General features: G+C 41.7%; 1 protein-coding gene across 1 annotated transcript; it reads right to left on the bottom strand.

Annotated features, from left to right (window-relative positions):
- Positions 1–36,446: 36,446 nt before the first annotated feature.
- On the bottom strand, positions 36,447–136,008 carry TUBGCP3 (tubulin gamma complex component 3). Its single transcript, XM_012751985.2, has 22 exons — positions 135,748–136,008; positions 126,152–126,259; positions 123,027–123,094; positions 118,627–118,704; positions 117,477–117,694; positions 115,030–115,199; positions 112,827–112,945; positions 111,965–112,090; positions 108,753–108,821; positions 108,290–108,422; positions 106,521–106,687; positions 89,418–89,528; positions 88,992–89,100; positions 81,895–82,084; positions 79,460–79,595; positions 78,558–78,626; positions 73,297–73,432; positions 60,287–60,375; positions 60,022–60,153; positions 55,508–55,648; positions 47,468–47,584; positions 36,447–45,103 (listed from the first exon to the last, which is right to left on the bottom strand). The coding sequence occupies exons 1-22, from the start codon at positions 135,821–135,823 to the stop codon at positions 44,945–44,947; spliced, it is 2,721 nt and encodes a 906-aa protein (XP_012607439.1). The 5' UTR covers positions 135,824–136,008; the 3' UTR covers positions 36,447–44,944.
- Positions 136,009–137,016: the final 1,008 nt, after the last annotated feature.

Here is a 137,016-nt window from a genome sequence, read left to right as displayed (position 1 = left end):
CAGTCACTGGGTAAATGCTGGCAGCGCAGGACGCAAATATTTCTGCTCCCAACGCTGTCCTGTGTCTACTGAACCACTCTCTGCAGCCCCTTCAACGATCCATGGGTATTTCAGCTAGTTTCCTCCTTTCTTTGTGCACTGGTGGATTTTATTTTATTTTTTTTACTCTAAAACACTTTTAGATTACTCTGTGGTCTGCAAGCCGTTTCTGTGCACATATGCGAGTCCTGAGAGCCACGCAGGGAAGTGGGCGCCACCTCCACTGTCCACAAGTGCATCCGGGGGCTCAGAGGTACTAGTGACCTGCTCACTGCCACTGTCCCATGGCCCACAATGGGCCTGGTGCTCTGGCCCTGGCCAGACCCTTCCTGCTGGATGTGGAAATAGTCACCAGCATCATTCTTTCTAAGCAGGACCTGTGGCGTGTGTCCCCAGGGGAAACTGACAGAGCACATCTGTCTGAGTCATAAGAAAATATAAAGGCATTGTTGACTGGACCACGTCCTCGCCTCACTCCATCCTGCTCACCTGGATCCCTGATTACATGACCTTCAAAGCGGAGAGTTTAATGAGTTAATAGTTTGGCCACATCAAAATGTCTCCTCTCTCAGGGACAGCACCAAAAACAGCTAAGGGAAAACTTCAGGTCTTGAGGTCAGTGAGAATTGTAAGGAGTTCAGCAGCCCCCCGAGTGCTGTAGGGGACACACAGTTGCTGCTCTTAGGAGGCTTGAAAGATAGTTGAGAACTAAATTTATGAGCAAAAACATAAATATTAATGTTAGCTAGCAAAAAGCAAGGGATGAATTCGCTTCCAGGCATGTCAAAGACAAGTCCCTGAGGGGGAGGGGAGTGAGCCTCCCACCGGCCCCAGCAGCGTCTGATCAGATGTGCGCTCCAGGGAGAAGAAACGGTGTCCCCAAAGGTGACCAGTGACTGTGGGCTCTGCCACCTAGGTGGGAATTGCACCCAGAGTGGTCCCCTACTGTGTATTAAGGGTTGGGAAAAATGCGGAGAAATGCTAATCTACTCTATATGATTTCAGTTTTTCTAAATTTATTGAGACTTGCTTCACACATGGCCAATTTGGGTAAATGATCCATTTGGAACTTGGGAGGAAGGTGCATTCTGCAGTTGTTGGGTGCAGTGTCCCACAAAGTCAATGAAGTCGAGTTATCCGTGTGGTTTACATCCTCTTTGCTGACCAAGTGTGGTCTGTTCCTTACCAAGAGAGGTGTCTTGAAGTCCCCGCTAAGACTGAGAGGGATTTATTCCTTTAGTTCTGTCAATTTTGTTTTATACACTTCAAAGCTGTTATTAGGTCATAAAGACTAAATTGTTGTATCTTTCTGGTGGACTTGAGCCTTTATCATTATGAAATGTTCCTCTTTATCTGTAGTATTTCTTCTTGCCTTAAATCTACTTTGTCTGATATTAGAATGGCCACACTAACTTTCTTTTGGTAAATATTTGCATGGTATGTCATTTTCTGTCCTGTTACTTTCAACTTTTCTGTAACATTATATTTAATGTCTATCTTTTTAGGCAACATATAGTAGGACTTGTTAAAAAATCCAGTCTTTTTGTCTTTTAATTCGAATATTTCATCCATTTACATTAGATGTAATTAGTGATATAGCTGGGTTTGTATCTGCTATCTTACTATTTGTTTCTACTTGTTTCACATACCTAAAGTATTTCTTTTCTCATTTTATTTGGAATAAGGATCTTTTTATTTCACTTTTTCTTTATTAATAGATTGTTATGTATTCATTTAATATTATTATAAAGGTTAATTTAGAGACAATATGCATCCTTAACTTATTATAGTCTAAAATTAGTACTTTTATCACTTCTTGAATAATGCAAGAAGAATATTAAACTCCATTTACTAACCACTTTTTGCATTATTTTATCACAAATTTTAATTCTACATATATTTTAAATGCCACAAAATATCATAATTAGTTTTAGGCAGCTAATATTCCTTTGGATTTACCCATATATCTACCCTTTCCTTTGTTCTTCATTCTATTGTGCATTTTAATGCTTCTGATTGGCAGTATATTTCTGTCACAAAACAATTCCTTTTAGTATTTAAGTCTGAGCCCATTGGGCAAATCCTCAGCTTTTTATTTTTCTGAAAATATCTTTTGTTTTATCTTCATGTTTTGAGGAATGTTTTCACTAGATACAGAACTCTAGATTAGCAGCTACTTTCAGTATTTCAAGGATGGTTTTCTATTGTCTTCTGAATCCCATCATATCTCTTGAGAAGTCTGCTGTCCCATCTGTGTTACTGTTGCTCTGTTCACAGTAATGTGTCTTTTTTGCCTATGGCTAATGTTAAGAATTTCTCTTTGCCTTTTCAACAGTTTTACAGCAATGTGCCTAGGTGTATTTTCATTGCATTTATCCTGCCTGGTGTCCATAGTGATATTTGAACTTGTGGCTTGATTCCTTTTGTACGTTTTGGAAAATTCTAGGCTGTCTTTTCAAATAATGATTCTGTGCCTTTTTTTCTCTCTCCTCTCTTCTCCAATTATGCATGTTAAATGTTATTACCATGTCCTGTGGTTTTTTTATTCTCTTTTTTATTTTCCATTCTTTACTCTCTTTGGCTTTAGTCTGGATGTTTTCTACTGAACTACATCCAGATCACTAATTCTCTATTCAGCAATGGTTAATTGTTTATTTAGTACTAAAGTTTTCATTACTATGCTTTTGAATCCTGGAATTTCCATTTGATTCTATTTTATGGGTTCCACTTCTCTGTGAAGTTCACTATTGTGTTGTCTATTTTATTGAAATATGTTACTCATAATTGTGTTTAATCTGTGTTTGATAACTCCAATATCTATATTACCCAGAGCTCTGTTTCTGTTGCCTGGACTCTTGGTATGAATGGTACTTTTTGACTGAATGCTGGACATTCTGTTATGAAAAATTTAGAGACTCTGGAAGTCCATTTGTTCTGACAGCTAGTTAGAATAAGAACAGATCATCCTAATTGAGTTGTGGTTTTTTTTGACACTGAGTTTCAGTTTTTATAACACCTGATCTATTTCTAGTTTTCCTTATTCCTACAGGAGTTCCAATTTAAAGCTCAGGGAATTTACCAGAGCCATTGAAATTCAACTTTTTTTTTTTTACACCATAAGACCACTTGAAAGCTTTCTTTATCTCCTCAACCTCTTGGTTACCTCTTTCTGCTCAACTTCTCTCAGGCTGCACACCTGAGGACTAAGACAATGCTTTAGGGGGACAAGCAGGTTGGATCGTTGGACTCACTACACTGCACATGCCTTCTTTCTGGGGTCTTGGCACCTCAAATCCTGGCAGCTTAAGAAACTCTTAACTCACAATTTTTTCTTCCCAGCCCTGGGAAATGGCTGAAAACCTCCTCCTGACTGCTTCTGCTAGCTACTCAACCACTCTAACGTGATGCATGAGAATTAGCAAGTGCCTTGAGGGGGTGACAGGCTCAGAATATAAAGCAATGCCAGTGAATTTCCTTCTCTCTGAGTCTTGACCCTGTAAGTCCTTCCTGTCTTGGCAGTTTTCCGGCATACACATTTGTATTTTATCCAGGTTTCCTAGTTGTCTTCAGTGGGGACTAGGATGCTATTTATTCCAGATTCTCATCTTAAGAATCACTGGTCTAATGGAAAAAGTTAAACAGCTACATCCTGACATCTGCAAGGAAGGCCAGATTTTGCCCCAGACAGGCAAAACAAGAGCTTCCTCATGTGGGGTTGGGGAGGAAACAGACTGGAACTGCCCAGAGGAAAGTGTGTTAGCCCACAGTGGGGAGTGCCACAGCAACAGCAGGAAGAGCAGAGGTGGTTTCAAAACACTTGCCGCCATTCCAGCTTGCATGGATCTGGTCAGTGCCAGCTAAAATCTAAGCACCAAAGGCAATGGTCAGCCATTTCCTGAACTCTGCAGTTTTAGAATTGAATGTTAATTTATTACAGACAGAGCAACAATATCACCAATATCATTCAATGGCTAAGGGCATGTGTACCAGCAACAGAACAGGAAGACCAAGGTAATGGAAGAACAGGATTGGAACCCGGACATGTCTAGACCCCAAACTACTTTGACAAAGTTCTTTGCAGAAAAACTGCTCAATACATCCACTATAAATGAATGAGAGAGAGATAGAGAGAGAGAGTGAGGGTGTGTGTGTGTGTGTGTGTGTGTGTGTGTGTGTGTGTGTGGCATTACCAGAAAAGGGCTCTACCAATGATGAGGAATTGGAACTTAGCACTGGAATCACAGAGAATTATACCTGCATGTTATTCTCTTCTTGCAGAGTAAGTCAGCTCTTAGTAAACCACACATGGCTCATTCTGTACTGTGGGCTTCCCAACCAATTGCTCTGTGGTTAGAAGCGCAAATTCTTGGGCTCTGCCCTGTGGCAGAGCCTACTCATCTGTGGTTCTCTGGGGGACTCTGGTGCCCACACAGATCGAGAGCCCTGGCCCCAGACTCTCAGGTTTCTATAGCATAAGACAAAGTGCTGATGCACAGTAGTATACTTGGACTGTTGCTCAGCTCCTTGCAGCCCTCACTCTGATCTATTACAGAGGCAGCACCAGGAGCCCCCAGTTGTGCTTACATGAACAGATTCCAATCCTGGGTCCATGAGAATCACATTTCAGAGGCCAAGGAAACCAAAGTATCTTCCAGCCCAACAGCAAGAGCAGTGAGAGACTTAAATCCCCAAGAAAGGGAAGGGAAACCTGGGAAAGTGCATAGTTTTTGAGGTGGTCGTTTACAGAGTCCACATAGCATGCTGAGATAGGTGGGATTTTAACCAAAGACACATCAGGATGCCTTTAGTTTATTCGCAAAAACATATCCTCTGCAGTTAAACCAACTCCAGCAGTTTCACCACCTGCCAAAAGATGCCACTCTTGTGTAGAGTCTACACCACAAGAATGTTGCAGGACTTGGTTGCCTTTTTGAGCTGCTCACTACAGCCTTCCCACAAAGAGGAGGGATTGAATGACACATTTCATCTTGTCTCTGACCTGCCCACGTCTTCTCCGAGTGGCTGGAACAGAGCCTTCACAGCCCCTGCAGGACCCACACCCAATGGCCCAACGTGACTTTGGCTCTGAGGACTTCCTCTACTTGGGCGCCCTCCTCAATTTTATTCCAAGTGTGAGTTTTCCTCTTCTGGGGTCTGTGCTGCTCCTGTGAGCTGCACTTTCTCCATGAATCTGTCTCTTGGTGCACCTGGCAATAACGTGCCTCTTTCCCCGGGGGTCAGCAGGCCAAGAGGCCTGCTATGCCAAGGCCTCTCTGAAAATAATCTCTTGTCCTTTTCTTTGGGAAGAGGGGCAGCTTCTGCTATGGTGGGCCCTATCTCTCCCTCTGCCTCGGCTAAAGGAACCAGCCCCAGGCCGTTTCCTGGACTGCCCCTCATTGTCTAAGGAGGCATTGCTCACAAGCTGGCTGGACACACAGTGGAGAGCATCTGTCCCCCTGCCACTTCCTCAGGTCCTGTGCCCTGCGACTCGTGCCTTCACTGCTGCACACAGAAGTTGTGCTGTGTCTGCTGCTACAGCACGCTGGGACTAATGCTCAGTTATACCACTGGCCAGGCGACCCGGGTACAGCTGGCCTCAGGTGTGACACCACTGCTGCCGCAGATAACCAGCTGGCCTTCAAATCCGTACCCTGGAAGTGCTCAGCAAAAGCTTTCTGTCCAGGGCCAGATGGAACCCACTCAGGCTTCGCAGGTACTTGGTCTCTGTTGCAGCTGAACCCTGAGAGGGCCGTGCAAAGCAGTCGCGGGCAGCGCAGAGAGAGCGTGCCAGTAAGCTGCATTTACAACAATGGGCGGGGCGCTTCCACTTCCACTAGAACTTTCTCGGACTAAGGAAACTTTCCATGTGTGCGCTGTCCACCCAGGAACCAGAGCCTCCGGGAGCACTTGAGCATTTGAATCCTGAAGAATTGAATCCATTTTATTTCAATTTAAATTTGAATTAAATATAAGAAGCCGATGCGGCCAGTGGGCCCATGTTGGCAGCACACTCAGAGCGGAGGTGCCCTGGGGCTGCAGCTGGGGTGGGGTCCAGGCGCCCAGCCCCCAGGTCCATGCCCTGCACCACCGCCCCACCCTCGCCACTCCCTTTAAGACTCACAGATTTCCTCCTTGTGATGGACTAAACAGCCGCATCATTTTATGGGAAAGAGAAAAATTTCATTTGAGTCTTTAAAAGGCTAAAAGTTACACGTCCAGAAAACACTTTTACAAAAAGACATTACCTTTTAAGTGGTCAAATGGAGTTTAAAAATATTTGTAAGAAAATGTTTTCCTGCTAACAATCCCACACGATGTTTTTCAACTCAGAAAGCACCTTCACGCCTGGTTTCCAACTCACCGATAACAGAGCTTCACAGACAGTGACCGTGGCCGTGGCCGGGCTCACAGCTGTGTGCTCCCAGCTCCACCGGGAGCTCTGTGGGACCCCGGTGTCTCCCCTAAAATTAGAGGCAATGGCACTCAGCTCACCCGGTGGCATGAGGATTGCTTCGGACTGTGAAAATAGGAATACCAAGTTTGAGGACATCGTGGGGATGATTAGTAACAACAGACATACTCGCCAACATGGAGAGCCAACCATGTGCCAGGTGCCACCCAAGGTTCTGACTTGGGTCAACACGTCTTGCCTGCTCCATGGTCGCAGCCCATGGCAGTGGGGACACACAACCATCACCTGTTGTCATCATTCACTCCTTATGGCCCCGAGGGACACACGGTCATTTCCTGGATGCATCAGGGTCCTGCAGAGAAACAGAGCAACAGGATATGCCCCTACACACACACACACACACACACACACACACACACACACAGGATATGCCCCTACACACACACACACACACACACACAGGATATGCTCCTACACACACACACACACACACACAGGATATGCCCCTACACACACACACACACACACACACAGGATATGCCCCTACACACACACACACACACACACACACACACACAGGATATGCCCCTACACACACACACACACACACACACACAGGATATGCCCCTACACACACACACACACACACACAGGATATGCTCCTACACACACACACACACACACACACACACAGGATATGCCCCTACACACACACACACACACACACACACAGGATATGCCCCTACACACACACACACACACACACAGGATATGCCCCTACACACACACACACACACACACACACACAGGATATGCCCCTACACACACACACACACACACACAGGATATGCTCCTACACACACACACACACACACACACACACAGGATATGCCCCTACACACACACACACACACACACACACACACACAGGATATGCCCCTACACACACACACACACACACACAGGATATGCTCCTACACACACACACACACACACAGGATATGCCCCTACACACACACACACACACACACACAGGATATGCCCCTACACACACACACACACACACACACACACACACAGGATATGCCCCTACACACACACACACACACACACACAGGATATGCCCCTACACACACACACACACACACACACACACACAGGATATGCTCCTACACACACACACACACACACACAGGATATGCCCCTACACACACACACACACACACACACAGGATATGCCCCTACACACACACACACACACACACACACAGGATATGCCCCTACACACACACACACACACACACACACACACACACGGAGGGGCCAGGTGTGGGGAACTGGCATGCGGTGTGCAGGCTGGCGGGCCGGCACTGGGAGGACAGGCCGCCAGCCCGGCCCCTGGGCACAGCTGCTGGGGCAGTTCTGTGCAGTGGTCTCTGGAGGTAGAATCCCCCATTGGGGGACTTCGGTCTATTCTTAAGGCTTTCAGAAATTGGATGCCCCCCGCAGCCGAGGACGGTCTACTGTACTCTCACAATCCTGAATTAGTGTTCGTCTCACCAGAAATGCACCTCACAGCCACAGCCAGCTGGGCTTTGAACACTGACCAAATATCTGGGTGCGGTGGGCCAGCGAAGTGGACACAGAGTTAGCCGTCACATCACCCTGCCGCGTCCCCCGTGCAGCAGCTGGGGCTCGGCGGGAGGCCGCGGTCTGCGGATGGACGGAGGGAGCCGAGTCTGGCCCGAGCCGTGGCTCCTGGCGGGCCTCAATCACTGTCCTGCACTGCCTCTCCATGGCCCGGCTCAGAATGACAAGCACCTGCCCGTGGGAAGTTCACGCTCCGCGAGCGTCCACACCAGCTTGTGCTGGCCACGGCCCACCTGCGCAGGTGGCCGCCAGCTCTCCACAGACCCACGTCCCTGCATCCAGCCCCTTCACCCCAGCTCGCCTGTGGGCCCTGCGACCCCTCCCCTGCAGGTGGGACCAGTGCAGAGACGCGGCGGCACACGCTGTCCCAGTGGCCCAGGCGCTGTGGCCACAGGGAAGCTGTGGGGTGGGCACAGCGGGCAGAGCTGGCGAAGAAGGCTCTTCGAGGCTTTTGTCTGGAGACAAAGACCTTGAGTTTGGAGTCAGGCCAGGGTTGGAGACCTTCTCACCTGTCAGGATCCGTGTGACGTGCACAGGTCATTCGTGCCGTCTGCATCTGCAAAATGAGCAACTGCAGAGTGGTGGGGGAACCCGGAGGTGCATTTAGAGCATTTCACACGACACTGCGCCTAGAAAACACACGTGGCAACAGGCGTCACCACCCATGGCTCTGGCCCCTGCCGCTGTCAGCCAAGACACTACAGCTGGAACACAGAGCAATAAGGGACCTGAAAACCTCCTGGGCCTCCCCCGGGGCTCAGAGGACAGTGGTCACGGAAGGGCCTGGGGAAGCCTGGAGTGGGTTTGGACCGGCCTCTGGGACGCTTGAGGATGCTGGCAGCACAGCGGGTGTGTGGGGGACATGCCCACCCCGATTCCCATCAGCCGTTTCCCTGTGTTTCACGTAGTAACACATTTCTTCAGTTTTGTGTAGAGCACTCTGCAGCCACAGGTTTAAGATCCCCCATTCTGGCCAGTTGACCCCTCAAGAGTTCTGGGGCCAATCCCAGGGAAGGCCTTACTTTGCCGCGGTCCACACTCACTCCTTCTACTCCCCTCCCTGACCCACGCGAGGGGCTGGCAGAGGGGTGCAGCCCCCACCGGCCTCCCCACTGGCTGGCGCCAGCTGCCCACACTCCCGTCCTCCCAGGGCAGCCACGGGACCCTCCCAGGGCAGCCAACCAGCCCTTAGGGACTCTGCACTCTCAGTCCACGACTCCACACCACTGCCCAAGGTGTGCGCAGCGACACATCTGTGATGGGAGACTCCAGCCGTCGTGGGCTCCCTGCCACTCACTGTCCACGCAGCTGGGTCTGCTCTCGGTGGATGCACCTTCAGCCCAGTGCCCTGGAAACGGGAGGGTTCATGGTTACTGAAGTAAATGAACTGAACTCCAGTCTCCAAGGAGCCTGTGAGGTCATGGGACTGGCCCCGACAGCAAGGGGGCTGGAGGAGAGGCTGGCGTGTGTGAGGACGCGCACCCCGCCGGCGCGCACCCTCCCGGGTTTCCGCACCACGCACGCTCGAACTGCAGCCAAGCGGCCCTGCCCTCCAGCAGTGTGCACCCTTCCCACCCCGCAGAGACAGGGGGACCCAGAAGTGCTTCCAACTGGGCTAGCCCATGCCCTGTTCCTATGGGACACCCAAGTGCTATAAAGACATTTACTTCTGGTGAAAGCAACCGTTTCTGGCCAACTACACAGCAGCTGCAATGGTGTGCTGAGTCTTGCAAGACAAAACTTGACAGAAAGTCAGTGGGATGTCGGGCAGGGCCATACGGAGGCAGGCGGGTCTGGGGCAGAGTGGGGACGCTCAGGGGTGTCGCGGTTCTCACTTGGCTGAACCACAGCAACCCAGGACAGACCCAAAGGGAAGCCACTATTGCCGATGGCACCGTTTGGCTCCATCCCAGCAACCTGGATCGGGGTGGGGGACCAGGACGCCCCCGTGGTCGCAGCTGCTGTCACTACTGCACCTGGAATTGGAAGAATGGACACTCATGCAGAAAAATTCATATCTAAACAATGGTGCTTTCCAGCAAAACAGCAGAAAGGTGACAACAGAGCCTCTTCCTCCCCTTCTATGAAGAGAGTGTGTGCAAGTACATGCCGCTGGCATCGGGGTCTAGGTGTAAGGAGATCTTGCAGGCGTGCTTTGCAGTTCTCCATCTTCCCTAAAGGGAAGAGCTCTTCACTAAAGGGAGAGCAGAGTGAAGGTTGAGAGAACCAATCCATGGCATCGACCACAGAATGTGGAATTTAAACGACTGGATGCATTCGAGGCTGTCCTGGCAATTAGCTCTGATGGACTTTTCAAGGTGGAGAGGACAGTTTGGAGTTGTGGCCAGGATGCACCCGGGAAGCTGCAGGAACACAGGTGAGCACCACACTGTCACAGCTTTGGGGGCAATGATGCCATGCCACTCACCACTGGGAAATGCTCTCCACGCGTCTCACGTTTTTGTCATCCTGTGAAGGGAGTCACTGAGGTCTGTTTTGTTCAGAGCTGCCTTTTCAAGGATCTCTGAAAGCAAACCACCTTGCAAGGTCAAGCCTTCCTCCGTGGCTAAAGATTCAAGGTTGCTCTCCTGCAAAGCAGACCCCGCAGCATGTGCAGGTGCCTCCAGCCCGTCCTGTGGCCCGGTGGAAACTAGGCTCTGCAGGTCCTCCGGCTGATGTTGCTGCCGTAACAAACTGTCCTCCCTCTCTGAGCCCAGAGTCTCATGTCTCCTCCCAGCACCCACAAGACTGTGGCAGGCATGTTGTGAGATTACCAGCAGGGTGACACTTCAGAGCTGTCTCAGGCCTTCTCGCCCTCTCAGGGGCCGTCTCACATGAGTGAGTGCTCGCTGGCGAAAGGGGCCCGCTCCTCCCTCTGCATCCGGGCCTCCCACCAGAGGAGGGGCTGGGGCACTCTCCCCAGACTCCAGGGTCCCGTCCTGCTCCCACAGCTCAGAGCTCAAACCTCCTTTCCTCGCTCTTCAACAGTTAGGAGTCATAGATAAAAAGTGCCCAGATCCTAGGATTTCATGCATCTTTGTTGTTTGTTTAACTCATAGAAAGCACAGGCTGCAAGGAGCCCAGACTGCTGCTCTCGCTATTCCAACCCCCCACAGGCCACCCCAATCTGCTTTCGCCACTGCCAGGCTATCCCAGAACCCTTCTCCCCACTCCAGCCCCGCCAGTCCCCCAGAGCCAGGCCCATGCAGCCCAGCACCTGGTGCCCACCCCCGTGCAGTGCCACCGCGCAGACCTGGGCCCATGACCGCCTCCTCAAGCGGCAAGTCCCTCGCAGGTGGGGCCGGGCCTGTTCACCCTCAAACCCCCGGAAGCCCAGGACATGGAGTGGATTTGAAGTGCGAACAGCCCTGTGACCTGTGGGTAAGTTATTACATGTCTACAAGCCTCAGCTTCTCTTAATATGTAAAATAAAATATGAAAATGAAAATGTGTAAATTACATCCATAGATATTTGTTGATTTGTTAATTTAGGATAGTTGGTTTCCACAAATGCAATCCTGGCCAGAGCCCGGGAAAGGTGACCCGTCTGAAGGGCGTGTTCTCCGCCCGGTCCCAGCCTCCCCGCGCCTCCCTGGGGAGCTGCCACAGGCCGGTGAGCGCGCCTGCAGGGCGGAGGCAGGGGCTGGGCCCTTCGGTCCCTCAGCTGTCCCGGATTCCGCCAGCACGAGTGCTGTCCCTGCAGGACGGCCCTGCCCGCCGCCCCGCAGGGCTGTCACCCCCTGGGAACGGCCCACGGGCCTAGTCCAGGGCTGTACCTGGGGCCTCACCCCTAGCTAAGCATTTCTGTGTCTTTTCACAGACACGAGAATGACCAATGACAGCAGGTTTTAGCCTTGGGATTTTTAAAAGTAGGTAACTATTCCGAAATCTTACTTCCTTGCTCCCCCGCCCTGGCGCGCGGCGTGTCCTGCCGGAGGCGCCCGTGAGCCGTGGACTGCCGGCAGCAAACCGCGGGGCAGGTGCGGCCGCCGCGCAGCAGTCTAATCTCTGCTTCGTCATCACTTAGCACTTGACTAGTACGTTGACTTACCAAGCTTCACGATCTTCCTTCTATTTTTAAATGCTTGATTTATGCCTTTCACTTGGATCTTATTCAACTAAAAATGTACTGTGTGTTCAGCTGAAAAAGAGTAAACATTTTCCATGGCTATGGCAATATGTTTGCACAGACCTCAATTACAAAATTAACAGGGCAGATTTTGTTGTCTTTGTTGAGCCAAAGAGATTACAATAAAAACCTCTAATGAAAGGAGACATGAGAAATAAAACCTAAAGACAATACTAAACAAGAACAGCTTATTTATTTACCAAATTTGATTTACTAGCCAGCTGTGTTGCTTCAGTTTTACAATTCAACAAGCAAGAATGTCCGTCCTAAGTCGTGGCAAAACTCCCAAGTCCTGGGTCAAAGCAAAGGGCAGAGGGGCGGGGAGAGGGTGGGGGCAGAGGGAGTGGCGGGAGGAGGCATCACCGGCCCAGTCCCCGCTACCCCACCCCCGAGATTCCCCGCGAGGCCTCGTGAGGCCGTGGCAGGCGCGCTGTCCAAGGCCTGCCCCGCGCCTGCCTCGTGGGTGGGCAGCAGCGGCGTGGCTGCCCACGGCCTGCACTGGAAGCCGCGCGAGGCCAGGCTGGCGGCGCTGCCCTCGTGCTGGGCGCCCCGGCAGAGCCCTGGAGCTGCACCACGGCCGGAGCAACGGCTCTGGAACAGGCGCTTTCTGCCCAGGTCAAGGCAGATGGGCCCGCTCCCGTGCGGCCCATGCCTGGAGCCGGCCGGCCAAGGCAGGAGACCATGCCAGGGCCCTGTCTGGACAACTGGAAAGAGAAACTTGATCCAAAACAACTCTCCCTCGAGCAGACCCCAGCCAGCTCCCAAGCCCTCCCTGCCCAGGCCTGGCGTGGGCTTCCCTCTGTCCTGTAGAGTCCAGTTTGGGCGAGAGTCCTGCCAAGTCGGGCTGGTGAGGATGCCGGCCCTGGGCTCCACCCTCCCGGCCGGCCGCGCGCCGGCAGCCCTAGCAATGGCCCTGTCAGGCCGGCTGGGCCAGAGCTCTCCACTGATGCTTCCTCTTGGTGACTTCCCGGCCCGGACCCCACTCACCTTGCTGGAGGTACATCCACTCCCCCGACAGCAAGGCCCTGTGGCCGGTCCTTTCTGCCTCTGCTGTCTTCACGTAGCTGCTGGCTTTCCTGGCGTCCCCTGGCTTGGCCACCCTCCCTCCAGTCTCCGTGCCCCTGTCTGTGTCTCTTCAGAGGAAACTGTCCTTGGATTGAGGGCACCCCAGACTGCCCAGGGTGATCTCTTCATCTGAAGAACCCTGACTTAATCGCACCGCACAGAGCTTTTATCCAAAAGAGGCCACGCCTACAGGCTCCAGGGATGTGCTGTGGCTGTATGTTTTGGGGGCCACATTCAACACACCGCAGACCCAAACACGAGAGACTCACGCATTCCAGCAACCAGAGCATTATTGCTGGGTCATGTCAGCTCGATCCAGCTCTCCGGGACACTGAGCCACCGCCGAGCTCTGATGGCAGCTGCCACCCGGGAGCTCTTGCACCCAGGGAAGAGAGGTCAGCGGGCACCCAGGAGAGCAGACCTGCCTGGCAGCCAGAGGCAGGGCAGCCGGCACACAGCGTGGGGGCGTGTGCGGGCCCGGACAACCGTGTGGTGTGCTCTCGTTCCCTCGCCAGTCGGACACGCGAGTGTGGTCGCCCTGGCCTGAGAAGGGCGTGGTCACCTGGACCTTAGGCCCCGAGCGAAGGTTGGGCCAATGCCCGGCAGAGGCAATGCTGTAGCAGGGACTTTGGAACGGACGTGGCAGGACGTCTGGTCTTGGCAGGGCTACAGCTCCCTCCACCACCGCCCCCGGCCTGACACACCCCTCTGGGGAACAGCCCTTGAGACGCGCCCCTCCCTGGCCGGGACCCCCAGGGAGGCTCACACCAGGAACGCTCCTCCAGCTGCTGCCACAGGGGCCGCTGACTGCAGGCCAGCTGTCCTCTGACACTGTCGTCCACCCCGATCCTCGCAGATTCTCGCCCAGGCCCCGCTCCTCAACAGATCGTTGCACACCGTCTCATGTTTTCTGGAGAACCCCTTGGCACTGGGACACAGAGCACAGAGCTCTGGGCCAAGGACCCTGGATGATGTGCCCTGGCAACCACAACCCCCATCTCGGAGGTGAGCACTGGTGTCCGAGCGCTGGTGTCCGAGCGGCTGGTGTCTGTCCAAGCGCTGGTGTCCGAGCGGCCAGTGTCCGAGCAGGCTGGTGTCTGTCCGAGTGGCTGGTGTCCGAGTGGCTGGTGTCCGAGCAGCTGGTATCCAAGCGGCCGGTGTCCCAGTGGCTGGTGTCCGAGCAGCTGGTGTCTGAGCGGCTGGTATCCAAACAGTCTGGTGTCCGAGTGGCTGGTGTCTGTCCGAGTGGCTGGTGTCCAAGCGGCTGGTGTCTGAGCGGCCAGTGTCCAAGCAGGCTGGTGTCTGACCGAGTGGCCGGTGTCTGTCCGAGCGTCTGGTGTCCGAGCATCTGGTGTCCGAGTGTCCGGTGTCCAAGCGTCCGGTGTCCGAGCATCTGGTGTCCGAGCGTCTGGTGTCCAAGCGTCCGGTGTCCGAGCATCTGGTGTCCGAGCGTCTGGTGTCCGAGCCTCTGGTGTCCGAGCGTCCGGTGTCCAAGCGGCTGGTATCCAAGTGGCCGGTGTCCGAGCGGCCTGTGTCCGAACGGCCGGTGTCCAAGCGGCCAGTGTCCAAGTGGCCTGTGTCCTAGTGGCTGGTGTCCAAGCAGTCTGGTATCCAAGCATCCGGTGTCCGAGTGGCTGGTGTCTGTCCAAATGGCTGGTGTCTGTCCGAGTGGCTGGTGCCTGTCCGAGTGGCTGGTGTCCGAGTGGCCGGTGTCCGAGCAGCCAGTGTCCAAGCAGGCTGGTGTCCGAGCATCCCGTATCCATCTGACCGGCTGGTGTCTGTCCGAGCAGCTGGTATCCAAACAGCTGGTGTCTGAGCAGGTTGGTGTCCGAGCGGCTGTTGTCTGTCCGAGCAGCTGGTGTCCGAGCGGCTGGTGTCCGAGCAGGCCTGCCAGCCACTGCGCCTGCACTGCCCCATCTTTCTTGTATAGCCCTGGTTCCCCTGTTCTATGTGGCCAACTCAGTGCTGAGTAGTGACAGCAGCAACAGTGACTTTCTGGGGACAGAATGAACCGTACTGCAGAGCTCCAGAGATCCTGGCACAAAAGGCCACACAGTGGCATGAAATACTGCAAAGGACGCCAAGATAAAGCAGGCAAGCTAACGACAGGGGAGGTGACACGGCAGCGTGGACAAGGCCAGCAGCTATATCCTCCTTTGGAAAAGAGGCAAGGTTTCTGTCCCCTCTTCAAAGGAAATTAATAAAAATATTTACAGATTATTACCAAAAAAAATTAGCTCCTGCAGTGATGATTTAAAATAAATTGTGAGAACCCCTGGGCGGCGTAGCTGGAGCAGCCCTGGTGATGGTGGAAGTGGACGGGCACGGCAGGGGTGTCGCCGCCTAGCGCCCCGGATCCCAGATGGCTTCAGGTAAGCCCCATCCCAAATTGCAACGCTAAGTGACAATCGGAGGGAATTTAACTTTGAGGACTAAACTTATCTTATCCTGATACCTAATCTTTTAAATTTTTAAAAACCAAAGCAAATATGGCCGGGCGTGGTGGCTCACACCTGTAATCCTAGCACTCTGGGAGACCGAGGCGGGCAGATTGCTTGAGGTCTGGAGTTCGAAACCAGCCTGAGCAAGAGCGAGACCCATCTCTACTATAAATAGAAAGAAATTAATTGGCCAACTAATGTATATATATATAAAATTAGCCGGGCATGGTGGCACATGCCTATAGTCCCAGCTACTCGGAAGGCTGAGGCAGCAGGATTGCTTGAGCCCAGGACTTTGAGGTTGCTGTGAGCTAGGCTGACGCCACGGCACTCACTCTAGCCTGGGCAACAGAGCGAGACTCTGTCTCAAAAAAAAAAAAAAAAAAAAAACCAATGCAAATAAAAATCCTCTTCTGAGGATAGGATGTTGGTCTAATATATTTTTTCTAATAATCTGCAAATATTTTTGTTAATTTTCTCTGAAGAGGGGACAGAAACCTTGCCTCTTTTACAAAAGAGGGTGTAGCTGCTGGCTTTGTCCACACTGCTGTGTTATCGCCCTGTCATTAGTGTGCCTGCTTTATCTCTGCGTCCTTGTGCAATATTTCATGCCACCGTGTGACCTTTTGTGCCAGGATCTCTGGGGCTCTTTAGTACAGGTTCATTCAGTCCCCAGAGAGTCACTGTTGCTGCTGTCACTACTCAGCACTGAGTTGGCCACATAAAACAGGGGAACCAGGGCTATACAAGAAAGTGTTCAACTTCTCTCATGTGAAAGAAACCGAGAGGCAGTCCAGCCACACTGATCTGGTTGCTCCAGGGTCAGTAGAAGCCCAGGCTCCTTGTCTCAGGAAGCCCAGGCTTCCCTTTCTTAGAGTGGCCGCCCAGGCTTCAGCCTCACTCACATCCGCATTCCAAGCAGCAGGAAAGATGAACAGAGAGGGAAGAGCAGGCCCCACCCTTTAAAGAAATTCCTACACGAAGTATCAAATTTCAACTTGCTGGCCAGTCATGTACAAATATCTAGATGTGAGAGATGAGAAAAAAATCTTTCATTTGGGCCCGTTGCTGTCCCAAATAAATGCAGGGAGGGTTCTGCTACAGAAGGAGGGATACCAGCATCCTCTACTGCAGATTGGCAAGGCCTGGGTCTGAGGCTTGTCCCTGACACCCTTTAACTCCACCCACCACAGATGCCAGGAGAGACAGAGAGAAGAGCAGGTGCAGGGAGGGGTGGGGAGGGGAAGAGGGTCCCTCAAATGTCCACTGGTCTCATCTTCTGTGGAAAGGAAATGTGGTTCCAGCCACAATCATGAGCCACACGTGTCATTTTAAATTTTCTAGTAGCCACATTTTTAAAAAGTAAAAAGAAACAGCAGAAATTTATTTTAATATTTTATTTAACATATTTCTAAAAGGTCACCATTTCAACAAGTAATCATTATAAGAAATTGGTTAGTAAGATATTTTGCTTTTTTGCTTTACTAAGCTTTTGACATCGGGCCTGTCTGGGCTGGCTGGTGGCCGGCGTGCAGGCAGCGGCTTCCGTGGGCCACGCAGGTCCAGGCCGCCAGAAAATCCACTTTGCTTGGAATATTTTTAAATAAGTTTTAAAACTATTTTTCCAAGTCTCTTAAGTGTTTAAGTCTAGCTTAAAAAAAAGTGACACATATCATTTTTACCAACAAAATCACATAACAATAAAATCACATCTGTGAACATTCATTTTCAAAATGTTTTCTCCACAGACACGCTTCCTTTGAACAGTAGCTACTTCCTCATTCACTGTCAAAACATCATTAGTGAGGTTCTGCCTGGCCGGGGCCGACTGAGTGTTTTAATATTTTGAAAATATTAATATTTGCTCAGTAGCTTACTATTGGTTGCATTTATCATCACAGAGAAGACTGACAAATTTAGGGCATTTATTCTTCTGTCAAATAAAAGCCTCGCTATAGCCCAGCGCTGCCCGCCCTGCGGCGCTCGCGGGAGTCGGCCCGCCCGCCACGGAGGAGCTCCAGAACCCGCCCGCGTCCTCACAAATGTCGCAGAGACCCGGGCAGCTGAAACAGGATGTGGACCCTGGGCTCCCACGCAGGATGGACACGGCCGTAGGAAATGTCACTCTCACTCTCAAAGTCAGAACAACCTAGATAATCTGTACAATTGCAGCTTTTAAAGCCCTTCAGAGAGCCGAGACTGGGAAGAGCCCGTGAGCCGGGATCCCCGGGTTGGCAGCCTCCCCCGAGACTGCGGGCCCAGGCGGGAGAAGAGGAAGCTTCCAGGGCCAGAACAAGAAGAGAGTAGGTAAACTCTGACAAACGTGTGAAGGCTGAGTGTGGCCGCGTGAGAGCTCCTGATGCCTGTGCATGAGGGCTGCGGGCTCCGGCCACCACCGAGATCTTATGGGCCTTCACCAGGTGCCCTTGAGAAGACTGCACGCAGGACAGCTGAGACACCTCCTAGACACAGCAAGAGGCCGCCCAGCGATGAGGACAGGGCAGGGAATGCGAGACCCCTCAAGAAACTCTGCAGAGAGACGGAGCGGGGCTCCCTCGGGTGCAGGCCTCCCTCGGGTGCAGGCACACGGCGCCTGCTGTGGTCTGGGGGCAGGGACAGCGGCTGAAAGAAACTGAGACAGGAAAGTGAAAATCAAATGAAATGAAAAATCAAATGAAATCAAATCTAATGAAAATCAAACAGGAAGCTACCCCATAGACAGGGCAGCGACTAAGTCCCAGAGCAACAGAAAGCAGCCTCTTGTGAGTCCCTGGGGTCTATTTTATACCTTCTCTGTAATTTTATGTTACGTGGAGGGAGGATTACTCATAAGATTCCTGGGAGAGGGTTGGGGAGTGGAGTCGAGGGTCCTTCCCCTATTGAGCCATATGGGGTAATGTCCAGGAGTCACCATGGCATTTGCCGTGGTGCTGGTGGGAGATTTTTTAGCAACTAATGAATTATAAGCAGCATATCATGAGCAGTGAGGGCAAGCTGCGGTTGGTTTTGATCGCCATCTTGGTTCTAGCTGGTTTTGGCCAGATTCTCCACTATCTCTTGTTATATCAGAGACCTTGGTTAGGGTCTTGACTCTTCATCAAGCAGGGCCTGCTGGTTCCCTATCTCAAGCCATGAAGACACTCCACAGTCTGCACTGAGTACAAAGCAGAAGGCATTTACCACCAGGGCAGGGACAGGAGGGCAGAGGGCTCCCCTGGGCAGATGCAAGGAGCAAGATGACACCCAGGGATAAGGCAATGGAACTGAGACACTACACACACCATGAGCCCACGAAAGGGACAGTTCTGGTCCAGCCCTCAAGTAATTTGAAGCCCAGGATAAACTGAATCTTACTAAGTTAATAATAAAGCCCAAGTGCAGCTCAACTACAGAGTAGGTTGACCCAATTCACTACAATATAGCCTGACAGAAGAGGCCCTATTCTAGGTGTACTGTTTACTTCTATTTCTACTACTCTTATGCACACAGACAAATTGACTTCCGGCAGCCAATGGAAAACTATAAGACATACCAAAAAGCATGACAATGTTACCCACCATCAAGACAGAAAATAGCCAATAGAACCCAACTTAGAAATGACACAGATATTGAAATTTCAGGAAAAAACTTTAAAATAAATACAATTAGCATGTTAAATAGTCTAGAAAAAAAGGCAGACAATATTCATGGACAGAACCAAGTGGAAATGCTAGAAATGAAAAACATGACATCAGAGAAGGGTTCTCTTTGTGGGCTGTCTGCAGCCTGGAGACAGCACAGGAGAGAATTGGTGGCCTTGAAGCCATGTGAATAGAAATCATCCAAACTGTGGTGGGGGGAGGACAGAGTTGTGTGGTGAATATTAACTATCTAGCGCACATGTTATTGGAGTACCAGAAGTATAAGAGAAATAAACTGGGATATCAAAATAGCTGAAAAAATAATGGGCAAGGACTTTGAAAAAATAAGAGAACCAAGAATCCAAGAAACTTGGCAAACTCAGAGTAGGAGAATATGAGGGAAACCACTCCAAGTCACGTCATGATCCCACTGCTGGAAACCACACACAGAGTAAATCCTGAAGATGGCCAGAAGAGAAAAACATAGTGCATACAAAGGAACAAAGATAAGAATACCACTTACTTCTCATCTGAAAGAAATGAGACAGAAGATGAAGAAACAAGCTTTAAAGTGATAAAAGTGTCAACCTCCATTTCCCTATGTAGCACAAATATTCTTTGAAATAGAGACATTTTCAGATAGACAAAAGCTGATAGAATTTATCTCCAGACTAGCCCCATGAGAAATGCTAAAAGGAGTTTTGTAGTCCGATAGGAAATTACTCAAGCTAGAAATGATAAACTCTAACAAAAGTACACGTGTCAAATACAAAATACCTTATATATATATTTAATTCTGTGTGTGTTCACTATTACTCTCTATATTTTTACATTTCCCCCAAATATATATATTAAATATATGTGTTGAAAAGGCTATTGATTCTTTAAAGTAAAAAAAAATAATAATACAAATTTAGCATGCTGTTTACACATTTTTGTAGAAGTAAAATAAAGACAAAAAGTGCAAAGGGAGAAGGGTGGTGGCTAGAATTTTGCTTTTGAAAGACTTTTTGTACTATTCATAAAGAGGTAGTTTTTTTGAAGCTGTGGGTTGACAAAGATGCACATTTTGATCTAAGGAGTAGCCACTAAAATTATGACATGCAAAAAAACCCTAATCAATGGAAGAGATAAAATATCAAAAAATTATATAATTCATCCAACAAAGGACAGGGAAATGAAATAGATAAAGAGCAGAAGAAATTATTTCTATGTAGAAAATATAGAAATATGGTAGACTTAAACCCAAATATTTTGATAATTACATTGTATGCAATTGGACTAAACACTGCAATTTAAAGGCAGATATTACAAAACTAATGAAAATAAAAGTAAGACTTGTTGTTTGCAGGAAACACAGTTTAAACATAAAGACACAGTTAAAAATGAAATGCTGGGAAAAGATTTATCACACACACTAAGCATAAGAGAGCCAGGGTAGCTTTATTAATATCAAAGTAGACCTTAAGTCAAAGAATAATAAGAGACAATGAGGGACGTTTTGCAATGATAAAGGGTTAATTCATCAAGAAGACACAATAATCTTAATGTGTAGCACCTAACAATGAAGCACCCAAACACCCAAAGCAAACTCGTAGAGATGGGTGGAGCCCAGAGCTTGGCTCCTAAGCACCTTCTCCACTAACAGGAACCGGGTTCCTTGGAGGAACGGCCTCTCCCCGGGCGAGAGAAGCCCTGCACGTTGTTGTGCCTTGTCGGGAAGCCAGGCAGGACCCCAGAGCACTGTGCAGACAGGGCGCCTGGCCACAGGGGCTCCTGCTGGCCCAAACTGGGAGGATTTCAGCATAAAAAGAAACAATGAAAGTAACAGATTATTTCTTACTGAATAGAATGGAAAACAATGAGCCTATGCTGATAAAAATTAAGGAATTATTTGAAGGTTTGATGTGAAATGGAATATTTATGAATTCCAAAGACCTGCCCCCAAATGTCCTACACTCTAGGGAGGGAAAGAGCCTGGCAGGGCCTGGCTGAGCACCCGCAGCAAACAGCAGCGCTCGGGGCCAGCGTGAGCTCACCCCCCACCTGACTCGGGGACAGGAAGGGACACCGTCGCTTCTGTAATTCTGCTGCCCAAGGTACACAACCTGCATCTGATTGGAGGAGACACCAGACAAACACAAACATAGGGGAACGTGCAAAATAACTGTCCTGTCTTCTTCAAAATCTTCCGGGACACGAGCGCCAGGGAAGGGCTGAGGAACACCCCAGACTGGGCGAGAAGGGAGCCCCGATGACAGCTGCACGCCTGGCTCTGCAGGACGAAGTCGGGACAGCCAGTGAGAGCTGAGCAAGGCCTGAGCATCGCGATGTGCGGATGCGTGCTGGGTTCCGGACCCGACAGACATGCTGTGGAGACGCCGGGGAGCGCCGTGTTTGCAGGAAATACAAACCAACAAGCTGGGGCGTTGGGCTCTGCAGCTTACGATCAAACAGTTCAAGAAAAAACTGTTCTGTAAGTTTGAGATTGTTTCACAGTGAGGAAGTTTTTAAAAATTAAATCGGCAAGCCATAATACATAGGGAAAAATATTTGCAATAAACATCTGACAAAAGACTTGCATCCAGAATTTATAAAGATCTCCTGCAATTCAATAAAAAGGAAAAATAACCCCACAAAACTGGACAATAGCCCTGACAAAGTGTAACTTCCGCTTCTGTTTCTTCAGTTGGAAATGAACACAAGTTGGGCACATTCTCCCCGCGTGTCCGTGAGCCTCACGGCCCGCTCCGGGCAGCGCCGGGCTGAGAGGCAGGCAGCTCCTGCCGGTCAGGACCCCCGTGGCGCCCCGGGGGTTCCGAGGCCCACATGCCCCGGCCCTCTGGGGTCTCCCCTGAAGCACGCGGCTTTTTACCGACGCCCCAGTCTGCTGCGGGACACCTCTAAATCTGAGGTGGGACATTGAGCCGAGTCCAGAGTCGACTGGACCCTGGTGTCTGCTCATCTCAGCCTCTGGACTCACTGCGGGTGGTGTGGACTCCGCCTTAGCGACACTGACCCCACCCTGGGCCTGCAGCCACCAACCCCAGGAGCGAGGGGCCTCCGTCCCCACTTTGCCACTTGCGACAGGTGCAGGGAAGGGGGAAGCTCACCTCACCGGGACGCCAGCTGCCGGGCATGTGGGAACAGGCCCTCCTTTTGACTGCAGGCGGGCGCAGCAGTGACACCGGCAACCCGCCCAGCCCGGAGGCCCCCAGGGCTCACGCTCCTCCCAGCGCACAGGCCCAGCCCTGCAGAGGAGCAGCAGGCTGCAGGGATGCTCTGACCAGCGCAGCTGGGCACACCGGCCTGCAGCCCATCCCATGGGACAAACAAAGGCTGACAGTTTCTCCAGTGGCCCTTGGTACACGGGAAGCTGGCCAAGGTGCGAGAGAGGAAGAGGGAGAGGAAGGCAGCAGAGGCGCATCATCAATATTAATCTCACTCCCCGCACGAAGCTGTGCAATATTCCCTCCCTGCATTTTTATTAAAGCCTTAAACCCGGTGTAAAGGCAGAGAAATACAAATTTATTTCTCTTTTTAAGAGACACCTGGCAACACGTCCACAGAACAATATCCATAATCACTTAGCCAAATTTCCATACCATTTTACTCAATTTTCTAGGAAGCAGAGGTATACTTTCGGAGCACAGGGATCTTTGTGTAATTTCACTCCCTCCAACCACTCCCATTGCATGTCCCTCCCAGGGGCCCCACGGTGCGGACCACACTTTGCTAACTCAGCTTCGGGAGGCAAGCCCTTGGCTGGCCAGCTGGGGAGGGTGGCAGGCACAGTGGTGGCGCAGGGGGTGAGGTCTGGACCAGAGGAGGAGGAAGAGGTGACGGGAGTGGTGCAGGACTGCATTGGGGCCCAGACAGCGCCATCTAGGGCGGAGGAACTGGACTGCGTCCAGCCTGAGTGTCCCCCTAGCTGGGCACCCTGTGCAGTCACAGCCCCTCCTGGGGTGGCCTCCCTGGCTGGGCTGGGGACACGATTTTAGCACCGGGCAGCACCTGGCAGTGCTTGGCAGCGTGCTCTGCCTCTTGATAGAAGGTGACCTGAGGCCACATCACCTCACTACACTTTGGTTTCCCCAGAGTAAAAAGGAATGAAACCTTGAAAACCCTCCAGGGTGGCTGTCAGGGTTAAAGGTAAACTATAGAAAGTGCCTGGTACATATTAGATGCTGATTACCGTCACTAATTTGGAAATGGACCCCTGCCTCCAAGAGGCTGCAACCAGGGGTAATGCCTCAGGGGTAATGATGCCTCTGTGTTGGGGAAGCCCTGCAAGTGAGGTTGTGACACAGAGGGACACACCTGACAGGTGACACCATAGGTGATCAGGATGTACAGACGCTTGGCAGATCCAACAGATTCTTGGATATCTCCAGCCGGCGTCTGTGGCCGACTCCTCTGAGCACAGGGAAAGACGCTCTGGGTCCAGACACCTGACTCCGGCAGGTGAAGCTGCCCGAGTTGGTCGGGTCACCTGCTCTCAGCACAGCGCCTTGGCGAATCGCAGGAAAAAGCTCACGGAATAGGCTCTCCAAGGCTTTCAGTATGTCTTTCCCCCGAAACTGCCGTGTTACACAGAGGATGAACAGTGAAGAGCTCATGGTGTTTTTGAACAGTGATGAAAAGCAGAAAGCACACACCGCCACCACCATGTCACTTGTTCTCCAGTGCGGGTACAAGGACACAACACGGACGGAGAGCATGCCGTCCCCAGAGCACCGCTACTCCAGCGCGGGGGCAGGGCGCCTGCCCACGGCGCCCTCCCTGCAGCCCCGCCACTGCTCTGCCCTCCCGTCTGCTGAATCCACACAGCAGCTCTCTATTTTGTTGTAGTTTAGAAAAGTGATTCATCATGTTATTAAAGTATAAAATTCATAAAGTACAAAGAGGAAAGCAAAAATCCCCATACATTCTATAATCAAAGAGAAGCCTGGTTATTTGGGGTCATAATTCTAGTTTCTCTTGATCTATTGATCAATAGATAAACAGGGTAAATACACTTATATATGAAAACAAAATTCATGTATTTTATATATAATTATATATATAAAAGTACATGTATATGTACTTTTAAGAGTCCCTCTTTACTGAAAAAAATATGTAGCACACTTCCTGTTTTGAAGTCTGTTTATTTAACCATTCAATTGTCTCAACAACATATATATTCATATCATTATACAGAGGCTCCCCGACTTAGGATTTTTTGAGCTTATGATAGCGCGAAAGCAGTGTGCGGTCAGCAGAAACCGCCCCGTCACGACTCCGGCAGCCACAGCTCCTGGGCAGCCACGGACTCTCAACTTGTGGCATTTCCCATTTGATGGTCTGTGGGACGCAGCCCCATACGCCCTCTGATTTCCACGTGGCAGGGCACAGTTTACTGAGCGAAGCCTCTTGTTGGACGTGGGGAAGTTCCTGGCTTGCCCGAGGACCAAGAGGCCGCGCCTGTGCGGTGAGGCCCGCGTGCACACGCGCTGCGCGGCGGGAGGCAGGTCGCCCCGCAGGCTGCAGGGCCCCCCCTCCAGACTGAGTCCCACACGCACCGCCCAGAACACGGGTCAGGTGACTCAAGGTTCGGCCAAGGCACCTCTCAAGCACCTCTCGGCAAAGACTGTGCCACCTCTCAGGTCTCCGTGCACAAGCTAAGAAAGAGGCTTTTCCATGACACTGTCCCCACTGTAGCAAGGTTCCCACTGAACTGCAGCTACTGCTGCCACTGGGCAACTCAGACATCAGGTGCCCAAGAGCTGCCACCCTCGCAGCAGTGCGGGAGGAGGCAAGACAGCAACATGCTGTGACAGAGAGCAGCACATGTGGGCCCAGGCAATCCCACCCAGGCACCTCTTAGAGTGCAGCCTGAGAGGGGTGTGAGTACCAAAGAGCCAGGCCCCCCACATCCTAAGAATGAGGGTTTGGGTCATATCACAAGGTAAGCCACCAGCACCAGGCAAAGCAATCGCCCAGGATGAGGAGAATCCAGATGCCTGGCTGGGGGAGGCCCTGGACACAGTAAGGTGGCTGTGCCAACCCCACAACACCCTCTCCTGGGCACCCCGGGCAGAGAGGCCATGGGAGCACAGGAGCTGCTCCTGGTGTGCGTGGAGAAGAGGACATTCCTGTGGCCATGAACATGGGTCCGAGACCTTCAGCTGTGGGAGCGTCCTCCATCTGGGGTCTCGGTTGCCGCGCCTGGAAACCCAGCACAGCCTCCACGTGGAGGCCATGAGGCCCGGGCTGCTGCTCCCGGCCAACTGGAGGGACAAGGATGCTGACAGAGACCATTTTGGGGAGACACAGGACTCCTCTTATGGGTAACAGTGGCTTTGCCACATTTCTCAGAACTGCACTGCGGTCTACAAGCCTGGGGCCAACTTTCCTTCCTCCTGCCTTCCTCACGTGTTTATGACCTGAATCATGGTCTGCCGGTTTTCCTGACCATTGAATCCTCCTTGTCTCCTAATAAATCTCTTGCATGTCGAATCCCATCTTGCTGTCTGCCTCTTAGAGGATCCGGACTAACATAAGCACATAGAAAAGTCAGTGAACTCACAGATAAGCTCCCAGAATTAACAGATAATTGTTAAGATAACTTTGCAAGCCTTCTGGATATATGATTAATATATAAAAATTAATTACATTTCTGTGCCTCAGCAACAAGTAGAAAACTTTATCTTAAAGAAAGATACTATTTATAATAGCATTAAAAAAGTGAAGTACCTAAGAATAAATCTAACAAAATTTGTGCAAACCCATCATGGAGAAATTTATAGAAATTTGAAAGACATTAAGAAAGACCTAGGCAAACATGTTCATAGATCAGAAGAACAAATATTACAAATATGTTACCTTTCTCTAAATCAATTTATAGATACATTACAATCCTAATCAAAATACCAATTTTGTGTATGTGTGTGTGTGAAACTAGATTCTAAAATTTATATGAAAGAAAAAAGGTCAGAAATAGCCAGGCATTCTTGAAGAATAGGAAGTTTGAGATACTTTCTATAAGAGGTATCAATATCTATTATAAAATCATAAAAATTAAGACAGTCTTGCATTGATGCAGGGAGAGACAAATTGACCATGGAACAAAATCACACATATATATAGATTCTTGCTTCATGACAGAGGTAGTATTTTAGATCAACATTTCAATGGAATGTTGGACACATTGGGCCTGGAAACTGGACACAGTTATGAGAAATAAATGAAACTGGGTTCCTACATCAGATCATATGTTAAAATTTATTCCAAGTTGATTAAAAACAAATTATGAAAGGTAAAACCACAGGTTCAGCATCCCAAATTTGAAAATCCAAAATGCTCCAAAATCTGAAATTTTCTTAATGCCAACATCATGCTCAAATGAAATGCTCACTGGAGCATTTTGGAATTTGGATTAGGGATGCTAAATGGTAAATATAATGCTAACATTACAAAATCAAATTTGTCTGGTCCCAATCATTTCAGAAAAGTGATACTCAACCTCTACTAAATTTTAGAATAAAATATAGGAGACTATCTTCCATGATTTCAGGGTTGGGAGGTATACTTAAACAACATTTGCTAACCATAACATTTTAATAATACTTAGAGATACTGAAATTTAAAATGCCTGTTCAAAAATGGACCACACAAACAAAGTGAAAAGCATGCTAGAAACTGAAAGAAGATATGTGCAATATATATAACGGACAGAAAGTTAGTATACAGAGTACACAAAGAACTCCCATAAGTCAGTAACAAAAAGGGTAAAAGACTTGAATCAGCAATTCAAAAATGGGAAAATTCAAGTGGCTGGTAAATATATAAAAACACGTCCAACCTCATTAATGTTTAAGAAATATAAATTAGGCCGGGCGCTGTGGCTCACGCCTGTAATCCTAGCTCTTGGGAGGCCGAGGCGGGCGGATTGCTCAAGGTCAGGAGTTCAAAACCAGCCTGAGCAAGAGCGAGACCCCGTCTCTACTATAAATAGAAAGAAATTAATTGGCCAACTGATATATATATATAAAATTAGCCGGGCATGGTGGCGCATGCCTGTAGTCCCAGCTACTCGGGAGGCTGAGGCAGAAGGATCACTCGAGCCCAGGAGTTTGAGGTTGCTGTGAGCTAGGCTGACGCCACGGCACTCACTCTAGCCTGGGCAACAAAGCGAGACTCTGTCTCAAAAAAAAAAAAAAAAAAAAAAAAAAAAAAAAAGAAATATAAATTAAGCCACAAGGAGATGCCATCATACAGCAGCCAGATTAGCAAAATTTCTATCAATGCCAAGTGTCCCAGGATGTTGATCAGTGGGAACTTCCACACGCTTGTGTAGGAATGTAACTTGGCACTTTGTGAAACAGTCTGGGACTACACAGTAAAGCTGAAGGCATCCTACGACCCAGCAATTCCACTTTTGAGAATTTACCCTAGAAAAGCTCTTACACTTGTACATGCACAAGGAACGTTTACACCAGTAACATTCATAACAGCTGAGTTTTGAAAATAATCCAAATATCCATTGACAACAGAATGGCTAAGTTGTGGTATGATTAAAAAATAGATCAGTACATAGCAACTAGTGACATCAGTCATAACTGGAGGTATCAGCTATCAACATGATACATTCAATTATAGATATCAATATGATTGCACATATAAAATGTTAAAGATGGCACTTACATAAACTTCAAGTGTAGGCAAAATAAATCCATCACTGTTAGGAGTGTGTGCTCAGGTGGTAAAATTATAACAAAAAGCAAGGGAGTGGTAGCCACAAAAGTAAGAGAGTGCAGGAGATACAACCAGGAAGAGGCAAATGGGGCTTTCAGGTCACTAGAAATGTGCTATATTTTAACTATGGGGTACTAACATGAATTCTGTCATTACAATTAATCTTCAAACTATAACCAAAAAAACCACCCTAATAAAATAGCTGTCAAAATCATCATCTTGCCAAACACAATGACCAACTCTCTATCAAGAGCTAATTCTATCTTTCAGCAGCATTCAAAAGAGTTGACCATCTCTCTCTACAACTCTGTTCCCTTGGCTTCCTGACTCTCCAACTGCCCTGTCCAAACTCTAAATGTTGGGAGGACTTCAAGCTTGGTCCTGAACTTTCTTACCTATACTTTCTCTCTAGGGAATCTCGTGCCTTCACATCCTATTGCTGTACCAATGATTCCCAGATGTGTATCTCTAGCCCTGACTTCTCTTGAGTTGCAAGCTTATAAACCCAGTCACTTAGTTAACTTGTCTTAGAACATTCTGTGCTGCAAACTCACCACCTCAGCCTCCCAGGACACCTAGCTCCATCTCAACTCAGAGAACTGTCATGCTCTGCCTGGTTCCTTCCCCCTGTGCTGCAGACAGCCAACTTCGTCCCCATGGTAATTCAGGGTAACTGCAGGGCTCACCCTGGTTTCCCCAGTCTCTTAGGTCTCGCTGTTCTCTGTTGTCAGGTGTGCATAAGACCCACTGTTACCTTTTGTCTTGTTTCTTTGGGGTTTTTGTTTGTATCAAGCAAAGGGGTAAATTTGGTCTCTATTATTCCATCTTAGCCAGAAGTGGAAGTCTTCCCTCTCTATTAATTTTAAAAGCACTAATTAATAATAATACATTGTAGATACTTAATATTTGTTGAATGAATTACCTATTTTAAATAATTTTAAAACTGAGTATTACAAAGGGTCTTATCTCAGTATTGAGGAAAATACAATAGCAAGATGGTAGATTTAAATCCAACCAAATAAATAATCACATTAAATGTAAGTAGTCTGGAAATTCCAATTAAAAGGTAGAGATTGTTTGGATAAAACACACACACACACACACACACACACACACACACACACACACACACATGACCAAACCATATACTGTCTACAAGATAACCTTTAACTATGAAATCACAAATAGGTTAAAAGTAAAAGAATGGAAAAAAGAGAAATCATGCTAATACCAATTAAAAGAAAGCTTGAGTAGCTATAAGACAAAGTATATTTCAAAGTAAAGACTATGGCCAGGAAGAGAAAAGGCGTTTTTTTAATGATAAAGAGGTCAATTCATCAAGGGGACATATCAATTCTAAAATCTTAAGAACCAAATAACAGAGCTTCAAAATATATGAAGCAAAAACTGAAGGAAATGCATGGAGAAATAGACATATTCTTAATTATAGCCAGAGATTTCAACAGCCCTCTCTCAATAACTGACAGAAAAAGTAGACAAAAGTCAGAGACAGAGAATACTTAAACAATATCATCAACCAATTTGTCCTAACTGACTTCACAAAACACTCTGCCACAAAACAGCAGAATAAATATTCTATTATTCTGTGCCCAGAGAACATGTACCAAGATAAACCCTACTCAGGGTCATAAAACAAGTCTCAGTGAATTTGAATGATTCACCTTACACAAAGTATGTCCTCTAACCATAATGCAGTTACATTAGGAGTCAGTAACAGAAAGATATCTGGAAAATCTTTAAATATGTAGAAACCAAGTAACAAACTTCTAAATAACCCATGGGTCAAAGAAAAAACCAAAAGGGAAATTAGAAAGTATTCTGAAATGAACAAAAGCACAACATATTAAAATTTGTAGAATGGAGGAGATTGTCAAAAATGGCGGATTAGGGAGACTAGCTGTCGGCTCTTAGAGCGGGAGGTGAAGAAGGCGGCCTGAGTCATTCGAGTGAGTAGTTCTCCCACAGGATCGGATTCACGGAATTGCAGGGAAGCTTCGAAGGGCAGCAGCGCTGGGAAAAGGAGGAAAGTGACTCTGTGGATTTGCTGTGAAGTTGTGAGAATCCGAGTGGTACAGTGGGGATTGGAGTGCAAGCTGGCCGCGCTCAGAGGCCAAACAGGACTGTGTGATCCATCCCACAGGGGGGCGACTTCTCCTTCACTGACCTCCACGCCCACGCAAGCAGGGAAATGCCTGAAGACAGCGTGAAGAGGTAACAGGAATGGGCAGGCAGTTTGGAGAGGAGGCAGGAGCAGAAAGTAATTTGAAATCTCCAGGGCACGGTGCAAGGTCGCCTTTGCTGGGAGATCTATAAGCACCAGTGGCTTATGCCTCGCTTGTGAAGGGACAGAAAACTGAGACAGATTGCTCCTTTGATGAGTTGTCCGGTGGACTCGGGAGGCCCTAGCGCTGCTGGGGAGGAAGTGGAAGAGGGAGGGAGCGTGATCCTCCTCGGATCCTCCCCAGGGGCCTGCAGGGGCCCAGGCTCTGCTGGCAGGGACATGCGAAAAGTTTTCACCCCTCAGGGGAACCTGTCCATGGTCCCCAGCCACTTGAGCTCTGCAGGTGAGGTGAAGGGGCAGGAGAGGGAGCAAGCACCATCCTCTGTGGATCCTCTGCAGGGGTCTGCAGTGGCCCAAGCTCTGCTGGTGACACACGGAAAAGGAATAGTTTGCACCCCTCAGTGGAGCTTCTCAGTGGTCCCCAGCAGCTCAAGCGCCGCCGGTGAGGGGGCAGAAGAGGGAAGGAGCTCGATCCTTGGTGAAGCCGCCTCGCAGATCCCAGTGTCTCAAGTCCCACCAGGGAGGGGAGGGAAGATGGAGAGAGATTGCTCCCCAGTGGTGTCCCCCGGTGAGGTCAGGCAGTTCCCCATCCCACCCAACCGCCTCTGCTTTGCTCCTAATGAACAGAACCCACCCTAACAGGGTGGAAATAGGAAATAGAGCAATTTTCCAACTCTGACATGGGACAACTATACCCCCAGCACGTTCAGGGGTTTTGAGATAGGTGCTTCTCTCCAAAACTACAGACTCCATCCCCGGGCGGAATAGTGAAACAAGCCATTATTCAAGCTGAAACCAGAGGCTGGACTGCTATCTCCTATTGCTTAGTATCTATTGCTGGCCTGTTTTTCTCCAAAGGCCTAGACCCCTCCCCTGAAAGAGTTTAGTAACAGCCTCTCTAGACTGATACCCAAGCTGAGACACGAGCCCATATCCTGGAGTCAACCTGGAAGGAAGGGTCTTCAGCCAAATGATCAGCCCCCAGCCCTGGAAACACACAGTAGTGAGGGAGTCCCTTTTAGGGCCAAGGCCCGCCTGGGTTGCAGAAGGTCCTTGTCTGTGACCAGGCCACTGGTATTCCGTGAGGAAGGGCCTGACCCAGCATGTGCAGGAGCAGAGTTGCCAGGCAGGTCGCTCTCTGTTCTGTGTCCCTCAGCGCCCCTGGGCAGGGCCTCTTCAACAGCCCTAAGCCTTTTACTTCACACCATCCAGATAAATTCCATCCTTGGAGGGGCAGAATAAAAAGAGTTGATGCCCTACTACAGTGAGTTGGTTTGGATCATCTGTTAAAAGCAGAATACAAGGGTTTGTCCTTGGTATCCAGGTAGTTGCCAAATTATAGACTTGTGTTCTGAGAAGGAAAATCTCAACGAGAATCCCTAACAATTGCACCAAAGACACTTTCCACCAGGAGCTGCCACACATATGCAACAAATGATCTCTGAATAACTTTTTAGCAGCTCCCCTCTAGCCACAGATCAAGCAACCTCTGAAGTATAATCTCTTATGCTTGCCGATACCTATTGCTTATCTCACCCCAACTAAATAGGTAACATGGCCCAAGGATCCCCTGGGAGAAGCACAGCACTCCCCAAAGGCTGAGAGTCCTATTTACCACATTTAAGGGTTTAAAGCTCATTACATAGGTATTGGAAAAGCTTGATAACCGACCTCCCTTCGCAAACCACAAGCAACAAAAAGAGAGAATAACCTCATAGCTCATCAGAGTACCTCTCTCTTCATATGAGTAGTTGATAGGGAAATCACACTCACAAAAGGGATATAATTCCGGGGAGGCTAAGCAAGGGTTCCAATGTCACTAATCTCTATTAAAAGACGGTGAAGACAACAGGTCAAAGATAACCCAGGCTCAGTCTCCTCTAAGACAGTACAGGTCCACAGCACATATCCCCAGATCTGCCAAGGATCGTCCCTCTGGAATTCCAGATTTTAGCTCATGATCCAGTCCCTGTACCTCTGATCATCAATAAAGCACCCAGATGAGAAAGAACCAGCGAAAGTTTACAGGAAACATGAAGGAGCAGAGAGAAAAGTCACCTGCAAAGCAAAATACTCATTCACCATCATCTGACACCAACGTACATGATATGAGTAAACTGACAGAGGAAGATTTCTGAATATGGATTGCTAAAAAACTAAATGGATTTGAAGAGAAAATAGAATCACAACATAGAGAAACCACAAGAACAATACAGGAAATGAATGAAAGATTCTCTGAAGACATTGAGATTATCAAGAAAAACCAAACAGAAATTCTGGCAATGAAGGAAACAATCAAGGATCTCCATAATTCAGTGGAAAGCCTAAAGAACAGGATGGACCATGCAGAGGAAAGAATCTCAGAACTTGAAGATTATGCGTAGGCTCTAAAGAAATCAGAGGAAGAAAGGGAACACAGAAACAAGAGACAAGACCAAAGTTTACAGGAAGTGTGAGATTATGTTAAAAAACTGAATCTCAGATTGATTAGGATTCTGGAAGGGGAAAAGGAACATTCACAAAGGCTGGAAAACTTATTTCACGGAATACTGGAGGAAAATATGCCTGGCCTGGCCAGAAATCTTGATATCCAAATACAAGAAGCACACAGAACTCCTGGGAGACTCAATGTGAAAAGGCAATCATCTCACCACATGGTTTTCAGGCTGACCAAAGTAAATGTGAAAGAAACAATTCTCCGTGCAGTGAGACGAAAGCAGCAAATGACCTATAAAGGTAATCCTATCAGACTAACAGCAGACTTCTCATCTGAAACCTTACAAGCCAGGAAGGATTGGGTGCCTATCTTTAATCTTCTAAAACAGAAGAAAGCCCAACCTAGAATTCTTTATCCAGAAAAATTAAGTTTCATCTATGAGGGAGAAAGTCCTTCTCAGACAAACAATCACTGAAGGAATTTGCAAAGTCCACACTATCCATACAGGAAGTTATCAGACCCGCATTTCTAACCGAACAGGGCAAATATCTAGGAGTATATTTAACAAAAGATACAAAAGATTTATACAAGAAGAACTACGAAACACTAAAAAAAGAAATTGTAGAAGATGTAAACAGATGGAAAAATCTACCTTGTTCATGGATTGGTAGAATCAATATAGTTAAAATGTCAATATTACCTAAAGTGATCAACAGAATCAATGCAATTCCCATCAAAATACCATCAGCATTCTTTACAGATCTAGAAAAAATAATTCTTCACTTCGTATGGAACCAGAAAGAAACCTCGTATAGCCAAAGCAATCTTTAAATAAAAAGAACAAACTGTGAGGCATCAGTCTTCCTGACTTCGAGCTGTACTATAAAGCAATAATAGTTAAATCAGCCTGGTACTGGCAAAAGAACAGAAGCATGGATATCTGGAATAGATCTGAGATACCAGAGATGAAACCATCAGTATACAGTAATCTAATCTTTGATAAAGCTGACAAAAATATACAATGGGGAAAAGAATCTCTCTTCAATAAATGGTGCTGGGAAAACTGGTCAGCTACATGCAGAAGAGTGAATCAGGATCCCTACCTCTCAACTCTCACAAAAATTCACTCAAGATGGATAACACACTTAAACTTAAGGCATGAAACCTTAAAAATCCTAGAAGATGTTGGGAAAACCCTATCAGACATTGGTCTAGGCAAAGAATTTTTGAGGAAGATCCCCAAGGCAATCACTGCAGCATCAAAAATAAATAATTGGGATCTGATCAAATTAAAAAGTTTCTGCACAGCCAAGGAAACCATCAGTAGAGCAAATAGACAACCCACAGAGAGGGAGAAAATATTTGCTCTCTACACCTCTGATAAAGGTCTCATAACAAGAATCTATCTAGAACTTAAAAGAATTAACAACAAAAAAATCAAACAATCCCATCAAGAAATGGGCAACAGAAATGAATAGAAATTTCTCCAAAGAAGACAAAATAATGGCCTGAAAACATATAAAAAATGCTCAACATCTCTAATCATCAGAGAAATGCAAATCAAAACCACAATGAGATACCACATAACCCCAGTAAGAATGGCCTATACCGAGAAATCCCAAAACAACAAATGCTGGCATGGATGTGGAGAGACACAAACACTCTTACAGTGCTGGTGGGACTGCAAATTAGTGCAACTTTTGTGGAAAAGAATTTGGAGTTACCTCAAACAGCTAGAAATAGAAATACCATTCGACCCAGCAATAGCATTGTTGGGCATTTACCCAAAAGAGCATAAGACATTCTATTATAAAGACATCTGCACCCAAATGTTTATGGCAGCACAATTCACTATTGCACGGTCATGGAAACAACCCAAGTGCCCGTCAATCCATGAGTGGATAATTAAAATATGGTATATGCTCACAGTGGGATATTACTCAATTCTAAGAAACGACAGTGTGCTAGCACCGGTTATGCTATCCTGGATTAAGCTTAAGCCTGTTATCCGAAGTGCGGCAACACAAGATATGGAAAATGGGCCCCACATCTAGTCGCCATCAAATTGGTACTGAATGATTAAAACTATGGTTCTCAAATGGTGGTCGTGTTCACCAGGGATTAGGGGGCGGGGTGTGGGGGGGAGATCCAATCTTAGGGATGTGGTGAGCATTTTGGAGGGGAAGGGCATAACTCTAACCCTTCTTAGGGAGAGGCAAAGACATACAATGTAATCAAAATGTCAAAAAAAACACAAAAAAACAAAAAACTTTTTATCGGGTGGCAGGCAGGTGGGAGGGGACAGGAGGAGAGGGGTGTATACTTACATGATGTGTGGTGCGCTCCACCTGGGGCTTGGACACACTTGAATCTCTGGCACGTCAGGAGGAGGGAGGGGGAGGGGCAATACGGCACGTCAGAGGGAGGAGGGGGCAGGGGCAATATATGTAACCCTAACAACAATATTTGTACCCCCATAATATGATGAAATAAAAGGAAAAAAAAAATTTAGCACTAATAGACTAATACTCATCCAAAAAAAGAAAAAGATTTGTAGAATGCAGCAGAAAGATTTTAAATCAGTTACCTTTTCCTCTCAAGAAAAAGAAAAACTCATAGTAGGCAGAAGGAAGGAAATAATAAAGATCAGAGTAGAAATCAATCAATGAAACATAAAGAGGAAAAAAAACAGAGAAAACAAATGACAGAGAAATCTGCGTCTTTGAGAAGAGCAATAAAAGTGATCTCTGTCCAGGCCAATCAAGAAGAAAGTCACAATGTACTAATATCAGGAGTGAGATTATATAACATCTTATAATTTCTATAGATATTAAATGAATAAGAAAATACCATAAACAACTCTATGTCCATAAATTTGACAACTTAGATGAAACGAACCAATTCCTTGAAAGACACAAACTACCAAAACTCACTCAGGAAGAACAATTCAGAACAATTTGAACAAAAAAATAAAGTAGGATTGCACTATCATGCATTAGTATAAAAAAATATCCATGTGGACATACTAATGTAAAAAATGCTTGAATAAGTAAAATACCAGTGAGAAGACAGTCATCTCCCATGCAGAAGAATTTCAAATAATTTGACAACACCCCACTGTCCAGGAGGGGAGCACCCTCCTGCTCTCGCAGTGTGGCTGTGCAGGGTCTCCTCCTGGGGAGCACAGCGTGGGAGGGAGGTGGGAGGAGCAACTGTGCAGTGGGGAAACGACCTCAGCCAGTGGTCGAGGTCAACATCCACAGCGTGAGTCACACTGACAGACTGTCTTTGACACAGTGTGACGAGGACAGCACAGTGCTCCTGGTCTTCCTCCCAGAAACCTGTCACCTCCAGTCCAATCACAAGAAAACTTAGACAAAGCCCAGTTAAAGGACAGTTTATAAAATACCTGACCACTGATTCTCAAAATTGTCAGGGTCATCAAAAACAAAAAGTCTGAGAAATGTAAAAGCCAAAGCAGCCCAGGTAGACACGACAGCTGGTTGCAGCAGAATGTGGGGAGAGAAGTTCATTTTGAAGATGCCAACAGAGCAACGCGTGCAATTTAACACTGTCTAGTAGCCGCTTAACAAAGCAAAAACAGGTGAAATTAACTGTGATAAGTTTTATTTAACCAAATATATACAAAATATTATCACTCAATATATTATCAGTATGAAAAAATACTGAGGAACTTTACATTTTTTTCACATTAAATATTTGAAATTCGAGGTGTGTTGTACACTTACCATACATCTCAGCTCTGCCTAGCCATACTTCAAATGGCTGGCAGCCCCTGAGATGGACGGACAGACCTAAAAACACAGCCATGATTTAAAGGTGACGACTGGAAATTACTGTAATCGTGGTGAGGACTCCGCGCTAACTGCAGGCTAACACGCAGACATCACTTCCTCTGAAGGATTCTACTTTGTGGTTAAAATGACAACAAAAAGGACAGTAACAGCAGCATAGCATGCAGTGTTGTCTTCACATGTTGGTGTTTGTGTTTTTCAATCCTACAAATTTTACCTGTGGAAGACTTTGTCCACACTGTGGCCGTAGATAAAATCTCTATGCTGATGAGCACAGAACCTAGCATATACTCTAATTTTTAAACAGATAAAAAGCCGATGCAGTGGCTCACGCCCTGTAATCCCAGCACTTTGGGAAGCTGAGACAGGAGGATCACTTGAGGCCAGGAATTTGACACCAGTCTGGGCAACATAGTGAGACCCTGTCCCTACAAAATTTTTTTTAAGAATAGTAAAAAGATAAGCCACGAACTAGAAGAAAATATTTGCAAATCACCTATCTGGTAAGAGGCTTTTTTTTTTTTCTTCAAATTTTGAGACAAGGTCTTGCTCTGTTGCCCAGGCTAGAGAGCAGTGGAGTCATCATGGCTCACTGCAACCTCTAACTCCTGGGTTCCAGTAATCCTCCTGCCTCAGCCTCCCGAGTAGCTGGGACTATAGGTGTGAGCCACTGTGCCTGGCTAACTTTTTATCTATATATATAAAACACTCTCAAAACTTAATATGAAAACAAACAACTTAATAAAAAAATGAGCAAAATATTTTGGCAAACACTGTTTCATGGCAAATACATGAAACAATGCTCAACACCACTAAACATTAGGGAAACTGATCCCATTTACAGATTATATGCATTAAAGCCACAGTGAAATCCTACCACACACCTGTAAGAATGTCCAACCCCACTACGTGCTGACAAGGGTGGGTAGCAATGTGAAATGGTATAACCACTTTGGCAGTCTCTTAAGAATTTTGACATAAACCTATTAAACGATCTATCTAGCTAGTCACTCGTTTCCTAGGTATTTACTCAAAAAAAATGAAAGCATTTATTAATCCAATGACTTATACACAAATGCCCACAGCAACTATATTTGTAACAGTAAAAAAACTGGAAACAATCCAGTCATCAACAGGTAAATAGATTAATGAATTGTGATATAGCCATAGAAGGGACCACTCAGGAATAAAGCAGAACAAACTGTTTTTACAGGCAACAGCATGAAATGAAACTCAAAATAATTATGTTTAGTGAACAGGCCAGACATACTTACAAAATGTAACAGAATTCTAGAAAATATATGATAGAAAGATCAGTGCTGCCTAGAGATGTGGGCAGTGATGAGTGCAGGGAGGGATGGGGCCACACAGGAGCCTTCCGGGCAACGGATATGTCTACTGGCTGGACTGGGGCGCTGGCTGCCTGGCTGCACGCATGTCAACACCGTGCAAACTGCACACTTGAACCATGTGCAATACATCGCATGTAAAATACACCCAACTAGCGAGGCTACTATTGAGTATACTTCTTCATGTTTTATATTTTCATGTGTTTTGTATTTCTTCTAAATTATTGATTGATATGCTTGAAATGATTTATAGGTTTTATGTTCATTACTGAGGGCCTGCTATAATTGAGAATATAGATCAGGCATGGTGGCTCACACCTGTAATCCTAGCACTTTGGGAGACCATGGTGGGAGGATTGCTTGAGGCCAGGAATTCGAGATCAGCCTGAGCAAGAGCAAGACCCCATCTCTAACAACAACAACAACAAAATATATCTATGTATATATAAAGACTTTGTTGTAAGTGTTGTAATTAGATTTTCTGTCTGTCATCTGTCTTAACTTGCAATGCTGCCTTTCCCTGGGCAACAGCTTTCCATTTTATGTAGTCAAATCTCCCATCATTTTCTTTTATAGTTTTCATACGTGGTGTGATATTAAGAAAGTGTTAGGACCCCTGAAATTATAAAAGTATTGCTTCATTTTTTCTAGTAATTATAATTGTTTACATTGTTCATATTTAAACCATTTAACCTATCTTAATTTGTCTTGAGTTAAATCCCTTAAATTTTGTCCAAATGGTTTGCCTGAAACTATTTACCCCAGAGCATCTGTTGAATAATGAAGACATTCCATGTATCTCCACAGTGAACCTTCCTCATACCCTGAAGACCCATGAATAGTGGCACTTTGGGACATTTATTCTATCCACGGATGTTCCTATTCTTGTACTGCTTCACATTGCAGCTTTATATTTTGATACAGGGTTTAACAAATTTCCCTTTATTTTTCTTTTATTCTACTTTTTCAAAAAGAAAAAACTGAAAAAGCAAAAGCAAACTTCTTGGACATTTTGAAATCGTAATTTTATCTAGAGTCAAAAGAAAATAACAGAAATAACACAAGTTAGGTATTAATAACATTAAAAGAAACTATATTCATAAAAACTTGTGACATAACTAAAGTTACACACAGAGGATGACTCAGAGTTGGAAATGCTCATCAAGTGACGACACAGTAAATCCCGTCAGCATTGGGATCATGAAACAGTAAGCCAAAACGAGGGTGTTAAGTATAAAATAGTAATTTATAAGTAAAGCAAAAAAACCTGTGTGTCTATAGGAAAATAAGTATCACAAAAAAAAATTCTTAAAATACCTAACCTGTAAACACTTTGCAAAATGTGATCACCAAAAAAAAAGAGAAAATATGTATACGTAAAATAATGAAAGGAGTATAACTCAAAAATTAATATTTAAAAAATTATAGAGGCATTTATGTAAAAATCATTGCTAAGAAATTTGAAAGCTTAAATAAAAAGGCATCCTACCTGGGAGGTAAAAATTACCTCTGAATTAGTATATGTGAATAATCTGGTAGCCACAGCAGAAACAGGATATTTATAATCTACTCACTAAAAAGGCGCTGAGTAATTTGTGCACTATTAAAATTAATTCAAGTCATTAGTGCAATACTCGTCCGTGACAGTGGACTTTCTGTCAAATGGCAAAGGCTCTGAGAACCAGATCTCGTAACCGGCTGCTCACTGTTGTGAGCTCATGACTGGCTGCTCTTGCTTTCTTTCCAAATCAATTCCAGTAGCCCCTTGTACAGTCCAGCCCAAGGTCACCAAACATAAAAAGAACCTGGCTGCACCTCCCATTTACACGCTGAATTGCACTCATTTGACCATTATTCCCTCGCAAGCTAAAAATACAGACATACCTGGAGGCTACTGCAGGTTTGGTTCCATACCACGATGAAATGATTCCCATGAACTTTTGGGTTTCCCAGAGCTTAGAAATGTTTACACTATGCTGTAATCTACTGAGTGTGTAATCCTATTATGTCTAAACAAAACAACATCCACACCTTAATTTAAAAATACCTTATTACTATAACGTGCTAACAATCATCCAAGCCTGCAGTCTTGTTGCAGGTGGAGGGGCTGGCCTCCATGCTGATGGCTGCTGAGGCTGGGGTGGCTGTGGCAACTTCTTCAAATAACACAACAATGAAGTTTGCCGCATCGATTGTCTCTTTCATGAAAGATTTCTCTGTAGCATGTGTTAGTGTTTTACCCAGACTAGAACTTCTTTTAAATTTGGAGTCAGTCTTCTCAAACCCTGCCACTGCTTTATCAACTGAGTTTATGGAATATTCTAAATCCTTTCTTGCCATTTCAACCACATTCACAGAAGCTTCACCAGGAGTAGATTCCACCCCCGAAAAGCACTTTCTTTGCTCATCCATAAGAAGCAACTCCACACCCATTTAAGTTAGGTCATGAGATTGCAGCAACTCAGTCACTCAGTCACATCTTCAGGCTCTACTTCTAATTATAGTTCTCTTGCTATTTCCACTACATTTGCAGTTACTTCCTCCACTGAAGTCTTGAACCCTCAAAGTCATCCATGAGGGTTAGAACCATCTTTTTTCAAATTCCTTTTAATGTTGATATTTTGATCTCCTCCTATGAATTATAAATGTTAACAGCATCTAGGATGGTGAATCCTTTCGAGGTTTTCAACTTACTTTGCCCAGATCCATAGGTGGATATCTATGGCACCTATAGCTTATGAAAAGTTATTTCTTAAATAATAAGACTTGAAAGTTCAAATGGACTCCTTGACCCATGGGCTGCAGAATGATGTTGTGTTAGCAGGCATGAAAACAATATTCATCTCCTTGTATATCTCCATCCGAGCTCTCGGGTGACCAGGTCCATTGTTGTTGAGCAGTAGTAATTTGAAAAGAATCTTTTTCTTTTTTTTTTCCGAGCAATAGGTCTTAAAAGTGGGCTTAAGATATTCAGTAAACCACACTGTAAACAACTGTGCTGTCATCCAGATTTTGTTGTTCCATTTATGGAGCACAAGCAGAGTAGATTTAGCATAATTCTTAAGGGCCTTAGGATTTTCAGAATGGTAAATTAGCACTGGCTTCAACTTAAAGTCACCAGCTGCATTAGCTCCTAATGAGGGAGCCAGCCTGTCCTTTGAAGCTTTGAAGCCAGGTATTCACTCCTCCTCTCTAGCTGTGAAAGTCCTAGAAAGTATCTTCTTCCAATACAAGGCTGTTTTGTCTAAACTGAATATTTGTAGTGTAGTCACCTTCATCAATAATCTTCTGGATAACCTGCTGCAGCTTCTCCATCAGCACTTGCTACTGCACTTTTATGTCATGGAGACAGCTTCTTTCCTTAAACCTCATGAACCAACCTTTCCTAGCTTCCAACTTTTCTCTGCAGCTTCCTTACCTCTCTCACCCCTCACAGAATTGAAGAGAGGTAGGGCCTTGCAAGATCCCAAAAGGGAGAAGCCTGCTTTGTCTACATTGAAAATCTGTTTTTCTAGTGTAGCTACCTTTATCTTATCCAGATCTTCTAGATAACTTGCTGCAGATTCTACATCAGTATTTGCTGCTTCACCTTGCACTTTTATGTTATAGAGACAGCCTCTTTCCTTATACCTCATGAACCAACCTCTGCTGACTTCCAACTTTTCTCTGCAGCTTCCTCACCTCTCTCAGCCTTCACAGAATTGAAGAGAGTTAGAGCCTTACTCTGGGGTAGGCTTTGGCTTAAGGGAATGTTGTGACTGGTTGATCCTCACTCAAACTTTCTTCCTGTCAGCAGTAGGCTGTTTTGCTTCCATACCATCTGTGTGTTTACTGAAGAAAAAGCACTTTAATTTCCTTCAAGAACTTTCCCTTTGCATTCACAACTTGGTTGTTTGGTGAAAGCAGCTATAGACACACCTTCCTCACTAAGCTTAATCATTTCCTGCTTTTGATTTAAAGTAAGAGACGTGCAACTCTTTCACTTAAACACTTAGAGGTCACTTCAGGGTATTAACTGGCCTAATCTCAGAAGTGTTTCAGAGAATAGGGAGGGCCAAGGAGAGGGAGAGGGATGGGGAATGGTCAGTCAGTGGAGCAGTCAGAACACACATTTATCAATTAAGTTCACCGTCTTACCTCGGTGCAGTTCATGGTGTCTCAAAACAATTAAAACAGCAACATCAAAGATCACTGAGCACAGATCACCATAAGAGATATAATAATGAAAAAGTCTGGAATACTGAATTACCAAAATGTGACACAGACACAAAGTGAGCATGTGTTGTTGGAAAGATGGTGCCAATAGGATTGCTCAATACAGAGCTGCCTCAAACGTCAATCTGTAAAAAAACGTGGTATCTGTGAAGCACAATAAAATGAGGTATGCCTGTATGTGATTGTTATTTCTCTATTCTAAATTTCTAGGTATCATTCTATTCCCCCCTACATACTTATTTAAATTCATAAAACTCTTATTGTAGGTGATATTTGTGTTACTAACATAGGGCCAGCCATTCTCTCAGTTGTGGAAGTGTTGGGACAAGCAGCAGATATAAGCAGCTTGTCCTCCTCACTATAACTAAGGCATTTCAACCACACATCAGCAGTCACAAGCAACCCCAGTGTTCTACTCAAAATCACAAGCTGAATTCACAGCTTGAGCTGTCAACACGGTGTGGGGGAGCAGTTTATGGTGACTTATCTGTTCCACGTGTATTTTGTCTCTCATGACTCAGTATCAGTATGACTGTGCTTATTTGGCAAAAGTCCTCTTTTCCTAATAAGATTTTCAAGTTGGCTGTGCCTTCTATATTTTAATGTCTGGAGCACACATTATCCACAGGGACTTAAGACTCATGATGCCATGAATACTGCTGGTGACAACTAAGCAGAGGAGGGAAGAACATTCCCCTCTCTGGTCAAGCCTATCAGCGCACCGGGACAGGGAGCCAGCCCTTCCCAGCAAGACAACTGCGCCCTCAGCGGCAGTCACTGCACTCCCTTGGTGGGAAAGAGGTGCCCCTGACAGCAGCTGGGTTTGGCTCACTCAAGCTGCCCATGGCAAATGGATTTCCTCCACCAGGACACAAGAGTACCATTTATTAAGTACCTCCATGAGCCAGACCCTGTGCATATCGCACCTCTGATCTTCACAATAAGCCTGACAGAACAGACGGTTAGCATCTCCTGAGTGGAGACAGGACCCTAGAGGGCCATGCCGAGGTCATCCCTGCCTTGTGCTCTCCTCCCTCCATAGCACAGCGAGGAGCTCCACATTGCCCATTGCTGGCGGATGCCGGTTTCTAAGACCCCAGCTCCCCACCGGGCCTGGCTATGTGTTCACAGTGATGCCCTCCCTCCCCCCGCCAGCCCCGGCTCCCACCTTCATGTGAACCCACAGTTCAGCTCTGGGCGAGACCTGCCAGGTGGTCCCGGGAAGGACAGGAGGGCACCTCCACAGAAGCAATCCACAAATCTAACCAAACTGCAATGACTCCTAAACTCTAATGGAGTTTCAATTCCTAATCCTAGGGTGGCATTTTTTAGATCAGTTTCTACTGAGGATTAATCCCTGAAGCAATGCCTTGAATAAAAGAAAGCAGCTTCCATGGTCAAGAAACTTTGGGAACTTTATCTTGGAGATACAATACATGTCATAATAATCTGGGAAGGCCTGCAGTAGAAAAACCTGCTTCAAATTTCTGACTTTTTGAATTTTTAAACTAAAATTACATGTATTCTAAAAATTTCTGACCTTCACCCTGGGCTCATTTCTGCATCGGCACTCCCAACTGCCCTTTTGCTTCTGCACTGGAAGCTGCACAGTCTAATTTCTTGGTTTCACTGATTAAATAATGCATACACTGTAGCACATTAAATTATTTTTTATCAGCCCTCACCCTCAAAACCTAGCAAGTGAACTGTCTCTTCACAGACTACTCAAGAAACAACTGATGAATCTGAAAGATAATTGCTTTTAATTTTCTAAATTTTCACTTATGTAACATAATAAAGGCAGATTTATGTGACCTGATAATGATATTTTTACAAAAAACAGTTCCCCCCCAACATTTGGTCAGTAGTATATAAATATTTACAATGAAAAAATAGGCAAGGAAAAAGGAAATGTTCATTATCCAAGTCCATTTCTTTCCAATGCTTATCAATATTGTGAAAATAAAATACTTCATTAACTTTTTCTAGTCATTCATATTTACACATTGCGTCAACTGATGGTTTCAAGAAATTTAGGTTGCACTGTATAAGGATGTTTTGTTCTACATCACTCCTACTTTTTTCTATATTATTTTAAAAGTTATCTGAAATAGTAAATTAAATATAAAAATGTAAACTTTGAAAGAAGAGAACATAAGAATAAATATGTGTAAAGGTAATGCATTAAGATACAAAGTTTCTCACAGAGGTTGGTATTATACAACACTAGAAAACCAAAATAAAATGCTCTCTATATTTTTTAGTAGGGAGATTGTTTCAATTTAATTTGCTTACATTAACAAAGATTGCCTCTGAAGAGGATGTTAAAAAAATAGCAATGATAATACCATCTCAACTGATGAATATCCCATCACCCCAACTTTCTCTAAAAGAAACTGATGTTCTTAAAAATGACAAATTTAAATTATGTCATAGACAGCTTAAGAAGCCTCAACAAATTATGGTACTTTTAAACCATGAAGACTATTAGAAATAAATTTGAACGATGCAGCCAGCTTATTGAACTGAGTGATATTACAAATATACTTAACTCTGCTGTATAAAAATGTTGACTTGATTCTACCATACGCCATGCCAGTGACACACTGAAGTGCTCTCGGGCAGAAAGGGTAGACACCTGCAGCATGCCAGTGCCTTGAGAACCAGAACGTAGATTTTTACGCCAATAACCCATAAGTAGCATTTGCAGGTCCTTGGGATGATCCGTGAGGTTTCACGTGTGGGAACTGCGCCGTCCTCTGGTGCCCAGGGACACATGGAGTCTTGGCTCTCTGGCTTTATAATGTTCGTTAAAGTCCAACCTGAAGCTCAGAAACTGAAGACTTTCATCAGAGCTGGTCGTCAGTAACACCAAAAACTGTTGCACGATACCCTGAAAAGGAATAAAATATTCATTTCAGAAAAGAACTTATCCCCACTGTTAATCCCCTGGGTTTGGGTTTATTTTTGCCTTCCAGTAAACACCCCCATGGAAGGTGTCCTCTCAGATGGACCTGAGAGCTGCTCCAGAACCCCAAAGTTTACACATACAGCCAACACACATTAGGAAAAGTATTAGGAAGTATTTGCAGAAGAGTTACTCTTTCTGCAAATACAAACAATGAATAAATTTTACTTAAAAGTAGCTAATCAACAAGTTTTTCCTTGTTGTCCTTGAATTCCACAAGAATAAGCAAAACAGCAAAGTGACTGGTGTTAAAACATTCTATTCTTATTTTGAATATAAAACTCAGCATATGTGTTTCTTTCACATGATTTATGAAAGATGTTTCATCATCATAAAACCCTGACTAGAGAACAAATTGAGAACATAAAATGGATCCATGATCTCAATGGACACCCTGAAGTTCCATTGCTGTTGAACATAAGGCTATGGCGGTCTTCCTGATGGGGGTGCAGCGTCCTTTTATCACCTCATTCTTGAGTGGGCTTTGTAAAGATATGACAGTTTACTCAAACTTTAATGTGACAAAATGACTGTTTCTATTTTAAGGTAGAGAGAGTCACTTAGTGAGTACAAACTCCAACCCTGTCAAGTTTCATAGCGTATGCCACGCCAGCAGACATTTATGGTTCAAGGAGATTCCTGGTCATCCATGCATTTTCTACCTGTCTTAGAAAGTTCTCATCTGCAGAGAAAAAAGTCATGGAAGCACTGTGTCCTCATCAACCCTCCTCAAGTCCTTACCTGCTGGCATTCCTCTTTCCTTGCTCTGGTCAGAGAGTGAATTTCAAAGCTCACATGTGGCTTCTCGGGGAGTACCTGGAGACCTGGTATGTACGTAGGCCCAGATATATCACGTAAATATGTGTGTGAACATCACTCTTTCTAGGTGATGGGAGAAGAAAGCTCCTAAGGAATTATATTGCCAAAAATATAGACAGTAACTTCCTGTTAAGTGATGAAATTGATATATAAAGATCCATGAACTTGACTAACTATAAGGAAATCTAAGGAATATTTCCTCCCACTGGTTTGGGACTCAGGTTTGGGACACTGGTTTGGGACACTGGTTTCAGTCATAAACAGTAAATGATGAGTAGCTGTTAACACTCCACTGTTTCAAGTACACTACAGAGAACAGAAAAGGACTTTTGCTGTTATGGAAGGGAAATCTGAATGGTAATGATTTACAAAGAAGATTAAGACTGTAATTTGAATAAAACTCGGATTATACTGATTAAGATCACTTTTTAAAAAATGTATTAACTCCATGAAGGAAATGTGTAACCATAAACAAGAACATCATTGTCTCTCTTAGAAATGAAAATATAGACTAATGTTTTAAATCATATGTTACAGCTTTGTAACTGTATAAGTATCTTAATGAGTAGAATGGAACTAAACCACTAGGTATACATTTTTAAGAAATATGAATACATATTATATCTATAATATGAGTTCAAGGAGGTATTTCATATCAAAACACTACCCAATAAGGATATTCTGCACATAAACCTGTCATTCTCACCAATTATGAAACTTGTTTTCAACAAAAATGCAAAAGTAGGCCAATGTAAGAGTTAAGATCACTTGTAAAAGGGACAACTCTCCCCCTTGGCTGTCCTGAAGAGAAATACAGAAAGTGTGAGGGTCCTGGGACACAAATCAGATGCCCACAGAACAGGGTGGGTGATGTTTTGTTTTCTGTGTTACACCATATGAATAGACCAGCACACAAAACCATAATTTTTAAAGGTTTGAGGGTCAATGCTCAGTAAGTCTAATTATTAATAGTTATCTGCAATTGAATGAAAAAATTCTTCATGAAATCTTTTCATCTGTATTTCTGTCATAAACATGCACAGGGAAAAGGAAGAAATGAGAAACCAGACCCTCAGAAATGGAAACACAAGCAGAGCGAACAAACACACAGCACAGTCCCCAGGCCCCAACATCGGTGCACACATCACCGGCTGCCGTCTCTGTCCAGGCAGGGCATCCACAGCGGGCTCAGCTGTCTCCAGCAGGAGTACCCCCACGGTGGACAGCGGGGGCCCCTTCCTGGGCTTGCACCCTGGCTGCACACGTGCAGTGCCACAGAGCCAACCACCACAGGGTACCACGGGGGTTCCAGCATGCAGCCAAGGGGGGAACCACCATGGGCACTACTCACATCTACACATATAAGCGCCAAACTGACAGTGCAGATCCATCTCTAATCATTTTGAAAGCAACTGTCAGTTACAGAAAACGGGCAATGTGGTTTGGGCACAATTTCACACTGATACATACCTGGTAGAAATGTGTTAATATCCGCAGCTGTGAACACATTTTTGGTATAGATTCCTTAAATTCTTGAACCCTCTTCTCCTCCTCTTCTTCCTCTGCTGCTGTCACTCCCCATTGGCCCTGAAGAATCAAAAGCCCCAAATGGAATTAAAATCTGGATGGAACAACCCTCTTCTTCTCCTCCTCTTCCTCTGCTGCTGTCATTCCCCACTGGCCCTGAAGAATCAAAAGCCCCAAATGGAACTAAAATCTGGATGGAACAACTATTCGTAGAGTGCGACTGAGAAGGGGCATGTTAGGAGTGGGGAGACATATGTTTTTGATACTGTTAAAAAACTTTTGTGATAATTTCTCATGTCAAATTGCTCTCTAGCTCAGTTTTTTCAATTAACAATGTATCTTGGAAATATTTCATATGAATACCTTTGTGCATAGCGAAACTTTCCGCATTGTTTTTTTTTTTTTTTTTTTGAGACAGAGTCTCGCTTTGTTGTCCAGGCTAGAGTGAGTGCCGTGGCGTCAGCCTAGCTCAAAGCAACCTCAAACTCCTGGGCTTGAGTGATCCTTCTGCCTCAGCCTCCCGAGTAGCTGGGACTACAGGCATGCGCCACCATGCCCGGCTAATTTTTTATATATATATATCAGTTGGCCAATTAATTTCTTTCTATTTATAGTAGAGACGGGGTCTCGCTCTTGCTCAGGCTGGTTTTGAACTCCTGACCTTGAGCAATCCACCCGCCTCGGCCTCCCAAGAGCTAGGATTACAGGCGTGAGCCACAGCGCCCGGCCCGCATTGTTTTTAATAACTATTATATTACTTTGTAAAACATGTAACAACTTATATAATTCATTACAACCAAATCTGTCTTTTGCTATCACGATCCTATAATGTCTTCCAGTCGTGGTGCATCATTTCTTATACAGACAGTAAACACACAACTGGAGCCAATGGTGCAAAGCACTGGCACAGCTTACACCTTGCTTTAATGAGAATGCTCGCTGTTTCCCTAATATGATGCATGTTTTTGTATTGGAGATATATTCATATATTCCTAAGATTGTTTTTAATCAATGGTGAATTTGACTAAATGCCTCTTCAGCTAGCATATATAGGAATTATCATTGAATTCTTTTTATCAAGTATGAATTACAATTACTATTATATATTTACTGAGCTTTTTCACTCCTGAAATAAATCCTAGTTGTCATAAATTTTAAATTCCACTAGATATTGTTCACTCATATTTTACATAAGATTTCTCCATCAATATTTATAATCCAGATTTGTTTTTCCTTTATGAGTTCATACCAGCCTCATGATGCTTCCTGAACAGAATGTGGAAACTGTCCTTGCCCACGACTTGGAATAATTCATGAAGCACCAGAGTGACCCCTGATAACAGGTTCAGGTGACTTTCTCAGCTGACATGCTGCTTTTTGGTGGCACAGCCCTTCAATAACTTATTTCTTCTCTAATAATTGTTTGTTTAGAATTGGCTTTCTCTTTTGCAATTTTGAAAATCTCTAGAAAATCATTCATTTCCTTCATGTATGTAGATTTATTTCCATAGAGCTGAGCAAAAGACATTTTTCCACATGTATTTGCACCTTCTCTTCCCATTATTGACCAGATAATAAGTTATAGCGTATTTTTTATTTCCCACCATCCCTCCTCCCCCCAAAAGGGCCAGCTCTTGGATTTTGCTACCTTTTTTTCCCCCTATTTTTATAATTCATTAATTTTTGTTCTCATCTTTACTAATTATGTCCTTTGGCTTCTCTGTAAAGACTAGTGGAGTGCAGTGGTGCGACAGAGAAAGGCTGGACCGGGGAGACCCGTCTGTGACTGACTGCAGTCGGCAGAAGGGGACGCGCTGCCGCCTGGGGACCGGCCGCCTCCGTCTTTCTTCAGGTTTCCTTTATTGCCACTTTCTAACTGCTTGAGTGGGTTGTTTAGTTTACTTACTTTCATTCTCTCCAGTTTATTTATACAGGCATTAAGGGCTACAGATTCTGATAATTATGTCCTTATTTAAGTATATTTGATCTTTCACAGTCTGCAAGAAACTGAATTATATTCTAATATTAATGTGTTTCAATCCATTTCTCCTTATATTAATATTTACTGCCTATTTTTTTTTAATGAATACTGACACTATACTATTTGGTACTTGTAGGGAGCCCTCCCTGTTTTCTATCTTCATTGTGACTTACATGTCTTTATGATTCCAAGGCATCCTTCTTCTCTTGTTTACTATCTGTGCTCTGAATCACAACCTGCTTTTCTTTGAATTCAATTTGCTTTGTATGTCTTGTCCGTTGTTTTCTTCATAAGTTTTCTACCTCACTCTGTATTGAGTGTCTTTTCAATACTAGAACTTCTCAACTAACAGGTCTGTCCTCTAAAAAGTCAGCTCAGCTACAAGCCATCTGTCCACCTATCTAGGGGTACCAACCAAACATCCTTTACTGAGAGTCATTTTCTTTTACTCTACATGTTTAACCCAGTTACCTTATTGGTCTGACAGATAAATATGCTCTTAGTTCTGTCTTCATACTTATGAAATGCTTTCCAGCTTATATGAGGGTGTTCATCTTTTACTATGTAGTCTGTATTTCTTCTGATAACCTGGAGGATTTATGTATACTTTTTAGTGGTGTCACTTTCATCACCTGTTTCTCTGGATGGCATCAACACCAGCAACAATGACTATTGTCCTCCTTCCTTGGCCATCCAACTTTAAGATAACATATTCACATTGGTATCTTTAACATCATCATTTAACATATTTATGCCTGCTTTACTTAATGAGCTTTAAACACTATCTTTTGATGCCTGACTATAAAGAATGGAGAAATCATAATATTTACACTACTTCCCAACTCTTCTTCCCCTACCAACTTTTGTCTTTTATTTCTTTAAACAAGATTTTAAATTATACTATTTTATTGCAATGTAACACACATAAAAAAAAAGTACAGAAATCATGAATGAACAGCATGATAAATCATCATTAAGAATGAATACACCCATGTCACCACCAACCACATGGAGAACAAGAACACCACTAGCATCCCAGAAGATGCTCTTGGGGCCTCTTCCAATCACTCCCTCTTCCACCCAGGGAACGCTAGCTATTGTGAGTTGACACTTGGTGGACCTGGGAATGCATTTCTGTTGGGCATGTGCCTAGAAGAGGAAATGCTGGGTCAGAGTGTTCCTAATCAGCATCAATCACTGCCTACCAAATTCCAAAGCTGCTGCTCTAGTCCACCTTTGACCGGCAGCACTGGAGAATTCTCACCTGCTCATATCCTCACGAATATTTGCTGCTGTCCATCTTTAAAATTTTAGTCACTCTAAAATTTTAGTTATTCTGTTAGGATGTAATGTCTCATTGGGGTTTTTAACTTTGACCTTTTCATAAATTTAAGACACATTTTTAATGGGGTTATCTTATTGATTTACAGGAGCTTTTTATACATTACGGATGAGTTATCACTAACGTGTATAGATAACTTCTCCCCTGCGATAGCTTGCTTTTTCCTACTCTTAAGAGTATCTCTCATAGACATTACTAATCTCAACATAAAGACTGTTAATTTTATTTACAGTTAATACTTTCTATACTCAATTTAAGAAAAGTCTCTTCTTAGCACGAGTTAGCCAAAAAAATAAAAAATAAAAAAAAAAAAAATAAGAAAAGTCTCTTTACCTCAAGATCGTGAGGATATTCTTCACTCTGCCTCCTGAAAGCTTTAGCACCTGACCTTTCATGTTTAGACTTAACCCTCCCTTGTACTGGTTTGTGTGTGTGTTGAGGCAGGGTCAGGAGAAAGTTACCTAACACCATTTACTGGTCCTGAGTTCCCCAGGCTCTTGGTGCCAGTTGTAATGAATTAACAATCTCCTTGGGGGAGCTAATTCATCTCCTTGAGCCAATACCACACTTTTACTATAATTTTATTGTAAGTCTTGAGCATGTATGTACACTCACTTATAAATGTATACCCTTTCATTTTGTTCTTGTTCAGTAGTCTTTTTGCTACTTTAGGCTCTATGTATTTCCACATAAATTTTAGAATTAGTTTATCAATTTCTACCAAAAACAGAAATTGCTGAGATTAGAATAGGGATTTCACTAAATCTATGTATCAATTCTCCAATCCATGAACACATCATTCCACTATTTATTTAGAAGCCCTTTAATATCTCTCAATGATGCTTTATAGCAGAGTGACGTCAGTAAACCTTTTCTTGTAAAAGGTCAGTATATGTTTTAAAGGTTTATAGGCCACATGGTCTCTCACAACTACTCAACTCAGCTTCAATGGCACAAGTAACAAAACAGCGGGGCTGTCCCAATAAAACTCTATTTACAGAAACAGATGTGAAGCCAAATTTGGCCTGTGAACCTTAGGTTGCCACATCCTGTTTCATGGTTTTCTATATAGAGGACTTACATACATGTTACATTTTCATGCTCTCTTAATGGCATTTTTTAAAAATTTCACTTTATTGATAATAGAAATACAATATATTTTTGCATAATGACTTTGTTTTCAGCTACCTTGCTAAGTTCACTTATTAATTCCAATTATTAATCTGAAGATTACTTTAGATTGTCCATGCCTATAACCATAACTTTTGCAAAAAAAAAAAAAGATAGCGCTTTTTTCTTTCACTCTGTATTTCTTCTTGGCTTGCAACACTGACTGGGACCATCAGTGCAGAAGTAGTGTGTTTTCTGTCTCAGGGAAACACTTTTCAATATTTCACCACTGAGTATGATGTTTTGCTACAGATTTTTCATGCAAACCTTTTTATCAGATTTTACTTGATATTGAATGACTTTCTCCATCTATTGAGATAATCATATAATTCTTCACCTTTTGTTTGTAAATGTGAATTACAATAATTTTATTAGAATAAAAAGAGTATGTATTCTTGAAATAAGCTTAATGTTGTCTGTACCATATTATCCTGTTGGTATATCAGAGTTTGGTGATACTTTGGGTTTTTACTTCCATGTTCATGAGAATTAGTCTAAAGAACTAATGTCAGAGAGTGACAAAGTTAGAACTGTCTAAATGTTTTGTAAATTTGACTTTGGAATCAGGTTAATATCTTTCATAATTATATTCACTTTTGTTTTATGAATAAAACAACCCCTAGAAATTAAAGCCAAAATGAAATCAACTGATCTAACTGTGCACTGAGTCCGTGGCATAGGGACATCATCACATGGAATTTGAATGCACTTACCTGGTTGGATATATTCTCAGGGAAAAAAAAAAAGAATTACCAAAAAAGTAAAACTATTTCAAAACTATACTGTTGGTGGTAGTATCAGGATTCTCATTCTGAGGAGGCCGTGTGTATGGCGTGTGCATGGATGTGGGTGTTGTAAGAGGGCAAGTAACTAAGTATGGTAACACTAGAAACCAAGATTTTCAATATTTAACACATATTTTAAAAATGAAAGAAGTAAATGCCCTTTTATCCTAAATTTGAGTTGGAAAAATCATTATAAATGTAGGGGATTTGAGAAGAAAAGTAGAACAGAGAAAATCCACGAATTGGAGGAAGAGGACCCTTTGGGAATTCTCTACCTAATGGTGACGCAAGAAGAAAAAAATGACAATGCTGTGAGTAAAGCAAGCAGAAGCCAACTCCATTGCAACACATGTCAGCAGGATTTCAGAATCCTCTACAAGTTGTTTACATAATCTCTTCAGAACTTCCATAGACCTCAGGTCTAAATGACTGCCTCAAAATTTATTTTGCCCTATGAATTTAAATCACTTCTCAGATGCAGTTTTAGGTTTCATCTCTCTTCGCACATCCTTCAGCACATCTGCATAACCTACTCTGATAAACCTGAACTTGTTATGTGGCTCTGCTGATGGCTGGCAGTCTAGAGAGACCATCGAGCCCTGTACAACTGGCCATCATATTATTATCAGAGTGTGAAAATCCTAAAGATTGGTTTTTTGTAGATTTTTATAGCTTAGTAACTCTCCAGAAGGGAAGATTCTCTGGCCACATGGGCAGTTTTAAAAATAACAGCAGTGGCTAGCATTTATTGAATATTTACCAAATGCTAAATAATTCACAGACATTATCACATGTAAATAAGTAACTCCATGAGATCATATTTATTATTACATCCATCTTACAAATAAGGAAACTAGGTCTTAGGGAAATTAAGTCATCCAAATGCACAAAGCCAGAAGTCACAGGGTTAGGACTGAATCTTCAGCCTATCTGACTTACATCAATCCATAGGGTTGCCTGGGCAAGGCCCAGGAGACACTGTGCACGCAAACTCTACCATACTTCAGAATCGCCAACATACCACTTTGGATGATGAGATGACTTTGCAATATAAATGTTTCCAGAATATACCAAAGAAATAACTCGTGCTTTCAGTGGCTGTGGATTTTCCAAGCTAAATATGGTCCTCTAACACACGTTTTAAGGGAAATAATACTTAAAAGTAATATCCAAATTGTATTGACTCAACAATTTGTCTGACCATCCCCAGAGTAAGTACGGTCATGTGTTGCTTAATGAAGGGGTACACTCTGAGAAATGCATCATTAAGCAACTTCCTCATTATGTGAACATAGAGTGCACTTATACAACCTAGATGGTACAGACTACAACACACCTAGGCTACATGGTACAGCCTATTGCTCCTAGGCTACAAAGTTTGCACAGCATGTTACTATACTGAATACTATAGGCAACTGTAACACAATGGTAAGTATTTGTGTATCTAAACATAGAAAGGTGCTTAGGACAAATTAGGATGGACAAGAATAAAAACTAAAAAATTAATAAAACAAGATTTTAAAAAGATAAAAGAAAGATGCAGTAAAAATAAGGTGTTATAATCTTATGGGACCACTATCACATATGTGGTCTGTCATTGATTGAAAGGTCATTATGTGACACTTGATTGCATCTTGAAAAACTAAAAGATTATACAGATCATAATATATCAAAGAAATCTTATAAATAGCCAAACTTGCTTAATAAATCTTCCCAATTCCAGGTCACTGAAGACACATGTTGGTAAAATCACTGAAAATAAACTAAAACGCAGAAATCTGGTTCATACACACAAACACACACGTATACATATGTGTATACATGCAGATACACACATGTACACATGTACACATATGCATATGCACACGGATACACACACATACAGAGATGGGCTCTACCTTAAGATGGTTGTACTTAAGATTTTCTGACTATAAGGATGGGTTTATCAGGATACAGGCTGAGTATCCTTTATCTGAAGTGCTTAGGACCAGAAGTGTTTCAAATGTCGGATTTTGAATATTTGCATAATGAGGTATCTTGGGGATGGGATCAAAGTCTAAACATGAAATTCATTTATGCTTCAAATACACCATATACACAGAACTTGAAGTTAATTTTATATAATATTTTAAATAATTTTATACATGAAACAAAATGTATGTACACCGAACCATCAGAAAGTAAAGGTGTGGAATTTTTTACTTGTAGCATCATGTAGCTCAAAAGTTTCAGATTCAGGAGCATTTCAGCTTTCATATTAGAGGTGTTCAACTTGTATTAAATGCATTTTCAACTTACAATATTTTCAATTTATGGCAGGTTTACTGTGATATAATCCCATCTGTATATATACACCATTTGCAAAACGAATCACAGTGTATGATCCACCAGCTTCGTAAAAGCAATGCAGAGTTGGGGTGTGAAGACACCAACACAGATGATGTCAGCATCTCTACACTTACTAATGAAAACTGGCAAGAATCTGTGATTCTCCTAAATGCTGTCTTTGTTTTTTCCAACATGATAATTACAGTGATGACCCTTCCATCGTTAGAACAGTCAGTACTTCCTTAGGACTCTGAATGTAGTGTGACTATATCTCACCTTGTATGAAGATTTCTGCAGGAAAGTTATTTGTTGCCACTTGTGATTACTATGGCAAGAAGTTCACTATTAAAATTGATAAACTAGTATAAAAACCATACCTCAATTTCATGCTGTTTCTTTTTCTCTTCAAACTGTAATCGTCTCTGTAATTCTTCCAAAGCAGTTCTGTATATTGCATCTTGAGCATTCTGAAGTTCAATAATTTGATCAAATACAGCTCTAAGTTGGTTTAAAAGTGCCTAAAAAGATAGACAATTTTTTATGAATAGAGCCTCAACATGCTTACTGTTTCTAAATAAAATAGTGATAATTAGTAAAAAGATACTATAAAACAAGATATCAACTCAAATTTTCAAAGGGTTCATTAGTTGTTCATTCATTTCGCAAACATTAACTGAACACCTACTCCTGAGCAGCACTGTACAAGGTACTAGGGAAACACAACCCTGCACTTACCATAACAAGAGCAAATGCTACTTACTGAGTCTGACGGGGTGCCAAGCTCTCTATGCAAATTATCTCCAATTCTCACAACAACCTTACAAAAAAGAAGCTCTACTCCAAATTTCAAAGCTAGACAGTAGGTAGTTATGAGTGGAACTATTCCAAGGATTAGAAAAGACTACGAAAGCACCTGAAGCAGTTTTTTTTTCCTTTAGATATATCAAAACCAGATAATGTAAACCTTAAGAAAAAATATTCTTAGTAAAATACCAAAAGCAAATTCAGCAAGGTTTATAAACACAAAACAAAACAAAACTAGTATCACATTTTATACCAGGAAAAAAGGATGGCTTATCACTGAGTTTGAAAAAGCTCTTAATGTTTTAAAACATATCAATGTCACAGCACATATCTCTACCTCACTGCTTATAACTGCTGCACAGTATTCTTCAATACACATCTACCATTTTTTTGTTACTCTTTCTCCTAGCATAACATGGACAGAAAAGGGAAATAGTGAAATGTACAGCACAAAATCATTTCCGTAAATTAAAAATATATACACAGGAAAGGCCACACAGCAAAGATGCAAAGACATTGAAACTGGTGCAAATGGTGGGAAATGGGAGGGGGGGGGTTGAGATTAGAACCAACAAAGCACAAGAGGGTCCTACCAGATGTCTTTGCAAACATCACAGCTAGCAGTGAAACAATAACGCATCCTTTCAACATTGGGAATAAGACAGGAATCCCCTTGTGCTTGGTGTTAAACTAGCTAATGCTCTAAGGGAAGAAACACAGCAGAAGGCAGACTATGTGGAATGAAAGAAACAGTATTGTTTCTATCTGTAAAAAAAAATGTGCCAAGAAAATATAGGAACATAGAAGAAAATATTAGAATGGAGAAATAGATAAAAGATCAAAGTAACAAAATCAATAGCCTTCCAAACCAGCCAATTTTCACAAATGTAGTAACAATCTTAAAAAAAAATTGTAAGAAGTGTATGAGAGAAAAATGATATAACTGTATTGAGAAGCATAAAAGAAACCTAGATAACTGGAGGAGGCTCCTGGCCCATGCTTGGGAAGACACAATATAGCTGATCTGGGGAGAAACTAAGATATTGAGCTAACTCTATTGTTAAAACAAGTTGAGCCTAGGTGCAGTGACTCATCCCTGTAATCCTAGCACTTTGGGAGGCTGAGGCAGGAGTATCGCTTGAACCCAGGAGTCTGAGGTTGCTGTGAGCTATGATGACACCAATGCACTTAAGCCCGGGTGACAGAGTGAGACTCCATCTCAAAAAAAAAAAAAAAATTAAAAGAAAACAAAAAACAAGTTGAGCTAACTCTATTGTTAAAACAACTTTATAATTAATGAAGACATGTGCAATGCCACTTCTCATCACCAGCTGGCTGAAGGACTTACATTCTATTCCGCTAAAATATTTTCCATTTTGAAGGGACAGCAATACTTGGGCTCAAAATTAATTTACTGTAGCACCATTAACAGTTGAGCTAATATCTGATTTAAATGAGACAAAACTGAAATGAATATTTGCAAAATAGCTTTCAGGACAAGCCAATGCAAGAGAGCTTGGTTATTGCAAAGTGAACAATTCACACTCTCTTTCATTTACTACAATGTACTTGTGCAAAACAAGGTCTTCAAATTACAAAGCAACAAAAACAATCTAGATTTGATTTGGCAAATGATAGAGGGATATGATTAAATGGTGCTGCTCCTTATGTGAGGCAACCATGTGATCGATATAGTAAATACCTTCTGAAAGCTGTTTGTCCTCCTGTAGAGGTCTTATAACAAAGGAGCAAAATAAAAGATAGAGATGGTTTGATTTTTGTTTTTAATAAAGATTTATTTCTCTAATTTGTTTCTTTATTGTAGTCAAATAAAAAACCAATTTATTACCTTTGGAACAGTTAGTTTACCTTATTGACTTTTACTGGGCATTAAGGGTGTGAGCAAGGGCTCCGTTATCAATCCATCCACACAGAGCATGTGCAGAAGCTATTCTGTGGTGACATCAGTGTGCACCAAGTCATTACATGATTCAGGGTTTTTCTCAACATTGCCCAAACAAAAAATACAAAAGCATACATGAACCTGCAATGTCAAGCCACAATCTCCAACTTCAAAATTATATGTATCAGAACAGCCTTGGTTTTCTTAGTAAGTGATATAATAATAAAAATATTATATACAAAATAACTTATGTCAGTAACAGACTGTCTTAATCTTTATATAGTGGGTTTCTTAAAAAAAAAAAAAACTCTAGGGATTATTTTCAACAAATCGCCAAATTAAGAGTTAAACTATAAGCAAAAGCAATTTCAGAAATAATTATTAAGCCTTTTGCATGACTCCCTCAATGAAGTTAGTGGAAACCAAGTCCCATTTATATGCCGTGTTTCCACGAGAACATTATGCTACAGATAGCAATATTTTCCCCCTTGGATATTGTTCGTATCAGCAGAAATAGTCTAGAGGCAAGAACTATGACAATTTAACTTGTTTCACACTGAATTTTCCTATCTCTAAGTGGGCTAAGATTCCTATCTTATCCATTGGTTGCATGGATTGAGACTGCTACTTATTTACCACAATTGTTAGACTGATAACAGTGTGGGAATAACCCTCAGCAGTTCAAACATTTTCTGCAAAGCATTAAATCCAGTAATTGTAAATACTGCATGAAATGTATGCACACACAATGACTTTTGTTTAAAAACAAAGGCAACTAACCTCCTTTGCCAGCCACTACAACAAACGTTTTACTTGGATTATATAATTTAATTCTCACAAATCTGTTGAGGAGAGACTAATATCATGGCCTTTGAAAACAGGAGACCACTGGAGTCAATATTACACAGGATGGCCTTTGGTCTATATGCCTGCAGAGCCCCATTCTGTCTACCGTGTGACCCGCCCATGGGTCTAGGAACTCTGCCCCGCTAGTCACCTCATCGATGTACCTAACGGTGGCTGAGGTGCTGACTGACTCCTACTCCACACAGAAACATTAACTGACAGAATCTGAGTCTTTCTATAATTTTAGCCTGATTTAGGTTTGGTAATAGAGGTTAAAAGGCCCCCAAACCTCTTGAGATATACGTTTCTTAAATTACTATATTCCAAATATTTTAAATTGATTTTGTGCCATTATTTCAATATATTTATAAAAACATACAAAACATTCTATGTAAGCATTCTAGATAAGTATTTTTGATCTGAATAATGATTTTATACATACAACTGATAAATCTTTAATAACAAAATGCTGCGTATCAAAATATCTATTTTGTTGGCCATGCTAAAATTGAGATAAATAAAAGCCCTAAAGCCATGCACTTTCCAGTGAGAGGCCCTTGGAGGAAGTGTAGCTGGAGGCAACCTTCTGTAAGCCTGAAGTGTATTCACAAATTTAATGTAAAAAATGCACTTGAAATTTTGCCCCTAATTCATGATACATTTGTTTCAAGAGAAAGTAACGTGCTCCTTCTTGCCCCAGACCTTTAAATAAAATCAAAACTCTAGGAAGTTTTGCCACATGGAACATGCAACTTTCAGAACACAGGCTCTGAGGGATGTCAGCGAAAAGTTAGGGCCATGGCCATGTTAGAATTTATCTAACTCTTATCTATTTTCTAACTCATGTAGTTAGATACTGACTTAATGAAGGTAAAATACAGAAAAGATCACTATCCCCAGACCAAGAAAATAAAAATAAAACCCAGAGGGTTCTACATTTCTTCACGCCATTCTTCTCAACTTTCTTGTATGTTACCATGTGTTCTGTTCTCATACTGTATAGCTTAGTTTATTTTGTTCTGGAACTCTGGAACTCAAAATTATCATTCATAGTTAATTTTTTCTTTTGAACACCACAATGGGATATTATTATCCCCCTAGGAAATAAATAGGTAATATTATTCTCTACTATTCTCTGTTTGTATCCACATCAGAGCATGTTCTTGTTTCAGTACTACCCTTCTAATTCTTTTCAGAAATTGCAAACTTTTAATAAAGTTGACTTAATTATTGCCAATGTGGCTGTATCGTGGATTTCTAGGAGTCTCCATTTCACAGGAACCCAAGAAAAGAAGATTATTATTTCGATTTCTTGTTTCTCAGCAAGTCAAGTCTTACCCTGGAGCTGCTGTCCAGCAGACAGCGGGAGATGATAGTGTCCAGGAACACCTCGTGTGCTGCAATGATGTGGTCCAGATCCTGGGCCCGCTGGACCTTGTTCCAGAGCTCATCCCAAGAACACTCAAGCACCTAGGAAACAAAAGTTTGCAATTTCTGGACAAGGTCATGTTCTTCGTGGTGTCGTATCTTTTATAAAACATGCCACATAGAAGTGTAAGACATGACTCATTTAAATTAAAAACGACAGGATGATAAAGAATACCTCGAAAGTGATGTAATACTGCATCTGATGGATGAAATGGACCATCTCCGAGGCCAGAATGTGACACTGGTGCAGCACCCCAGAGAACTCTGTGAGAGAACAGCCGATGTCAGGCATGAAGTGAAAAGACATTTAACGTCAGAACAATGTTTCCCCTCTTGCTAACTGCAATCTACCTTTTTAAAAAAGTCATGAGCTTTAATTCTTGATCCCTTAGCAAGAAACAATCTTTCCATAATCACCTTCTGTGCCATTCAAGCTAAACAAGAATTTAGTTATCCAATCAGGTGGTATTATATTACTTTACCTAATATAAGGACCTAATAAGGAATGGCACGAAACAAAATATAACTGTATTTAAGAATACGAAAAATTTATTTTATAATAGTGCAGCATCTTGAATAAACTTAAGCTGTGTTTTATGGGTTCTTTACAATTTGGAGACAAAAACAACCTTTCTTTAAGGAAATGAAAGTGGTCTTGCCACCTGTGAGGAGGAGGAGGCCCTTCAAATGAGAGATGAGCTCACCTGCCCTTCATGAGAGAACACATCATCAGAAGGCTGGAAAGTCACCACCGAGCACAGTTCTCTGCTCACACTTTTAATTTCTTGTTCAAAGACTACACCAGAATATCATTACAAAATGTATTCATGACGGTTCAAATCAGAGCCAGGCCATCAGTGGGTGATTACAAGAAGGCTTTATAACACAGGTAAAATTGAATCTCCAAACACCCTCAATTACTAGCTACCTAGATAAGGAGATAAATTTGTTACACATGCAGTTATGCAAGAAATCAATCTTGCCTCTTCTTAAGGGAGTGATAAGTGGGATATATAAAGAGGTATGTAAAAAAATAATAGTGACGTATGCTTTTTTTAAAAAAACTCCTTTCTGCTAGTGACAGATTAAGTGCCTCCAGGGGAACTCTGTACTGGTAACCGTGTACTGCTTGGTTAGCAAAGATGGGTGGTAGGAGGAGATAAGATTCTAAGGCTCACAAAAATTTAAATTCTTTAACAGAGGACACACATACACAAGCATAGTGAATTGTATAAACACTGTACAAAGGTACAGATTACACTACAAGTAACAAGATAATCTGATCCTGATGTGATGTAGAATCTGAGATGCATGAGCTATACATCTGGAATACAGTAAGAAAGAATACAGAAGGGGATGTTATTCAGTTTCCAGGTGTCTGGGCCTCAGAAAGCAGCTGGAATTCTAGAAGACAGAAGAAGGGTCAGGTGAGGGCAGTGATTCCAAGAATAGAGCCAGAGTTTAAAGTGGATGATGATATACATTACATACTAGCACAGATGATGATATATATTACATACTAGCACTTTGTGAGAAAAGAAAAGGTATGAAAATGTGCCGCCAATAACAAAAGGTATTTAAAAAAACAATTTCAGAAGACAAAAAAAGAATTTGCTTCCAAGGCAGCAGCAGAATTTGTATTTAGGAATAATGGAGGACAGATTTGGATAATGCACAACCTTTCAGGTGGGTCAAATTGCCCCTCGGGCAATAAACAGGGAGGAGGTGGCAACAGAATCTGACACAGAGACCAGAAGGGCCATCCCTCCATAGCCACACTCAGGCCGAGAGCACCACAGGGCACAATGCGCTCGAGGCTCATGGCGCCTCCCTTGCCAACCACTATGGCTATGACTGGATACGCTACAGGCATATCCAAGATTGACTTACAAAGTTCAAAACTCTGCAAAGGGTCTTTAGTGTTCCTGACGTGGCCCCACAGACAGTTAAACACGGTGAGTTAGGACATCCACAGCAACATGGAGCGATCTCACCTCTGAGGCCATAAGAGCCCAGCAGTCCCTGCCCAGTGCCTGGGGCTGTGGGACCTCCCTGCAGCACAGCTATGTGCGACACACCCTGAACGTCTCTCCTAATGTGAGACGTCTACAGACCGCAACGGGGTAAGTGTGGATTCCAATAGCTCATCTGCAAGCCTAGAACAAAGAACATGCTATTCCCTACTAAAACTGTAAAAAGGAGCTAAGATTTCAAATACTCAAAGCCTCTTCAACTAAAATTAAGTTTCAATATAAAACAATATAATAAAATGCTGTTATGTGATATTCAGCTATATTATGGTTTAAGTAAGCTTCTAAGGGAAATAACTACTGTTTTTAACTCTATTTTGGGTTTTAACCCAGAGTCGAATGGCAGGACTATATCCATCCTGGCTGAAGCCACAGGTCTATGATGAATAATCTGAAGCCAGGTGGTCTCACCCCAACAACTGCCTGTGCATATCTACAACATTCAACACGCACACAGGACTGCATGTATATTGGATCTCAAGATATTTCTTGGCTGTAATTTGATTTCTCTCTAGTGTAGCAAACAAAGTTATATGAAATAGTTTAGATGCCATCTGTGAAAGGGATTTATTTACCTTCTTAATTTTATCAGATAATTCTGGTGGATGTTTTCATTGGGAAACAAACTGACTAGTGTGGTTACAAATTATGCATCACATTACCCAGGTCTCAGAACAACACCTATCAAACTACTACCTATCAAATACCTGTCCTCAAACTATGGCCCGCAGGCCACATGCCGGCCGCCGAGCACATTTATCTGGCCCTCCAGGTGTTTTTGCTGCCGCCTGTCCTGCTTAGCAGCCCAGTCATCCAGGGCCCACAGTGTGCACTCTCCAACGGTCTGAGGGACACTGAACTGGCCCCCTGTTTAAAAAGTTTGAGGACCCCTGATCTAGCTTCTCTGAATCCACCCTTTCTGGGGATGTGCTAAGCACTGCTCCGCACTTACAGCAAACGCCAACTGCTTCTCTCCTAGCCTCTTGAGACAGCTACCCAGTTTATACTCACCCATCCTGATAATTCTGGCAGATAGAGTTTAACATGACTGACAAAACTGTAGATTTCATCATGTATTTCTTATAAAAATGTTAATTAAGCTACTCTCAGTATTTTCTCTGGGTAACCCTATATTTGTCATAGAAGCACAAAAATCTTTTTGTAGCTACTCTTTATTTTCTAGTTCCAGGTCAGTTCTCTGTATATAATGTAAGCAGCTCAGCTCCACGAAAACTCAATTTGCCTTGTTCTTTTTAGTCTGTATTTCTGAGGTTTCCTCCAGAGCTGTTCTCATCCAGTCAAACTGACAACCAATCCAACAGTATCTGAATAATACGTTGGATTTTAGGAGCACATCATAAACTTCTGCTAATATCCTTGATATTTCACTTTTGAGCTCCTATTAATGAAACCAGGAATTTTTCTCTGGCTTCAAGTCAGTCTGAAAATAGATACACAATAATTATCAATTCTATTTTATAGGCTCTGATTTTATTGAGTACACAATTCTCCACTATTGATTAATGTTCTAGATTCTTTAATGTCACATTTGGAAATGAAAATGCAACTGAATGGCCACAAAATGTTAAAAAATCTACAATAACATCACCATCACGTAACGTCAAGTGCCACCCTCAACTTCACAAGGTCCCACCCCAGCTGGTCCTGCACTGTCTCCCCCTGACCTCCCAGCCTGGACCCCTCCACCCCCTCCATGTGTGTCCCTCTGACTCGGGAAGGAAGGCACTGTAGGCAGTGAGCTGCTTCACCTTCCTGCCATTAGCTCTGCCGCATCCTTCGCATACCCCCAAGGCTGACCCACACCCAGCCACTCAGAATCCACCAAGACTTTCTGCCTCCACTTCCATGTCCCATTCAGCTGTAGATGGCCTTTCCACAGACAGCTCTGCAGCACTGCCCTGACCACTTCTTCTTCACAGCATGCTGGCTTCACACCACTGACCTGCCCAGCCACAGTCGCCCTCAAATGCCTGTTATTAACACGCACTTCCAAGTCTTCTCCTGAGTTGATTCTTGCAGTGTTTGCCATGATCATCCCATCCTCCCCGTGCTGTGCCTGCCACTGGGGTGTTCCAGCCTGTCCCTTCACTACATCCTCTGGTCTCCCTGGTTCCAAGTCACCTTCTCTGCTTACTTTATTTCTCGAAAACCTCATTCCATTCCAGGACTTCAAGGACCATCTAGGCTAAAGACATCCAAAATCTTTATCTCTAGTCCAGATCTGTCTTGAGTTTAATATCAATCTAACCAGTGGCCTCACACATATCCTAACAAATACGTCAAATTAACATGTATCTGAAATGGAATTGTGACCCACCCTGAAGCAGCTTCCCCTCCCATGCTTCCTGAGGCTGTAAAAGACGCCACCACCCACCAGCTCCTCAATTTCCTCCCTGCTGCTGTCTATGCCACTCTCAATCCACCTGTTTCTCCAGCCCCACAGCCGCCGTGCACACGACGGCAGCACCACCTCTAACACTGGTCACTCCTGACCCCATTCTCAGCCCTAGGTCCCAAATCCAAAGGCACCCACTCTCCTAGCACTCCTTGCGGTGCAAGCAGTTCCAGACTGCTCCCTGCTTGCCCTCTCGTACATCTGCAGCCACACACCCTGCACACGCCGGTCCTCAGAACACTCTCCCCTTCCTGATGAAACCCTGCCAGCTGGATGCCACCGCCTCTGGAGCCTTCTTTAATCTACCCATGGCTACCAGATGCTGTATCTTGTATCCCTACAGTACTTGCTTTTCCCATATAAACATCTTATTCCTAATAATAAACATCTTATTAGGAATATGTATTATAAGTGGGGTTTTTTTTTTGAGACAGGGTTTCTCTGTGTTACCCAGACTGGGCTCAAATCCTGGGCTGAAGGATCCTCCCAGGCAGCTGGGACCACAGGTGCCTGCCACAGTGCCTGTCTTATAAGTTCTTGTTTAAATGTCTGTCTCTCCCAAGAGGCAATAAACTGCTTGTCACATTCATCACTAGACACCACCAACAGTGGCATGGAGCAGACCCTCAATAATTATTTACTGAATGAGTGGTGTAGACACTCAAAGTTAGAGCACATAGCCTGCATTCATCTATACCCTAAGTATCCAAACTCATATCTTTTTCAAAAGCTTTCCAAAACTAAGGTCAATTTAGCAACAATGTGAACATGTGTGTTCTTTCCTTTAATAGTCTTAAAAGTACTACCAACTGACAGTTTTCTTTCCAGGACAACTATCATCTCTACTTGTGTCTAAAATGAGTAGAGGGCGACATCCTTAACACCATCCTTCTAAGGTAACGCCTCTGACGGTAAAGAGACCTCTGTTTGCTGCTATGAGGAAACTGCCTATTGAAAATGGAGGGGAGGCAAGGGCAATATATGTAACCTTAACATTTGTACCCCCCCATAATATGCTGAAAAAGAAACAAATAAAAAAAAGATAGAAGATTCAAATAGCCCAATTAACAAGTTTAGTCTAATGCAGAAATTTAGAACTGTGTACTCAGTAATTGGAAAATATACATTTTTTGCAAACATACATGTAATAATTACCAAAATTGTCCATATAGTAGAATATTAACTAAGTCTCAACAAATATAAAAAATGATTAGTACACAGATCATATTAATAATGTAATTATATTAAGTTTTAACAATATTTTTTACTAAAAATGTCCATGTTCAGAAATTAAAAACATATACTTCTAAATAATACATGGGTGAAAGATAAAATCATAATAAATATTAGAAAATGTTTAGAATAGAAAACAAAACCACTAAATATTGAAGTTTGTGGAGTGCAGAGAAATGGTAATTCAAGAGAAACTTGGAAGTTTAAATGGACAAAAAAGAAAATGGATCTGAGAAAATGATGCATATCATAAATGTTGAAATCTATATGATATTAGAATTATTTTTCTTTCCCAAGTGAGAAATTCATCAAAAACTACATGTAATAAATATTTCTGAACTTCTAGCTGCTCTAAGGCTCTGATGACTATGAATTCAATTCACAAGGCACAGCTCAAAACAATCTCTTTATCCAGCACTTTGAAAATACATTTAAAACACGTCCTTATAATACTGCCAATCTGTAGATCACACTGTGAGAAGCAAGGATCTCATTAAATTTTAAAGCATTTGGAAACTGACTAGAAAGCAGAGTTAATGTAGAAGGAAGAGTTTAGGGTAGATTACCATGCTCTAAACTGGGCTTGCCAACTCTTTAGGACTGCTGTGGCTGTCTTTCTCAGGTATCCCAAAATCCACCAAGTTTACTTTCAAGGTAACATTTACTATTCTGTACCACAATTAATTTCTGTTCTACTACATTCCTTGAAAGAAAAATAAATGAATAAATAAAACACATGCTTAAGGTATAAGTGTTTTTCATTTTATGGTTGACCCACAACTGCATAATTATAAAATCCCAAAAGCAAAGCAATATTGGTACTGAGGTCCCATCAATACATAAAGTATAACTCCTGCTAGGCTCACTTAGCACCAGAGAGTTTTATATGCAGAATTAAGACTGACCATTATGGCTTCTGGCTTACGTAGCACCTAATCAGGTTCATTGGTGACTCTTCACTGCCCCTGACGGCTCCTGGGAGAACTTCACACCTGACTTACACATGCTGCTGCTCCTAGCACCTTACACAACTAGCTCTTCAGGACTCCACACTGCTGTTAAGCATCTTCAGATGAAAGCACCTGCTCATCTGGAGATGCCCCCAGAAGAGCCGACTGCTGCTAAAAAGTACAAGTTTCTTTTTCTTAAAAATACCCTAGAACAGTTTCTTCACAATTTTAAAATCACCATCCTGACCTGTATTTATAACTGATGCCACTATATTTAAATGCGACTTTATCAAAGTACCCATCTGACTTGTTTTTCTCAGTTAAGAACTAGGATTTTGATATGTCTTGTTTTCAAAATCTCTAATCACCTATAAGGTTCTCTTCCTTACATTCTCTGGCGCTCCCTGCACCACTGGCAAGCCACCACAACAGCCCGTGTGCTCCTGCTGCTTACCGTGAGCAGCGTGCCAGTCTCAGCATTTGCACACATATTTAGTCCTGACAGCCCTAGGAAGTGCTGTCACCACCCCCATCTCAGAGGTGAGGAAACTGACACAGAAGACTAAGAAATCAGCTGAGGCCACAGAGCCATGGTGACAGGTGGCAGAGTGGGGACTAACCAGGCGATGCAGCCCACAGCCCCAGCATCTGTGCTGGTTACTAACTGCTTGACTTAAAAAAAAAAAGTCTCCTTAAGCTTCAGTCTGGCATAGAACTTTTTACATGTGTACACTCATTGAGGACTACTTACTTATCCATATATACAAAAAAGGATACACATAAAAAAATGTTTAAAGAGAAAAACTTCAACGCATCTTTTAAGTCACCATTTCACTGGGTCTAACAATGCCATTTATAAGATGAATCATTATTGTACGTATCACCAAGAAAGAAAAATAGCTGCCAATTAAATTGACAAATGTACTAATAACATTCTGGTGGTGACAAATCACCTACAAGGGCCCTGACTCCTCCTAGCTGCCCTGGAGCTCCTCAGACCTGCCAGCCCTCAAAGAGTGCCACTGTGCTCCTTGTGTGAACCTGCCTTTCTTGGGGAAAAGTGGAATACTGGTAATTCTCTCAATAATAATTATTTGCTTCACTGATTTCAAATTGATGCCCCACTACTGTTTCTCTGCCTTTCTGCAAACACAATAACTTTTCATTTCCATACAGAACCACAGTGTCATCTCTTTGAAGACCATTAACCACAAGCATAGCTGACACTAAATGCTGCTCCAACCACACATAGAACCTAGCTCAGGGCACAGAGGGGCTGCTGCCAAGTTCACCCATGCACAGGCAGCGACAGCCACTCCACAGCTGCAGCTCAACAGATTTTAAGACACATTCTAAGAAGTTAGCACATGAAAACAATGCAGATCTTAGAAGTGATAAAATATGGCTAAAAGGAAAACAAAAAAAAATTTAGTATAAACAGTTAAACCTTGGTTTATCTCATTTTTCTACATATTGGATCAAAATCAAATTTGAGCCAATCCAACCCTTTCCTGTTTTTATCCAGTTTACTGTCGTCTCTGCTGCTGTGTGTCATGAAGGAGAAATGTAGCGATTAAGACAGAAGAGCAAGCAGAAGCGGCGGGGGAGGGCCTCTTCACCATTCTTCCACCCCAGGACCTGCTCCCCAGACTGCAGAGACCAGAATGGACACGCACATCACGTTCCAGGTTTCTGTGCAGCTCGGGGCCAGATGGGATTTAAGTTCCTCCACCCAGATGTGCTTGCTGAGATGCCCATGTTGTTGGTGCACTCCTGGTAGGTTCAGAGTGGCTCTGGAGCCAACAGCCAATGCAGCAGTGACATCCTGAGCCCCTGCCCCAGCTCAGGTGAGAGGAGGGAGCAGAGCCCTTAAAGGAGCCATGTCCAGACCCCCAACCTAAAGCCAGCTCCCCAGATCCTCCCCATGATTCTGTGGGCATCTAACTTCCAGCATCCAACCCAAATGCTCATGGACACACATTCATCTTCCAGTTTTATTTTTATTAGCTAATTCTTGATTCACTTTCTCCAAGATTTCCATTTTTACTTTCAAACACATTTGAGAGATATAAGCACAGACATGTAATCATATGCTCTTGGGCTAATTACATCATACCGCAGGGCTCAGACTACTCCCAAATATAAATTAAGGAATTTTGACTATCTGATATCCCCAAAGTGCCGTCTACTTCAAAAGCTTTCTAATTCTAACTAACCTACTGTTTCAGAGGTGGCCCCACAAAGCTAATTCCATGGCCAGACACTGCTCTTCAATACGTATACAGTGTCATCTTGTAAGGCAGAATTTTTCCACTCTCTTCCTAATAGTGCATAACTGCAAACTAGCATAAGCAACTGTAGAGTGACCCACTAGATTTCAAGCTTGTGCATAACTGCAAAATAACATGACTAAGTAACTACAGAGTAACACGCGGCATGTGCAGACTTTGTAACCATTTGCTTCTGTAACATATAAAAGCCACCAGGCTTAGATGGAGATGAGACCCCTCTGAACCCGCCTGTGTAATGAAAGCCTGTTCTGCAGTACTCTCTTATGGCTTTCGGTTTGTTTCCCTGTCTTGTTTGCTGTAACAATCTTAGACAGTGATTTCACCAATAGCACATTTCATTCAGCAGAAAAGATGAAGGAAAAATCAGTACCTTTTTATTATTATTTTAGTCAAAAAATAATTTAGTGTTTAGTTAACAACTCAAATTATAAACATATTATTTACATTTCCTTTTAAACTAAGAGTTCCATTATTGTAAAGTTAAAAAGTAAACATTTTACATTACTATAAAGTTAAAAAGTAAAAACCGCTACTAACCATTGTTCTTGTCAGCAACTATTTCAGAAAATTCTTTTTATAGTCAACTAAAAACCCAGTGGCTAAACATTATTTTTTGTCTCAAACAAGTAAGTGAATGTCTTAAAAACCAAAGGAAATATTATTTCTGGATCAAACTTATGTTAGGCCCTTACTATGCAAGTTTGATCTTGATTCTTCTTGAAGGAAGAATCCTTTTCTCTCAAGAACATAAGAGATCTGTTTTATTTCCAAAAGGTCAAAGGGGATTATTTGAATACCACTCTTTTGAAAGGGGAAGAGAGGAAATTGGGGGGGAGGAGGAGAAAAATTCTCTATTCACTCCTTCTCCACCACACACAAAGACTGAGAAAGAATACAAGCTCACTTACCTATATCTATCTACATTTATTTATTCCATTTTGTGAAAGGTTAGTTGAAATGTAAATTTAGTTGCCACTAGTAGCAATATTTTTTAGGCTAATTGAATCTAACAAACCATTTCAGCACTAAGCACTGTGTTTTGTGCAGCTGAATGGCAAATACATATTAAAAAGTTGTTGCTGTCCAGGGTTGGCAAAGGCAGGAGACAAGTCTGACATAAGAAATGAGCACCATCCTCCTGGCAGGCCACTACCAAAGACTCTTGTGCCAAGCAAATCACCTTCGTGTGTCACTACTTACTCCACACAATGGAGCAAGTTATGATTTTGATGATGCTGCCTGGGGTTATCGCTGTTGACACTTTAAGTAAGACTGTCCCTTATATACAGTGCAGGGCGAGGAACTCCAAATATTGTTTACAGGAGCATCTCATGGGATCTGTCTGTGTTTTTGCCTCAGGCTTATGGTTGGTAGGACATTTCTAACTGGCTGTATTAGAAGATGAGCTAGTTGATTTCTGCTCATGAAGTTGCTTGACCAATGAACAGCTTTAAAAATACTTCTTTATGAAATAAAGGCAAAAAACACCAAGACCCCAAAAGAAATATGGGCAAAAAACAATTCCTCAAAGAAGAAACATAATAGCTCCCTCACATCCACATTGCTCTCTCTGCAGTTTCAGTGACCCGCGGTCAATAGTCTAAATACATTAAAATGTATTTATGAATACATTTATATAATAAATGTATTATATAAATATATATTATTATATATTATAATATATATTATATTATATATTATATTATATAAATATATATTATATTATATAAATGAAAATTCCAGAAATAAACAATTCACAAGTTTTAAATTGTGCACCATTCTGAGTAGTGTGATGAAATCTCACACCTTCCCACTCCATCCTACCCAAGAAGTGAATTGCCCCTTTGTCCAGCAACACTTGCTGTGTTGTGTCACCTCTCCTTAGTCACTTAGCAGTATCTCCAATCACTTCAAGAAGAAAAGTGAGGAAAGATAATTTTAGAGAAAGAGAGAGAGAGAGAGAGAGGCCATATTTATGATTTATGTAACTTTTATTATAGTATATCCTATTTTATTGTTGTTAATCTTTGTGTGCCTAATATACAAATTAAACTTTATCATAGATATGTATGTACAGGAAAAAACATAGTACATGTAGGGTTCAATACTATCTCAATTTTCAGGCATCCACCAGGGGTCTTGGAACATCTCCCCCATGGATAAGGGGGGAATACTACATAAATAGCACAAAAAAAAAAAAAGGAAAAAGTGTTTATTCTCATCAGTAATTTTAAAAGCATAGAACAAATTAAGATGAACTTCCATTTTCACCTATAAATTGACAATGTATTTGATATTCAATGTTAGCAAAACCACACTGCAATACAGATACTTTCAACACTGAGAGCTGTTCATTGGGATGTGTGAATTTCTGAAAAGTGGTCTGATATTATGTACCAACAAAGTTAAATATGAATACTCAGTATTAACAAAGAAAAAGTTAAACTAAAATTCATACCTGTTAACCCAGCAACTCTACTTCGTATTTATCCACTCTCAAGAAATATTCAGAGAGGCATATAAAGATAGATTTACAAAAACATGCATGGCATTTTATGTTAGTGGAAAATTAGGGGGAAAAATACATGTCCAGCCAGAGAGAAATGATGAAATTACACGTATGCATGAGGCAGTATTATGACATTACTAAAAATGTTGTGGAAAAAGTTTTAAGGAAGAAGGGGCAGAGCCAGCGACAGACACTAGAGTTAGACTCTGCATGACAGGATCTAGCTATGAAAAGTCATTAATTTTATAAATATATACTTTATAGCATATATTTTTCCCATACACAAAAAGCTGACCATTCTGTAAATGTTAATTTTCCTTTTAATCGTGTCATGTTAATATTAATATAAAATGTATTTCCAGTGTAAAAAAAACTGACAAAAAAATTTATTAGTTTTTACCTTCAAGTACAAAACAAAACTCAGTGTTGATTATTCAATAAGACATGAGAAGAGCAAATTCGTACATGCTACGCTGATACTTGAAACATGTATTCCAACCAGCCAACACTGTACCTTGTTACAGAGCTTGGTCTTCCCAAAGCTGAAGATCACATGGACTCATTATGAAGAGAGAAGTGTGGCTATGAGAGTGCACCTGCATGGCCCTGAGTTGTCTAAATCCATAGCAGAAAGACGCTGGCACGTGAGGGTCAACTAGGAACCCACCTAGGCACTAGTATGAAAAAGAACGCAAAGGACAGGAAAACTGCAGGCAGAGTGGAAAGCTCACAAGTGCACACCCAGTCAGTCAGCAGGAGAGCGTGCCTGTGCCGTGCAGTGAGAAAGGTGGCAGAAGAGACTGGGAAGAGGGCAGCAGGTGTGGAACCTCATGGTCCATGTGCAGCCTTCCCCATGGGTCCCCCTCCTCCCTCCTCTCCAGAGGCAGCCTACAGTCACTAGGAGGTGGACACTGCCACAGCCATCACTGCACTGAGAAGAAAACATCCTCTGGCTCCTTCTGCGCTATTTCAGAGTACTCCTCTCTACAGCAAACATCATCAGTTCAAATAGGTAACTATCAGCCTTCTGTGCGTGTCATTATGTCAGAATTCTGACGGCCACTCAAAGATTAGCCTTCGACTTAGTAAAGAAGTGGAAATCATGAACTCCTTTCCTCAGACATTTACTTCTTTTTTATTTTTAATACTTTTCGCCAATCAAAGGATTAAAGACATATACAGTTTTGTTCTTCTTTAGAGACATACTGATAGAAACTCTTTCTCAAAGGTTTTGACCAAATCAAGTTCAATATAAAATTTCAAAATTATTCATAATTAAAGTCATTCAATATTTATAACATTAAAATAATCCTGACTATCTTACACCTGAGGATTTTTACTATAGTTTAAATTATAAAATAATATAAAATATTTCCATATCCTGGTCTATGAACATAGCAAAACATTAAAGAAATTCTTAAATTTAATTAAAATAGTAGGTTAATTGATTTATTAAGTGGTTTTCTTTCCTTAAAAATTGGCAATTCAAAAAAACTAAAGTATACATATGAACATGAGTGAATAAAAAACATGATGTTAAAAGAAACGTTATGATCTAAAAAAATCTAGTTTAACTCAATTCTTTCTCCTGATCTGTACTAAAGCAAGAAGAGCAGGCCAGGCTCATGGGTCAGGCTTGCTGTCCCAGCAACCACATCCTAAAGCAAAACGGTAGATCACACTCAAGGAACTTTAGCTCCTGCTGAGCTGCTAGAAACCACGCTGGCAGCATGAGCTCCCCGTGCTGGCAGGTTACCTGGCACGCTCCTCAGGAGCTTCGCATTGCACATGTGCCCCTTCCGTATGTCGGTGAGGATGTACTCCATCCGCTTTGCCCTCCAGAGGAAGTTGAACACCCTCAGGTAGTGGCTCATGCACTCTCGAGTGAACACCTGAAGGAACGGAAGACAGGCTCATAGTATTCCCATGAATGGGCATCCTCCACCCTCTAAAAAGCTCAATCTTTATTTAAAAAAAAAAAACAGGTATATTTTAGCCAAGTATCATAATGCAACAACTACAATGATCACTTGCATGCCAAGCAAACCCACAGTGTTAGAAGGGAGGTGTTTTATACCAGCTGTGCAGATGAGGACAGAGCCTAGGGTTACACAGCTAGTAAATGACTTACCAGGATTTTAAGCCTAAGTCTAAACCTAGTCTAAAACAGACTACTAACTGCCACTCCACAGCCCACCTGAGGGATGTGTGAGGCAGGAGCCGCTTCCCTCTGAAACAACAGCTCCTAAGGCTGGTGAGGCTCATGGAAGAGTCCTTCAGGCTATCTTCACGTATTTACTTAGGGCTTGTGAATGCCCCACTTTAGTGCACACACACGTGGTTTCGCAAGCAGAGGGAGGACAAGCCAACGTGGGGGGTAGTGTGCAAGGCCTTCCTTCCATGCCACCCCCTACAGCAGCCAGGGTCAGAAAATATATAGGAGGCTCAGTTAAACCACTAGTAATTTTTTAGCATAAATATATGCTATGCACACAGGGTTTTTTGTTAACTACAGACAACATGTTTCTGACACAAACCTGTGCAGCACAGACATTGGGCACATGTTCACCCTTTACTACTCAACTGGGAAAGAGAATTCCGTGCGCTGTGAGATGGGACTGGAGACCCACCACGATGGCAGGGCCACATCCTCAGCAGGACGAGACCAAGCACCAACAAGCACCTACTCTAGCTGCACAAGGCCTTTCTCTTACTCCCCGGACACAGCCTTGCTCACTCAAGTTTTTGGACCAAGTTCACGCCAAATGTTCCTCTCATATGGCACCCTATTCAATCTTGTCCATCCCTCAAGGACAAAGTTTCAACAATTTCTCTCTTCTTCAGGCATTTGTAACATTTATTGCTTGATCCTTGCAATTTTAGCAGTTGATTACATTAATATACTATTTTTATCTTGCTTTATTTCTTATATTCTTGTATTGCTTGCTTATTAACAAGAACTATTAGATTATTAAGTATGAAATGTCCTATTTCCTTAAGTACTAAATTTGACAGTTGATATCTTTGACATTTCACTTTGACACTTCTAGTTTTATTATTATTGTGAAGGCACATCCTCAGTCTTTCCTACACACAGTTTGGCTTGTGGTTATCTTTCAAATTTTATTTTAGAACAATTTTCGTGAAATCATGGATAAGTCAAAAATTCATGTATTTTGAACAGGAGCTCCCTTGTGAAACTAATGCAGCACAGACAGCTTGAAATATCAATGAGGTGTCTGGGAAGGATGTGGCTAATGAACATATAGTACAGTGATGGTTTGAGAAGTTCTGTTCTGGTGATTTTCATATTGAACATGAGCCACGCGGACGACCTGAGACCAAGAAGGATAATGATGAGCTGAAAGCTGTAGTGGAAGTGAATCTATCTTAACCAATGCATGAATTACCAGCAAGGTTTGATGTTACTATTCCAACAATATTGGACCATTTGAAACAAATGGTCAAGGTAAAGAAGCTGGATAGATGGGTTCCACATGCATTAAACAAGTATCAGAAGAGAAATTGTCTCGAAGCTTGTCTTTCTTTGCTGTCACAGTAGAAAGGCTAACTATTTCTACACTGTATTGGGATGTATGATGAAAAATGGATTCTTTTTGACAATCCCAAGGCTTTTAGCACAATGGCTGGATAAAGATGAAGTGCCAAAACATGATCTAAAACTGAATATTCATCAAAAACAGCTAATGGTGTCTGTTTGGTGGTCCAGCATTGGTATTATCCACTACAGCTTCATGAAACCTGGTCAATTGATTACAGCAGATGTCTGCTGAAACTAGTTGGATGAAGTGATAAGGACGCTTGTAATTAAGCAGCTGAGCTTGGCCAACAGAGACAGGCCAATCCTCTTTCAAGACAATGCTCAACTACATGTTACATAAACAACAATGCTGCTCAAATTACAGAAGCTAGACTTGGAAACTCTCTTTCATCCATTATATTCACCAGACCTTGCACCAACTGACTCCTGCTTCTTCCAGGCTTTGGACCACTTCTTACAAGGAAAAATATTTAACTGTCAACAAACTGTGGCACATACTTTGATTAACTATATTGTTTCTTATTTGAGATATAATAAACTCAACTTTTGATTCAAAATTGGACATTTCATTTTTAATGACCTAATATTTATTCTTCTGTAGGTCTTTTTGTCCCAGTATCTGGTAGGTGCTCAATACTGACTGATAATTAAACATCTAAACAGGAGTGATTAGAAACTGCTTCAAAGGTACTCCAAAATCAAATATGAATGTTTTGGAGGTTATCCATTTTGCTGTGCTGCCCACACTATTAACATTCTTGCAATTATAGAAATTAAGGATGACTAATTTAACTAATTTTATGACTAAATTAAAGGATTCTTCAATAATCAAAAGATATGTTATAGGGGTCCTTTAAGTATCATGCTCTCATAGCACATTTAAAATAATTTCATTTTTTAAAATTCGATTTAATCACAATTCTTTAAGAATATTAACTCTTTAAGAGGAAGACAGTCACGTTCTACTAATTTATAGAGGAAAACATCATCCACATTTTCATTTTGCTACTTATGCAGTTTTTCAGTTCATTGCTTACTATAAAGTTCAGAGAAATTAAACAAATAGGCTTCTGACACTTTATCTAAAACTGATCACTGAAAATCAATAACAGAAGTAAAAAGATTTTTATCCTGCCTATTGTCAAAATGGAAATATCAAAGATAATATTTCCATATCCTTCTTCACGTAGTATTAGGCTATCTTGCCACATATTACAATTTCATGACCTTAAAACAAAAAGTAAGAGCGTATTTAATTATAGCCAACATTAAATGACCTAACCATACTAAAATTTTGGATAAAATTACTGATTGTATCCAAATAGTTGAAGACTCATCAAAAACAAGATAAACCAAAAATATTTTGATATTTATGAACTATATTTAGCTAATATATTTTTGAGTAATCTAAGTTTTAAATTTCCCAGATTAATTTTCTAATTGGACCTGTACAAAAATTTCACTGACACTGTATATCACAGAATTAGCATGAAGCTAAAATTATGCAGTTATAAGATATAATTACATAATTATTATATGATATGTACTCATTATAATTAAATTCTGTACAAAAATGACAACCTCAATTAATGAGAACAGAAAGGAAACAGTGGTAATAAAGTAAATTAAATTTAACAGAAAAAGCAGAAAACACATTTTCCTCCAAACTATGACACTTAAATTGATTTTTAAAAATATAATAATCCTCTTTTTATTTTTCTGGTAACTTTTACACATAAATACATACAATATAATCTGATAATTATTCCAATTACTAACATTAGTTTGAACACTTTTAATTGTGAAACATGACTACAGGTATGGCAACTGAGCCAAAAATATACTAACCCCAGGACATAAGCTAACCCCAGAACTGGAATGGCAAATACCAGATGCACACGAGCTTGTTCCCCATGCTACAGCCCAGGCAGACCCTGCTACTCCATGGAAGGACCTGCTCCACTTGCTCAAGCTGAGCACCCTGGGCTGCCGCTACCAGCTGCTTGAGTTGGCACACAAATCGACATCTATTTGCCATGGATAGGGACGTATCACAGGTTTGCTTTTTAAAATAAATCTGATAAAAACTTTTTTCCTTCAGTCCTTCTACTAAAGCAGAGCTTTTAAAAATCTAAAACATTAACAATATTGCAAGATCAGTTGTTTATGTATGTAGCATGCAATGTACAATGTTGACACTCTTAATAAGATGTACACTACTGTAAACTAAGTAATATACTTTAAGACTGAGTTCAGTTTACGTATTTGTCAAGGCACTCATACTCTGTGAAATAACTGATGCAATTACATTTACTATGGTATCTTTTATGCTAAGAAAACAATATGGAATGTATACAAATTAACAAGGCAGGTAATATGAAATTTTAAATAATTTATTAAAATATCACACTGTTTTGTGTATTATAACTGTTTTAAACTGTTTAGGATGTGAGCCAGAGGGAAAAAAGCTCCTTTGAATATGACAAAAATTTAAATTTAAGAGCAGTTATGCATTTAAAATATAGTAGCTTTGATCTAATAAAGGTTAAATGTTGGGAATTTATGTATAAAAAGAAACTGCACCAGCAGCTTCTACTTTAGAGTAGACAGGAGAGGCACATCTGTCAGTGGCAAATCTATGAAACCTACAGGGTGAGAAGGTGAGTGTGGCTTTAATGGAAATATTCTGGTAGGGGATGTGCTGTGCACCTTGAGAAGAGGGGACAGCCCTGCAGCTGGACTCTGCAAGAGCCACCCAGGAGAAACTTGAGAGTCACACTGTATCACTTCTTAACAAACATTCTTCCCAGTACATAAATGCAATGTCCTTTTTCAGTATTTCAGATATAAAAATGACAGAAATAAGTTCAAAGAGCTATCTTGGACAATGAGAATTTATTCAAGTCTGAATTTAAAAAAAAATGAACCCTAAGGAAGAGGCATTTAATTGCAGACACATAAAAAGCTCCCCTGGTCAGTCTTTTAAAATTTGGTAATGATAGAAGAAAGAGTTTTCTTTACATAGATAACAGTACTATGAACAACAGCATGGCTATATTTCCTCATCAGTTTAAATGAGTACTAAATATCAAATTCTACTTAGTAGTAAAAATACGATTCCCCCAAAATATACTTTATCCTCAATTAGTTGCTATAGTCTAAGGATAATGGAACAAAATGAACAATCCATTCATTAAGTACTTGCTGAAACTTACCATAGAACAAATAACGTTTTTAAGAATTCTTACAATAATAGAGCATTTCAGCACTCATTAATAATTATTTAAAGCGCACAGACACAATTTTGGCTTAAATATTCATTCAATGAGTATATCTTCGATGTCAAAAGTGATCACTTAGTATTCTAAGTCCTTAGAGAAGAAAGCTAATTTTAAACAAAATGTTTAGCAGTCTAAATAGCTCAAATGTTATAAAACTACATAGAATGATCTTACAGTTGCAATTGGTCCATCGACATGATAATCCAGGCTGAAGACATCCCACCCAGTGTCGCCTGGAGAGACCTAACAGCAAAAACAAACAAGTAATTGCAAGACTTTAAGCTTATTGCTGAACTTGTCAACTCCTCAAAGAAAAGGCAGTAAAAACAATGCCCATTTTTTAAAAACTACTTAATAGTTTTGAGTTTTAGCTAGATGAAAGCAGGGAACTGCATCTTTTTGCTAACTTCTGTACCGTCAGCAATTAGACAATGATGGGCACAGAGCAGATGCTCTGTAAATATTTGGAAATGAATGGTGTATTTCTGAATGACTACTGTAGATACATTTATAATTCATCACCATTTGCTCATGACAAAAACCCACTGCCTCATAATATGTTCCAAACTCTTAAGCCATTCTAAATCAACTCTCACTAAAAATCCTTACATTCCAATCTTTAAGAAAACCAATAGGTTCTGCTACTGATCCTTCACCATAACCAAGCAATGTGCTCATGTTTTAATACACACCCTCCTAAGAAAAGTCACCTCCTACCAAGATGAAACTGAAAACACCAATTTTCTGATGAATAGACATTATTACAAATCATGTCGTGTGCCTCCTATTAAATTTACTATGTGAAGTACGTGCTAAGCGTCTGTGATGGGCTATCACGCACTGGTCAAGGTCTTCTGAGTTTTATCCCACTGAAGCCCAGCAGCCCCACGCCATGCCCCTTCGTGAGGTGAGCAAAAGGAAACCCAGAGTGGTCAGGAGGGAGGTCTGCCCACGACCACCCAGGGACAAAGGCAGAGTGGGGTTCACACTGAAGCTGCCCATTTTCCATAACACCCCGGGCTCACTGGGTCCTCTGTACAGGGCAGGACAGTACCTGACACTCAGAATTGCATTACCTCCAGCAGCCTCACATCCAGCCTCCTCAGAATCTCAGGACTGTCAAACTGTGCGTTGGTGGCTCTGACGGCAGTCTCAAGAATTCCGGTCAAGTTATGCTGATACAAAGTCGTAGCTGGACGAACAAGTTCTGGTCTTAACAAATTTTTTAAAAATTAAAATGTTATTTCAGTTCTTATTGAACATTTAAAAAACTTATCAATTATAAAAAAATTAGAGTTCAAATTGTAAAAACTGAAAAGGCAAATGGGACCAATACAATAATGTGGTAAAATGTGATGACAAATGATGCACGGTGTTAACTGCAAATAGGGTTTACCAATTATTTGGAGAGTAAAACATTTCTTTAAGATCTCAAAATTATTGATTTTGGCCAGGCACAGTAACTCACGCCTGTAATCCCAGCACTTTGGGAGGCCTAGGCAGGAGGATCACTTGAGACCAGGAGTTCGAGACTACCCTGGGTAAAATGGTGAGGCCCCATCTCTATGAAAAATTTTTTAAAAATTAGCCAGGCATGGTGGCTTGAGCCCAGGAGTTCGAGGCTGCAGTGAACTATGATCGCACTACTGCACTCGGGCCTGGGGCACAGAGGAAGACCCTATCTCTAAATAAAAAAATTATATTCATTTAATATAAAAAGTTATATTCATTCAGCTTAAATTGAATGTACTTTGTTGTGTTATACATGTCAACAAATTTTCAAACTTCAAACTGGCCTATGGGCTGCATGAACTATTATAATTTCCTACACAGACCCAATGAGAGGAGAGGTCTCCATTCAATCAAAACAATTAGATAACATGGATGGCAGGATTCTAAAGGGCCAGAACCACTGCATCATCAGCAAACATTTCCTGGGGGTTTACTGCTATCGCTTTTGTAAATATGAAGCTAACATTTCTCTGATCAAGAGCTGAGCAAGTAAAGAACAGCCAACCATCTTCAGGGGTACATACTAAATCGTGAAATGCCGGGCAGAAGATGAAGTGAAAAAGAAAAAGGTAACGCCAATTGCGCTCAAATCAACCTGGGACCAGCTGGAGACACACTAATGGCAAGCTCCTTTTAAAAACTAGAAACTTAGAACACAAGAACAAAATTTTTCACTTAACAGCAAGAATGAGACTTTAAATATTAAAGCCTGGCATAGGGCAAACATGGTGTGACCTGTGTGGCCTGGTCCCCTCCAACAGCACTGGCTTCCATATCCCACACCCATGCACACTCATGTCCTAGGGCATTCAAAGAAAGTCTCCTGTTTAATGGTCTCACCACTCATACTTCAAACAGGTAGTGAGCTCACAACCAAGACTTCATCACTAGAGGAACCTTCCTTGCTTACAGAACAGATTCATCAAACCAGGAGCATATGGCAGGTCAGCTATTGCTAGGTGTGCCTATAAACTAAATTATTTTTCATACTTTAGACCAACATCAGTTAGAAGACAAGACTATACGAGTTCATGTGCCTAAAACAGTGGTTCTCAAAACAGAGGCCCCCACAAGCAGCATGGCCATCACTTTGGAACTGGCTAGAAATGTTCACTCCTAAAGTCCCCCAAGTCTGCTGGATCACACTGTGGGGTAGGCCCAGTGATGCACTGCAGCTCTCTGAGGAGTCTGATACACACTCCAGTTTGCGGACTAAAGGCCTAAAACAATTGCTTGATTTGCACAGGTAGAATTTAAAGGTAAATTACTATTTTGTGTCTTAAAGGCACATTTAACTTATCTTAAGTGTCCTCCAGAGAACATCAAAAAATAATCAGTTTCCATTCTTATAAATGCATCAGTGAAAATCGCTAGGCCCATGCCATGGCCGACTGGTGGGCTTACTCGCCAGCACTGCCTGGGAGCCCTGGCTTGCACCCTGGGGTCTGGACTGTCTCTAGAGCCAGGGGCAAATAGGCTCAGGTCCAGAACCGTCTGTCTCTGTGAATGGAGGGGAAGGACATATGTTTAATTCTAGAAGGGAAGATACTATGAGAAATGTCAGGAAAACAAAATGAAAAAGGTAGTAGTTTCGTTTTGTTTTTACATCAAACAACATTAAAAAATACGGAGCTAAAGGTTTGATTAAAATATACATTTTATTTTCAAATTAATTTCAAACTGAAGCTAAAGTTAATTGTGATTACACCATGAACTCCTTATACTTAAAGGCTGTGTCATAGTTTCAGTAAGAAACACAAGTTTCTCTTATGCATAAGTCACAGTACAGGACTATGATGCTCTGCTGATAACCAGAGCAAAAATAAAGGGACTTTTGAAAATTTTATAATCTTATCTTTTTAGATTTTATTTTAGAATTCAAGTCATTTTCCTCTAATGTCACTTACTCTTTCAAACAAAACTGTTAAGATTCTTTACCATGTCACATATATTATATATTTATAAAAATCAAAATATATATATAGTTACAGTTTCTTACTTTAGCAGATCCATTAAGTGCCTTATAAAGTCTCCTTGACCAAGAAGCAAGTATCGCCTCATTGCCTGCATGTGGTCCAGCAAGCTGTATTTTTTATTGAGAACATCCAACAGATATTTGCTTGTCTCAAAATAAGCAGCATCAATTTTCCCCTGAAATGCATTTTCTAAGTCTGTGAATAAGTCTGCAGCTGTAAAGAACAAGAGGGAAAAGCACACATATGTGCATAACTTGCGTTTTCACAAAGGAACACTGAAGATATACATGCATAATCAGTGCCAACCCATCTGTGGCATCAGGGACAGATGAACCAGCCACAGGCTGCTGCATGGGCTGCAAAGGCACTCCCAAGACCACAAAGCTGAAGACGCTCTGGGCAGGGGGGCTCACAGCATATGTCTACAATTGCATCCACAAGAGGGACTGAACAGCTTTGCTCATGATCTCAAAGATCAGTTTCTATACTGTCACTAAAACTGGAAATCTCACTAAAACACTTCAGTAATAGGGCATGTCTTGTGGAGTCACCTGTACACACCCACAAGATGTTTTCGTATATTGCTCTAAAGACCAACAGCACATGTGGATAGCTTCATGAACTGTACAACTCGGTAAGAGTCAGGTATTGTTGTCATGCATTCCCTACCACTCACTCTAGGGGACCACCAGAGGTTGTCTAGGAGACAACACCAGACTGTCACCAATAAAGAAGGCTAACTCTAAGCAGTAACACAAGAAAAAGTGTGTCTATCACTTTCTATTGAACAGAAACAGCATAAGGAGACTATATAAATAGAGCCTTTTATGGTGCTAATTTACATTTATACGGTACAAACCTGCTTATTAAATATATTTGGATATTCAATTTCATTAAAAACAACAATAACACTCAAGCTAGACACAATCCCCATGTTAAAGAACAATCTAAAAGTGAAAAAGATAAAATCCTTGTTAAGGTTAAGCAAGAACAAGAGAGGTGGCGTCTTCTGACACTGAGTTTATGTCTACTTCTACTACCCTAGTTAACCCAGTCTGAAAATATCAGACTTTAAAATACTTTTGTCTGCCCTTCAGAATAAAAGATCACTTAAGCCTATTTTAGCACGGCTGTCACTCCATTTCCACACTGTATGGGAATACCTGGGTGCCCCAGTGAGCATGCAGTTTTCTGTAGAAGAATAAGGCCTGCGAGGCAGCACAGACTGGCGCCTCTCAATGAGCTCACCAGGATCATATTTTAAGGGTGAGCAGTTATACTTCTGTTTATATGTGTATTTTTTAAAATGTATTTTTCCTCAGAAATGATTTTACTATACCCTTGTTTGAGTCATTTAAAATTTCCATTCCAAAGAATGGAAACCTTTCCAAAGAAAGGTTTAAATAAATACCAACCAATTTTAGCCCAAAGAAGTATATTAGGACATAAAATCCAGAGCTTCCTCATAGAGCTCTTTGATCCTTAATGGTTTAGGCATATCTTGTGCTATGGTTTTTTAATTTTTCTTTCTTCTTTATTCCAACTTTTAAATCTTCATAATTTTTCACAAATAAATATAAATTTGACACTTTCCATTATTTTTTGCATTATTCTTAGTCTTTTAGGATTTTTATCTTTTATTTTCCAAACTACACTATAAACTCAGCAGCAGAAAGCATGTTCTCCACAGACCCATGGACAGAAGGAAGGGGGTGGCAGGAGCCATTGTCACTGGGAGCAGCGGCAGCAGCATGCGGTCTTTCCCCGAGGACACCAAAATCCAGGGATGCTCAAGTCCCTCATGTAAAGAGGCCTAGTGTTTGCACATTACCTATGCACACCCTCCCATATAAGTAATCTCTAGATTACCTATAGTATTTACTACAATGTAAATGCTACGTAAATAGTTGCTACATTGTATTTTCGTTTGTATTACTTTTGTTATATTGTTATTCTTTGACATATATATTTTTTATCTGCAGTTGGTTTAATCTGCAGATATGGAGCCCATGGATACAGAGGGCTGACTGCAGTAACAGAAGTGGCAGGACTATAACAAGAAAGCAGCAGTAGCAGCAGCAATTGGCAGTAGCATTAGCAGTAATACAATAGCATAGCAGCAGATTCAGTAAGCAGTAGTACTAGCAGCAGTACAACAGCACAGCAGCAGCAGTTGACAATAGTATTAGCAGTAGTATAATGGCATAGCAGCAGCAGCTGGCAGTACTATTAGCACTAGTATAATAGCATAGCAGCAACTGCAGTTGCCCATAGTATTAATATTAGCAGTACTATAACACCATAGCAGCAGATGCAGTTGGCAATAGTATCAGCAGTAGTGTAATAGCACAGCACCAGCAACTGGCAGTGGTATTAGCAGCAGTATAATAGCATAGCAGCAGATGCAGCTGGCAGTAGTATCAGCAGTAGTACAGTAGCATAGCAGTAGCAGCAAATGGCAGTAGTATCAGCAGCAGTATAATAGCATAGCAGCAGATGCAGCTGGCAGTAGTATCAGCAGTAGTATAGTAGCATAGCAGTAGCAGCAATTGGCAGTAGTATCAGCAGCAGTATAATAGCATAGTAGCAGATGCAGCTGGCAGTAGTATCAGCAGTAGTACAGTAGCATAGCAATAGCAGCAAATGGCAGTAGTATCAGCAGCAGTATAATAGCATAGTAGCAGATGCAGCTGGCAGTAGTATCAGCAGTAGTACAGTAGCATAGCAGTAGCAGCAATTGGCAGTAGTATCAGCAGCAGTATAATAGCATAGTAGCAGATGCAGCTGGCAGTAGTATCAGCAGTAGTATAGTAGCATAGCAGTAGCAGCAATTGGCAGTAGTATCAGCAGCAGTATGATAGCATAGCAGCAGATGCAGTTGGCAGTAGTATCAGCAGTAGTATAGTAGCATAGCAGTAGCAGCAATTGGCAGTAGTTTCAGCAGCAGTATAATAGCATAGTAGCAGATGCAGCTGGCAGTAGTATCAGCAGTAGTACAGTAGCATAGCAATAGCAGCAAATGGCAGTAGTATCAGCAGCAGTATAATAGCATAGCAGCAGATGCAGCTGGCAGTAGTATCAGCAGTAGTACAGTAGCATAGCAGTAGCAGCAATTGGCCGTAGTATCAGCAGCAGTATAATAGCATAGCAGCAGATGCAGCTGGCAGTAGTATCAGCAGTAGTACAGTAGCATAGCAGTAGCAGCAAATGGCAGTAGTATCAGCAGCAGTATAATAGCATAGCAGCAGATGCAGCTGGCAGTAGTATCAGCAGTAGTATAGTAGCATAGCAGTAGCAGCAATTGGCGGTAGTATCAGCAGCAGTATAATAGCATAGTAGCAGATGCAGCTGGCAGTAGTATCAGCAGTAGTATAGTAGCATAGCAGTAGCAGCAATTGGCAGTAGTATCAGCAGCAGTATAATAGCATAGTAGCAGATGCAGCTGGCAGTAGTATCAGCAGTAGTACAGTAGCATAGCAATAGCAGCAAATGGCAGTAGTATCAGCAGCAGTATAATAGCATAGTAGCAGATGCAGCTGGCAGTAGTATCAGCAGTAGTACAGTAGCATAGCAGTAGCAGCAATTGGCAGTAGTATCAGCAGCAGTATAATAGCATAGTAGCAGATGCAGCTGGCAGTAGTATCAGCAGTAGTATAGTAGCATAGCAGTAGCAGCAATTGGCAGTAGTATCAGCAGCAGTATAATAGCATAGCAGCAGATGCAGCTGGCAGTAGTATCAGCAGTAGTACAGTAGCATAGCAGTAGCAGCAATTGGCAGTAGTATCAGCAGCAGTATAATAGCATAGTAGCAGATGCAGCTGGCAGTAGTATCAGCAGTAGTACAGTAGCATAGCAATAGCAGCAAATGGCAGTAGTATCAGCAGCAGTATAATAGCATAGCAGCAGATGCAGCTGGCAGTAGTATCAGCAGTAGTACAGTAGCATAGCAGTAGCAGCAATTGGCAGTAGTATCAGCAGCAGTATAATAGCATAGTAGCAGATGCAGCTGGCAGTAGTATCAGCAGTAGTACAGTAGCATAGCAATAGCAGCAATTGGCAGTAGTATCAGCAGCAGTATAATAGCATAGTAGCAGATGCAGCTGGCAGTAGTATCAGCAGTAGTACAGTAGCATAGCAGTAGCAGCAAATGGCAGTAGTATCAGCAGCAGTATAATAGCATAGTAGCAGATGCAGCTGGCAGTAGTATCAGTAGTAGTACAGTAGCATAGCAGTAGCAGCAAATGGCAGTAGTAACAGCAGCAGTATAATAGCATAGTAGCAGATGCAGCTGGCAGTAGTATCAGCAGTAGTACAGTAGCATAGCAGTAGCAGCAATTGGCAGTAGTATCAGCAGCAGTATAATAGCATAGTAGCAGATGCAGCTGGCAGTAGTATCAGCAGTAGTACAGTAGCATAGCAGTAGCAGCAAATGGCAGTAGTATCAGCAGCAGTATAATAGCATAGTAGCAGATGCAGCTGGCAGTAGTATCAGCAGTAGTATAGTAGCATAGCAGTAGCAGCAATTGGCAGTAGTATCAGCAGCAGTATAATAGCATAGTAGCAGATGCAGCTGGCAGTAGTATCAGCAGTAGTACAGTAGCATAGCAGTAGCAGCAATTGGCAGTAGTATCAGCAGCAGTATAATAGCATAGTAGCAGATGCAGCTGGCAGTAGTATCAGCAGTAGTACAGTAGCATAGCAGTAGCAGCAAATGGCAGTAGTATCAGCAGCAGTATAATAGCATAGTAGCAGATGCAGCTGGCAGTAGTATCAGCAGTAGTACAGTAGCATAGCAGTAGCAGCAATTGGCAGTAGTATCAGCAGCAGTATAATAGCATAGTAGCAGATGCAGCTGGCAGTAGTATCAGCAGTAGTACAGTAGCATAGCAGTAGCAGCAATTGGCAGTAGTATCAGCAGCAGTATAATAGCATAGTAGCAGATGCAGCTGGCAGTAGTATCAGCAGTAGTACAGTAGCATAGCAGTAGCAGCAATTGGCAGTAGTATCAGCAGCAGTATAATAGCATAGTAGCAGATGCAGCTGGCAGTAGTATCAGCAGTAGTACAGTAGCATAGCAGTAGCAGCAATTGGCAGTAGTATCAGCAGCAGTATAATAGCATAGTAGCAGATGCAGCTGGCAGTAGTATCAGCAGTAGTACAGTAGCATAGCAGTAGCAGCAATTGGCAGTAGTATCAGCAGTAGTATAACAGCATAGCAGCAGATGCAGATGGCAGCAGTATTAGCAGTAGTGTAATAGCATAGCAGCAGTTGACAGCAGTATTAGCAGTGTTGTAATAGCACAGCAGCAGCTGCAGTTGGCAGTAGTATTAGTAGTAGTGTAACAGCATAGCAGCAGCAGCAGTTGACAATAGTATTAGCAGTAATATAACAGCATAGCAGCAGCAGATGACAGTAGCAGCAACTGAATGGTAGGGGTGGCCTCCACAGAGAGCCTCCTGCATGCCAGGCATATGGGACACCTGACCCCCTGGGCACATCTCATGCCTCTCCCATGTATCATCCTTTCTAGGCACTAGGGAATGGTCAAAACTCTAACAACGTAATTGCTCTCCTGGCTCTTCTTCCTTCTTCTCTTAAATGTTGGCATTTCCCAAAATTCTGTTTTGGATCACATCGCTCTATTCCAGGAAATAATAACCAATGGACCCCAAAAAGTCCCTGCAAAATGGTGTGTGAATGCATTTGAGATAAGAGGGATGAAATGAATTCATTCCCAGCACTGAGGGACACCTGCCCTGACCAAGGGAGCTCCTGGGGCCCCACCCAGCTTTGTCCTGTGCTGTCATGGTAAGGCAGGTGCTTCCCAGATCTCTCCACTGGGCCCTGACTGGTCACTGGAGTTTCGGTACAGCATTTCCAATACAAGCAGGAAATCTCCACTACCATATCTACTGAAAATCAAATGGCCCCGAACTAAAAATCTTCTCTGCCAAGCCCATCTTATTCCTAAACTCTCTGCCACTCACCCCTTAGCCTCATGAACTCAGAGTTTTAGTACTGTCCTTGACTCTTCCGTCTCCACAATTATTAACACTGCTGTTAAATATCTCATTCTAAAAACATCCATAACTAAAGCCACATCTAATAACCTATCCTAGTTCATATACCAAGTTCTAGTCTCTTTCTAAGCTGTCACACTATTAAGTAGCAGTACCAGGCCGGGCGCGGTGGCTCACGCCTGTAATCCTAGCACTCTGGGAGGCCGAGGCGGGCGGATTGCTCAAGGTCGGGAGTTCGAAACCAGCCTGAGCGAGACCCCGTCTCTACTAAAAAAAATAGAAAGAAATTAATTGACCAACTAAAAGTATATATACAAAAAATTAGCCGGGCATGGTGGTGCATGCCTGTAGTCCCAGCTACTCGGGAGGCTGAGGCAGGAGGATCGCTTGAGCCCAGGAGTTTGAGGTTGCTGTGAGCTAGGCTGACGCCACGGCACTCACTCTAGCCTGGGCAACAAAAAGTGAGACTCTGTCTCAAAAAAAAAAAAAAAAAAAAAAAAAAAAAAAAAAAAAAGTAGCAGTAGCAATAATAACTTACTGAAATAGTTCTAACTATGCCACGCTTCTGCTCAAAACCTTTTCCTTATTTTCTATACTTTTTAACTGTATAGAAAGGATATTAAAAATTTATATAATAAAAGATATTTTACATATATATCATACTATGTGTAATATTAAGGTGTTTTAGAAAATAATTCAGGTATAATCTGTATATCCTAAGGAACAAAAAATAGTTTAAGCTACATATAACATTGCAACCATCATCACCACCATTTTTACAACCACAATTATCATTATCATCACTACCATCACACCACCACCATCACCACCATCATATCATCACCGTCACTATTATCACTATCACCACCATCATCAATCACATCATCACCATTACCATCACCATCATCACAGCACCATCAACACCACCGTCACCATCATCACAACCACCGTCATCACCACATCATCATCATCGTATCACCATCATCAGAGCATCATTATCATCATTACCATCACCATCATCTCATCATCACCATCATCGCCATCATCATATCACCATCATCATCACAGCATCCCTAGCCCCAACACCACCATCTCGTACCATCCTGGGGTGACTCTGCAGACCTCGTCACAGCTATCATCTTTGCAGTGGGAGTCTGATCATGACAAACCTGGTGCAAAAAATTTATTGATTTTCCTATCAAAAGGACCTAAAAAGGAAAATATCCTATGATTACTTTTACATAAAATTAAAATAACTATCCAAATACTATAAATATTCATAAGCTACAAATTGGCTATTGATTAAAAACTAAATAACAAGAGCATCCACTATAGCATCAAGTGAATTCTAGAAACTCAGAAGATATATTAACAAATACACATTATGTTGCTATATTCAAATAACATATACTTCACCTCAAGAACTTTAATACAACAAAATTTTAACTAAAAATTAGTTTTGTCACATAACACCAGTATACACAATAATAAAACACCCAAATCACAGAAGTGTCTTCCCACGCACCTTCCTAGATTGATCCATTGTAATGAATGAAGGAATCATGGATTTCCTCAAAGTATACTTGTCATGCCACAGTCGATCTGTTTTAACTGTGGGGTCTGATGCTACAAAAAACTGAAAGCAGAGGGGCATTGAAACATTAAAAAATACTTATGGCAAAAAATTAGCTAACAGCAACATCAAAGAATAAGTTTTTCCAGAAAGCCATGTTCTCCAGGTACAGAGTCTTACCCATTTATACTATAAAATTTATTTTATAAAACATTTTGGACAGAAATCTCTCACTTGAATTATGTATTTCCCAGATTTTAAAACCAAAGTGTAATGAAAACAATTACATTTTTTCTTGGAGACTTAACATGGTAATTATAGCCTCTGCAGGACAATCGCAAAGACCCAAACCCGAGGGCCTCCTAATAGCTACATGGAGCTCCTCCTACCCTAGTGACAGCGCAGACTTCCAGAGCTGTCTGCGCTCTCAATTCCTTTCCATTATCTTCCTCCCTTATGTGCAGCTATGTTCCTTCCATCAATCTGCCACCTGCCTGTCTGCCTGCCCATCTCAGTCTTGCAGAGCCCCCAAGTCTGGAACACACAGGCAGCTGGGCTGATGTGCCTGTGCACAGAAAAGCCCCTTGGCCCAGACATTATCTATAGCAGAGTTTGCTGTCCACACACATGACTACACAGAGGCACTGTGAGAAGTGACCCTGGGTGGCTCCCTGGGGACAGCTGTGCCCAAGAACATTCTTCCTCACCTTCCCTGACCAGCACCTAAGAAGGAACACGGTGTGGTGAGGAGAAAATCCAATCGCTACTGTTCCCGGAATGAGGCCATTCGCATTTTCCAATCCTGCCCTAATAGACTTGTGCTTTTATTTCTACACTGGTTTTACAAAAGCACAACTGCTGAGCTGAAGTAATCTTAATGTTTATAGACAATACCAGATCTCCTTTCCAAGCAGTGGTGTCGACTGACACTCCCACCCGCAGGACGCCTGTATTTTGCATCCCTGCTCATCTCAGATGCTGCCAATCAGGTAGGTCAAGCTGAGCATCTTTCACAACCCTGCCTTCCATCAGTTTGTCTTCTCTCCAGATCCCTCTCCATGCCTTTCACCTATCTTTCTATTCCGTTGTTTTTTATTATCAATATACAAAAATTCTTTGAGATAGTGACCATTTGTAAATCATATAATATTACAAACTTAATTTTTCCAAGTTAATCACTTGTAACTGTTTATAATATTATAGTATGTTCCATGTTTCTGTTTTGGTTTTGTTATATAAACATAAATGTCTGTCTTCCTTTATGGCTTCTGAGCTTCTTGTCCTTCCTAAGACCTCCCCATTTCTAGATCATAGAAATATTCACCATCATGTTCTTTCAGTATTTCCACTGTGTTATTTTTATCACTTAGATATTTAATTCCTCTGGAATTCATCCTGGCATATCGTATTGGGGGCAGGGGGAGTGTTCTTCTGGATGGTGTTTTCTCTTGACTGGCCAGGCCAGCCCTATTTACTTAACCCCCCACCTGTCCTCACAGCTAAGGAAGCCTCATAGAGACTATCATCATAACTAACTGTATCAACAATTAACCCTTTGCACTCAGATGTCGAGTGTGATTCGACACGGTTAGCAAAAATTATAGAGATTAAAATTACTATTTGAATGTATCAATAATTTGAAATATAAAAAAATCCAAATAAATGAGTTTGTATGAAAAGAAACTCCAGTTTTTTATTCTACTGCCACGCTTTGTAAAATCTGGGGTATTTAAAAAATTAAATCCCGAATAGAATAAAGGAATCAAGAAAAAAGCAAGAAAGTGCAAAGGGTTAAAAGGGAAATATCATTTGACTCCATCAACAACTGCTAAGGAGGCACCTGAGACTTCCAACAATGACCAGATAGTTTTTTTGTTTTATTATCATTAAAACGTGGTTTAAGTGTATCAAGCGTTCCCACCCATCAGAGATAGCATCCTTACTGGCACTCTACTTCTCCCAGTTTGGGGGGATGAGAGCCTCTTTAAGCTGCCTGAGTCCTAGAGACTGGGAAGATGCTGCAGGCTCAGCTTCCTTTCTTCCAAGCCGTACTAGAGTCAGCTGCTTATCTAAGGAGCCCCACTTCCTCTTAGGGGGAAATGGCACCGGGGCCACTACCTCAGCACCTGGCAGCATCTCAGATGAGAAGCCAGAGAGTCTGAGACCCGGTGCTGGCGGTGCTGGCTACAGGACAAGTGGCAGCTGCGTTCCTTTGTCAGAGTGCAAAATCCATTTAAATCATATCACACTAAAAGTGCCCTTTTGGTGATCTTTCTATAAATCCCAAATCATTAACAGGTGAACAACACACAACCCTGAGTAGGAAGATATGTCCACAAATACAAAATAGATTTAAAGAATTTTTAAATTGCTTTTAGCAATTACATAGGAAAACAAAATTAATGATTTCTTAGCAAAATGTATATAACTAAAAGTAACCAAAAAAAGAGTGAGGAGACCCTAAAAGAATAGTATCTTTAGAAGTAATTGGAAATGTAAAATGCTATCACTAAAGCATAGGGTCTACTTAACTTTTTTTTTTTTTACAAAGGCATCATTCTTAATGATTAAAATATTCTAGATCATAGAAAAATATTCAGAATGCTCCAGTTTATTTTATGAAACTAGTATAGCACTAGCATATCTGATTTCTAAAAATACCAAAAAACTAATTTAATATTATAGGACAGTTTCATTTGTAAATATAGATGAATAAACTCTGAGTAAAATATATCCTTGCATTACTAAATTAAAATACTCTTGGTCAGGGTATATTACACTTCTAATAAGCTAATAAATGTTTGAAAAAGAAATATATAAATGAATTATAAAATATCATGTAGCTATAAATAATAAAGTTTGTTCTTAACTATGACAGACTCTTCCAAGAATCCAGTGAAAAATAACAATTCTTCCCAGGGCAAAATGCATATGCAGTTGATCCTTGAACCACATGGGTTTAAACTGTGCAGGAGAACTTATAGGAGGATTTTTTAAAAAATGTACAGATTGAAAATACGGTATTCACAGGATTCAAAACTCAAGTACACGGAGGGCCCACTTTCCTTATACTCAGGTTCCACTGGCCCACCAGCAGGACTTGGGTATGTGTGCATTCTGGTATCTGCTGGGGTCCTGGCACTGATCCCCTGTGCATACTGAGGGATGACTGTATTCACAAAATACAGAGTTTTACATACTATGCAGGAATTTCAGAGATCATTTTAAGAAGCCTTGGAATAGAAGAGAAATATTTAATAGCATAAAATAGTGTTCATTATTTATGTTAAGAAAAAATTAATAAAGGTCACAAAATAGAATACATAATGATATATACACAAATATACAATTAAAAATGGGTATACATATAAGTTATCTGTTCATGAGATTCCTGATACATTTTAATTTTTTTCTGTGTTTATGATATGATCAAAATGTTTAAAATTGCAAATGTTTTTAAATCAGAAAAAATAGTGTTCAATGATTTTTTTAACTTCACAGAAATCTACTTCCAAGAGTAAATATTTAAGGAAACAGATTTTAATGACGTCAAGGTTTGATATTTGATCCTTTTAAGCAAGAGCTAGATGGTATCAATTATGTGCAATCTCCTGCATAAGTGGGCATTATGAATAAAGGCCAACATTTTCATGACCACAGAGAAGACATTGCTATACTTATTTTCAACTAAAATGTCTCATCTTTAGGTATCAATTTAAATAACTAAAGCATTCATTGATCTATTTTAGACTTTTTAAATTTATACAATCTTTCTAATTTAAAATACAAAACTAATGACTACTTTGAAGAATAATACTGCTATAATGAAGCTATCATCACTTCAGCATATACTTAAATTACCCCTGACAGAAATAAAACAGTGTTACAAGCCCACCTGAGTCAGCTCAACTGTTACCCAGTCACTGTGCCGCGACTGCTCTGTAGCCATTTAAATTGCATATAAATCATATATCTGTTAATCACTTACATGGAAGAGCTGGTTTTTACAGACAACACACTAATTTATCCTGATATTTGAAGTACAACCAGATTTTTATCAGTATGAACAATAAGAAAATTTAATTTAAACCATAAGAAAACCTCAGACAATGCAGGCAATGTTTAGAAGTTATAAAAGCACTGCTTCATCTAAGGGCAAAGTACGACACAATCACTCTACTAGCAAACATCTCGTAGCAAACACAAAGAGCATGGGTACATTTTAGAATATAATTAAATCTGTGAAAAATATATAGTTACAGGAGGGGGAAAAAACCAAGGTCAGAATATAATTGCGATATGCTTTTATTTTATTGATGCATTTTTCCATTCAAGGTTCTTTAATTTTCACCATTATGTCAAACACAGAAAGAATTGAGGAAAAAAAATAAAACATAATTGTACCATGATTTCTCATTAACTGTTGGACAAATGCCAAGGCCTCCCTACTAAAAACAGAAATGAAGAGGGTAATTTTCTTAGCGAGCAACTTAGTTTCTAAGAACCAGATCCATTAATACAGACCATAAAACATTCCAACTTCAACTTGCCAATCATGCAGGCAGCTACCAAAAGAGAGCTCTGCTAAGGCCACACCTAGAGGAAATAAGTGGCAGCTGGACCAGGGAATGGGTGAACTGGTCAGGTTCTTTGTATAACAAACGGTGGTTTACCCTTACAATAAGGGTTGGGGCACAAAAAGATATCAAGATAGTAAACTTTTAAATTTCAATAATTCTTAGCAAAAATATAAAGATAAAGGGAACAAAACAGCAAGAATGCTAATTGGATCCACAGAGATATTATGCATTATTATCTAGAGTTCACTGACCTTCAAAACAATCAAGACAGTAAGATATTATGTAGAATTTTAGAGTATTTTAGCATTTAAGTATTTGAAGCAAGTCTGAAAGTTTTCTAATTTTGAAAAAAACATAGCTTATTTTTAACTTTTCCTTTCTTTTCCTTCCTGAAACACCTTTATCCAAAAGGCAAATTAACACTGAGTTAACTTTGTTCACAACCTACACATACTAGTATAATTTGCTTGCCTTATTTCATTTATAAGAAAGAAAAGCCATGCTAGCTACAAGAAGGATTAAGCATATAGCTTCTCCAGATAGCATTATAATAATAACACAATGAAAAACTTGGCTTACTTTTACAGTACTACTTTTAAGAGCCAAAAATAAACTTTTCCCCAAATGCTGAAAGTATTTTCCAAATTAATCATTCAGAATACTTTCTAAATTCTTATAGCCTTTATTTTTGCTTGCCTTTGCAAATATACAATATAAGTAAAATTTAAAAATAAAATTTATACACCATTCACTGCACTGTTGGGTAAAGGTGAGAAACTTTTACCTTACCTAAAGATAAAAAACCTTTTTTTTATTGTTAAAAAGTAAAATCCTAGCTGCTGAACTTCGAGGGAGCATTTAATGACACCATACCAAAAATAACAAAGTCCAAATGGCATCTGGAAGTTTTTCTTAAAGTTACAGATAAAATGCATAGGTGAAAACTCATCTTTTGGTTGCAAACCAGCGGAACGCACAGGTGGCTCAGAGAGAAGCTGCTCAGTGCCCGTTGCCAACGGACGCGAGAGAAGCCTCTCCATGGAAACGGGTGACTCTCAGCATTTAACGAGCTCCAGGGAAGGGCGACGGTGAGAAGCCTTCACACCTGAAGTGGGCTCAGCTCTGCCATCAGCAGAGACAGAGACTGGTAGGAGCCTCCTGCAGGAGCCGCCCTCGCTGGGCAGCCGGGGGAGAGCGCGGCGTCCCTGCCGCAGACTGAGTGGCACCGCAGGGCCGGGGGCAGGAAGAACCAGACACCCGGACATCCAGGCTTCTGGTGACTACAGAAACGCAGCTCTCACCCCACAGCGCCACGGCAGCTGCTGCTTCCCTGTGTTCACAGGAGCCCGAGTCAAAGAAAGGCTCCAGGTCCCGCTCTAGCTTGGGGGCTCTTTACTGGGGCCTAGGACAGAGAACACGGGCCCGTGAACTTGGAAGGGAAAATAATCTCATTTTCATTTTCACTAACCTCTATCTGAAATTTAGCTTTTCCTCCAATTTTAAATGTAAATAACAAACTACAGTCCCTGTGACTTTGTCACCAATAGAAACCACACATTTTCACATCGCATGTTAAATTGTTGCAGGTATCCTGGAATACCCACTCATCATTCTTCTTTAATGTGTTAACAGAAAACACATATTACCATTATCACCAATTTGATAACAACTTTGGAAACACTGGATAGAGCAAAATTAGAGATCTTTACAACAGAATTTCTCTAGCACGTAGTGTTATCCACTCTCAATTGACTATTAAACTTTTTTTTCCCCTCTCAGAAAAACTCCCAAGAAAAGACAGCTGGCACAGAGGGAGGTGGCACTCCAGTCTCATCTCCTTCCATCACCCTCCACTTTAGAACTCTGCAGGAGCCCAGCAAGACTCTGGGTGGTGCTGCAGGGAATGAGAGAGTGGGTAGACCAGGGGCAATACCATGGAGCTTTGGAAATCCTCATGGCCACATCAATCCATATTAAAACTCCCTACAAGGTTCCAAAGTGCAGCCAAAGGGGTGTGTGTGCAGGCTGAGAACCATGGGGCTGTGCTCAGGCACAATGACTACCAGGTGAATGGGACACCTACATCCAGCAGTAAGACAGAAGATGACTCAGGAGAGAAACCCTAGGAGCCACATGTAGCTGGCATCCCTCACCAGACATTTCCGCTTTCACAACTTTTACACTTTATTTTTTGTTTATTGAGATAAGATTCATACAATATAAAAGTTACCATTTCAAACTACGCAATTCAGCAGTTTTTAGTATATTCATCATAAAATTCTGCAATCATCACTTCTCTAATTTCAAAACATTTTCACCATCCTAAAAAGAAATGCCACATCCACTGAGAAGTCACTACCCATTTCTTTCTCCCTCTTCAGGCCCTGACACTAACCACTTTCTGTCTCTATGGATTTGCCAATTCTAGACATTTCATATGAACAGAATCAGGCAATATATGGCCCTTTATGTCTGCCTTATTTTACTTAGCACATATCCTCAAGCTCCATACATGTTGCAGTAAGTATCAGATTTTCATTTCTTATTAAGACTGAATAATACTCCATTGTACAGACATACCATATTTTATTTATCAATTCACCAGTTGGTAAACATTGGAGTTGTTTTCACTTTGTGACTATTATAAATAATGCTGCCATGAGTGTTCATGTTCCAGTTTTTATGTAAATGTTTGTTTTCATTTCTTTTAGGTATATACTAGAACTGCTAGGTGACATGGTAACTTTTTGAGGAAGTGCCAAAATTTTTGATAATGGCTGCACCATTCTATAGTTCCACCAACAATGTATTAGGTTTCAAATTCCTCCAAATCCTTGCCAATATATTGTTATTTTCTGACTGGTGGTTTGTTTTTGTTTTTTACCATCCTCCTGGGTATGGTATCTAATTCTGATTTTGATTTGTACTTCCCTAATAACTGATGATGATAAGAATCTTTTCCTGTGCTTATTGTTCATTTCTGTATCATCTTTGGAGAAACGTCTACTCAAGTTTTTTTTTAAATTGGTTATTTATCTTATTGAGTTGTGATAGTTCTTTATATATTTGGGATAAGATACTAGACCATTACCAGATAGATGATTTGGAAATATTTTTCTCCCATTTTGGGAATGGTTTTTCATTTTTTCAAGAGTCTTTGGATGTACACAGCTTTTAATTATGACAAAGTCTGATTTCTTTTGTTGCTGATGCCTTTGGTGACATATTTAAGAAAACGTTGCCTAATCCATGGTCCCAAAGATTTACACCTGTTTCCTTCTAAGAGTTTTATAACTTTGGCTCTTACATTAAGATGTCTAATCCATTGTGAGTTAATTCTTACATGTGATATGTGACAGAGATCCAAACTCATCCTTTGGCATGTGGCTATCCAATTGTCCCAGTACTATTTGTTTAAAAGACTGCTGTCCCATTGAGTGGTCTTGGTACCTTTGTTGAAAATCACCGTGACAAAAATGAAGATTTTTTTCTAGGCTCTCCATTCTATTCCATGGACCCATAGGCCTATAATCCTGCCAGTACCACACTGTTTTAGTTACTCTGCACTGCAGTGTGTTTAGGGTTATTAAGTGTGGGGCTTCCAGCTATTTTCTTCTCACTCCAGACTGCACTGGCTCCTGGGCCCCCGTAAGTCTGTGAGTCTGAAGATCCGATTTTCTACTTCTGCAAAAAAAAGTAGTTGGAACTTTGATAGGAATTGCACTGAAATCATAGATTATTTGGGGGAGTACTGACACCTTAACAATATTAGATCCATAAACACAGGTTGTCTTGTCTTTCCACATTTTATAGTTTTACGGTACAAGTCTCACACTTCTTGGTTAGATTTATCCCTAAGTATGTTAGTTATTTAGGTGCTATTGTAAGTGGGTTTTCTTAATTTCCTAGTTGGAATATTCACTGAAAATACATAAAAACTTAACTGGTATTTGCTACTGATCTTGTATCTGGCTAATTTGGTGAACTTGTTTATTAGACAGATATAAATATACCTCTCTACCTACCTATATCTATCATATGTGTGAATTCTTTTCAGTTTTCTGTGTATTAATATATAAGATCATGTCATCTGTGAACAGAGATGGTATCACTTCTTCCTTCCCAATCTGGATACCTTTGCTTTTTTCTTTCTTCTTTTTTTTTTTCTTGCTGCGCCTACTTGTCCTGCCTAGAAATTCTAGCACACTGCTGAAAGTGGACACCCTTGTCTTGTTCCTGACTTCAAAGAAAAAGCATGCAGTCTCTTACCATTATGCATGTTAGCTGTCCATGTTTCATAAAAGCCCTTCATGAAGTATATTCCTCTCTATTTCTGATTTGAGTGTTTTATCATGAAAAGGTGTTGGATTTCGTCACATGCTTTTCAGCATCAATTGAGTTAATCCTGTGCTACTTCCCTCCATTGCCTTAATATGATGTATTATGTTGATTGACTCTGATTATGTTGAACTACTCTTGTATCCTCAGGATTAATCCCACTTGGCTGTGGTGTACAATGCTTTTAATATGGTGCTAAATTGTTTTCTAGTATTTTACTGAGGATTTTTCCAACTATATTCATGAGGGATGTTGGCATGTAGTTTTCTGGTGTCTTATGTTGGCCTTATAAAATGAGTTATGGAGTGTTCCTTCCTATCTTATTTTTTGAAAGTGTATCAGGCCAAGTGGGGTGGCTCACGCCTGTAATCCTAGCACTCTGGAAGGCCGAGGCGGGCAGATTGCTCAAGGTCAGGAAACCAGCCTGAGCAAGAGTGAGACCTCGTCTCTACTAAAAATGGAAAGAAATTAATTGGCCAACTAAAAATATACAGAAAAAATTAGGCAGGCATGGTAGCACATGCCTGTAGTCCCAGCTACTCGGGAGGCTGAGGCAGGAGGATTGCTTGAGCCCAGGAGTTTGAGGTTGCTGTGAGCTAGGCTGGCGCCATGGCACTCTAGCCTGGGCAAAAGAGTGAGATTCTATGTCAAAAAAAAAAAAGAAAAAGGAAAGGAAAGGAAAAGGGGGAAGGGGGTGGGGGGAGGGGGGAGGGAAGAAAATAAAAGAGTATCAGAAGGATCGGTGTTAATTCTTTACATATTTGGTAGCATTCACCAGAAAAACCATCTGCTCCTAGGCTGTTCTTTGTTGAAATTTCTTGGTTACTGAGTCAATCTCTTTACCTGTTATAGGTCTATTCAGATTTTCTATTTCTTTGTGAATCAGTTTTGGTAGCTTCTGTTTCTAGAAACTCTCTCAGGTTCTATTTATCTGAGAATGTCTTAATTTGCCCTTCATTTTTCAATAAGAATTTTGTTGGACACAGACTTCTTGAACCACAGGCTGTTTCCTTTCCACATTTTGATTGTATTCTCCCACTGCCTCTGGTCTCCATGGTTTCTAATGAGAAATCAGCTGTTGATCTTACTGAGCATCCCTAGTATGAGATGAGTTTTCCCACTTGCTGCTATAAAGATTTTTCTCCATGTTGTTGGTTCTCTACAGTCTTGATTATATAGGCTGAGTATCTCTACTCCAAAAATCTAAAATCCAAAATGCTCCAAAATCTGAAACAATTTCAGTGCCACCGTGATGTTCCAAGGAAAGGCGCATTGGAGCATTTCAAATTTCAGATTTTCGGATTAGGGAGGCTGAGCTGTTAAGTATAAAGCAAGTATTCCAAAACCCAAAAAATCCAAAACTTCTGTCACCTTTCTGATAAGGGATATTCAACTTTTAACGTGTCTTGTTGTGTATCTCTGAGTTTGTCCTACTTTTGAGTTTTTTTAGCTCCTTGACTATATCGATTAATGTTTTTCATCAAATTTGCATGCAATAGTCTCTTAGGCTCTCCTTCGCCTTCCTTTTTACTCTCAGTTCTCACACCAGCTAACCTCTGCTGCCCACACTCAGGTTGCTGGTTTTCTCTTCCCTGCTCACATCTGCTGAGCTCTCCTAGTGATTTTCTTCTCTTCAGTTATTTTACTTTTCAACTCCAGAATTTCTGTTTGGTTAATTTTTATTCCTATCTCTTTATTGATATTTTACACTTTCTTTTGATTATAGAAAGTAGCATTTCCTTATGTAGATATTCAATGAATTATTATAAAATAGATTATTATAAAAGTTCATATATAGTTACTTAGAGTTAACTATACACTTAAAGAAATGCAATTTTACAACCTAGTTATAATTCACTTTAGGCAGATTAAGGAGAAATTAACCAACATAGGAACCAAAGAGACAAAACTCCCAAATTTTAATTACATAATGATCAAGCACACAATCTAATTCCCTAAACCACCAATTTTTTATGGTAAATATATTAAAGAGAACCTTCCTAAAACTAATCAGAGACTTAAATGAATATTTACAAATTTAGGATCTAACAGAAAACAGAGATGTCAGAGAACTACAAATAAATAACAGAAAGGCCATAGACACCTTGCAGATAGAAGATATTCAAATTCTATCCTATGTTCTCCTTAAAGTAAGAGCAGACTACTATGTGTCTGACTCAACCCTCTCTGACACACAAATCTCATGAGACAGGCACATCCAGAAGACGTGGAAGGGGAGGCTCAGGGAGGTGAAGGCAGTAACGCAGGATACAGAGCTGTCAGGAACTGAGGGAGCCATAACTTCAGAACCAAAGCTCTTACGCTCTACCCCACAGAGGTCAAGCAGTCAGATGAGTCATAACAAGATAAACTGGCAGGCGGGATAAGCCCACTGACACTGCAGTATCCAGCACGGCAGGCCCACAATAAAGAACATGATATACTTATGTCAAGAAAGATTAATTGTAGCTCTATCAACCATGATGTATTTTCAAAAAATTCCACAAGCAAAACTAGTGACGCCAAACAAGAGCATCTGGGATATAAAGGGCTAGTCGGATAAAATAGCAAATAAAAAAATTACAAATCTTGAACTTCTGAAGCTCTATCTAACTTTAAATCCTAAGTATATATGCACCAATATAGAATCTTGTTTTTTAAGAAAAGGAGGGGGGATAAAATCAATGTCATAACATATAACTAGCAACTAGGGGAAAGGGTGCCTGGGAATGTTCTGCATAATTCTTGCAACTTTTCTAGAAGCCTAAAATTAAATCAAAAGAAAAAATTTAAAAATTAAAAAAAAAAAAATCTTTGCCAATGAGGCAAGAGCTGAGGTAAGTTTGCTAAGTGATAACGTGAGCTACCAATTCTAATATTGTACTCAACAGACATGGGTACTTATTTACTATTTTATTTTTAAATAAATAAAACCTGAAAGTTTGCCTTATATATATTCTAAGAAACAAGAGTTCTTCAAAGAAGTGCCCCAGATTTGAACGGCACTAGTCTTGGGGTTTGCTCTTGGCCCACCACAGGGAACCAATGTTTAAGAACATGAGAGAAAAAAGTCTAGAGGAAAATCAATGTACAGATTTTTGCCCAATTCTCTACACATTCCCTACCAACTCTTCAGTCTCATAATTACTATCAAGAAAAGAAATAAATACATAAGTCTGAATAACAGTTAAGGAAGGCAATCAATAAAAAACTGGTGGTACATTTAAGGACTATTTTTAAAAACCTGACTGCTAGAAAATGTAAACTAGTATTTTCTCAAGAAAAAAGACAAAAGTATTACAAAGTAGAAATTAAGTAATAAACTTAAAAAAGATAGTCAGCTTGTGGCTTTGACTCTTGTTTTAGTTATTAGAAATGCATATCCTAATAGTATGAAGACCCAGACAATTTCTACTCCAATCCCTATGGAAAATCAGGTTTATGAAATCAGTTGATCAGCAGTCATTAAAAAAGTTAAAATCACCCAAATTCATATTATGATTGCACATTAACTACTGGGTAGAAGAAGAGGATACAGATTATTAAATAAAAATGTACATTTTTTTTATCATTCTATAATGTGATTTTTAAAGGTTGCCTGAAAGGATTATCTTTTAGTTCTCTTTATCATTCTATAATGTGATTTTTAAAGGTTGCCTGAAAGGATTATCTTTTAGTTCTCTTATAGAGAGAGGTTCTCTTATAGAGGTCCAATTTTAATGTGTGATAGAAAGGTGAGCCTCAAAACTGATAACAGTAACACAGGTGTTCCCTGGGTTATGGACAAGATACACTCCCAAAAATGTCTTTCGGCCAGATTTGCGTGTAACTCAGATCTCTGATGAAGGGCGCATATAAGGTCATAATAGTAATAACTACAATGGTGTAATGGCTCCTATATAATAATAATAATACTGTAATAGTAATAATAGTAGCACCCCTGGACTGTTATAGGAAGTTACAAAAACTATTGTGTTCTTTCTTTTAATTCCTAGAATGTTACACTTCTTTTGATCTTCTAACCAAATCATTAATAGCCTTCCCATTTCAATAATTCATCCACTACACTGCCTAGTCATAACTGACGCTTTCACTGGAGAACTGCCTTTCCCATGTTCCATTATTCTGACTGTGAAACCTGATGCTCTCCCAATGAGTGATGGCATCTGGCCTTTCCCCAAATGCTTAATTATTTCTAGTTTTGTTTCCAACAGAATCACCTTTCTCTTTGCTGCAGGCTCACCTGGACTTGCAGTGGACTTTTGCTTTGGAGGCGTGGTCATCAGGGTAAACAGTGTCACAAAATCGAATAAAAAAGACGAAAGTGATGCTGCGTGTAAGCAACCATAGAAACAGAGACTAGCTGCTGGTATAAAGATACTGTGCCAACAAACCTTACTTATGCCATGCGAGTTTGTTTACATGCACAGAAGAAACTAATTTCCGAATTATTAATTTAATTATTTCATAAATTATCGTTACGGAGAGCCTTGGGAGCCCATTCCTAAGTAAAGAATGCCACAAGTCGGGTCGTCTGCAATTTGGGGACTGGCTGTATACCATTTTATTTCTGGTTGGTCAAGATGTTTCTCATAAATCTATATAGCTAAGCATGGCTAACAGTATACAAATTATAATCACAAAATCACTCAGACTCCCATAAACCCAAACAAAAACTTTTTTAAACTCAGATAATTTGCCTTATTGTGATAATGCTCAGGAGATTCAATTGCACAGGTTTTAAACAGCTTCCAAAATTCACCTCATCCTGTAATTACAAAATAATAGAACACAAATGCATCAAAAATGACAAGTCTTACTCTATCAAAGAAAAAGGAAAGCCAATACCTAAAAATTTCCTTACCACCTTGCCATCCTGAAGATAAAAACTGAAGACTACAAGAACCTTAAGTCTCTATTTAATCTTGAAAAATTAAGTCTGACTTAAAGTTCTAATTAAATAATTTTATGATGCTTTCCAGAAACAGACCTAAAAATAATCAAACTTAACTCTGATGAATGCAAAGTTTGCTTCCCTACATATGGCATGTAAATGTAAATGTATTTTAATATGAACACTATGATTCCATTTGTGTAAAATTTAAAATAAGACAAAGCTAACTATAATCCTCGAAGTGAGGATGATGTTTACCATTAAGAAGAAGACAGTGACAGGGACACGAAGGGGTGCTAATAGGTGCTATTTCCTAACCTGGTTGGTGGCTTATTTTTTAAGTGTAAGCATTACAACTTACAATTTGTGTACTCTTCCATATGCATATCTCAATAAAAGTTATAGTTATTAAGCTTGCAGGTAAATAATACCAGCTAGACACAGACATATAACTATAAATAACTGATGCAAATCTAAATGCAAAACATTGAAATACTGAAAGGAAAGGCAATTTTTACAAATTGTATATAAAATATCAAAAATAATAAAATAATCTAGATCAAAAGAAAACAATAGAGATTAAGTTTATGGAGGTATGCAGGTATGCAGAGCCTGGGAGAGGTATTAAATTCCTCACCTTAATGGAGTAAGGGATTTAAACAAACTGGTTTATTCATGACTTTAACATTTAGAAAGATATAAATTCAAAAAGCTTTAAAAAACTTTAAGGTAATCAATAGTAAAATAAAAACATAACACTGTTCAAAGCTTTTAATTCATATATTTTTTAAAAAGGTAGTTTATTTAGCAAAGGGAACATAGGAAGAGTAAAAACACTTCTTAATCTACAATTCAATAAGCAATCCCTATAAAAATTTTTAAAAAATTTTTAGCAGAATCAGCAGGCTGATTCACATCTAAGTCTAAATGTGTAAAAACAACAGAGATAGCCAGGCGCAGTGGCTCGCACCTGTAATCCCAGCACTTTGGGAGGATAAAGTAGGAGAATCACTTGAGGCCAGCAGTTTGAAATCAGCCTGAGCAATAATAGCAACCATCTCTATAAAATATATTTTTTTATTTTTAAATTTTTTTCTATGTTCCAGAGAGGTACGGATCAGTCTCTACAAGTGGACAAAGACCTCTAGAAGGCATTTTTTAAAAATTAGCCAGGTGTAGGCACACACACAGCTACTCAGGAGGCTAAGGCAGCAGGATCACTTGAGCCCAGGAGTTTGAGGTTACAGCAAGCTATGATGATGCCACTGCACTCTAGCCCAGGTGACAGAGCGAGACCCTGTCTCAAAAAAAAAATAGAGACACTATGAAAAGAACAAAGGGTAAGGACTATCTCTACTAGATTTCAAACCATAAAGTAGAGTCTTAAATAATACTGACAAATAACAAACAAACAAAAAAAAGGGAGTCCAGAAATAGACTTGGGTAAACAGGGGAATTAATATATGCTAAAACATGGTAAAACTTTTAGGGAGTTAAGGCTCATTCAATAGTAAAATAATTCTTCATGCTATTCTTAAAACTTTTTTATAAATTTGAAATAATGTGAAAATAAATAGTTAAAATAATAATTTTTAAAAGTACAGTTACATATACAAGATACTCAGATATATAAAATAATCCATGATTCAATCCTAAGAAAAACAAATCCACAGGAAAATGGGTAAAGGATACAAACAGGCAATTAGAAGAACTAAAATAACCAATAAGCATGAAGAGCAGGTTAGTCTCTCTAGTCACCAGGCAAATGCAAATCCACACCCTAGTGCAATGTCACATTTCATACCTTACATGAAAACATTTTTATTAATGTTTGGGATACAAAGTATTGATCAGGGCGGAGGAATAAGAACCCTAAGAGAAAGCTGGCAGTAGAGCCAGCTAAGAGAGCTACTCCAGAGTTCACAATGGCAGGAAGCATGAAGCCCCCGCTCCGCAGTGCCACCTTCCAGCACCTGCCATGGAGAACACCTAAGTATGCGCAGGGAGGCATATGAATGGATGCTCATTTTAATAATGTTCACAACATTAAAAGCTAGAAGGAATGTAATCTCTATGAATAGGAGAGCTGCTCAATAAAAACAGACCTGTCCACACAGTGAAACAGTGCACAGTAATAAAGTAAAACTATGCACACTGTCACAGAAAGAGCTACAAAGACAGACTGAGCAACCTGCATGACATGGATGCACACACACAATGTTGTTCATGTGTTTCAGATGCACACATGCAAACTACCATATACTGACGGTTCTGCTATAATGCTTATTTTAAAAACAGTAACATAACAGCACAACTGATAAGTTAGGAAACAATTTGAACATAATGCAAACTTCTTGTTTGCTATGTGCAAGTTCATCCATAAGAAACAGTAGGTGAGCTCAGGCAACTGCACCCAGCTGAGCCCACACACAGGCACCCACAGTCACACACAGAGCACACCTGCCACCTCACCACATCCCACGCCAGCATCCTGTCTCAGATGCCGGCCCTCCCCTCTTCACATAACACATGATCTGCAGACCCCCAAGGCCCACTTCTACAAGCAAATGTCAGGGCTTTTTTCAAGGTCAATATCATATTTATTGTAGCGTTAATGTGTTTCTTAGCTATTTCACACATGTTATTAAGTTACCACTTTTCTGTTTCTTCATTATTGCTGACAAAGGTTCTAAGTGCAGTGTCCTCACTCTACTCCTCACCAAAGCCACTCTGGTTTTATTGTGTGCTTTTGCGTAACAATGATTTATATGAAACATATGTTGCATTATAGCAGAACTGATGGTATTTCAATAGATGCAGATACAAATAGCTCGTTTCGCTCAAACTGTCAGTACCACCAGTTAGCCAAAGTGAGTTTATATAGGAATCATGCAAGGCAACAGAACCCATAAAACTGCCCCGCAAAGAAAACTGCACTAGGACGCAGGAGACCTAGTCCTTGTTTTGCCATCAACTTGCTCGTAAGCTCAGACAAGAGGTTTGGCTTGCTAAGTTCTTCACTATTCCAATTGGGATAACACTTTTCCACTAACCAAATACAGATCTGTTGTCAATGAAATAACTGGCTTACAAAGCACTGTGCAAAGCGTGCATGGCATTCAAATGAAGTGCAGTTGCACTCCAGTTAGGAGAAAATGGTACTCATGGGGAAAAAAACAAAAAAGAGTGATTGAGTATCCACGCTTTTAAACCCAAGTCTCAGAATCACATGTTACTCCTTACTTCATGGTACGTGTCCTCAAGCTCCCCATCGTATATCCAGCGGTAAAGGAAGCTCAGGATGGGGTGAGACACAAGGCTGAGGATGTGCTGCACCAGGGACCGCATGTACGGGTCTCCTGTTTTCGTGTAGGCATGGACGGCTGAGGCCAGCTCACCTCCTTTCCTCCCTGGGGGGAAAATGGGGGAAAACATCCAAATTTATAAGAATAAACCAATCACTTCACACTAACAAAAGATGGCCAAGTAATCGAGATAAAGTGCATTCATTTCCTGACAGTTGAAGCCACTTTAGACCTAGAAGCATCAGTAACATGTAATGAGTCCAGTCCTAGAGACCAAGATTCTGACCTGGAAAACCTTGACTTTTCCAGAATGCCAAGCAGTCAGTTCTTGCTTCATGACTGCTAAGGAGTTTTCAGCAGCAAGAAACAACTAGCTACATGATCTAGAGTTCACATGACTTCTCACAGCTTTTTGACTGAGACATGTCCAGATTTACACTTTGCACTGCAATTCAATACACAAATATATATATATATATATATATATATATATATATATATATATATATATATATATAAAACGGAAGTTCTATAAATCAATACTTCTACTTCTTTTGGTGTAATACGCTAGTCTCACTAACTGATATCATAACCTGTTAACTGGCTGCAAGATGTGAAAAATATTGGTTCGTGTTGAAAGAACAACTCTCATAACCTGGCAGAGAGCTGCATGTGAAGCACTAGAAACAGCAAATATCAGGTCCAAAAATATAAGCACAGTTAAGACTTCCTGACATACACTGAGAATTCAAGATTTTATCAGATCACTGAAAGACTGAAAGGACAGGACTGGCCTGTCCTGCCCTGAAGACTGCTCTGGCAAGTGTGCAGAGTGGGGTGGTAAGGCAGAAAACAGGGGTCAGTGAGTGAGTCCTACAACAGCACCCACAGCAGGCAACCAGAGGACGGATAACCAGAGTGCAGCAGGGGGGAGGCTCCAGCGGCTAGCTGGACACAGAGAGCCAGAGTGCTGGAAGGAAGGTTAGGAGGAGCCTGGTGGAACCCAATCATGGAGGAGTGCTGGTACCTGGAGAAAACTCAGGTATTTATTTCCTGTGTGTGACTTCGTTTTTTGAGAGAAGTGCCAAGAGGGAAGTGGATACAGACAGTGTGGCCATGTACATGGACCTCCAGGTCCCAGAAATCACCCAGGACAGAGGATGGCAGCGAGCAAGAAGTCCATCCCATGCAGGCCTAACAACCCTAAGAGGTAACCACTATTAGGATCCCAATGTTACAAAGGAGAGAAAAGACAAAGAGGTTCTTAGCTAAGGTAGCAAAGTGAGAAAGAATGTTCAGAAGACAACTAGAAATATAGGACCTACAGCAACATAGAGACATCAAACACAGACATGGCCCCTAACCTCAGAAGGAAAGAAAGAAAAAAATGATATGCCAGGAAAGACTGCCAGTTAGGAGACAAATTCAGAGGAGCAGACATCAAGAGCCCTAACACTGAGGACCACAAAAAGGAGGAATCATCTCCTTCCTGTCTGCATTTACATGACACCCAGAGTTTCTACAAGTATAAATAATGGATCATGCTGGCAACCAGATATTTTCCCTCTAAGTTCACAGTTATTAACTCATATTCAATCCATATACTTATGGCCATTAAAGACACAAAAGAACAGGACACAAAAGCAAAACTGGATGGCACTCCCCACAAACAAGCTCTGAAATAAAGCAAAAGAAACACAAAGTGACCTTGACAATGATCCACCAGGGCTGCAAGGGTCTTCAGTCTTATTTTGGGATCATACGTCCAAACGAGGAGGCGCCGCAATGTTAAACTACTCTCAAGTCCCAAATTCACACCCTGATCATCCTCTAGCTGCAGCTGAAAAACAATGAAGACAGAATGTTTAAGTACAAATAACTGAACACATCACATTTCTTAATCCACACAAAGTGAACATAAGGTCCCTTATGAGAAAATAATAGTACTTTTAAGCTACAAGTGGCCTTTAAATGGTAGACAGGACCCTAAAAATTAGCAACAAATTGGCTCTAAGATACACTGAAACTTGATAGACACTCGGATCTTACAAACAGTATTATGAAACAGATTGCTATATTTTAAAATATATGAAGTAATTTAAAATATCCTATATATCTTCAATTTTCTAACAGTTCAAATCATGAGGAAATTATAAATACAAAATTTTACCTGGGAATGTAAAACAGAGAGTAATCGGTAGTATTCTTTGAGTTCTTGGTGCAAGGCAGCACAAAAGCTCTGTTTTGAAAGGAAAAGTATAATTAAAGCAGGACTCTGATTCACTTTAAGTGCAAAGGCATGATGCTTTCAGATAAAGCTCAGGTACAGTTCAGTGTGATCTAAATCCTGGTTCTGTCAATGGCCTTCTAGTAGTTTTAACCACAATATATATTTTAATAACATTCGAGAATTGTCGTTCCTTAGTACAAAAAGCAGGAACATTGCAGAAGAGGAATAAAAAAATGTAGTATGGTTTTCATGAAGTTAAAAGCATAGACACATTAGAGAATGATCCTTTACCTTAAAATTATGTCCCTTCTAAATTTCTAGAATTAAAATGTAATTTTCCTTAATATTCTTAATTGACAAAATTTAAAAATTGGTAAGTCAGAGCCAACTCCCCTTATTTTTTTGTTTGCACTACTCATCTTCCACTCCCAATATTAAAAATTCCTTTGTGCATCTCCAACATTAAATACAGAAGAGGAGGATTCAAGTCAAAACGACAGAATAAGACCTACAAGAGGCACCTTCACAGACCGGCAGGTTATCCTGCAACTAGAGCCTTTGCTGTGAACTCTGGGATGTAAGTCTAGGACACACAGGGAAGGCTGGCTTTTCCAGAGCCTAAACCAGGTGTCCTCTAACTGTGGCCCACAGGCCACATGCTGCCTGCCTAGAACATTTATCTGGCCCGCCGGGTGTTTTTGCCACCGCTGCCTGTCCTGCTTAGCAGCCGATTCGTCCGGTGCCCACAGTGTGCACTCTCCAACGGTCTGAGGGACAGTGAACTAGCCCCCTGTTTAAAAAGTTTGAGGACCCCTGGCCTAGACAGACGCAGCCTGCAAAGGGCAAACCTGCTCTCTTTAAGCAAGCATGCATGCGCCATGCTTTTCTGCACATGCTAAAGCAATATATCATCAGTAGTCAGCTACTGGTTTATTTCACTGTATTTGTGGGTTTGTGGACTAGGACTAATATGAACATTGTCATCCCTTCAACTATAAAAATGAATATAAAACATACTAATTTTGTACATATAAAGGAATACATCAAGAGTGAGATCTGCAAGAAGCAGCATCCTAGACTTTGGAAAAAGGCCTTAGGGTGAACCCTGGGTTCCCACTGCAGGAACCATCGGGGCCCTCCCCCCGCCACCCCAAGCCTGGCTGGCTGACTGACCCAGATAGGGATAAATGAGAAGATGCAGGAAGGTGCTAGCACACAGTGGGCAATGAGGAACCTGCTCAGGCACAGCACTGCGATTACAAAACTCCATGCCAACCCCCACAGGCAGGTGGACACACACACAAAAGTTCAAGAAACAAAAAAACTCCTGATCACTAAAAATAATCAAATCATCACCTATCATATAAAATACAAATGTATATAGGAGTGTGCTGGTCAGCTTATAAGTAGTCTAAACAGTAGTCTAAACAAAAATACTAACATTACAATAAGAGTACTCCAGCACTATGTGTATTCAAGATGAATAAGTGGGGACACTGGTAGTAACGACACCAAGATGACAGGCACAGACGAGTACTCCCGCCTGCTCTTAGAGACACATGATCCCCTCCAACAGCACTAATGACTCATCTAATAAGCTAAACCACTGCTTCTTCAGAAATTGGATGGTACAGAGCAGTGACTTTAAATAGTAGGTAGTGGAAGTAAAATGGAAAGAGCTGCAAAGTGGAAGTCACTTGTCACACCTAGGCCCACATCTGCCATCTACTTATCAGGGCAACTTGGTTAAAGAGATTAAACCTTCTGAGATTCCATTTTCACATCTGTAAAATGGGGACAATTCATATTTGGCCTGTTAATTACGAGAGTTACCATGAGAATCAATAAGGACATAAAAGAGGACACTTTAACATTCAGTTCTATAAAATATTATGATACTACTACAGTGATTACCAATAGTCACTGGAATAAAATGTCTATATTATAGTTTAGTTTTCTTGTATTCATTTGTTTGCTTTGTTTCATGTCTAGGAAGTTGACTAGTAAGTATCAGTGGAATTTGCACGGCTAAGGGGATGAAATAAACAAAGACATGATAAAATTGTCCCTTGGGGAAAAGGACAAGGACTCACAGACCTCGGAGCTTGCTCCTAGGAGGGATGGCCCATTGGCCTCAGCTGCCTTGAGAATATCACTCAACGTTATGGCAGTGGAGCCCAGGCCCGTTCCTTGCTGTCCGCCCACAGAGAGGGAGAGCAACAGCAGGCCATCAGTCGGCTCACTGGACTGGTACCCGGGCCCAGCAGCTATAAGGGCACTCTCCCCTCATCTCACCATGCTGGAAACCATCATGCCCTCCACAATGCACATGAGGAAACCAAGGCCAGCACAAAGCAGCCTGTGCAAGACAACACCACTACTAATGGGTGAAGCCAGAACCCAAACCTGGGCTGGCTCACCTCAAAGTTCAAGCATGTCTCCCACTCACCAGCCAGTGCTGTGCCATGCCATACTGACAGGACACAGCTGTCTGATGGTTCTGTCTCAGTAATTTTCACCGGAGAGTTCACTGGCAATAATTATTGCCCAAGAATCAACTTATGAACAAAACCATATGTTACGTAACCATGAAGAAGGGCTGGGACAGTGGAGTTGCAGATTCTCTAGAACTTAGCTGCTTCCCAATGATTCCAACAGGAGGAGGGAAGACCAGCTCTCTCCTGCCAACGTGCTGTTCCACCACAGTGCCCATCCATGGCAGCGCAGACACAGGCAGCAGCAGCATGTGTTCCTATCTCCAATTTCTCCTGTGCTACCTGGGGAACAGCAACAGCTGGGCATGTTCCCCTGGGCAGGGCTCATCCCTGCAGGGTCCTCCTCCAAGCTTCAGGACCTGATAATCCCAGCCTCTTCTCTCTGCTTGTTACCACCTGTCTTCATCAGTTTTCTTTTGCTTTCACAGTCCTCCAACAGCTACTTCAACCAATTTGCTGTATTCAAGGATTCTTATCAATACCTACGGTGGCTTCTACTTTCTTAAGTGGACCCTGACCGATATAGTTGGTGACTATCAAAGCTGCTTTATTTTAAAAGAACCCTCTTAAGTGTTATCTTCAAAGTAAGATTTAAAGTAGATTAAGTAGTTCCAAAAGCGAACAGCATCCCAAACATTCTAGTAGTAACAAACATACCTGGCCAACAAGTCCAAATGAACGGTCCAGACTCCTCTGGTCAGTGTATTTTCTGATTTTATTATGTAACCATCCCAACTCAGCAAGTCTGACTGCTGTATCTCTCAAAGATTTACTTAGGTTTGCCTAAAAAGAAAATATATCAAGAGTTAAATATTAAAAATCAACATTAGAATTTCAATTATTATTTTTCTCAACCACCTGTACTTCTATTGATACTATAACACCTAGGTTTCAATATATAAGAGTTAAAAGTAATTAATATGCCATCATTACAGGGAAAGAAAAAAATATCAGGTAACAGCAGCAACATAGAACACTGTGAAGGGAATGCTAAGCTCATGTCAAGTCACCCTGTGGAATGACTGCCTGGGACCTGGAGTTGATGCCTGGCGGGGCACAGTCACCCACTTCAGCCACTCTCTGAAAGGCCTAAGAGACACAGTGCAACACTACACCACACAAGGGGCCATGGGAATGGCAGGTTCTAGAAGAAAACAAAACCAAGCAAAGATCCCTGATCTGGAATCCTGTACCAATGGCAAAGATGCCAAGCCAGACCTTTGTCATCAGGTACCTCAGACATCACTGTAGCAGGACGCGGAAGTCAGCCAGGTAAGGTAGCCACATCAGTAAACACACGGAAAGGAAGCACATGTTTATTAATTACAAAGGGCCCCATGACAAAATCACACACCTACAAACTCGGCAGGGAAACATAAACCAGAACTTAAACTGGGTGCAACTTGACCCAATTTTATTAAATCTCAATACCACTTTATAAATTAATAGCTTGCTATCTGAACTTCGTGACATTTTATTCATTTTGAAAAATTTCAAGGTAGATTTTACATTACTGTACCTTTCCTTCTACTTTGTAACAATTTTCAGTGTTGCTCATTTTGATGTTTTTGCCATCTATGCCCTGGAAGACATACAGAATGTCCCTTACCAGAGCTGCTTCAGTAACTTCCATAGTGCCTGCAAAATGATTTTTAAAAGAGAACAATTATCAGACAACACATCTTAAGATGAAATAGATTTTATAACATAATTAACTTTAGATTATGTATTTCCCATAAGGACAAAATTTACAAACAAACTAAATAAATGGGCTCAAGATGAAAAAGAGAGCTTGAGCTTACAAAGAAACTAGGACTTTCTGAAAAGAGAGTGGAGACCATGCAATTTCTTATCAAAGGGTCTTTTTAAAGGACAAGGCTCTATGTGGGAACTTATGTATAATCAAGGTTGCACCACAAACCAAGTACAAAGGGATGACTTACTTAACAGAGGGTGCCTGGAGAAACAAGTTACTACATAGCAAGTACACCAACCTGAGTTTCTAACACCAAATAAAAGGAATTAATAGTATAGAAAAGATCTTTATGGTTTCCACAACTCCTTTCAACAAAAGCTGAGTCTGAATTTGGGTATTAGGCCACAGTGAAAAAGGGGAGGCAACGCCCTAAAATCCAAGACATCCACTGGGGGAGAGAGCAGCCTCAGCACCCAGTTTGGGGTCAGCATTCACAGTGCGACCAAGCCAGCCGTCAGAGGAAGAGGACAGGTGTGTACAGTCATGACTCGGATGTTCTATCAGATCGACTAAATCAAATTCCTTAATAGTAGTTGTTTAAATCTTACACATCATTATTGTCTATTTTTGTCTGCTTATTCTATCCATTACTAAGAGAAGGAAGTTGAAATATCCAACTATAATTACGGGTTTGTCTGTTTTTCTTTCCAGTTCCGTTAGTTATGCTCTGTGTATTATAAAGCTGTTAGTAGGTGAATACAGGTTTAGGATTATTGTTTCTTCCCAAAGAACTGACCCTTTCATTGTTCTGAATGTCCCTCTATCCCTGGTACTACTCCTTGAATCTGCTTTGGTATCAATACAGTCCCCTCTCTGTCATGGTCAGTGTTTGCTACATTATCATTTTTCCATCCATTTACTTTCAACCTATTTGTGTCTATACAGTAGACACAATATAGAATGTATCTCTTATAAGCAATACATAGTTGTTTGGATGGAATTTTTTTAAAAAAACTGTCACTTAAACCAAGTGTTTACACATTTAATATAATTACTAATATGCCTAGGTTTAAAGTGACCTTACTGCTGTATTTTTCTATTTATCCCACTGTTCTTTTTTCCTTTGTACATCCTCTCCTGATTCTTTTGGATTAATCCAGTATATTTGAAGACCATTTTATCTCTTAGCACTGTATAGAATACAGGTTTGGAGGCACTGGTTACAGATCAAGTGAACAGCATTCTGACTCAATCCAATCCGGAAGCTCACATGCTAAGCCAGGAACGCCCAGCTGTCATGCATGACCCAACAGTCTAGCTGCTGTGGACAGAGAGAGGCAGGTACGTGCGAGGTACACAAAGGGACAGGCAGAGTTGTGCAGATGCTGGAGCCTGCTGCAGAGGGCTAAGGACTCCACAATGTCCCACAGTTCTAACCGGTGCTCCTCACCTTTGCATTCTATGCAAGGACAGATAAAACCTATAGCAATTTCAGAACCAGCAGATTATGAACCAATAGTAAAACCCAATCTTCTATGTTCAGGGCACTCATGTTTCAAATACTGCTATTTGTAGTGTTCTCAAGAAAGAAACTCAAACTTCCTTTTAAGCACTGGTACTGTGAACACAGACACAGCCCCTCGGTGGGACTCGGGCTCTGGTGGAAGAAAGTGACTTTTTCTTGGGGTCTAACACAGTCTTAGATACATTCCAGGGAGAAAGGCAGGATGAGAGCAGAGACGGAGCATGCTGAGGCCAAGCACAGCAGACAGCAGCAGAGGAAGGAGGCCACACAGATGGCCAGCCACAAAGCAGACAGCCCCAGGGAGAGTTCGTGACATGAAGTGCAAAGGCAGACAGGCTCCCTAGAGCACCAGACATCAGGGACGCGGGCCTTCACTCTGAGCACAACAGGAAACCACCAAAGGGCTTCAGGTGGGGAATCCTAGACCAGCTTTTCAGAATAGGGGATGGATGAATCCTAAATTTTCAAAGAAAAGCAATGTGAAAACACATCCTTACTCACCACCTGTGTCCCCTTCTCTCCTTGACCGCGTCACGTTGCGAGCAGTGTTTGGGATACCTCTTGAGGTAGTGGTTTGCAAAGAAGGCTGATTTGCAGTTAGAGTCCACGCAAGCCGTGACCCCAGCTGCTGTCGAAGGCAATCTCCTATCCCTGGAGCTTGATGAGACTGCCTAAAAGACACAAGTAACATTTAGTATCTTCAAATAACCAGGCTATTCACTGAAGAGACAAAAACATTCCTAGAAATGCTTCTTATATCACTATGGTGAATTACATAAACTCATAAATCTGAGATAGGTGATACCCTGATTTACCCTAATTAAGTACATCAATAAGTCTCTGGCAACTGCCCAGGCCTCACTGGGATCCCTAGCCTCGCACTCAGACCCAACATAGCAATGCTAAACTCCATCCTACTGCCACCTCCCATAAGTATTTCTTACCCTAAAAATCAAAATCCATTTGACTTCTTCACAAACACATAACATACATTAACCACCTATAACCACTTTGAAATTCTCTGCTAATATTAACTTCAAATCAACACCTTCCCCTACTCCACATTTACTGAGCAGAGAAACCTCATCCCCTCCAACACTGCCCAGTGGGCCTGTCCTCACATGTCTCTGGCCTTCAGGGTGCTCACTAGGAAAAGAGATACTGCAAGGCCAGGCATGGTGGCTCATGCTCGTAATCCTAGCATCCTGGGAGGCCGAGGCAGGTGGATGGCTCAAGGTCAGGAGTTCGAAACCAGCCTGAGCAAGAGAGAGACCTTGTCTCTACTAAAAATAGAATGAAATTAATTGGCCAACTAAAAATATATACAAAAAATTAGCCGGGCATGGTGGTGCATGCCTGTAGTCCTAGCTACTTGGGAGGCTGAGGCAGAAGGATTGCTTGAGCCCAGGAGTGTGAGGTTGCTGTGAGCTAGGCTGATGCCATGGCACTCTAACCAGGGAAACAGAGTAAGACTCTGTCTCAAAAAAAAAAAAAAGAGATACTGCAATTTTCAATTAATCTCTAACATGTACAAACACACCAAATCCAAGGCAAATATATATTCAAGGTCAAGGTGGCTTTTGAGTAATTTTGAAATATGTCAAAGTTGCTTTTTGAAAATCTAAGAACCTGATAGCTAATTTCTAACAACATATGCTTTGACAACTATGGCAAAAATACCACTTCTTGGGACTGTAAAACACAAAACTGAGAATCTCAACTGCTTCTAGGGGCCAGAGCTCTGGTTTAGTAGTGGTGCAACACTGGTGGGTCCATCTACGATCCACTCACAGAGTGAAAGAGACGAGGAAAAAACTGAAACCACTCTTGTTTAATTCTATTTTCACTGAGGAAAAAAGTCAACATTTATTAAAACTGTGTCTTTGAGTATAGTTCTAAATTAAAGAGAATGATTCTAAAAGACTGATTCAGTTCAAAGTTCCCTATACAGCTTACACAGAATAATTACTTTAAATTCTAAGGTAGAAATGAGAATGTCAGTTTACTCTTTAGCCAGATCACAAGTTGTAGACTCAATTTGTGGAGTACTCTTTTCACTGGCATAATGTTTTCTATGCAGTGTGTGTGGTACACATATTCTGTTTTCTAATATCTTGAACATAATTTTATAACTCACAAAATGATTTATAATCCCATTATGTTCACATGGACAACATCCTGTTTGATGCTGAATCCTTGGTCACCATTTTTCTGGAAAAATATCCACTTTTTTATAATCTGCCTTAATGTGATTTCCAGGAACCAACTACAGCAAAAAGAAAACCCACCTGTTTATCTATACATAGAAAGTATATTCAAAAACAAAAACAAAGCTCTAGAGTCCATTAATGACAGTGGCATCTGCTTTATTCTCAACCATAAATTCTGTATTTCCTCAAACATGTTTGGACATGATTTTGACATCTTAGTAAATGATTCAGTAATAACATCTTCACTAGGCATTTCTGCTTTTTATCATCTTAATTCACATGCACTAAAATGCCATAATCCTTTCTTTAAAGATTTTGGCACCAGTGGACAGTTCAACCTTACTTTCTTTTACTTACTGATTTTGTTAAAGAACCCAAAGAAGAGAAAAACATACATGAATGAAGAGGCCAATATTCACTCAGAGATACATTTGAGAACACAGAGAACAGCTCGCCTTCAAGGTCCTTCACAACATGCACCTCCACGGACAGGTGAGAGCTCGTTGAGACTCTTTTCGATCAGCTCTAACAATTACAAAGTGGGAAGGATTCCTGTTGTGATGCAGCTCTAGGGAGGATCACCCTGAGACAGAGCATACTGGACACAGTGTCCAGTGGGAACGCTGCCAAGCACGTCTGAGGCCCTTCCTATGCTGTCAGTGAACACAGGCACCTAATGAGAGGCCTGCAGTATTTGTTTCTACATGGAGGAGCCTGGACCCATCAGCCTGGCCTTACCCTGGAAGGAGAGGCTGTGGCGTTGGTGCTGGACCACTGAGGCCGCACAGGCTGACACTGCTGATGCCACTGCTGCCCATGCTGCCGGAGCTCGGGGCTGACGGGGCGCTCCGGTCCTGGTAGCTCAGGGGGAGGCTCTGAGGCCGGGCGTAGTAGTAGGGAGTTGAATGAGCGTCTCTCGGTAATGCTTGAGCAAATAACGCAGCATAGCTAGAAACCTGGAAATACAAAAAATGCATCAGGAATACAGAGATAGGAAATTACAGAACAGTTTTCCCAAATCTACAAAGATAATTTCTATTCAGATTTTCCTTCTCTATGATTGGATTTGGATTTCATTCTTTATTAAGCAATAAACTAGCTGACATGCTTTTGAAATATGCCAAAACTGATAAAGTTTTAGAAAACTTTCTTAACTCCAACAACTATTACATTGTCTGATAACTAAACACCTTATTTATTCCAAATTCAAGCAAACTGAAACTCAAATAGTTTTTAAAAGTTTGGCATTGCTATATAATGATTGCTTTATATTTATGTGTTGATATTATTACTTACATTTATATTATTATATAATGATTGCTCAAACTAAGGCTTTAGAGATAATAATATCTCTTTCACCCATATTCTTCAGCTTTCAAGTATTCAAATGTCTATTGCAGAATATTTTACTACACGATACTTTGGGACATGGAACAGCCAGTCGCTCTCTGAAATACCTCAGAGGACAAAAACTGAACACAGGGACAATAAAGCTTTACTCGTGTAAGAGTCATGGATGTTCATTACGAGAACTGAAACAAAAAACTCAAGCGTCTTCCAGTTCCTGAAGAATTACCCGACTGTACTAGTATTAGTACTGGTATTAGTAACTTTACAAAGCAAACATTTTGAAAACTAACAATTTATTCTCTACTTAATCATCCATTGTTACATTTGAATAATTGTTAAAAACATCTTCAGGAAACTATGCAGACAAAATGCCATTTAAAAAAGGGAAAAAGAAAGCCAAAGCCCCTGACCTTCCAGGACTAGATAAGCTTTTTGCTTTTCTCCTATTGTTTTCTTACCTGCAGAAGCTGATTCCTATCAAAATTTGGTGTAATTGCCCTAACAGGAGACACCACCTTGCTAGCCCAAAGCCACTCACCTTGCTTGGCTGCTTGCGTGGGTCCTCACTAAGGCTCAGCAAGAGGTAGAGTATTGACCACTTGTTTTTCAAAATTCCCTGTTTAGGAAGAAAATGAATATTGAAGAACTATTTTATATTACTCTCTAGTCTTATTTTCCTCTCTCCTAAACTATATTTATTCCAAAATAGAAATGCATTCTAAAATTCACATGGTGACATCAAATCTAACTCTGTTCACTTCAGGCATGTAACAAGCACCACCCCTCAAAAGGCGCGAGATCGACTTTCTCACACAATCAATACCCTCGAGTCCTCTACCCCACAGGCTAACTCCAAAGTCGCTAACAAGAATGAGTTTTTTAAATTACCCTTTTCTTAAATAACAGTATCATCCTCCCTGAAATAATTCTTTTAACTTCCCAAACACAATGATTATAAGACAAATGTCATCATAAAACATGTTAATTTTTTTCCTTTATCAATGTCCCATTTACTCCACAAAATAGAACATAAGAAAAGAATCCTAAAGTGCAAGAGTTAGTCTCAGCATCATGTATACCTAAACTCAAGACTGGGTTCTGAAGCACATAGTTGTCAGGATAACTAACTCCGAGGTTTCCATGTGAGGGCTAGCATATAGTTCATCAGTTTCCAAATGTGTTTCACACCAGCCTGATTCACTCACAGAGCAGCTGCGAAACCCCAGTACGTTTTACCTCGAATTTCCACAGCATTCTACTCTATTCACATAGCCTTACCTTTTGCATGCACAGGCTAGAATATATAAATATCTTTATTTAAAAAACAAATTATAGATGATTTCTTACATTTCATAAATTCTTCACTATGTTATACATTCCCTGAAAGTTTGTTTTAAAGAGTACACTCATCCCAGGTATTTAAATTACTATCTAACTTAAAAATTGATTTACACAGACTTTTTCAGAAACTCAACTGATTCCCCGGCTGAGGCCACAAGGATAAGCCCTGGTAGAGTCTAATCTTGTGGTAAACAGAGAAGTGGGCAGCTGCAATGTGACAAACGGCACTTCACAGCTTGTGCACACCTCCCAGAGGAGATGCAAATCTCTTAGAAAGATGAGCCATGCAAAGGGAGAGAAGAGAACAGAAAGCAGATCCGTCAGGCTAAAGCCGGGAATCAGATAGAAACCAACACTGGAAGAAGGGGCTGAGGACAGCAGAAAGCCTGTGGACGAGGCGGGAGGTCCTGCAGGGAGGCAGGCACAGACTGGCTAGAGGGGACCAAGTGAGAGGCAAGAGCCTGCCTAGGAAGAACACAGTCACATGGAGGGAAAGGTGAGCAGCTGAACTTGGCCTCAGTGAGCTGAGGACATGGTCGATTATGTCACCCTGGCAATCCTCCACAAGGAGGTACCAGAGCCTGGGAGGCGCAGAGCCTGGGAGTCCGAGAGGCACTTGGACACACGCCCTGAGATGCTCTCGTCACAGGAGCCCACAGCTTTTCAGGTCACAGAGCAGTCAGTGACAGCAGCTGCCGTTTAGTGGTGCCTACTGGGCCAGCTGAGTTACAACCATCACCTCCTATCACTGCTATAGACACACCATGACAAGATTCATTCTCTTTACTCCACAAGTGAGAGAACAAAGGGATCAAACCTACATAACTTACCTAAATCACAAAGCTATAACGTCTGCCTGACTCCAAAGAAACAAATGAGTGATGTCCTTATGAGGACAACAGATAAGGCTCAGAGTCCAGAAGACACCCAGGGTGCTCATTCAGGGCAAGGGGTGAGCACATCATCATTCCCAAGAGAGAGCACAGGAAGAGACAGGCTGGTCGTGGGTGGACATAGGAGGAGGTGCGGTGAATGAAATGCTCCTTTCAGCTTTGAGGATGCCGAGTAGTAGTGAGTCCTATAGGAGTTTCCTAAGGACTGAGTACGGATGACCAGCAGGCACAGGGAAAGAGGCAGAAAACGCTCCATATTACAGTAGGAGAGTGCTAGGATAAAAATCTCAGCTTTTATTTTACAAAAGATGTATATGGGGGCTAAGAGTGGAGAAAGTTCCAAAAATGAACAAAATTTAAAGGGGGAGGCAGCAATTTTTACTACAAAAAGAGCAGGTATAAAACACCCAGGGATTGGTTTGCTGGAGAGCTTTTAATGTGTGCCCAGATGTGGATAGGAGAGGGAAACAGAGAGGTGGTGAAGCATCAGGAACACCACCAGCAGGGAGCCACCACCACCGCTGGGCCTGAGGGATGGGGTAGGAACAAAGAGGGGACCAGGGAGGGCATAGCAGCAGGTGGAGCCTGCCCTCAGGACCCAAGGGCACCTCTAAGCCACAGGTGAATGGCTGCCTGGCGGCAGAGGAAGCGACAGTGCTGCCTCAGCCTTCTCCCACCCCACAATCTCACACCGTGCTTAAGCCCGGGCATACAATCTGCACCCACTGACCCTCCAGAGCTCAGGGCAGGAGGGGGAGAGAAGAGATAGATCCATGGAGCAACAGAATCCCCACAACAGATCTGGCAGCACAGATACTTTACACCACTCTACACCACTTAAGACCTGCTCTTAGATTCTGAAAACTAAAGGACCTAACTCAGTTATAAAACATTAAGAACTGTCCACAAACTGCACTGTAAATGTGCAGACACTTATCAAGACTCCATAAGAGCTAGAGGAACATGGAAGTAAACGTCTGTGCAAGGCAGCCGTTTACCTAGAGCCCAGCACAGACAGGTCAGCTCAGCTTCCCTGACGCTGCCCTGAGCCCCTCTCATTGACAGGGACCATCCACCTGCTATCTGCCCATAGCACCTGCACACCACGCCCTGCCCCTCTCACCCTGGCCCAGCCCCCTCAAGAGCAACCCTCCCTTCTTACAGCCTTTCCCTATCAGCTACATTTCAGAGTCCAGCCCGGGATCCACACCGCACCTTCCCCACATCTCCACATCACATCCAGACCTGCCCTCTGGTGCCTGATTTCTTCCTCCAGGTCTAAAAACAAGAGCAAACAGTAAGCTGCACCTCTGACCCTTACTCCCCATGGTATGCACAGCACACACACAAATGAGGACTCCCCACTAAGAAGACAGGACAAAAATAATATCACCAACCTTTGTACTTTTGAAGAAGTAGGTAACTTTAGCAAAATGATGGTATGGCTATTAACCTGTATATATTTTTCTACTTTAATTACCAGTGCAATACTATTATTTCCTAATATTTTTCATCTTATGTCAGCTATGCAATGAAAAACCCAAGCAAGTTAGATTTTTAGGTAGCCCTAGGAAGCTGGTCACTATTTAAAACATTGATGTTTAGAAATAAACATTCAGAGTTCCAAACAAAAGTTTGGAAAACCACCATTTTAAATTACAAAGTTCCTAAATGTGTTCTATCCAATGGCCAATATTAACAGACACAACACTTTCACTGGAGGAAATTCTCGCTTTTGGGATCTTGTAAGGCTGGGGAATGTGAAATCCAACAATGGAAGTCTTTTTTAACTTCCATTGTTCAATTGTACAGCAGTTGTTCTTAAAAATGGAGAAAGATTTAAGAAAAGCAAATGATGTAGCAGTTTAAAACAATTTGCCTGGAAATTAATGTACAAAAAAGGTTCATAAATATTTCAAAAATATTGCAAATATTATCAAAGTATGAAAAAAAGCATCCTTAAAACAGTTAATCCAAAGCCAAACTGAATTAATGAATCAAAATGGTCAATAAATAAACTTAGGGTTGTTTTAAGAGCAAGCCTCTTAAAACATGTATATGAATAGAGAGAAAGACTGAAAAAATATGAGTTTAATTACTGGAAGCATTAGGCCTAACTCAATCATTTTTATTGTTGTAACACATACATTATATGTTGAGCAATGCATTAAACCTCCCTGGATTCACCTTCTCTGGATGAACTAAGTTCCTTTACATAAAGAAACCACAAAAATCTCACCCTGTGATTCAATTAATTTATTGGTATTAGAGAGGTCTTTCATAAAATATCAGGTTAGAAGAACTATTCATTTTCAAATATCAACATCTAATCACAAAACATTCAAAATCAATTTTTTTAATTGAATATAACTATAAATTAGAACCTAATGAGGAATAAAGTATATCAACCAGATAAACTTTTGCTACTGACTATATACAGGTCAAGACTTCTACCAATGTGCTTCCTCCCAGCAATGTAATTAAGGTGACTATCATAAAGCTTAAAGTCTGATCACGTTCCCAGTGTAGTTTTAAATCCAGCTAAAACTTACTTCGAATATTGAAACTCTTTTTAAAAAGCAAATGCTATCTACAGTTAAAAGCCTTTATTGATTACAAAAAAAGTTTCATGTGACACCACAAAAAAAGGTTTAGACATTCCAATATCACTAGTAAGTAACACACTCAGAATACTGTAGCATACCTGTGAGTGAAGTTTTCTGTGGAGTTCTGAAAATAACGCAGCATCTGCTTCTCTTCTCTGTCGAATAACTGAAAAGTCAGAAAATAAGCATTTTAATCTCTCACACAAACATTCATTTTTATGACATTCTTTCATCTATGAGAACAGACAACTCTGATGAGCGTCAGAGTCAACAGTCCTTGTCAAACCAGACCGTGAGTGACGACTTTTAAGCTACATGAATCTGGTCAAGTCATTTAACCTCTCTGACCCTTGTAAAATAGGGAAAATACTAGGCTAGAATCAAAAAGTTTTTGTGAAAATTAGGTAAATAATGGAAATCTACACATGTCACAGTGAGGGAAATATCAATTTAACTAGTAATAGTTAACAATGGCTACCTTGAGGGGGGATGGAACATGAAACAAGAAACAAAAGTTATAAAATCATGATACTTAACTTAAAAACAACACATTCTAAACATTTTGTTAAGATATAAACAATGTTTCCTCTTGTTTTAGCAGAAAATGTAATGATTAACTGCTGCTTCAAATAAAAATCTAAATAGCACATTAATTCTCATCCACAAATTCATCTTATTAATAAATGTCTTTGGATGTTCCAGTTACACTTACAAATTACCTGAAATCAGCCGTAGCAAAAGAGAAGTTCATTCCAGGTTCTACTCCATGGAGAGGGAGAAGCTATAGACCATATATGGGTTTCCTGAGGGAAGGGACCCACCTGCTCATGTTTGCAGCACTGCACACACCACCTGTGCACAGGGCCTCTCAAAGAAACTATCCCACCTACTAGAAAAGGTACCACTTTAATAAGCTCACTTTTAATTTCAATACTCTCCAATGAATCTTTGTGTTTATCCTATTTTAGTATGACTTTATTAAAATCTCATCAGCCAATCACATGTATCCTTAAATCTTCTAATTCATTTGTACAAAGGTAACAACGGACTTTACAGCCAACACTCTTTCATGTTCATCAACTAAAGAAGGGTGCTTGATCATGTACTAATCATATGAATCACATACCACAGATTACATAATACTAATCCTAACTGTACTTTAAACTTCTCCTACATAGAAAGGTAAAGCTATCTTTGAAAGGTATAAAGTACATTCAATAAAACTAATGCAATTAAAATTTAATATGATTTACTATTTTTAAGCTTACATAAATATACTCCAATACAACCATTAAAGTAAGCAAGTGATGGTTTTTCTATAGAATAAGACTGACAGCAATTCATAGATACAAGATAGCCATATGATAATAAAATAGGAAGAAAAAGAACACTGAAGATTTACAAATAAGTGTGTTATCTATTAAATTGCTAAGCAAAGCAAAATATATCTCAAGTTACAATGTACCCCACTTGCCACTGTGAAAAATTAAGGAATTAACAAGTATTAGGTTTTGTCACATATGATCACTTTTCCTTTTTATATACTAGCATTTTATATTTGAAGTCAGCCACATAAAATGAAAAATTAACTTTTCTGCATTACTCCAGAGGGCAGAGCTATCATAACTCAACTAATCTGATATCAACAACTGTAATCAAACTTCATAAAATATGACAGATCAACAGTGACCATCACATGAAGACTACAGGTACTCAGGGAGGTGGGGCTCACTGGAGGTACCCAAGAAAAGCTGATGGTAACACTGCACAAGAGGCATGCTGAGTCAGCACATTTACTCTCCAAAACAAATTGTACCTGGTTAGTTTTCTTCCTTAAAAAAATCCAAGACTTATTTGAATAGCTAATGCAATGAAGTAGCTGCCAGTTGTACTATGAGTCCAGATAAACTTTATTTTTAGCTACTACACAATATGCTCACCATCAGGCCATCAAATGTAAATCTGTAAAGGGAATGGTCTGTTAATATAGCACCTAACAGCTGGGGTCCCTCAATAACAATCTAAATTGTAAAATTTAGAGTTCAAGAGGAGAGTACAGTGTTCTTATGTTCAGTTTTATAGATAGGAAAGGAAAATAAATATTAGTAGGTTGACAGCAGCTCAACTATTCCATTTTTATTCCTCTGCCTTAAATACATGCATGCTGAATAACACTAAGGCTTTGAATCAGATGGACTGTTTCAGACTAAGGTCACTCACCAGACCCTGAACAGGCAAAGACAACTGTGACCTTCTGAGATACAAGGACTCACAGCCTCAATTACGTCACCTGCTGACGCACCATCCAGTCTGGTCATGCAGCACTAAGTAGGGACCTCCATACAGACCACTGGCCAAATACAGTCTATAATGCAACAGCCAGGATGGAAAATTTCGCCATGAAGAACATACTTCTATAAGATATTATTACTTAGACACAAGGCCAACATCCACTCTATCTGGGCAGTTTAACAGCCAGGCCCCAGCAGGACATGCACTGACTTTCATGGTAGGTCTCTTCTCCAGTCCCCTGGGCTTGGCTCATACAACCCAGAGAACTATAGAGTGGGGAACTGGCCACCAGGAAACACAAGCCTGCAGCCAACATTAGAGCTACTCTGTGCATGGCTGCCACCTGCTTAAAGCCAAACTCCCCAACCCAGACATGCTAGAGGCAAAGAGGAGTGGCAGAATCCCACCTGGTACTACTAGATAACTCCTTAAAAATAACAAACCAAGGGCTAATAAATGGGAAACTTTCTTCTCTAAGGTATTAACATTTAAGAAAGCTTTATGTACCATCTCATAATTAAAATGTTCACATAAGTTCTAAAGTACTAGAAGTTTGAATGGCGGCAATCTAAAGAAGGACATTGATTCACCAACAGTTGTTTACCGCCAAGATGGTATCTAGTGTTCTACATCACCTGGCCAAAAGGTACATAGTATTAATACTGCAAATCATAAGAGAAGCAAGAAATTATATTAAGTCCCTCTCTCTTCCTCACACTCTAAAACCCAATTATATGGTTATGGTATTTAAAACGAACCTCTTTTACTATGTTCTATTACTTTTAATTCTAAGACCAAATTGATTTGGCATTACTTTTCATAGTACCTATAATTAAAATGTGCTTGGAAACTACACAGATATATACATATACACTCTTAAGCTTTGACAAGTTTAAGAATCCAACACATAACATTTAAGAAAAATACGTACGTTCTTTCTTGATTTTTTCAGCTACTAGAAATTCATCTCTTTCAACAGTTGGGGCAAAGTTGCTGCCAATAACTCGAACAGCATACTGGAACTGTTGGGCTACATCAGCTGCAAGGTAAATAAAAGCATGTAAATTATTACCAATCAGGTTAAGTTTTGATCACCAATAGTAAACTAGGTATACATATCATCTACCTTCAACCCCACATCAAGGTCGTAACTAAGGACAGAAACACTCTTAAGAAATCAAAACAAAATGAATGAATGAATGAAATAAGAAAAAGAACAGCAATAGGCCAGAAAGTCTTCAAAACCTAGAAGATAGAAACATTACATCCCAAGACATGAAACATAAGGAGAAAGCATGATCAAGAGAGCCTCTGAGAAGCTCCTTGGTTAACAAATACAGGAAGTCAGAAGTGGGCCACTCAACAACCTAAACAAACATTTAATTTCTATTTGTACTTCTGGATAAAGATGATGCCTTAAACACATATGTTGGCTTCCACCCCCTTCAAAAATATCATTAAATTGAAAATAAAGGAGTTTAAAAAATTAGGCATAAAGTGACAAGGGCAAAAAAAAACAAGGCAGAAACAACATTAGAGAGAAGTCAACATAATGTGAGAAGATGCAATGCAGATGGGTGGGTGGTAACCGACACAGAGAGAGTGAAACCTGAAAGCTAGATGTTTGCTGCTTTAGGAACCAGAAAGGGGAAGTGTGGGAGACAAAAGCCAAGAAGAAATATAGTTCCCTCTGCAGAAGCCCAGGGAGGTGCAGGAAAGGAAGTGGACTGGAAGGAGGAGCCTGGCTGAAAGTTGGGAAAGAAACAGATCCCTGGGTCATCTGCCCAACCCCTTATCCCCAAACCAGGCAAACAAAAGCAGGTCTGGAGAAAGATTACTAAGAAAAAGAGGCAGACTAAACTCAAGGACCTCAGTCCTTTCCAGAACACTGAGAGTCAAAAATCCCTCTGTAGGCAGACTGACCAGCCCAAGGGAAAAGACTGATCAATGGGGATCACTGACACAGGGGTCTTTATCCAATTACACACAGACCACAGAGATACTATAGATTTACTTCTAGACCACCATAATAAAAATAACATCACAATAAAGTGAGTCACATGAATTTTTTGGTTTCCCAGTGTACATAAAAGTTAGGTTGACATTTACTGTAGTCTATTAAGTACGCAATAGCATTATGTCTAAAAAATCAATGTATATACCTTAATTTTAAAATATGCCTTAAAAAATGCCAACGATCACCTTCAGCAAGTCACAATCTTTTTGCGGGCGGTCTGGCCTCTACGCTGATGGCTGCCAAAGGCTGGGGTGGCTGTGGCAGCTTTCTAAAATAAGACAACAATGAAGTTTGCCACATCGATTGTCTCTTCCTTTCATGAAAGATTTCTCTGTAGCATGTGATGATCTTTGATACTGTTTTACCCACAGCAGAACTTTTAAATTTGGAGTCAGGCTTCTCAAACCCTGCCACTGCTTTATCAACTAAGTTTATGGAATATTCTAAAACCTTTTTTTGTTACTTCAACCATGTTCACAGCATCTTCACCAGGAGTAGATTCCATCCCAAAAAAGCACTTTCTTTGCTCCTCCATAAAAAGCAACTCCTCATCCATTTAAGTTAGATCATGAGATTGCAGCAACTCAGTCACATCTTTAGGCTCCACTTCTAATTCTAGTTCTCTTGCTATTTCCACCATATATGCAGTTACTTCCTCCATTGAAGTCTTGAACCCCTCAAAATCATTCATAAGGATTGGTATCAACTTCTTCTAACATCCTGTCAATGTTGATATTTTGACTTCCTCCCATAAATCACATGTATTCTTAATAGCATCTACAATGGTAAATCTTTTCCTGAAGGTATTCAGTTTACTTTGCCCAGATCCATCAGAGAAATCTAAATTCATAGCAGCTATAGCCTTATGAAAAGTATTTCTTAAATAATAAGATTTGGAAGTCAAAATGACTCCATGATCCATGGGCATGACAACATTAATCTCCTTGCACACCTCCATCAGAGTTCTTGGGTGACCAGGTCCATTGTCAGCAAACAGTAATATTTTCAAAGGAATCTTTTATTCTGAGCATTAGGTCTCAACAGTGGGCTTAAAATATTCAGTAAACCACACTGTAAACAGCTCTGCTGTCATCCAGGTTTTGTTGTTCCATTTATGGAGCACAAGCAGAGTAGATTTAGCATAATTCTTAAGGGCCTTAGGATTTTCAGAATGGTAAATTAGCACTGGCTTCAACTTAAAGTCACCAGCTGCATTAGCTCCTAATGAGGGAGCCAGCCTGTCCTTTGAAGCTTTGAAGCCAGGTATTCACTCCTCCTCTCTAGCTGTGAAAGTCCTAGAAAGTATCTTCTTCCAATACAAGGCTGTTTTGTCTAAACTGAATATTTGTAGTGTAGTCACCTTCATCAATAATCTTCTGGATAACCTGTTGCAGCTTCTCCATCAGCACTTGCTACTGCACTTTTATGTCATGGAGACAGCTTCTTTCCTTAAACCTCATGAACCAACCTTTTCTAGCTTCCAACTTTTCTCTGCAGCTTCCTTACCTCTCTCACCCCTCACAGAATTGAAGAGAGGTAGGGCCTTGCAAGATCCCAAAAGGGAGAAGCCTGCTTTGTCTACATTGAAAATCTGTTTTTCTAGTGTAGCTACCTTTATCTTATCCAGATCTTCTAGATAACTTGCTGCAGATTCTACATCAGTATTTGCTGCTTCACCTTGCACTTTTATGTTATAGAGACAGCCTCTTTCCTTATACCTCATGAACCAACCTCTGCTGACTTCCAACTTTTCTTTGCAGCTTCCTCACCTCTCTCAGAATTTAGAGAATTGAAGAGAGCTAGGACCTTGCTCTGGATTAGGCTTTGGCTTAGGGGAATGTTGTACCTGGTTTGATCTTCTATCCAGACCACTAAAACTTTCTCCCTATCAGCAATAAGGCTGTTTCGCTTCCTTATCATTTGTGTGTTCACTGGACTAGCACTTTTAATTTCCTTCAAGAATTTTTCCTTTGCATTCACAGCTTGGCTAACTGGTTACAAGAGGCCTAGCTCTTGGCCTGTCTCAGCTTCCTTCACTTGGCAAGCCTTCCTCACTGAGCTTAATCATTCCTAACTTTGATTTAAAATGAGAGGCATACACACGTGAACACTCAGAGACCATTGTAGGGTTATTAACTGGCCTAATTTCAATACTGTTGTGGCTCAGGGAATAGGGAAGCCTGAGGAAGGGAGAGAGACTGGGGACTGGCCTGGTCAGTGGAGCAGTCAGAACACAGACACTGATCAAGTCCACCTCTTGTATGGTACACTTTGTGGTGCTCCCAAAACTATTATACTAGTAACATCAAAGATCATTGATCACAAATACCATAAAAGATATAATAATAAAAAGTTTAAAATATTATAAGAATTACCAATATGTGACACAGACACAAGAAGTGAGCATGTGCTGTTGGTGCCAATAAACTTGAAAACCACAGTACCTGTGAGGCAGAACAAAGTGAAGTGCAATAAAGCGAAGTATGCCTGTCCTCCACAAGGACGCTCAACCCCTGGCAAGGGCTACCTTAACAGAGGCCTTTCAAACCAACTCACCCTTAATCACCAGAGGACAGGTATCACCACACATTTAAGGATAGCATCTAACACAAACGGTGACAAAAACAGGAAGTAAAAAAAGAACACTGTACAAAGAAGCCAGGAGGATAGAGATGAGAAACCACCCCATACGCAGGGCTGCATCATACCATCTCTGCTCCAGCACTCAGAGAAATAAGTCACCCAATTCTACACTGAAGAGCAGGAATGAATCAATTCAGAATAACAAGCTCTGGAACCAGAGACATGGGTTCCAAGTTGGCCCTGCAATTCACTAGCTGAGTGACAGTGAGCAAACTGCTTAATCTCTCAAGTCTTAGTTTTCTCATCTACAAAACGAGGTTCATAATATTTATACCAACCTTGCATGTTTAGAAATTAAATATACCATCTCAAGGTGTAAGCACAAGGTCTGGCATATTGTAAATGCTTGATAAATATTAACTGTTTTTATTATTAACTTAAAAATGTTCTTTAAATACATAGTATGTCTACCACTGCCATTAAAATCACAACTCAAGAAAGTATCCAGTTTTTAATCTTAAGCAAGATAATTTGGTCATCATCCTGAAGACTGCAGAAAGGGAATAAATTAAGTCTCTCTTCAAGAGATTTGATCACATTGGATCTCTAGAAAGAACACTGTGGCAACAGAGGAGAAAAGGAATTACAGGAGGTACAAAACCAAACCAAGACCCTCAGGTGGAACTGCAGAACTCAATCCTAAATGTCAAGGCTCCAAAGCCACCTGGATGTGGGCCCAAGAACTTTTAAACATGACAGTTGCCCTCTGTATCTGAAAAGGATTATATATATATACAGTCAGATTTAAGATGACAGCTTAACTTAAAGACACATAAAAATAAATGCAGCTCAAATGAAAACAAAAACTCAACAGACCTATGCTTTCTAGAGACTCAAATATTGATTGGGGGGGGGCAGGCGTTGTGGCTCACATCTGTAATCCTAGCACTCTGGGAGGCCAAGGAGGGAGAATCGTTAGAGCTCAGGAGTTCAAGACCAGCCTGAGCAAGAGCAAGACCTCATCACTACGAAAAAAGAAAGAAATTAGCTGGACAACTAAAAATATCTAGAAAAATGTAGCCAGGCATGGTGGAACATGCCTGTAGTCCCAGCTACTTGAGAGGCTGAGGCAGAAGAATCGCTTGAGCTCAGGAGTTTGAGGTTGCTGAACCAGGCTCTGAGCCAGGTTGCTGAGACACCATGGCACTCTAGCCCAGGCAACAGAGTGAGACTCTGTCTCAAAAAAAAAAAAAAAAAAAAAAAAAAAAAAACTGATTGAGGGAAAAGTTGAAGTGTTTGGTAAGACTTAAGTTTCAGCCTTCCTGCTTCTCATCTATAGTTTGGCTTGTATATACCAAACTCCTGCTTTTCTGAAGGGGAGTGGGAGGGAGTAAGCCTAAGTGCTTGGTAGAAGTAGAGCACCTAAACCAGCAATCCTCAACTCCAGATGCAGGTCAGAATAACACATCATGTACCTTAATGTTTCAGATACCAAGTTCCAACAGAGGCCTACAGGATCAGAATCCCTAGAGACCGAGTCCACAATATTAAATTTGAATAAGTATCACATTTAAGGAGTTCAAAATGAAAAGGCATAACATTAGAGTAAAAAGTCCTCTGTCCTCAACTATGGTCTAGCCAGGCATCCTCAAACTACAGCCCACGGGCCACATGCAGCCCACTGAGGACATTTATCTGGCCCACAGGGTGTTTTTGCCCCTGCTGATTAGCAGCCAACTCATCCCGGGCCCACAGTGCGCATGTGTGGAATGTGGGCCACACTCTCCAGCGGCCCTCCAACAGTCTGAGGGACAGTGAACTGGCCCCCTGTTTAAAAAGTTTGAGGACTCTGGCTAGCCACCAGTTCCCCTTCCCACAAGCAACCAACGTTATCAGGTTCTTGTGTAATCATAGGTGATTCCAATGCATGGCTCTAGTTGAAAAGCAATGCTCTAAAAACGACAAAATAAAAAACATTACTCTAGATCTGTGATTCTCAAACATTTGGTCTCAGGGCCCCTTTACACTCTTAAGATTGAAGACCCCAAAAGTTTTTGATTATGTAGGCTATGTCTATCCACAGTTACCATATTAGGAATATAAACTATAAGACAATATAAAATATAAGACAATGTTTAAATATTTTATTTTTTTTTCTTATTTTTGCAGGCAAGGGTCAAAGAGTATGTTTAAATATTTTAAAATAACAATAAATCCATAAGTACAACTTTCAAATGAAGACTAAAACTTTCAAGTTTTAATATACATTTAATGTAAATTTTAATATACATTCTAATGTTCATTTAATATATATTGATTGTCCCAAAAATGCAATTACCATATAATAAAAAGATCACATATTATTTAGAACTTCATCAGGAGCTCTTCACCAGTTTGGAAAATCATGAAATCAACAGCAACACCACTTACGGCAGTAAATCACCAAGACAGCAATTCTGTATGTTCTGCTTGTGGTGCACTCAAAGTGGTCTGACCTATCACAGTAATCCTCTTACTTCTAAATGTTGTGTACTACGGTCACACCTGAACATTTATTATTGAAATTCTTATCTAATATAAATCCCCCTTTATTTCTTCTTTACCTCACAAATAGAAAGAAGACCACAAAGTGCTGACTCTGAGAGAGGTGAAACACTCTCACATCAACACATTGCTTCCAATGATAGGAATAATGATTCTCCAAAGATGTGATAGTAAATAAAATGAGCTCCTGGGAGGGGCAGGGATATGGAGATAGGATTTTCTTATCATTTGCTGGCAGTATGTGTTTCAAGCAAATTCACAGATGTTAAAAGTCAACTATAATTTTTTTTAAAAGATACCTTATAAAACCTTGATTCATATGAAATTCATCAAAAGCCACAAGTATCTATTGTGCCTTGATTTCACAGTATTAAAAAAGCATAAGGCCAATTTTTGGCAACATGTCATTAGAAAATTAGATAATTAATCAAATGTTCTATGGAGTTATCAGATAAAATGTCCACTAATGAAAACTTTTTAATGTCAAATATTGTTAATTTGATTCACAGCAATTAATATTGCTCCTTTGCTCACTAAGAACAAATTTAAAAAACAAGGTAAGCTACTAAATACTTATAAATTCTTCCATATAAATTGTAGCACAATTTGATATTATGAATATCATAACTGGTTGGCAACCCTAGCTATCCAGAAAATAGCAACAAGAATATCACTTTCTGACACTTTATTCAGAGAGGACCACAGGAACTGAGAGCCTTCTTACTCTTAACTTAGAAACAATTCTAAATGAAGAGATAGCAGGATACTGAACTTTGTTAAAGAAAAACATTTCAATTTCCTGTAAGTAGTAAAACTACTACAATGAAAAGGAGCTTCAATGTAAAAAATTTTGTCAAACTGAGGAACATCATTCTTGCTCACAATTAGTGGCTTTCGAAATCCAGTTATGACAGTGGGAATATATAAATGTATGGAAAAAATTTTGGAACCACTGCTATAACAGAAACACTGATGTTAAAGCAGGCAAGTCATAACTAACAATCTTAGCTACCTGGTTTCTCCTATGATTAGGAACATGAAATCATAAAGTTAACTCAGTGTTCTAGTAACAGAGACAGAAGACAGCAGACCACACTCATACCCACCTCAAGGCCTTTGCACTTGTTCCCTCTGCCCAGAACCTTCCCATGTACAAATAGCCCTGCTTGGCTCCACTCTGGTCTATTTAAACACTTCAGTCGCTTTCCCTTACCTCTTCCCTGTCTACACCTTTACCCCACTTTTCCATCATAGCACTTAGCGTAACTGATTCCCTGAATAAAAACACCTTTTGGCAGTTCTCTTATGTTTCAAGTTTCCAGGCTAGTAAGATTTGTTGCCCAGAACTTTGTAATTTTCTGTTTCACTGATTCCCTCCCTTTTGAGTTGTTTTTCAGAAACGGTGAACCCTCCTTGCAGCAACAATATAATCACAAGGTTTTATACTACCCAATTGTTCAGAGAAGTCAAGATAAGTGGAACTCCACCAAAATCTAGCCCAATGACCCACTGAGCAACTTCTCACAGTCTGAATGCGCACAAGAATGAAAGGATGACGGATGTTACCACCAGCTCATTATACTACTAAAATTTCCACGTCAGGAGAGATATTTCTGGAAATATCCACAAATTTTTGATCATTTGACACATGTACCAGTGTGATTTCTCACTGTGCTCATGTGCCCTACAATCCATATCAGACATGTAATGATGCTCACTCATTTCATCCATTATTCATTTCACCTCTAGAAATACCCTTGACCCCCTTGGTCAGAAGGCAGATTTGAGGAAGTCCTCTCACCGCCCAGTTGACATCCTTTGCAATAAATCTCCTTTCTTCCTTAATAATTCTTGTTGTTCCAATAATTGGCTTTCTGTACAGTAAGAAACAGAGGGAACCCGCCTTATGGGTTTGTTAACATTACCACTAACATCACATGTTTATCATCTGTCTCCTCCATTAGAACAAAAGATCCACGAATGACTTTGTGTATCTCTGCATCACCAGTATCTAGCATAGTTTGGGGTGTGAGGAGTGGTGTCCTCAAAAACTTCTTAGATGCATAAAGTGACAGAGTGAGACTACAAAATGTATCAAGAACTATGTGAAGTCAGTCATTTAACACTGACACAAAATTCATCCTTTGCCTCTAAGGTTATCATAGAATTATGTACACAAATTGTTATGAATGGAGACATAAAGGTCAAAATGTATCCTCAGTACATTAAATGTAATTTTGCTTAAAGTCTTCCTTCAAAAATTGCATAACTTCTTTTACACATTTTGGTGCTTAAGGAGTTACCAGTTGCTTTAATTACCCCTAAAATCCTCTCAAAGAGCATCCCCACCAACCCAAGAACCAAGAGATATCACCCAGTACCATTTCTTTTCAAGTACCTCGGCTACAGAATGCCTTTACCTATTGCACAGAATTGATTTTTGGTTTTGCTTCTTTGTGATATTCGCTATGTGAACTTTCCCAGAACAGTTTTATATCAAATCAACCCTCAACCCTTTAAACCTGTGGTCCCCAACTCCAGGGACCAGACCGCAGAGCTCTGCCGCCCTGGGATGCGGGGGCTTGCACAGCCAGAGGGGAGAGGCACCTGCCCCGTGCCCCACTTCACCTCGTCGCTGGAAAAAATGTCTTCCAAGAAGCCGGTCCCTGGTGCCAAAAAAGTCGGGGACGGCTGCTTTAAACGGTAGAAAAATATGGCAAATAAGAGTGGTAAACATTCCCTTCGCGTAATACTCAAACCTGTTACACGTTCCTAATGGAAAAATGACTATGATGTGGTTTGCCAGCATCTCGCACCCTCCCCTTCCGCTGTGCTATCCTCGCTCTCCACCCCACTCAGCATGAACCCAAACGTGCGCAGAGGCGCCCGATGCATGACACTAGAGAAGGGGGACAAATTCTCACGCCCGCAGTCTTTCAGTCCACACTAACTGACCGACCAGCCAGGCTGAGCGGTGACTCAGCCTGCTCCCGGCCCTGGCTCCGCCCCTCTGTCAGCTGGGCCCCGCAACCTCGCTCTGGGTCAGGTCCCAAGCCCTCCGCTCCCTCCACCCGGGCCGTGACTCCCGGCCCTCCGACACTCCGCCACCGCCGTCTAACCCTTCGCCCCAGTCGCAGCACCCAGCCTTTCACTCCCTCTGCCCGGGCCCCAGCCCCAGCCCCAGCCCCCCAGCCCTCCTCCCAGCCCTCAGACCCTTCACACCCGGCCCCCCGCTCCCTCCGCCCCGGCTCCCAGCCCTCCAACGCTCCGCCCCGGCCCCGCGTCCTCGCTCCTCCAACCCCGGGATGTCTTGAGTCGCGCGCCGAGGGAGTGGCCTTCGGGCTGGGTCCACGGACCCCGAGCGGCTGGCCCGGCCTGCCTACCTTCGCTCCTGCCTAGGATGCGGCAGCAGAGGTTCTGCAGCAGAACGTTTGGCGACTTCTGGTCCGGAGTCGCCATCCTCGCCCCGGAACTGCGCGCGGGGGGCCCCGGCGGAGTCTCCGGCCCTCGCCAGCCTGCTGCCTCCCCGCCGCGCACAGGGACCGCCGCGGCACCCTCCGGCCCCGCGGGCTTCCAGCTCCTGAGGGGCTACGGCGCGGGCGCCGCCGGCTACAAGGGCGCCATTTTCACGGAACCCGCGAAAGCGCGGGAGCTTCCCACAATGCCCCGCTTCTTCCTGCGCCGGGGCTACGCGTGCCACTGTCTAATTGTCCCCGGCTCCCCGCGGCAGGTGGGAAGGTTCCGGCCTGAGGGGCGGCCGCGGGCGGTTCTAGGCGCTGGGCCGGCCTGCAGCTTTGGTTTGAGTCACGCTTTCAGTCTGTTGAAAGGAGTGCAGGGATTTTATGAGTTTTAACCTGCGGGGTCGCCGCCGCCGCTGGCCCTGTCCACCCGGCCTGGTTACGTGCAGAGCTTGGCTGCTCAGGGCCGCGATTTCGGCAATCTCGAGCCCCAACCCCAAACTCCACATGTGCCCCCATCTCCGCCTACCGGGACACCCCGGAAAGAATGAGTCAGTCCCGGGAAAAGTGAGGACCGGGGAAGCAGACGGCCGCGGTGCGTGGCTGCTAGTGCCGCTGCAGAGGCCGCACAGGGACGCGCCCGGGAGCCTCCGTCGGAGGTCGAGACCGTGAGAGGGGCAGGCCCACAGTCGGCATCCCACGTTGCCGGCCGCCGTCCTGGCGAAGCAGACACAGAAGTGTCTGCAGAGGAGCGGAGCCGCTCACAGAGCCCAGTCCAGATTCGGACTCCTTAGCAAGTGAAGTGTTTGTTGTTCTCAAACATTGAGTGTAGGGATGGTTTGTTACACAGCAATGGATGACTAATGCAGATTATCTCTGCCCAGTGCAGTCCACATGCAGCTTAATGGAGTGCATGCCCATCATGTGCCTGTTTACCCTCAAATCCGTCTCCTGCCTCTCCCTGATGCCCTACAGCATACAACATGCCACAACACAAGTTCCCTGGACAACTGGCCTCCTGGTAGGTTCAGCCAGTGGGAGTCCCAAGAGAAGGAGACTGCCAAAGTTTTCCCTTTGCAGCACTCTGCCTTTGACTGTCTATGACAGTAACCAAGTCTCCTCTGTGGCAATATCTCGGCCAGCCAGCCTTTTCTTTCATGGTTGCAGTCTCCTTTGTGCAATATTCATCATAGA

This window comes from Microcebus murinus, chromosome 13 (genome assembly GCF_040939455.1).
Source record: "Microcebus murinus isolate Inina chromosome 13, M.murinus_Inina_mat1.0, whole genome shotgun sequence".
In the NCBI taxonomy this organism is placed as follows: domain Eukaryota; kingdom Metazoa; phylum Chordata; class Mammalia; order Primates; family Cheirogaleidae; genus Microcebus; species Microcebus murinus.
This window is presented reverse-complemented; position numbering and strand designations above follow the sequence as displayed.

What these genes read in the sequence shown, in the direction of transcription:
- TUBGCP3 (XM_012751985.2), bottom strand. Translation starts at nt 135,823, where the DNA reads ATGGCGACTCCGGACCAGAAGTCGCCAAACGTTCTGCTGCAGAACCTC. An exon ending in TCTCTGTTTTACATTCCCAG is followed by an intron (nt 108,423 to 108,752) that starts GTAAAATTTTGT and finishes ATTGTTTTTCAG; the next exon opens with CTGCAGCTAGAGGATGATCA. An exon ending in TCGATGGACCAATTGCAACT is followed by an intron (nt 73,433 to 78,557) that starts GTAAGATCATTC and finishes CCGTTCCTTCAG; the next exon opens with GTGTTCACTCGAGAGTGCAT.